At 56.2% G+C, this 126,281-nt stretch overlaps 16 protein-coding genes and 1 non-coding gene across 69 annotated transcripts in view; 3 read left to right on the forward strand and 14 right to left on the reverse strand.

The window, feature by feature from the left end:
- Window positions 1-445: 445 nt before the first annotated feature.
- tyro3 (TYRO3 protein tyrosine kinase) lies at window positions 446-9,335 on the reverse strand. 2 transcript variants are annotated; one of them, XM_061843283.1, is made up of 19 exons: window positions 9,120-9,335; window positions 8,322-8,508; window positions 7,621-7,721; window positions 7,365-7,535; window positions 7,214-7,300; window positions 7,029-7,144; window positions 6,146-6,335; window positions 5,920-6,062; window positions 5,708-5,852; window positions 5,518-5,641; window positions 5,355-5,431; window positions 4,639-4,734; window positions 4,098-4,178; window positions 3,947-4,039; window positions 3,766-3,887; window positions 3,035-3,144; window positions 2,807-2,966; window positions 1,876-2,012; window positions 446-1,747 (listed from the first exon to the last, which is right to left on the reverse strand). In XM_061843283.1, the coding sequence occupies exons 1-19, from the start codon at window positions 9,184-9,186 to the stop codon at window positions 1,354-1,356; spliced, it is 2,601 nt and encodes an 866-aa protein (XP_061699267.1). In that variant the 5' UTR covers window positions 9,187-9,335; the 3' UTR covers window positions 446-1,353. The 2 variants fall into 2 exon arrangements, with proteins under 2 accessions (XP_061699267.1, XP_061699268.1); XM_061843284.1 differs by lacking the exons at window positions 5,355-5,431; window positions 5,518-5,641; window positions 5,708-5,852; window positions 5,920-6,062.
- A 381-nt stretch (window positions 9,336-9,716) lies between these two features.
- lrrc57 (leucine rich repeat containing 57) lies at window positions 9,717-17,071 on the reverse strand. 3 transcript variants are annotated; one of them, XM_061843291.1, is made up of 7 exons: window positions 14,589-14,735; window positions 13,918-14,184; window positions 13,661-13,787; window positions 12,908-13,043; window positions 12,538-12,806; window positions 11,046-11,231; window positions 9,717-10,227 (listed from the first exon to the last, which is right to left on the reverse strand). In XM_061843291.1, the coding sequence occupies exons 3-7, from the start codon at window positions 13,742-13,744 to the stop codon at window positions 10,186-10,188; spliced, it is 717 nt and encodes a 238-aa protein (XP_061699275.1). In that variant the 5' UTR covers window positions 13,745-13,787; window positions 13,918-14,184; window positions 14,589-14,735; the 3' UTR covers window positions 9,717-10,185. The 3 variants fall into 3 exon arrangements, with proteins under 3 accessions (XP_061699275.1, XP_061699276.1, XP_061699274.1); XM_061843292.1 differs by lacking the exons at window positions 13,918-14,184; window positions 14,589-14,735 and adding an exon at window positions 16,950-17,071; XM_061843290.1 differs by lacking the exon at window positions 13,918-14,184 and having other exon boundaries at window positions 14,589-14,744.
- On the forward strand, window positions 14,959-18,680 carry jmjd7 (jumonji domain containing 7). Of its 6 annotated transcripts, none has more exons than XM_061843285.1 (9): window positions 14,959-15,147; window positions 16,363-16,516; window positions 16,582-16,720; window positions 16,887-17,019; window positions 17,094-17,150; window positions 17,230-17,325; window positions 17,560-17,636; window positions 17,705-17,912; window positions 18,458-18,680. In XM_061843285.1, the coding sequence occupies exons 1-9, from the start codon at window positions 15,099-15,101 to the stop codon at window positions 18,544-18,546; spliced, it is 1,002 nt and encodes a 333-aa protein (XP_061699269.1). In that variant the 5' UTR covers window positions 14,959-15,098; the 3' UTR covers window positions 18,547-18,680. The 6 variants fall into 6 exon arrangements, 4 of the variants coding, with proteins under 4 accessions (XP_061699269.1, XP_061699271.1, XP_061699270.1 ...); XM_061843287.1 differs by having other exon boundaries at window positions 17,705-17,864; XM_061843286.1 differs by having other exon boundaries at window positions 17,705-17,937; window positions 18,458-18,653.
- Window positions 18,681-19,019: 339 nt separating this feature from the next.
- Window positions 19,020-25,537, reverse strand: LOC133513705 (F-box only protein 46-like). Of its 11 annotated transcripts, none has more exons than XM_061844716.1 (13): window positions 24,886-25,536; window positions 24,445-24,480; window positions 24,169-24,277; window positions 24,052-24,087; window positions 23,935-23,970; window positions 23,692-23,736; window positions 23,341-23,376; window positions 23,224-23,259; window positions 22,968-23,146; window positions 22,811-22,899; window positions 22,560-22,728; window positions 21,751-22,487; window positions 20,317-20,459 (listed from the first exon to the last, which is right to left on the reverse strand). In XM_061844716.1, the coding sequence occupies exons 2-12, from the start codon at window positions 24,448-24,450 to the stop codon at window positions 22,338-22,340; spliced, it is 891 nt and encodes a 296-aa protein (XP_061700700.1). In that variant the 5' UTR covers window positions 24,451-24,480; window positions 24,886-25,536; the 3' UTR covers window positions 20,317-20,459; window positions 21,751-22,337. The 11 variants fall into 11 exon arrangements, with proteins under 11 accessions (XP_061700699.1, XP_061700700.1, XP_061700701.1 ...); XM_061844717.1 differs by lacking the exon at window positions 23,692-23,736 and adding an exon at window positions 23,818-23,853 and having other exon boundaries at window positions 24,886-25,535; XM_061844719.1 differs by lacking the exon at window positions 24,052-24,087 and having other exon boundaries at window positions 24,886-25,537.
- A 500-nt stretch (window positions 25,538-26,037) lies between these two features.
- On the reverse strand, window positions 26,038-39,031 carry kiaa0586 (KIAA0586 ortholog). 9 transcript variants are annotated; one of them, XR_009798577.1, is made up of 22 exons: window positions 38,565-39,031; window positions 37,561-37,630; window positions 37,312-37,480; window positions 36,866-36,909; window positions 36,574-36,806; window positions 36,159-36,237; window positions 32,833-32,938; window positions 31,754-31,917; window positions 31,348-31,420; window positions 30,608-30,775; window positions 30,393-30,540; window positions 29,554-29,658; window positions 29,241-29,464; window positions 28,892-29,050; window positions 28,606-28,826; window positions 28,434-28,540; window positions 28,013-28,348; window positions 27,460-27,786; window positions 27,313-27,347; window positions 26,954-27,133; window positions 26,411-26,888; window positions 26,038-26,335 (listed from the first exon to the last, which is right to left on the reverse strand). XR_009798577.1 is itself a non-coding variant. In XM_061844703.1 (22 exons), the coding sequence occupies exons 1-22, from the start codon at window positions 38,716-38,718 to the stop codon at window positions 26,280-26,282; spliced, it is 3,159 nt and encodes a 1,052-aa protein (XP_061700687.1). In that variant the 5' UTR covers window positions 38,719-39,031; the 3' UTR covers window positions 26,042-26,279. The 9 variants fall into 9 exon arrangements, 6 of the variants coding, with proteins under 6 accessions (XP_061700687.1, XP_061700685.1, XP_061700686.1 ...); XM_061844703.1 differs by having other exon boundaries at window positions 26,042-26,335; window positions 26,855-26,888; window positions 28,606-28,793; XM_061844701.1 differs by having other exon boundaries at window positions 26,042-26,335; window positions 26,855-26,888.
- On the reverse strand, window positions 33,824-36,146 carry irf2bpl (interferon regulatory factor 2 binding protein-like). Its single transcript, XM_061844708.1, has one exon. It carries the CDS (start codon window positions 35,733-35,735, stop codon window positions 34,104-34,106), a length of 1,632 nt encoding a protein of 543 aa, XP_061700692.1. The 5' UTR covers window positions 35,736-36,146; the 3' UTR covers window positions 33,824-34,103.
- A 165-nt stretch (window positions 39,032-39,196) lies between the features above and the next one.
- On the forward strand, window positions 39,197-40,359 carry timm9 (translocase of inner mitochondrial membrane 9 homolog). Its single transcript, XM_061844728.1, has 4 exons — window positions 39,197-39,332; window positions 39,654-39,724; window positions 39,798-39,893; window positions 39,977-40,359. The coding sequence occupies exons 2-4, from the start codon at window positions 39,686-39,688 to the stop codon at window positions 40,109-40,111; spliced, it is 270 nt and encodes an 89-aa protein (XP_061700712.1). The 5' UTR covers window positions 39,197-39,332; window positions 39,654-39,685; the 3' UTR covers window positions 40,112-40,359.
- Window positions 40,137-54,642, reverse strand: arid4a (AT-rich interactive domain 4A). 5 transcript variants are annotated; one of them, XM_061844695.1, is made up of 26 exons: window positions 54,414-54,640; window positions 53,084-53,409; window positions 52,802-52,853; window positions 52,621-52,731; window positions 51,910-51,975; window positions 51,758-51,848; window positions 51,614-51,693; window positions 51,311-51,405; window positions 51,097-51,229; window positions 50,939-51,018; window positions 50,614-50,690; window positions 50,293-50,516; window positions 49,863-49,935; window positions 49,687-49,781; window positions 47,996-48,093; window positions 47,701-47,917; window positions 46,828-47,054; window positions 46,389-46,550; window positions 45,804-45,885; window positions 45,561-45,744; window positions 42,851-42,916; window positions 41,537-42,628; window positions 41,362-41,466; window positions 41,141-41,284; window positions 40,858-41,004; window positions 40,137-40,794 (listed from the first exon to the last, which is right to left on the reverse strand). In XM_061844695.1, exons 3-26 carry the CDS (start codon window positions 52,805-52,807, stop codon window positions 40,691-40,693), a joined length of 3,759 nt encoding a protein of 1,252 aa, XP_061700679.1. In that variant the 5' UTR covers window positions 52,808-52,853; window positions 53,084-53,409; window positions 54,414-54,640; the 3' UTR covers window positions 40,137-40,690. The 5 variants fall into 5 exon arrangements, with proteins under 5 accessions (XP_061700679.1, XP_061700680.1, XP_061700681.1 ...); XM_061844696.1 differs by lacking the exon at window positions 54,414-54,640 and adding an exon at window positions 53,488-54,378; XM_061844697.1 differs by lacking the exon at window positions 53,084-53,409 and having other exon boundaries at window positions 45,810-45,885; window positions 54,414-54,642.
- A 496-nt stretch (window positions 54,643-55,138) lies between these two features.
- psma3 (proteasome 20S subunit alpha 3) lies at window positions 55,139-60,584 on the reverse strand. The gene is made up of 11 exons (XM_061844727.1): window positions 60,481-60,584; window positions 59,178-59,260; window positions 58,970-59,093; window positions 57,476-57,577; window positions 56,961-57,034; window positions 56,830-56,902; window positions 56,426-56,491; window positions 55,934-55,980; window positions 55,515-55,582; window positions 55,350-55,414; window positions 55,139-55,273 (listed from the first exon to the last, which is right to left on the reverse strand). Exons 1-11 carry the CDS (start codon window positions 60,499-60,501, stop codon window positions 55,229-55,231), a joined length of 768 nt encoding a protein of 255 aa, XP_061700711.1. The 5' UTR covers window positions 60,502-60,584; the 3' UTR covers window positions 55,139-55,228.
- LOC133513853 (small nucleolar RNA SNORD53/SNORD92) lies at window positions 56,561-56,642 on the reverse strand. Its single transcript, XR_009798637.1, has one exon. It is a non-coding gene; the product is annotated as a small nucleolar RNA SNORD53/SNORD92 (small nucleolar RNA).
- Window positions 60,585-61,614: 1,030 nt separating the features above from the next.
- snx6 (sorting nexin 6) lies at window positions 61,615-66,640 on the reverse strand. 2 transcript variants are annotated; one of them, XM_061844709.1, is made up of 14 exons: window positions 66,555-66,640; window positions 66,410-66,460; window positions 65,781-65,885; window positions 65,598-65,708; window positions 65,292-65,413; window positions 63,883-64,006; window positions 63,711-63,806; window positions 63,538-63,643; window positions 63,382-63,457; window positions 63,279-63,318; window positions 63,113-63,199; window positions 62,880-63,039; window positions 62,620-62,705; window positions 61,615-62,535 (listed from the first exon to the last, which is right to left on the reverse strand). In XM_061844709.1, the coding sequence occupies exons 1-14, from the start codon at window positions 66,558-66,560 to the stop codon at window positions 62,482-62,484; spliced, it is 1,224 nt and encodes a 407-aa protein (XP_061700693.1). In that variant the 5' UTR covers window positions 66,561-66,640; the 3' UTR covers window positions 61,615-62,481. The 2 variants fall into 2 exon arrangements, with proteins under 2 accessions (XP_061700693.1, XP_061700694.1); XM_061844710.1 differs by having other exon boundaries at window positions 66,410-66,457; window positions 66,555-66,632.
- Window positions 66,641-68,191: 1,551 nt separating this feature from the next.
- Window positions 68,192-72,533, forward strand: dek (DEK proto-oncogene). 4 transcript variants are annotated; one of them, XM_061844713.1, is made up of 12 exons: window positions 68,192-68,445; window positions 69,090-69,197; window positions 69,278-69,373; window positions 69,436-69,545; window positions 69,882-69,976; window positions 70,048-70,177; window positions 70,588-70,848; window positions 71,329-71,424; window positions 71,506-71,554; window positions 71,617-71,729; window positions 71,805-71,873; window positions 71,944-72,533. In XM_061844713.1, the coding sequence occupies exons 2-12, from the start codon at window positions 69,113-69,115 to the stop codon at window positions 71,953-71,955; spliced, it is 1,116 nt and encodes a 371-aa protein (XP_061700697.1). In that variant the 5' UTR covers window positions 68,192-68,445; window positions 69,090-69,112; the 3' UTR covers window positions 71,956-72,533. The 4 variants fall into 4 exon arrangements, with proteins under 4 accessions (XP_061700697.1, XP_061700698.1, XP_061700696.1 ...); XM_061844711.1 differs by lacking the exon at window positions 68,192-68,445 and adding an exon at window positions 68,564-68,807; XM_061844714.1 differs by lacking the exons at window positions 68,192-68,445; window positions 70,588-70,848 and adding an exon at window positions 68,555-68,807.
- Window positions 72,534-73,633: 1,100 nt separating this feature from the next.
- Window positions 73,634-87,163, reverse strand: npr1b (natriuretic peptide receptor 1b). Of its 4 annotated transcripts, XR_009798575.1 has the most exons (23): window positions 86,734-87,129; window positions 85,534-86,304; window positions 83,249-83,436; window positions 82,772-82,885; window positions 81,687-81,822; window positions 80,693-80,787; window positions 80,485-80,620; window positions 80,258-80,342; window positions 79,658-79,775; window positions 79,519-79,590; window positions 79,369-79,446; window positions 78,840-78,944; window positions 78,571-78,642; window positions 78,326-78,488; window positions 77,671-77,826; window positions 77,428-77,596; window positions 77,014-77,160; window positions 76,135-76,258; window positions 75,842-75,910; window positions 75,606-75,780; window positions 75,139-75,237; window positions 74,173-74,529; window positions 73,634-74,108 (listed from the first exon to the last, which is right to left on the reverse strand). XR_009798575.1 is itself a non-coding variant. In XM_061844700.1 (22 exons), exons 2-22 carry the CDS (start codon window positions 86,288-86,290, stop codon window positions 74,384-74,386), a joined length of 3,204 nt encoding a protein of 1,067 aa, XP_061700684.1. In that variant the 5' UTR covers window positions 86,291-86,301; window positions 86,734-87,129; the 3' UTR covers window positions 73,634-74,383. The 4 variants fall into 4 exon arrangements, 2 of the variants coding, with proteins under 2 accessions (XP_061700684.1, XP_061700683.1); XM_061844700.1 differs by having other exon boundaries at window positions 73,634-74,529; window positions 85,534-86,301; XM_061844699.1 differs by having other exon boundaries at window positions 73,634-74,529.
- Window positions 87,164-88,818: 1,655 nt separating this feature from the next.
- On the reverse strand, window positions 88,819-99,953 carry LOC133513697 (DENN domain-containing protein 4B-like). Of its 3 annotated transcripts, none has more exons than XM_061844692.1 (29): window positions 99,657-99,953; window positions 98,316-98,675; window positions 97,846-98,101; window positions 97,718-97,787; window positions 97,457-97,626; window positions 96,753-96,994; window positions 96,604-96,670; window positions 96,457-96,515; window positions 96,241-96,385; window positions 95,997-96,172; window positions 94,661-94,761; window positions 94,369-94,584; window positions 93,916-94,061; window positions 93,358-93,491; window positions 93,149-93,263; window positions 92,448-92,654; window positions 92,214-92,342; window positions 92,029-92,143; window positions 91,808-91,957; window positions 91,423-91,603; window positions 91,129-91,339; window positions 90,964-91,059; window positions 90,727-90,902; window positions 90,563-90,653; window positions 90,105-90,308; window positions 89,693-89,789; window positions 89,452-89,623; window positions 89,308-89,366; window positions 88,819-89,237 (listed from the first exon to the last, which is right to left on the reverse strand). In XM_061844692.1, the coding sequence occupies exons 2-29, from the start codon at window positions 98,621-98,623 to the stop codon at window positions 89,092-89,094; spliced, it is 4,239 nt and encodes a 1,412-aa protein (XP_061700676.1). In that variant the 5' UTR covers window positions 98,624-98,675; window positions 99,657-99,953; the 3' UTR covers window positions 88,819-89,091. The 3 variants fall into 3 exon arrangements, with proteins under 3 accessions (XP_061700676.1, XP_061700675.1, XP_061700674.1); XM_061844691.1 differs by having other exon boundaries at window positions 98,316-98,647; window positions 99,657-99,947; XM_061844690.1 differs by lacking the exon at window positions 99,657-99,953 and having other exon boundaries at window positions 98,316-99,644.
- A 1,164-nt stretch (window positions 99,954-101,117) lies between these two features.
- LOC133513166 (CREB-regulated transcription coactivator 2-like) lies at window positions 101,118-111,486 on the reverse strand. Of its 2 annotated transcripts, XM_061843644.1 has the most exons (15): window positions 110,895-111,485; window positions 109,970-110,071; window positions 109,777-109,905; window positions 108,990-109,051; window positions 107,336-107,404; window positions 106,790-106,899; window positions 106,639-106,724; window positions 106,484-106,533; window positions 105,064-105,314; window positions 104,557-104,978; window positions 104,261-104,473; window positions 103,668-103,838; window positions 103,495-103,566; window positions 103,185-103,368; window positions 101,118-102,853 (listed from the first exon to the last, which is right to left on the reverse strand). In XM_061843644.1, exons 1-15 carry the CDS (start codon window positions 111,360-111,362, stop codon window positions 102,663-102,665), a joined length of 2,580 nt encoding a protein of 859 aa, XP_061699628.1. In that variant the 5' UTR covers window positions 111,363-111,485; the 3' UTR covers window positions 101,118-102,662. The 2 variants fall into 2 exon arrangements, with proteins under 2 accessions (XP_061699628.1, XP_061699629.1); XM_061843645.1 differs by lacking the exon at window positions 107,336-107,404 and having other exon boundaries at window positions 110,895-111,486.
- An 890-nt stretch (window positions 111,487-112,376) lies between these two features.
- Window positions 112,377-118,014, reverse strand: aldh5a1 (aldehyde dehydrogenase 5 family, member A1 (succinate-semialdehyde dehydrogenase)). 9 transcript variants are annotated; one of them, XM_061843666.1, is made up of 11 exons: window positions 117,752-118,014; window positions 116,872-117,237; window positions 116,134-116,217; window positions 115,854-116,024; window positions 115,657-115,773; window positions 115,418-115,583; window positions 115,206-115,349; window positions 114,980-115,138; window positions 114,208-114,371; window positions 114,006-114,064; window positions 112,377-113,036 (listed from the first exon to the last, which is right to left on the reverse strand). In XM_061843666.1, exons 2-11 carry the CDS (start codon window positions 117,142-117,144, stop codon window positions 112,832-112,834), a joined length of 1,542 nt encoding a protein of 513 aa, XP_061699650.1. In that variant the 5' UTR covers window positions 117,145-117,237; window positions 117,752-118,014; the 3' UTR covers window positions 112,377-112,831. The 9 variants fall into 9 exon arrangements, with proteins under 9 accessions (XP_061699650.1, XP_061699645.1, XP_061699647.1 ...); XM_061843661.1 differs by lacking the exon at window positions 117,752-118,014 and having other exon boundaries at window positions 116,872-117,393; XM_061843663.1 differs by lacking the exon at window positions 117,752-118,014 and having other exon boundaries at window positions 115,440-115,583; window positions 116,872-117,390.
- A 748-nt stretch (window positions 118,015-118,762) lies between these two features.
- Window positions 118,763-126,281, reverse strand: part of atp2c1 (ATPase secretory pathway Ca2+ transporting 1) — a 12,998-nt gene continuing 5,479 nt past the window's right edge. For 3 of the 5 annotated variants that reach the window (XM_061843625.1, XM_061843626.1, XM_061843627.1), the window contains exons 5-26: window positions 126,252-126,281; window positions 126,120-126,181; window positions 125,099-125,207; window positions 124,872-125,027; window positions 124,738-124,806; window positions 124,598-124,673; window positions 124,460-124,526; window positions 123,707-123,831; window positions 123,539-123,636; window positions 122,483-122,578; window positions 122,325-122,414; window positions 122,131-122,235; window positions 121,785-121,941; window positions 121,540-121,710; window positions 121,336-121,433; window positions 120,978-121,249; window positions 120,526-120,594; window positions 120,190-120,306; window positions 119,524-119,671; window positions 119,348-119,443; window positions 119,135-119,276; window positions 118,763-119,040 (exon numbers count right to left, since the gene is read on the reverse strand). The exon at window positions 126,252-126,281 is cut by the window's right edge and continues 6 nt beyond it. In XM_061843625.1, coding sequence (XP_061699609.1) covers window positions 118,916-119,040; window positions 119,135-119,276; window positions 119,348-119,443; window positions 119,524-119,671; window positions 120,190-120,306; window positions 120,526-120,594; window positions 120,978-121,249; window positions 121,336-121,433; window positions 121,540-121,710; window positions 121,785-121,941; window positions 122,131-122,235; window positions 122,325-122,414; window positions 122,483-122,578; window positions 123,539-123,636; window positions 123,707-123,831; window positions 124,460-124,526; window positions 124,598-124,673; window positions 124,738-124,806; window positions 124,872-125,027; window positions 125,099-125,207; window positions 126,120-126,181; window positions 126,252-126,281 — 2,478 coding nt within the window. In that variant the 3' untranslated portion in view covers window positions 118,763-118,915. The remainder of the gene's footprint in view (window positions 119,041-119,134; window positions 119,277-119,347; window positions 119,444-119,523; window positions 119,672-120,189; window positions 120,307-120,525; window positions 120,595-120,977; window positions 121,250-121,335; window positions 121,434-121,539; window positions 121,711-121,784; window positions 121,942-122,130; window positions 122,236-122,324; window positions 122,415-122,482; window positions 122,579-123,538; window positions 123,637-123,706; window positions 123,832-124,459; window positions 124,527-124,597; window positions 124,674-124,737; window positions 124,807-124,871; window positions 125,028-125,098; window positions 125,208-126,119; window positions 126,182-126,251) is intronic. The other 2 variants (XM_061843628.1, XM_061843629.1) reach the window with 2 other exon arrangements.

Here is a 126,281-nt window from a genome sequence, read left to right on the forward strand (position 1 = left end):
CTCCTGCCGAGGAATCGGGCAACTGCAGATCGGCGCGGCAGTTCAAAACGACGTAGAAACGAGCGCAATAAGCGCATAAAAAAAATAAAATAATTCAAATGCTGGCCTTTTTTTTTTTTTTTTTTGCATGCCCATCACGCTCGTTTTGAGCTCCGGTTGTTTTGATCGCGACGCGATGCTGCTCCAGATCGTAGCAGACCGAATAAGAGGCCAGGAGGCTGCGCTGTGGGCACTGTCGGGCGACCTTCTGGGCTCACCGGAACCGGACCGGAGGTCCCACAAGGATGCAGCAAAGTTAGCGACCGTGGAGCTTTTCCGCGTTGGAGATAAGTCGTAGGCTTCTTCTGGACGTGCCGTGTCGTGGACAAACTGCACTACGCACAAACGTTTTACGCAACCCCCCCCCCCCCCCAAACAAAAAAATAAAATAAAATTCTGCACAAAGTTAAACAATGGCAACTAATTTATTTAAGACTCTAATAAAAGTATTCATAAAATGCTGTTATTTTAGTTGGTTGAGGGATTCTGCTCTGATCAATTTCAGGGACGGTCCCGACATACATGTACAATATTAGCGCTACATCAGGACATGCGCAATTTTTGAAAAACAATCCAAGTATAAACAAGAACAAACCTAGCAAAATAGGAATACATACCATTCCCAATATTTTGAGCATATGGATAGCAGCAAATTGGTGGAAGGCTTTTCCTGATTTCAAAAAAAGGAGGAGGAGGAACGAAAAAAAGCTTTGGGGGTGCGCATTCTACACGAGAAATTCCGCTACTATTGAATCGTGTTCCTACTCAGGACCGTGGCAGGGGAGAAGAGCAATGATTTCTTTCGTGTGGCGTTGGGACACCGAGCGTCAAACGCAATCTCTCCATTAGCGCAATGCTAGCCTCGTTAGCATCTATCACTAGCTCAGCACTGCGCTTCAGTTGCACCTGAACTTGGCTAACACCTAAAACTGCAAACTTTGCATTGGAATTAAGTTGGTGCAAGTAAATTTCCTGTAACAAGTATATGAAGTAGTATTTACTTTAAGCATCATTAAAAAAAACTATGGCCAATTTTGTACATTTTGGCCCTAAAGTCACGTCGTGAACGAAGCGGGACGTAGCGAGAAGCGAGGAAGACCCGCGTCTCCGAAAGCATTGGCGATCCAAAATGGCTGTCTTGTTCGCCACCATAAAAATCGCTCCTCTGGTGACTCGTTGTCGTCATCGCGCACTTTGGCTCTCAGACGCTCGCCACTTTTAGTTACTCGTTCGAGTTTGGCAGAGGTTCCGTTTGGCACAATCCGGCAACTTAACCGGCGTGTTCCAAAGCGCCGAGCGAAGTGTTTCAAGCGCTCACACGTGAACCACGGCGTCGTCGTCGTCGTCCAGTCTGTCCACACCCGGACCGCGGCCCCCTCGGGTTCCGCCGAGCTCCTCCACGTACCTGTAGTCTCCGCCGCCGATGGCCGCGACTGCGCCGGATGCCGGCCTCGGCCAATCCCCTTCCCCGGCCTCGGCCTCGGTCTCCCGCACCCACGGGCTGGCGGCCCGCCGCAGGTCGCCGGCCCCGTTTCCCTCCCGGCCCTCCCCGGCCCCGGCCAGGTTGACGTAGCGGAAGGACTCCGACTGCTCGTGCGGCGGTGCAGGCGAAAAGCTGAGCCGAAGCTCCTCCAGCAGGACCGCCAGACGCCGGAACGTTGGCCGACATTTGGGTACGGGACTCCAGCAGCTGTGCATCACGTCGTAGCTGAGAAGTGAAGCGACGTAACGTTCATGGTTAGGACGAGGCGGCACGACATCGTCGTGAAAGTCCGAGCGGTTGACGGCCGAGAGGTCAGACGACGACCTGCTCGCGACGTCACGCGCGCGACTCACACGTCTTGGGCGCACTCGGCCGGTTTTTTGAGGCGCTCTCCTCGGATCAGATACTCGTAGATTTCGGAGTTCTCCACACCAGGGTACGGCGTCTGGCCTCGGGTCATCACCTCCCACATGGTGACGCCGAACGCCCACTGCCACACAATCAAGTCTCACGTTTGGACGTTAGGAGAGGCGGCCGACAATCCTTCGGTCCTTAATCGCCGAGTTTTTACATCACGGAACAGAGCGAAAATACCGAGAAGAGCGAGCGAGCGAGCGAGCGACCGTGTTGGGAATGATTCCCTCACTGCCTTCCCGCCAATGTCACGGACTCTTACTGAAACGAGGAATCCGATTCTCCAATCTTTTTCTTGGATTTTCGAGAACGCTTATTGGTGGATTATCTACCCAACCCCCGATTCGAGAAGTTTGAGGGTTTCAAATCCAAAACTGTTTTCAAAAAGGCCACCAAATAGTTGCATTCTGGGGCACCAGAGAGAAGGCGCAAACTCCGCACCGACAAAGCCGGATTTGAACCCGAGCCCTCCGAACGCTTTGGCAGATGCGCTAATCAGTTGTCCGCCGTACATCAGCCGGGAAGCGTCGGCCTCACAGCTCCGAGGTCCCGGGACCAATCCCGGACCCGCCCGGGCGGGCGGGCGGGCGGGCGGCCACTCCGGTTTCCTCCCACGTCCTACAAACACGCAACGTTAATTGGACACTCGAAACTGTCCCAAGGTGTGCTTGTGAGTGCGATTGGTTGTTTGTCTACACCGCGATTGGCTGGCGACCGGTTCAGGGTGTACCCCGCCTCCTGCCCGTTGTCGGCTGGGATAGGCTCCAGCCCGCCCCGCGACCCCCGTAAGGATAAGCGGCTAAGAAAACGGACGGACGGACAAGACAGCCGTGATTCTGTAAACTTCGCAAAATGTTTGCGTGTGCGTACCACGTCGCTCTGCGTCGTGTAAACGTTGTCGGCCAAACTTTCCAAAGCGATCCACTTGACGGGAAGCTTAGCGACGGATCCTTGCCGGTAGTAATCTCCCGGGTTGATCTTCTTGGAGAGGCCAAAGTCCGCCACGCGCACCGCCATGTTCTCGTCCAGCCTGCCGGAATTAGTCGGGAGAGGACGGCGGAAGGAAGACAAAAAGGAAGAGCGGCGAAGAGGACTGACATGCAGTTGCGGGCCGCCAAGTCTCTGTGGATGATATTCCGAGCGCTCAGGTACTCCATCCCGCGGGCCACGTCCAACATGAAGCGAACCAGCACACCGGCGGAAAAGTCCTGATGGGGACGACACGGCGAGCGAGCGCAAGCGGTCACGCGACGAAAGCCGCCGGCTGACGCAGTCGAGGACGCGCGACGGGCCCGTCCCCAAAGTACTGGAACGGCGAGGTCCATTCTTGTGTACTCGAGACATTTGGCTTGCAGATCGTGTGGCAAAATAGGAGACAGAATTCCGCCCAGCCACTTTTCAGGTGAGCAAAAGTCTGGCGGCGACAATGACAAAAATGAAGCTTCATGTCATGCAACAGCCGCCAGCACGAGGGGAAGGCCTTGGACTGGCTAACCCAATCACCAGACCCAGAGCCAATAGAGCACGCCTTTTACCTTCGGAGGGGAGAAACAAAGAACAACTGCAGGACTCCATCCGGTAAAGGCCCGGAAACGCGTTTCAAAAAAGGAATTCGAATAATCTCCGTTCCAACGCTTTTTGCTCAATTTAAAAAGTGGCTGGCCTCAAACCGACGAGTTGAGCTGGAAAGGCCGAGAAATAAAAGCCGGAACTCCCATTTGCCGTTTGCGCCGCAACCCAAATGAAGACCTTGGCGTTGCAATACTTTCGGAGGGGGGCGTAGCTGCGGAAGACCGGCGGAAACGGGACGCAGTCGGGCGGAGACGTACGACGCGCCGGTCACCCAGTCTGGACAGGAGCAGGAACGTATGCAGGTCTCCGTGCCGCATGAAGGGCAAGACCACCACGGGGACGGGCAAGCGCCGGGCGTGACGTCGGCGCAGGCTCACTCCTATTGGACCAAAGACACCGTCACGGCTGACCTTTCAACCGGCGCAGAGCTCGCTTTACCGATAAGCCGGATCACGTTGGGGTGGTGGAAGTCCTTCATGTGGGCCGCCTCCCTCAGGAACTGTTCCACGTCACCCGACGAGGCCATGTCGGCTGGAAACGCCGGCGAGTTTCAAGTCGCGTCGCGTGAGCGGGGGAACGGGAGACTCACATTTCAGAGCCTTGACCGCCACCTTCTGGACCCGGGAGTCGTCCGTCTTCAGGGAGGCCTCGCGAACGGAGCCAAACTCGCCTAAGGACGAGCGAGGTCGTAGGTCGTCGGTCGTCAGTCGTCCGGCCGGCCGCGATGCGTACACAAATGCAAAATCACGCCAAGACGCGACGTTCATAAAAGTGGCGGCGGTTCCGTGACCGAGCGCAGCCTGGATTGAGGGTCACCGTGACCGACAATCGCGCCGCAATCGGAACGTCGGGCAATTTCCATCGCAAGAAATGAAACGAAATAAGGACGCTTGGGAAATGTTTTGCTTCCGTGACTTTTCTAATTCTTTTCCTCGTTTTGTCATCACTGCAATTACGTTACAACTGATGGCGGTGCGGTGATCGTTTTTCAAGGTCGCAGCCTCCGGGCAAATATCGTATCGCAGACTAAGCTCTCCAAATGATTCTTAGTCGTCCCAGCGCCACTTTTTGCACGCCACACAACTGACTACATGAGGTTCTGGGCAGGTTCTGAACACGCGAACGCTCACCTTTGCCCAGAACGTGCCCGAGCGTCAGCAGCCTCTCCGGGATGAGGACGTCCTTCAGCTGGTTGTTGAGATCCTCGCTGATACCCAGACTGCCCACTAGAGGGAGACACGCAAGGTGAAAAGCGATTCGAACGACGGGTCGACGTGACTCGGGAATGAGTTGAATTCGCCATTTGGAACCCTTCACCAATCAGGATTAGTGAAGGGTTCCAATTGACATTCTTTAGTCAGGATTAGTGAAATGAAAACTTGTTCTGGAACAAACGGCCTCCGGTTGCAATCAACTGTCAGCTTGTCTGACAAGATCAAGACAAATTTCCCAAGTGTCAAAATCATCTTTGTTGTCCCCGTTCCGCTTTGGGTCCTTCGGCGCGGGAACGTGTCCCGACTTTCCCTCGCGGCCGCGCGCAACCCCAAAATGGAACGTTTACTTTTCTCGTCCCGTTTTTCTTTTGTCGTCGTTTCTTCAGCCGCGTCGACTTTGATTCAAAACAAATAATACGAAGAAACCACAGCAGAAGCTTCCAAAACTGGAGCGTGTCGCGGCATAAATTTGTATTCGTGTCCTGTTTCGCCGTAGACGGGCGCAATTTAAAAAAAAAAAAAAAGTGTCGGATTCGTTGCAAAATCTGACGGATCCTTTCGCAACTCGTCCCCACCGAAAGAAACGACTGCGCTCACCTTTTTAACGTCGCGAACGGTCGAGCGCGACTCACGTGCGGACAAATGCGGGTCGCCGGCGTTTCTGCCGAAGGAGACGGCAGCGTCGGTCTCGGCGGGCGGCAAAACCGGGCTGGAGACGATCCAAAAAGGAAAAAAGGCAAATGTCACGCGCGAGCCGGACTCAATCATTTTGCGTGGGCGTGTCACGTGACTGACCCCGAGCGTCTTTCCTTCCCACGCCGTCGAGCAAAGACGGAAAAAAGCAGCGCCGACGCGGTGGGCGCCAGAAGGGCGAACAGAACGCCCGCCCAGAGGTGGTCCCGCTCCACGGAGCGGTCGCCTGCGGGATCGGCCACGGCTTCGTTAGTCCGCCTTTGTTATTAGCGGGCCGAGACGGCCGACCCACCCGCGGCCGCGGCCGGCACCGCCGCCACGGGGGCGCTCCAGGGCCCGCACCCGACGGCCGTGCAGGCCGACACCCGGACGGACGCGTTGAAAAAGCCACGGCCCCCCGACAGGCGGGCCCAGGGGTCCTTGAACAGCAGGGGCTCCTGGACGCACACACTTTGCGTGAACCTTTACGCATTCCCGTCAGGCGCAAATGAACACACGCTTCACCTGCTGCTCCCCTCCCAGAATCCATTGCACCTTGTAGGCCAGCAGCTCTCCCCGAAGCTCCTCCCCCCGAAGCTCCGCCCACCGGAGGCTCAGCCGCCCCCGGGACGAGTCCAAGGTCAGGTTCCCGGGGGCCGCCGACGGCGCTGCGGGGGACGAGCGAGCGGGCGGACGGTCGGTCGGTCGGGCCTCGCGCGCGCGAGCCCGGCGGCGCCGACGGGTCGCTCACCTGACTCGGCCGTGACGAAACCCGTCCAGGCGGAGAAGGGCGACGCCCCCACCTCGTTGAGGCAGGCCACGCGGACGCTGTAGTTGGAGTGGCGGCTCAGACCGGGCAGGACGCTGGCGTGAGGAGGGACTTGCACCGGCGACCCGGGGAAGACGACGACCGTGCCGCCGCCGGGACTCGTGCGCCGCAGCTGAGGGGGAAGCGGCGGACCCAAATGACGGCGGCGAGCGTCGTCGTCGTCAGAACGCTCGCGTGTTCTTCGAAATTCTCGGCTAAACACGACACGCGCGGGTGAATCGCCACCGACACCACTCGACAAAAATGTCCCGGCCCGCATATGTTCTCGAGTCATTGAAGGAAACTGATTCGATTTTTTTTTTTTTTTTTGATTTCCAAACGATGTTTACGCCGCTAAATGTTGCGAGCTTCTGCGTCCGGCGAATGTCCTTTGGCGCCGTTTCCGCAGCCGGCTCCTTCGCGACCAATTGAGGCTCGCCGACGTAGCCGCATTTTCGCTCACTGTTGGACGTTTAATTCCGAAACGAGGCCCCACGTCGGCGACGACGACGCGGAGGCCAGTCTTGTTATGTTTTCTGAACGCTTTGACGGAAGCCTTCGAGTTCCAGAAAGCGGTGCCGACACCACGTTAGGGTGGCGCCGAGGACCCGTCGGGGGTTGCCTCTTTTCCATATTTGATTTTTGAAAAAATAGCAACCATCCAAATTGGAGCAAAAGTTCCGGATTGACCGACGGCCCATCTCAAAAGAGCGACTAGGAAACGGTGACTCGTTGGGACAACTTTGCTGAAAAGCCAGTCGGCAACTCGGACTTTCGCGCCCCGTTCCCGACGCACTGCGAGGTTCCGCGTACGCGTGCGCCTTACCTGGACGACGCAGGCAGATAGTTCAGAGTGACCCGTGAATCCCGGTTGCCACGACAGCGAAACGTCATCGCCCGCCAACTCGGCAACCTCCAGTCCGACGGGAGCCGCCGGCAATTCTGGCACGAGACAAGACGTTTGACCCGTGCCCCCCCCCCAAAAAAAGCTAACGCTAACGGCGGTCTCACCTTTGATGTAGACCGTGCCGGTTCTGGATACGGAGATCCCGCGAGCGTTGCGGGCCTCGCAGTAGAACTTCAGCGTGCCGTTGACACCTGCACACCGACGGTTCCATGAGTCAAGTCTCGACACGGGAGCTCACGTGACGTCGGGTCGTACCCGCCACCCGAAGGACGGAGGGCGACGGCGCGGCGCCTCCTTCCCGGACGCCTCCCAGCCACCACAGAACCTCCACGGGCTCAGGCGGTCCGACGGCGCCGCAGGTCAGGTTGAAGGGTTCGCCGGGAAGCGTGGCCACGTCCTGCGGTTCCAGGACAAAATGCGGAACGCCTGGAAAAGACGCACGCACACGCTGACGGCGCCGCCCGGGGGACAGAAACCCACGAGAACCAACGCGGTCCCGCTCGCCGCTCACCTTCCACCGTGATCCAGGCCGGTCGGGATGCGAACGTCCGACCGTGGAAGTCCACCTCGCACCAGTACTGACCCGCGTCCTGCTGCTGGACCGACTTGACGCTGAAACGCAGAGCCGAATTATGACTTGGAATGGCGGCAGGACTACCGGATGCCACGAGGCCGCTAGGGGCCTACACCAGATGTGATTTGAAGTTTTTGACTTTGCGGCCCAAAACCTCCCTTTGGTCTTTTGGAAAGTGTTCAAAAGGAAGCAGTCAGTCAGCAGTTTTTGGGGCAGGGCGTGGAAATTAAGAACTTTTGCGCATTTTTTTTGCGGTGCCAATTGAATAAAAATGTGGTTTTCTACCGAAGGGCCGGACTGACTCTACTTTTGTGTAATCCAAAAAAAAAAACAAAAAATGACAAAAATAAACGCTTGTTGTCAGTCGTCCCGGATCTTCACGTGTTCTTCTTCCCTTCCCAGACGGCCTTGGGAGTCAACTTGGACCGGGCCAGCGGAGACTTCTAATCCCAAAGTGCCCGGAAAGACTGAGCCGGGATTCCAGCGGGATCAGCGCGACCGCTGACGTTTGGGACTTGCAGAGGATTGTGGGAAATGGAGTTCCCGACTTGAGTTAGCGTCCGGCGCCAAAGGCCGCGAAGCAGGAAAGCCGAGCGGCGGTTCATCGGAAGCAAGGACGTCAGCCGGCGCGAGCTTACCTGTGGTAGGTCTCCCAATGTTTCTCCCCGAGCGCGATGAACATCTGGTCGGCGCTGCGGAGCCGCGAGCCGTCCTTCACCCAGACCACGTCGGGCTCGTCCGGGCCCTCCACGGCGCAGCCCAGGCGAACTCCGTTGCCCTGGGACGCCGTCCGGTTGCTCGGGTGCCGGCTGAAGGTCACGTCGCCTGATGCGGCAAAAACCGCTCGCTTAGGGCTAGCTACCGTCTCGCGACAAACTAGCTGCTGGCGTTGGAGCCAAAGAACTGGCAATGGCCTTTGGCCAGGGACCGATACCGCTCGTACTTTTGGCGCGTCCGAACCAGTTCTATAAACGGAACGACAGATGACTGAACAAAGATTTTTCCATCTTTCTGAAGCTGATGTGTCCGACGTTGGAGGGGTTTTTTTTTTTTTTTTTTTTTTTTTTTGGGGGGGGGGGGGCTTTAAGCACAGGATGTCGCCCGAAATCAGTACTTGCCAATCCCACCGTCTTGTTTCGACTTATAGAAAAACAGAATCCGACCGAGCCGCTAAACAACCTTGCTTGATGTTCAACCGGAAATGTACACGCGCGCACGAAGACGACGTCATCGCCATGCCGACGACTTTCATGACGTCACCAATGATTTGTTTTACGGTTGTCGATCGACGAACACAACGCGAGCCTCGCAAACGATGTGGAAAAAGAAAAGTTGGCGGCGAGTTCGACTGCTCGAAAAGCAAAACATTTTGGGCTCGAGTGCGCGCACCTGCCCTAAATAACCACAATGATAAACATGATAAATTGTGGACTCACCGATGACACAGCAGGTGTCCCGGGCGAGGACCACGACGAGCGCGAGCCGCAAGGCCAGCCCGACCATCTTTCTTTCGTTCTTTCGTTCTTTCTTTGTTGGTTTGAGTCTCGCGCGAACTTTGACCCGCAACCGAAGCGACGTTCCCGAGCCGCACAAAACACGAGAAAAGTTCTGGAAGAGGCTCGCTCTGCTTCTGGAGAAGGGGGGGGGGGGGGCACGGGCACGAACGCCTTCAAAATAAAACAAAGCACACGTTTGACTTGGTCCTCAAAACTTGGAATTGCTGGAAAATGACACGCGTTGTCCGCAAAAGGGTTCCAACTGAGTCAGAAGTACATCATTTTCAGTTAGATATTTAATGAGTCGTAATCATGTAATTGAGTGTATGTATAGCATCAAGTACGGGCCTTTATCAACACGTTTGAATTTTCAAAACTATATTTAAGATGTCCACAAATGTTTTCGACGCATATGCTGTAAATGATGGTGTCCATTTTCAATCCATTGGCTTAACTCATTGAATTGACTTCTACTCGTTCAGTCATTTACACATCACACTTTTTTTTTTTTTTAAATCAAACTTTTGCTGTCCTTGGTAGATTTTGCACTTGCTTGGAGGTATCCTTTTATTGTGAAAGTTCATTTAAAAACGCCCAAAACGGAAATATAGCTAGCTCACAGGTGGTCTAAGTCTAGCAGCTAAGTTAACGCCAGCGTGTTATCTTATTAATAGACAGACGCCTTGATGACATCATCACCAGAAGTACATCTGACTTCCTGTTTTCCGTCACTACGGCAACATCAAAGTTTTCGTTTGGAAAAGCGACTCCAAGGCCCAGTCGAGGTCGCCGTGGCCTTCGTGACGAAAAAAAGGACGTGTTGCAGTTCCACTTTGTTCCTCTGGATGGCCACAGCGAGTCAACAGCGCAACTTCCTGTCGGGGTTCGCGGGACGCAAGCGGCGCCGACTGTCAGGAAAAACACCGGACTAGTCTGTGGGCTCTTCGGCCGGCCGCGACGACTTCCTGCTGGTCGCCAGCGGAGGAAGGGGAGGTGGTCGCGGCTTTCAGGAAAACTTCTTCTTGGTGGCGGTGAAACGCTCCATGTACTGAGAAGGGAAGGCATGAGGGTCACACGGTGCTTTCTGATTGGCTGAAGCACAATTCTACACACACACCCCACGGCGCACGAAAGACCGGTGGGAACCCGTTTCTGGTTCTTACTCAACCTAAATGTCTAAATGTAGGATTCCCGGTTCTGGTTCTTGTTTGACCGATCTGATTTTTTGGCTACAAGTGTTAGCCTAACCTACTCTAGTCTAGTCTCGTCCAGTCCAGTCCAGCCTGGTCTATCCAAGCTTTAACTTGACAAGAGTGATCTAATTTTCGGTATTTGGTTCTCCTTGCTGTAGGACTGATCTGATCGTTTGATACCTGGTTCTGGTTCCTGTTGGGCCGGTCTGATTGTATGGCTATAATGAGAATTGATAGTCGACATTGACCAACTGATCCAATTTTTGTTTCTTGGTCCTGCTTCCCGTCGGACTGATCTGCTTCTCTGTTACCTGGTTCTGGTTCCAATTGAGCAATTTGATTGTTTGGTATCTAGTTGTGATTCCTGTTGGCCTGATCACATCTTTTTATACTTGCTTTGATTCTTATTAGGCCAATCACACATATACGAGACTTGGCACAAAAACTACAATCCCAGATGAACCTACTCCCCCACTGTTCCCTAACCTCCCTGATGGCCTGTCGGACTGATCAGATCATTTTATATCTGGTTCTGGGTTTTACTGCACCACTGGATCAATCTGACAATAAGCTGCGACGACTACTATCGTGACTCAGTGGAAAGGCGTCGGGTTGACTGCTAGCCTAGCCTAGCCTATCTTAGGCTGTTGTGGTGTGGGGGGAGCCTCCTCACCTTGTCGTAGCCATCCAGGTCTCGCAGACTCTTGACCTCAAAGAGGTTTCCTTCCACCGAAAATAGACACACTTGCGACTCGTTCAGGATGGATAGCGGGATGGCGGCCAGCTCCAAACAGTTCTCCTCCACACGCAGAACCTTGAGGCGGGGACATTGAGACACGTCCCCTGACAGCACGGAGATCTGGAAGGAAAGCACAACATTTTGTTTACAAGAAAGCAGCGCACCTACCTCTATAAACGCCGGATCACACCCATGAACCAAGATCTGTTGTTTGGCCCCTGGTTCTGGCTTTCTCTAGACTAATTCTATTTTTTGCTACCTGGTTTTTAGTTTCAATTGACCCCTCCGTACAGGGCACTTAACCACGCCTCCTGAAGTGACGTCACGCCACGTGCGCTCACGTAAGACAAACAATTCGTAAAAAATGGCAAATACAATACAATACAACGCCATGCTTCTGATTTCATTCAATCGTTCACACGCAGCAGTGTTGTGCTAGCGAAGAACTTCGAATTCATTTATACGAGACGTGTATTGAAAATCTAATTTAGGGCATTTCTTCGTGCGAACGCAGTCTGGTTAAGCTTCGGCCGCGAGCCAGCAAGAAACCGACACGTTTGTGCAGTCCGATCGTCGCTAAATATCACTCGACAAAGAATGAGTGTGTCAATCGTTCGCACGCAGCGGCGTTATGCTAGCGATGAACGTCTCATTCATTGATACGAGACGTGTATTGAAAATCAAATATAGGGCATACCTTGGTGCAATCATATGTGTTCCGGTTGATGTTAGGTGGATTTAGTTGATGATGCGGTCTTCCACAAAGTTTGACCCATCGAAGGCATTTTTCGGACCGGGTAAGGGTACGAATCGAAGTCCCGCCGACTCGCCTTTCGGGATACCCGTCGTCACGATTCCAAAGTCCGTGACTACGCCTCTTAACCATATTTTTTGTTAAAGAACCCAAATACGCGATAAAACGCTACCAAAAGCTATACTGGACCATGCAACGTTGTCTGAGGGAACGGCGGGTGCAAAAACGGGCTTTGGTTTATGCAGCTCTCTGGCCTCTGATTGGTCAGTGACGCGGATTGCGCAATATCCACGGAGGGGTCAATTGAACCTCTGACTGATATGGACTAAACTCACCGTCTGGTATCTGATTCTGATTGTTTCTGACGTTTCCTGGTTCTGCTTTCTGCTGGATTGAATTTAGTGTTGGATCCAACTCATGTCCGGTACCACAGGGTCTGCTGCTAACTGAAACCATCTTATTGAGTGCCACCTGGCTATGGTTCTTTTTGTGCCAATCTAGAGGTCTGGTAGCTGGTTTTGTTTCCTGTTCGACTGATCTGATTGTTTTGTACCTCATTTTGGTTTCCAATGGACTGATCTACTTTCACGGTATCCAGTTCTGGTTCTCGTTAGCTAGTCTGTTGGTTTAGTAACTGACTCTGCTTCTTGACCCGGTATAGTTGCTCGGTACCTGGTTCTGGTTGAGATTGATCTCGATGACCTGAAGCTCCGACACCTCTGCCGGGACGCTCCTAATCTGGTTGCGGGATAAATCCAGCAGGTCCAAGTGTCTCAGGGCTCCTAATCCGGTAGGGAACTCAGAGATGCGGTTCCCAGCCAGAATGAGGGTCCGCAGGGCCTTAAGTTGATCCACGGTGGGTGGGAGCCGCTGGATCCGGTTGGTGCTAAGACTCAGAGTCTCCAGTTTCTTCAGCTTCCCGATCTCAGAGGGAAGACTGCCTGAGAACGAAATAGCAGGCTCGCGTGAGCTCCACGACAGTCTGCTGTCGCAACCACCACCAGCACTACCAAACAGTTTGGACCAAAAGGTTTGGACTCACTCAGTCTGTTAGAGTTGAGGGTCAAACTCCGGAGCTGCGCGTAGTTTCCGACGGAAGGAGGAAGCGCCTCTAGCTTGTTATCAGACAGATCCACAGTCCGCAGGTTTGCCGTGAGCCGCTGCAGTTCCTCTGGAAACTGAAGACCACGAGGTCAGCAAGCAGCACCGAGGCTTGGCTGGGACTTTGGTTGAGACGTTCGATGACCCATTTTTTTTCCAGTCCAATATCAGTATGAGTATTCACTCTCGAGTACTCGCCAATAGATTTACCGAGTACTGGCATCACTCGTACTTTGAATCCCCCAAATTTCAACTGACGTAATGACAGATAGCTGTCAACAAAAACCTTTGTTTTTGCCGATTTATCAAAATGCCGCAGCGTAGCGCCAACTACCGGCGAGGAGGACTTACTCCACGTCAGATTAGCGCAGTGGGTGATGTGGGTGCCAGTTTCACGAGTACTCGATACCTTGAAATAAGGCTGCCACCGATACTCATCCATCCCTAACGCTGACTACATAACCCAACCGGTTATCGAAGCAGCAAGTTACCAGAAGGTGGTAACGTGCGGCACCATCACGGGAGCGAAACCTGCTGATTGCAGAACCGACACATTGGACTCAAACATGCTTGTTACAAGTAGGCCTGACGTAAACCGGGGGAAAGGGAAAACATCACGGTTCAGCCAGAGTCGTCTTGTCAAACTTTTTGGGGAAGCCCGGCCGGCGGTAATCGCAACGGGTTGGCGTCTCACCTCCAAAAGTCCTTTTCCAGTGAGCTGGAACACCCCCGTCTTCTGGGAGGTCTCCAGGTGGGACTTGAGAGCGCTGTTCCCCATCGGGCCCGGAGGTCCAAACCGCCTCAGTCGCCGCGGCTCGGCCCTGGACACCAACGCCGACAGGCGTCAATCGGCGAGCGTATCCGCGGCCCGGCAAATCCTTCGCTCGACGAGCCGCGCGCTCAATCCCGCATTTTGAGTGGCGGTGGATTCGCTCGTTTTGCGTTGTTCACCTTGCAAAAATCCAGCAGCGCTGTCGTACGTACTTTGAAACAGGACTTCCGAATTTCGCAAGACGGCGGGTTTCATTTTTTGGAAATTCACGTGTGATTTTCTGTGCTTTCGACGATGACGAAAAGCTTCTTGGGTTGATTTGAAAACGATTAAAAGGCTTGTGATGGGGATGAAGTGGTCCCCTTCTTCTTCTTCTTCTTCTTCTTCTTCTCTCATCCCCGCGATGCGCTTGCTCCTTCTCGTTCAATGGCCCATTTTCCCGTCAACTAAAGAATCGGACGGAGATTTTTCTCGCCACCACTTCAACGTTTTGCTCGCAAATTTCCAGATGAGTTCTTGCTTAAGTCAGTTTGGGCCGACAATCAACGTTAAAAAAAAAAAAAAAAAAACAACGTAGAATCCTTCATCCTTATTCGATTCTTCCAAAGACCAGGGCTTGTCTGTTGATTACGTGTTTGAAATCTCTATACATTTGATACCATTCATTTTGACGTGGAGTGTTTCTTATTTTTTAATAACAAGCCTAAATGACCCTTGTATGAATGGATTCGTCTTTCTAATAACATTGTGTGTGTGTGTCACCGCCCGCAGCTAAGCCAACGGAAGCTTCATCCGTTAGCATGCTAAATGCTATCTGATCCCCGGGCGGCTCGCTGTGTGCTTTACTTACGTCACAGAAGGCAAATGTCGTGATGTTCTTGTCGTACAATCCGGAAAGGGTTTTAAATATTAATGTGCCGGTGAAAATAACTTTTAAAAAAAGTTCCGAGAAGAGAGCCGCCACGACACCGCAGGCGGAAAAATCTACGGAAATGGACCCAGTCTGCGCTTGCGCACCACGGGGTGTGTTTGTTTACGTCTGGGGGGGACGACGACGACAAACGTCACGTGGTGCTCGGGTTCTGGTGAGTTCAATAAATGTTGCCTGATTCTTTTTTTTTTTTTTTTTTTTTTGATGCCTGAATTAGTGAAAATAAAGCGCAATGCAAACTCGTCGAGACAGATTTCATTTATTTCAAGTTCCGTGACGGAAAAGCGCCATCTTTGACTGCAATTTGTACTCCCGACAGCAGGGAGCGCAATGCCGGAAGCAGCGCGCAGGCGCACAAAGTGGACCCAAACGCAGCATGGATTCGCGTTTTTGATTGTCGATTCATTTAGCGAACCATAAACAAAGCACATGGACGCCGTCAAAGAACGACTGGCTCAGTTCTCGCAAGAGGCTCACGGTACTGCAGTACTACTACTTTTTTTTTTTCCTTCATCTCCGTCTAGTACTAGAGCTACACGACTAGACTGCAGTGAGATTAAAAGCGGCACTTTCGTCAGTGCAGACTTGAACGTCAAATCGAAAAATGTTGACTGCAAAATGCGGAAAAGAAGACGAAAGAATACAATTGTGCTCGCAGTAGTAGCATTGAACAGTACATGTCGAGATAACAGTATTGAAGTAGGATGGAACTGTATTCTGTTTTTTTTTTTGGGAGGGGGGGGGTGGAATGCTACCTTATTCCATGTATTACCGTTATTACTAATCTTTACAGTTAATTAGTGTACTACTTAATTGCCATTACTTCTGCTACTCTTACTACTTCTGTCTGCATTACTAGCAAAAGCAAAAGAAATGTATTTGTATCGTGCATTTCATACACAAGGTCACTCAATGGGCTTTATAAGTACATAAAAAGATTTGGAAAAAGTCCAATTAAAACCGCTGAAAAGTGGAAGTACCGTCAAACGTACGTTACGAGACGCGAGTCAGTCGATCTCGGAGCCCGAACGGGTTTCATGTATTCAGGACCTAAACCGTTTCCCGATGTACAGACCAGTAGCAGAACTTTCAAATCTCTTCTAAAGCTGGCTGGAAGCCAGTGGAAAGACTTTTTAGAATTGGAGTTACATGCCGAGCCGGAGCCGTTTCACGCACTTTCTGGGGAGGCCGCTCAGAAGACCACTACAATAGTCAAGTCGACTTGAGATTTGACCCAAGGACAGCATACGAACAGGAGCAGGCGCCAGCATTTCACGGAAGCGAAAGTCCGTTTCCCAGATCAAATTCGCCCACGTGTGGAATGTAAAACAAGTTCTGCTACATGAAGGCCTTTCTTTTGAATGATTACGACGGCCAGCTTTGTCAGTGTGCTTTACAAGCAGCACCGGTTTCCGCTTCTGCGCAAGGTCCAGTTATTCATATCCGGGTCACTCAAACGTGTCGGTTGCTCAGCGTAAAAGACAAAACGCTCATGGCCGCTGAGGTACGTGTAAAAAGCGGGAACCGAAAAATCGTTTCCCAGGACAAAAAAAATCAACGGACCCGAAAGGTCGCTTACCATACTTGCCGAAATCCTCGTGCCTGAGGAGGGGTGTCCAAGAACTGACGCCAGTGCCACGCTCCTAGTACTACAATTCGTGACTTCCCCAGTTTCCAATGGTTCCCGTTTCAGATTTGTATCTGAGCCGATCGGTTCCTTACGTGGACGGGCCGCCCGACCCGCTGCAGTTCTACCGCGACTGGATCGGTCCCAACAGACCGTGCGTGGTACGGAACGCCTTCGACCATTGGCCGGCTCGGTCCCGGTGGACGCCGGCGTACCTCAGGTGGGGAAACCCTCCGCCCCCTTGCAGAAGCCCCGCCCCCTCCTGAGCACGGCTTCCGTCCGCAGGGAGAAGGTGGGCTCCAAGGTCATCAGCGTGGCGGTGACCCCCGACGGTTACGCCGACGCCGTCAGGCACGACCGATTCGTGACGCCCGAAGAACGACGCATGACTTTCTCGTCCGTCCTGGACATCATCCAAGGAAAGGTTGCGTACCGCGGCCCGAAGAAATGCCGTAAACCTGCGCTGTAGTCGGGGGCGGGGCCGGTGTTACGTTTTGCCATGAATTGATGGCAATTACGTCAAAGGTTTTTCTTTCTTTGCTTTCCGTGAACAACTCGGGACATCTGTGACATGTGTGTGCGCGCGTCAGGTGAAGAAGCCCGGCGGCGGCGGCGGCGGCGGCGTGTTCTACGTCCAGAAGCAGTGCTCCAACCTGCCGGACGAGCTCCCCGAGTTGGCGGCCGACGTGGACGCCCACGTTGACTGGATGAGTTCGGCGCTGGGTGAGCGAGGGCGCTCGGGAGCGCCACCTGGCGGGCCCGCCAGCCTGTTGACTCTTACGTTGTTGCCCGTTCAGGAAAGTTACCCGACGCCGTCAACTTCTGGCTGGGCGAAGCCGAGGCGGTCACTTCCTGTAAGCGCCGCCTTGGCCGACTTCCTGCCGAAAAAGCCAAAAGAAGAAGAAGAGCAAACAGCTGCATTTCCTGTTTCAGTACACAAAGATCCTTACGAGAACCTTTACTGCGTCATCTCCGGACAGAAAGACTTCATCCTGCTGCCGCCGACCGACAGACCCTTCATCCCGTACGGTAACCATAGCGACCAACCCGGCCACTTCCAACCTTCACGGAACCGAGGCCCGTTTCAGCAATCTCATAAATGGCGCACTGCGTGACGCTCAAAACTCTGATAACAGTAACCATTAGTAACAAAGCTTTCTGCTAAACCGAGTAACCATAACAACGACCCTCACAGTCGCGTAACTGGTCGCCGCCTACTTAGCGTAGCCTGCTCTGGTAACCACGGTAACCGTGCCCCACCAGGCCTGTACCCGCCCGCGGTTTACCGGCAGAAGGAGGACGGCCGCTTCGAGGTGGTGGACCAGCGCGGCCGTGAGAAGGTGAGTCGGTCGGGGTCGGCCCGGGTCATCGCCGCGTCCCCCTCTGACCCGGGCCTCTCCCCCGCCAGGTGCCCTGGATCCCCGTGGACCCCCTGGATCCGGACCTGGAGCGCTACCCCGCCTACCGGCGAGCGCGGCCGCTGCGCTGCAGCGTGAAGGCGGGCGAGACGCTCTACCTCCCGTCGTTGTGGTTCCACCACGTGCGACAGTCGCACGGCTGCATCGCAGGTCGGCGCCGCACGTCGAAACCGGGGACGTTCGGACCGATCCCGGTCGGTACGGTTAAACGCTCGGCCGTAGCGTGAGTACTTTTGGCCTAAACCTTCAGTGAAGGCAACGACACAAAGATGAGGACTTTTCTCTCTTTCTGACCATTCGCCAACTAGTGGCCAGGAGGACTTTGTCGGTGTCCGATTTTTCTTGCCGCCCGGGATCAGTAGCAGCGATTCCTTGAAATAAGCCCGATATTCCAAAAAAAACGACAGCGGTACCTCGATTGAGCGTCGTAATCCGTTCAGTCACAAAGCTTGTCAAGTCAGTCTTGTAAGGGGTTCGGACCCGAGACGCTCTCTCATCTTCGCCGAATTGTCGCCCGGCCCTTGGAATTCAGCGGGCAAATTGAAAATTAATCATTTGAGCAATTATTTTGCCCTCCTCGTCGCCAACCGTTTGGCACACGAGCCCGCCACCGGCTGGCGAAGGTCGGCACAAAACACGGGCGATTTTTTTTTTTTTTTTTTTGCTCTCTCGAGTTGTCATTTTGCGTCCGGAATCCCCCGAGGTGAAACCCGCTTGAAGTTGCCCTTTGGATTTGCTTGCAGTCAACTTCTGGTACGACATGGACTTCGACATCAAGTACAACTACTTCACGCTGGTGGATGACCTCACCGCCGTCGCCATGAAGCACTGAGCTAGCGCCAGGTTGCAGTGCATCACGGAGCCACCCGGGGGCGCTACAGAAATTCACAGGAAACCGGTGTCGAGCACCGTTTGCTCGAACGGTTTTCATGGTCCTGCTGGGCCTCTTGATAATAAATAAGCGTGAGATCAAGATTTGAGTTTCTTCAGGTTTTTTGTCATTCTTAATTTGAACATCTTGCAATAACATTTTTTTTTTTTTGGGGGGTCGCTCAAAACATGCTTCAGAAGCGCCGATGGGACCAAACCCTGAACCTCAAAACTGCGTGGCCCGCAAGCCACTGCCCCACCATGCTTTTGACATTTGTTACGGTGTTTTACAAAAAACAAAATCCAAAGACATCAAAGAGGATGTGAAGAAAAGCTCTTTATTAAAGCAATATATATATATATATATATATTTTTTTTTTTTTTGGGTCTAAAATCTCATTTATTTACAATATACGCCCCCCCCCCCCCCCCCCCTTGCCCCGACGCTCCACAGCCGAAACGACAACCTCTGGTCGGGCGCCACCCGCTAGAGAGGATTCGTGTCCGGGACCCCTTCTTCAGCCGAGGGAGGGCCGGTCCAAAAAGATCTTTTTTTTTCCCGTGCAGCTCAGTCTTCAGCATTCTTGCAGCGAACGGGGACGGCGACGCGGTCAAAGGTCGGCACCCAGCGGTTGTCGTGGAGACCCACGTCGCACCCGGGGGCGTCCCTGCGCGACCTCTGGCAGCACATCCAGAACCCGGGACCGTACGGGAGCGCCTGGCAGTACGGCTTGCGGTGCCAACGGCACAGGGAAACGTCGCCGCGGGCGTAGCGCCGCTTGCAGCGCTTGCAGGGGTCGTCGCGGTAACGGGGCTCCGACACCCACAGGGAGTCGGAGGGTCGGACGCCGTAGTCCTCGATTATGGACTTGAAATAGCGACACGTGCACTTGAGGGCGGCCAGCGCGCGGGTGGGCAGCAGCCCGAAGACGCACACCAGCACGTCCTGCGGTAACGCGGCCAGCGGAGGGGGGGCGAGATCGGGCGACGGGAAGGACGCTTTACACGGCTCGTCTGACGGGACGCCCGGCGGAGGCGACGACGGCGCTGACGGGAACAACAAGCCAGGGAGAGGTTCCGCCTCCTCAAGAGGTGCGCCGCCGCCTGAGGGGGGAGATCGGGGCGTCGGGCCGCCGTCTCGGGCGGAAGGTGGGCGTAGGACTCGCCCGGGCCAGCTCCTCGGGTCGTCCCCCTCGCTCAGTCGCCGTAGACACTCGAGCTTGGCGACCACGTCCGACACCCGCACGCTCTCCAGCTCCTCCGGAGACGGCGTTCTGGCAAGCGCGAGCTTGGCGTGATCCGGGCTGGCGCGGCACTCCTCCAGGAACGCCACCATGGCGCCCACCGACGTCTTCCTCCGCTCCGCCTCGTCACCCGCCGGAGTCCGGGCGGAGGCGTAGAGGAGCAGCGCGCCCGTGTTCCGCCGGAGGCTCTGTTTACCCGCAGACCTCCTCTGACGCTTGGCGTCGCCGCTGCCCTTTACCTTCCGAGGTCGCGAGGAGGGGGCGTGGTTTAGGCAAAGCGGCCCACCCCTCGAGGAACCCGTCTGCCTCGAATCCAGAGCGAAGATGGCGATCTTCTCGCGGACGTGCCCGGGCCTGATGATGGCCCACACGTCCGGTAGGGCGCCGCCGTCCTCGGCGTTGGGGGCGACGGCGCCGAGGGGGCGGCGTCTGCCTCCGGCGCACTCGGGCGCGTCCCCGCGGACTTCAGACCGCGACGCTTTGACGTGCATGGTGGCCCTGAACACGGGAAGTGCACACCTGGAACTTGAAAGCTGACGACCAAGAGAGCTGCTTTACCTCCAAAATGGCTGACGGCGCAGGAAGGCGGGTCGTCACATGTTTCAGCGCGGCCTCGCCAGCGGGAAGCAACCTGCAGTGTTGAAAGTTTAGGATTATTATTGGATGTCAGCAAAGTTCAGACTTCCTTTTTCAGGGCATCCTGGTTTTCTTCTGCTCTTCCTTTTCCATTGTTTTCATTTCCTTCCATCCATTTTGTGTTTCACTCCGTTGCTTAAAATATTGCTGTAATATTTGCCCACATTCTCCTGATGTGGTTCCAGTCGAGGCTTCCGAGCAGCCATTTTTGTTTCGTCTTCCCAGAAAATGTGCTCCTTTTGCGACAAACAAGTTGTCTCGAGAAAAATGTTTACTCGATCCAGTCACACATTGTGACGGTTTGCTTCCTTTCTTAGGCGACACTCATTTTTAAGATGAGCCATTTTCCCAGAAACTGTGCCGAGCCACCCCCGAATTGAGAACGTCGTCGTTTATGCTGCCGCTAAAATCATTCACCTCCAAACTTCTGGAGAGTCGCTCATTTTGAACTCACAAGAATAGCGAATGTGCGCCATTTGTTGCGTTCCGGCTGAAATGCGAGGACGACGCGACGCTCAGAACGTTCAAACTTGTACTTTTCCATTCAAGTGCCGTATAAAGAATTCAAGACGGCAGTTGTGGCTCTCCAGACATATCAAGAAAATGATGGGAGATCTTTGCACAAATTACAGCGCAATGATGATGTTGAAAAATTGATTTGTTTTTCTCCGACTAAATAATATACACCAAAATTGTCCCGTATGGAAATTCTGACAAATTGTCCTGGAAGTTGACTTGTATTGGTTGGCAGCTCTGCATGTCGTAGTCATAAATGCAATTTTATTCATCATTTCTTTTGACTTCAGCTGTTTTGCTTTGTCATTTTCACCCAAGAATTTTAATTTCGGTGCCTTCCTCCCTCAGTTGCGACAGAAATGAACACAAGAAATTAAAAAAAAAAAAAAAACCGTGTACACGAATGACGTGCGCGGCGCTGCACAGGAAGTGACGTTCGTCGTCGCATCGTATCCGCACCCGCGAAAGGCTCAAAGCACTTCCGGGGTGTTCTAGCTCAGGCGCTAATTAGCATGCTAAGCGCTGGGCCCGCCCAGTACCGTCAGACAACCCAACGAGCAGAGTCGCCTCCGCGGCTTGGTGTCACAACCGGAAACAACGGCTGGCGTAGGGAAAGGAAAATGTGGACGACGCCAAAGAAGAAAAAAAAAAGGAAAGAAAAAGAGCGAGAGAACGAATTGGGAGTCGAGCAAACTGCGCCACTTTTTGCTAGCTTGTCATTTAGCATCAGAAGCTAAGATTGAAGGGGGGGGGGCGGTGGAGGAACTCACCTGATCAGAGTGTGACTGCTCACCCGAAACGCCGACGACAGCGAGACTGACCTCCGGGTTGCGCACGTCGCCGCCGTTACATTATTATTATTATTATTATCTTGCGAAGGTATTAAATGTGCGCAGATGAGGCCAGTTGGTTTTTCTTCCGCGTCGTGACGTCTTCAAATAATCAAAGATCGTCTATGCCCAAGAAGAGGCCAGCCAAGCCGCTGGACCGAAGGGTCGTGTGGGATTTAAATCGTCGCGGGCAGCGCCCCCTTGTGGAACTTACGTCACAAAGTGCCCATTTTATTATTCACGTCGCTTATTCTTCCATGTAAATGAGGCTTGTTGCAACGGTGCCACGAGAGAAAGAAGATTAAAAGGAGATAACTTCAGCGGCTGTCACCGAACACATCAGCTGGCCCGGCTGAAGACACAGGACGGTTGACCGATTGCACGCCCGCCACGTCCTTTCTTTCCTTGTGTCCTACTCTCGGGTGACAAACAAGCAGAGAAACGCCGTCCCGGGGGTCAAAGATTGACTTTATTATTGGAAGCGCCGACGTCCCGAGTTCGGAGGTGGCGAGGCGAGCGCTCGGACGTCACTGAACGCTAACGTTTGACAGCGTGACGTCGTTATAGATGTCCACCTTTTGGATCTGGCCGACGTTCGGCAAGCGGTGACGGAAGTCCAGCAGGTGCGAGCCTTGAACGAAGACCTTGAACATGTCGGAGGCGCACTCGATTCTCAGCTGAAACACGCGCAAAGACATTTTCCCGTTAGGGTCGCCGTCGTCGGCCCGGCGGACGTCACGGCGGCGCACCTCGAACGGCTGTCCGGCCGCAAAGGGGAAGCGCGGCAGGTTCCGCTCCTCGTTGCCCCAACGGCCGCCGATCCTGCTGTTTCGCACGATCGCCTTCTTGCCGTTCTCGTTGAAGCGAGGGTTGAAGTGGAACGCCAGCTCGCGAGCGGTACACAGGTCCACCGTCACCCTGGACGCACGCCGCCCCGCGATGGGCGCCGCGGTCACGTTTTCATCGTTTTTAGAACGGCCGCGGTGACGTGTCAACTGACTTGTTAGCGTTGGGTTTGATGGTTCCTTTGATGTTGATAACGCTCCCCGTTCTCAAGCCGTCGGGAATCTTTTGGCTGAACGGCACCGACTGCAACGCAAACGCGCACCGTCGGATCCTCGCTCGGCTTTGTGTCGGCGTGTGCGTGTTGGCGCTACCAGAGAAACCGAAGAGTCGGCCGCTGTTCCGGGCGACGGGGCGGGCCAGTCTCCGGTCCCTTTGGAGGAGCCCGGGCCTCCGCCGGCAGCCGGCGGCTGTCCGGGCCACCACCCTCCTCCCCCGCTGCCGGCCCCGCCCGCGACCTGTTGTCCGTTCCGGGTGGGGTCGGTGGGTGCCCCTGGCAACAGTGTCAGAGGGGTCACGGACTCATCGTGACGGTCGCAATCCTTTCCCTCTCAGCCCGCCAAAACTTACCAGGCCACGGGGGACGGCCGGGTTGGTTGGAGGCACCTGGCGAGAACACGGGACTGGTTACAGACCCATCATGACGCTCGCACTACTTTCCCCGTTAACGCACCAAAACTTGCTTACCAGGCCACGGGGGCTGGTTGGGCTGGTTGGACGCACCTGGCGAGAACACGGGACTGGTTACAGACCCATCATGACGGTCGCACTACTTTCCCCGTTAACGCACCAAAACTTGCTTACCAGGCCACGGGGGCTGGTTGGGCTGGTTGGAGGCACCTGGCGAGAACATGGGACTGGTTACAGACCCATCATGACGCTCGCACTACTTTCCCCGTTAATGCACCAAAACTTGCTTACCAGGCCACGTGGGCTGGTTGGGCTGGTTGGAGGCACCTGGCGAGAACATGGGACTGGTTACAGACCCATCATGACGGTCGCACTACTTTCCCCGTTAACGCACCAAAACTTGCTTACCAGGCCACGGGGGCTGGTTGGGCTGGTTGGGCTGGTTGGAGGCACCTGGCGAGAACACGGGACTGGTTACAGACCCATCATGACGGTCGCACTACTTTCCCCGTTAACGCACCAAAACTTGCTTACCAGGCCACGTTGGCTGGTTGGGCTGGTTGGACGCACCTGGCGAGAACACGGGACTGGTTACAGACCCATCATGACGGTCGCACTACTTTCCCCGTTAACGCACCAAAACTTGCTTACCAGGCCACGGGGGCTGGTTGGGCTGGTTGGAGGCACCTGGCGAGAACACGGGACTGGTTACAGACCCATCATGACGGTCGCACTACTTTCCCCGTTAACGCACCAAAACTTGCTTACCAGGCCACGGGGGCTGGTTGGGCTGGTTGGACGCACCTGGCGAGAACACGGGACTGGTTACAGACCCATCATGACGGTCGCACTACTTTCCCCGTTAACGCACCAAAACTTGCTTACCAGGCCACGGGGGCCGGTTGGGCTGATCGGTCTGCTGCGGCCGAGCGCCGTTTCCCGTCGGTTGGCCACCGCCCCCTTGGGACGGCCAATCGCCGAGCGCGTCTGACAGCTGTCGGACAAGTGACGACGGCAATAAAAAAAAAAAAAAAAAAGTCAAGGGAAGGCAAAGCAAACGTGAATTTGCGGCGGGCGGGCGTGCCTTCTGGAATGTTCTCTGTCAACGCTTAAGCACACAAACAGAACAAACAAACACACACACACGCGTCGCCCACTTACGTTCATCTTATTCTTCTGCGATCGAGCGGTCGATAACTTCAAGAAGAAGACAAAATAGTTTGAGCGGTTTGCCAACAACCGAGTTGCTCATATTTTGTCCTGAAGCTGTTGCAAAATATTAGAAAGAGCTAAGCTAAGCTAAGCTAAGCTCGTCGTCACTTGCGCTCTCTCACGGTCACTTGATTAGGCAAAGGAGCGTTACGATCGCCAAGATTGTGAGCGCTCTGCCGCCACGTGAACCGGCGCCGATCCTGTTTCCGAGTGACGAACGCCTTCCAATATTCGGAGCACCTTCGGGACGCCATTCGGAACAAAGTCCCGTCATGTAGCGTGTCAAAAATGAAGGCGATAACTTTGACTTCTGGCCAATTTTTTTCGCGTTGTCGCAAAGTTTGTCCTCACTTCAAGCAAATAATCGAGCGAGCGAGCGAGGGTCCTTACCTGTCGAGCGCAACGCCGGCGAGTCCGGTCGTGTGTCGACGCGCCTCGCCCTGTTTGCGAATTCGGGCCACACCCGCCGACAAATTCTTGCTGCCGTGACAACCAAGGAAGGATTTGGCCACGCAAAACAAACGCCGTTCACGCGCACGGCCAACTTTTGCGCCACTCGTACTAAATTCCTAGACCGGTTGGAGTCAGAAGGTAAGCAGAGGTGCAGTAGCAGCACAGCCCGGCACGACCCGGACGTGTTAATAATCTTTCGATTATTTTCATCATTGACTATTAATCGACGGCGGGCGTGGCCGATTTCTCGCTTTTAAGAAAGGCAAAGACGGGAGCCGGACGAGGAGGCGGCGCCGCTCAACTCGTAGGAAGCCGAGGCACAAGTTGCCGGCGTTATCCGCTTTGACCCGAACCGGCCCGTCCGGTCGCGGCACATCGATCGAACGGCGAAAGCCGTGCGCAACCATTTTGATGGCCCCAGAATTATTCTCTGGACTTATTTGAAAGATCATCACGCCCGGCGTAAAAACAGCAGAGCCTCCGATAAAAACGACATCGTGGGGCTGCTTTTCTCCCGAAGGACCCGGGCGACTCGTTGCGGAACGATGAACTCCGCTGTCCATCAGAAAATCCTGCCGCACCTTCGCTCGGCGAGGGTGTCAAACGTCCGGCCCACGAATCGGGCCCCTGCCGGTAAAACATTTCAAGACTGCAATTGTTTCAACGCGTGCTCGCTCAGCGGACCACTTTTCTGGTCAAGAGGCCAAGTTGCACAAGCAAAGGAGGCCCACCGGACAGAAACCGGCCGTCGCCGGCAGACCAAGTTACGGTAAACGGCGCTATTTGCAGGGCTGTAGACACAAAAGTCATTCGGACTCCACCCCCAATAATACCAATAAAAACAAACAAAAAAAAAAGAGGCAAAAAGTTGACTTCAATGAGATCCTGCAGGACACTTGATGACTTCTCACATATTACTTGCATAATCATAACAACATTGGGATTCACACGCACACAAAGGGGGCGCATGACACCCGCGAAAAGGGGGGGGGGTGTGTGTGGGAGGGGGGGGGAGAACAGTGCATCCCCACGCACTTCCTGTTCAACCCTTCATAATAAAAATACCAACGATCCAAATCACTAGGAAAGTTGTTTTTTCAAACTGAACACAATGAAATCTTTATTTCTATTGACATGAAAGAGCCAAAGGTGACGAGTCATTAATCCACATTTCATTCTGGAAGGTCGACCGTCTTGACTTCCTGAAGTTCAAATCCTGCCCCTCCCCCCCCCCTCCCAAAAAACCGTTGTTGGTGATATTTGTGTTTTAAAACATCACGTGGCTCTTCTGTCACATTTGTCGCCGGGTCCTAAAGCCTGCCCCGAGGAGGTCAGAAGAAATCGCCGGAGTCGTCCGAAGATGGGCCCTCGCCTTCTTCCCGCTGGCCTGAAACAAACACGCACAAAACGTTGGTGGGGACGCAGGGCAGCCCGTTGCCACGGTGACAGAGTCTGTACTGACCAAAGTCACGCTGACGAGGTGGATTGGATAGCAAAAGTCTGCACACCCCTGGTCCATTGTCAGACTTTTTACCCCCACCCCCACCAAAAAAATAAATTTAAAAGAAATAAGTGAGATGCTAAGGTTGCACATGTGTACACACCCTCTGGCAACTGTTCAGACTCAACCACACAGATTTTATGACTCCCGTGTGACGTGGACGTGATGATCGCTAACTCGACTAAGTTCCTCCACACGCGCACAAAAGAAATTCTTCGAGGATCGTCATCGTTTCTTCCTTTGAAGAGCAACTTTTCTTTTTTGTCTTTTTGGACATTTTCATTTCCTTCCTCGGCTCCGTACTATGGCGAACGGGCGCAGCCTGAGCCCACGAGTCGGCTTTCTTTAGCACGCAAGCAGACAGACGCCGCCACGCCTTTCACAATAAAAGGTCGCCTCGCCTACCTGACGGCGGCCTCCCAGCTCGGAACGGGAACGCCTGTCAAAAGACACGCAGGTGAGAAACTCCCCGTTGCGGTGTTGCGTTCACGCGTTTGCGGCTACCCGAGAGGGTTGGCTTTGGAGGTCGTAGTTGAAGCTCCCGTCGGTGGCCTCCAAAACGGCGCCTGTCAGAGGACCAGACGGTTGTGGCGACACCGCGGTTGTACTCGCGACGGGACCGGCGGCACCTCCGGACTGGTGGACTTTTGAGGCCGTCACCTCCCCCGCGCTGAGCTCCTCCTCCTGGCCCCGAAAAGGAAGAAAGGTCAGAGGTTACGTGCACGCGGCTTCCCGACGCGCGTCACCTCTGTCGTGCGCACTTTGACCCGCCCTTGGCTGGGGGGGGGGTCGAGGTCCTGGAAGCGAAGCAAAGCGAGTCGCGGTGCTCAAAGGACAGACGGGAAGATTTGAACGTTTCTCACCACATCCTGAAGAGAACTTGAGGAGCTGGCCCCCCCTGAAGAAGGAAACGTATTTGTGTTCAAGCCAAACGCTTACGGAATGAAAGAGGGGGGGTGGGGGGGGGGGGGGGGGCTGGGGGTTGTACACACACACACACACACACACACCCGCGATGGCATCCGTGTGGTTGAAGCTGATGAGCAGTTCTCCTTCAGAGACCAGTTTGAGTCCCGCCTCACTTCCGGTGACGGTGCTGCTGCTGTCGCCGGTGCTGCCGGCGGTGCTGTCGGTGTCTTCGGGTTCTGGCTCAGCCCGCTGAGGAGCTTGTACGGGAGAGGGGGGGCGGGGACCTTCTTTTTCTTCTTCTTTTTGCACATCCGACGATTGCGCCCGTGGATCCGGGCGGTCGTTCTCCGAGGACGCCGGGGTCAGCGCCGGACGGATTTCTTCAAGGCGAAACGGCTCAGGGCTGGCAGGGGGGGTGGGGACGGCTTCTGGAGGGGCAGAACAACACTTGGTGGTGGGAATAATTACAAATACTCGTTGGATTTTTCTGCTACCTGCACTTGACTTACCTAACGAGCAAAGAAATAACCAACGTATGACCAGAAGTGCATTTACCACCGTCTCCGCGCGACTACTCACATCCATCTTTGGCTAGTTCGAAAAGCGCCTAATCGTAACGACCGGACCGAAGCGCGACTGACGAGACTGTCGAACCTGGGGGGGCCTCGCCGATCGGCGAGCCGCTCGGTTCGGACGGAGGCGGCGTGGAGAACGGGACGGGGTCTCGGATGGACGGAACGGGACTCGGGAGAGGGGTCGCTAGAGGTGTGACAACCACAGGAACCACAGAAACCACGGGAACAGTTTTCTCCTGGAAGAAGGAGACGACCCCCGACTCTGGATCTGGTCCGGGTCCTGGAACTGAAGGCAGCACCTGGTCCACAATTTCAGCCAAGACCTCGTGAACCAGTTCCTTGACTAAAGGAGAGTCCACGCAGATCCCGGCGTCTACGAAGAACTGCTCCAGACCACCTCCGCCCGCTGCCTCCACTGTGGCGCACAAACACGTGACCCCACTGAGGTGCTCCGGAACTCAACCGATCGATTCAAGATGTCCGTCGGGGTCTCCGCTCACCCGTGTCTGAGGCGAGGCTCCGCTCTTCCGCGTCCGATCGGTCGTTCTGGTCGAGAGAAGGCGGGAAGTTCTGGGAGATCACTCTGGACATCAGCTGCTGCTCCACCCTGAGCACAAGACGGCCATTTCGAACAAGACCAGGTGAGACCGGCCGAGGCGTGGCCGCTCTCACCACTGCACCAGACGGTCGAGCAGGTTCTCGTCCAGGGTGGGCGCAGAGCCGTGACGGGGGTCAGGAAGGGCAGCGTGCTTCTCGGGGGGGAAGACCGGACCCCGGTAGACGACCGGCCGACGAGACGGACCCCCATCCAAAAGGAGCGCTTCCTCGCCCGCGACACCCTCCGGCACCGCGACGGGGTCCTGGGCCCGCCCGGAACGACATCGGTCGGCCGTCTGTCGCGTTAGCGGAGAGTCGGTCGGGTCGGGTCGGGTCGGGTCGGGTGAGCTCGGGGTCTTACGGGTACGTCGGCGCCAGGGGTCGCGTGGACCACGTCCCCAATGGAAAGGAAGTCCGTTCCGGGGAACCCGCTCCATTCCTCCCGTTCCTCCTCGCCGCTCGTCTCCGCCGAAGCGGGCCGAGCTTCCGCGGCGTCCTCCGGCCCTGAGTCCGGTTTCGCCTGGCAACAGGACACACGGCGCGACTCTCGGTCGCACATCCTGGAGTTCTTTGAAGCCAAGTGAAATTTGGTCGGCACGGCGACGGCGAGCAGACCCACAGCCCCGAATGGCACGCGGGAATTCTGCCACGTCACCCGTTTGACGTTTCCAGTCATCCTTCCATCCGGGAGTCCTTGGCTCAGATCTCACCTCAGGACCTCGATCTGGCGCTCCTCCCGACTCCACGACAAGCTCTTCGTGCTCCTCTACGGGGACGGGACTCAGCTGAGGGAGGGGGGGCGGCGGAGGACAGTCCGCCACGGGAGAACCTGTAGCGGGAGGTCCCGGCGCAGCGTGCTCCACGCGGGACGACGCGACAGGAAGCGACGTCGCCGCCTGTTGACACCTGGGGGAGGGGCCTATACGTGGATGCGCTTTGGATGGGATGGGGCGGGGCGGGGTCATGTTCAAAATAAGAAACGTTGGAACGCTGGAATGTGGAATCCTAAAATGTGTGACTGACCTAATGGGATGGCCACGGGGGGAGGAGGAGTCTTGGCGGGGGGCTGCCGTCGTGCAGGTGCCGGGAGGAGGGGCGGCGGCGGCGGCGCCGGTTTCACCGTAGCACCTGAGAAGAAGCAACAAGTATTCATCACACAAAGTGGTGGATTTTGGAAATGACGTGAATAAAAGAGCGCCCGATATGATGGCGAACAGCTAAACCCACAGGACCGAACAACGTGTCCAAAACCAGGTTCCTGTGTGCTGTGGCCCAATGCAGGCAGAGGATGCGAGCGACATATGTACAAGCCACAGATATACGAAGATACCAGATCCTTTTGTGCCATGTTGGACGCGGGGCATTGACAATGGCTCGATCTATTGTGTGCTGCACGTAGAACAGAGAACGCATCATGGCCAGGGAGTACAGAACAAGTCTTTGGAGTCTGGAAGATGCGATTTCTGCTACACTACAGTCCAGTCCCCCCATCAAGCGGTTTGCCTTTGGGCGACGAAGTTGGAAGCAACTCGGCAAAGCGACATCGCCATCAACCCAACCGTTCACGGTCCCCCAAATGATGCCGAGAGTCAAAATTAGTCAGCAAAGAATTGTACAACTGGAGATGCCACAAGATGGCAGCAGAGTGTCGTTTATGCGCGGAGGATTGCGTTTCATTTAAGAGCACGCCGGCGCCACACCCAACCAACGATCGGTGCACCAAACTATTCTCCTAAAAGTCATTTCAAATCGCTCATTTAGCACGTTAGCGGTAACCTTTTATTGCCGTCGGTGTCCTTGCGGGCTTTTGCCATACTCGGCAAAGAAAGCGCTCCGCGTACGTCCCCACAAGTATGTCTGACCTCTCACAGCGTTGTTGACCGCAGGGCGCCGCGGCTTCCCGTCGACGGCCGCCGTCACGGAACTCGAGCGAAGCGGCGGGCTGCTCTTGACGTCGCGGGGCGCCCTCCCGTACAGACGCGTCAGGTAAGACTCGGCGGCGGCTCCGGCCTGCGGCGGTCGGCACGGCCGAGAGTCAAGCGCGGGTCTGACCCGGTCAGCAGACGGGACGAGGTACCCTTCTCGGTGCCGCCGGTCGGCTTCGGAGTCCTCGTCCAGCCGCCGTCCTCTTACTTCCCGATCCTCTGGGCGCGCTGGCCGGCCGGCCCGGCCGGGCGGAGGTTCCGCCGTCCGCCGCCCCGGTCCGGAAGCTTCTGCGATTGGCCGCCTCCTCTTCCATCCTGTCCTAAGCAGCGCAAAAGAAGAAGAAGAAGAAGAAGAAGAGACTCACCCAAATCTATGAAAAAAAAAAAAAACAATATTATTCACATCATTTTGATAACCTGGACATCAAAATTTCCAAACGGAAAATATGGAGCGACAGTGAACATTATGAAATAATACGTAACGTAACCTGCTGAGCAGTCTGACGTTGGAGCGGTGACGAAATGTGGGAACGCGTAAAAATATGGAGGCGTGTGGAATTTTATCAAATGATATGAACTGACGTGAAGCTGGAACCATCGGAATCAATCAGGAAATGTGGAAATTCGAGGGAGGGCAATAGGTACACGCCGTGTGATTGGCCGCCAACCAGTTGAGGGCGCGGCCCCGGCTCCTGCCCGGTATAGGCTCACGCGACTCTCGTGAGGATAAGCGGTTCGGAAGACGGATGGGAATAGAACGTTGGATTGGGTTTGTGTGCAGAAATGCGGACAGATGCTTGAACGCCTTAAAAGGGACCGATGGGAACCTTTCGAATGGGTCAAGCGCTTCAGAGTCCACTCGATAAAAGACAAACGGGGGGGACGGGCTCACCTGCACGTCTTTGGCCATCAGGTGTATCCACGCGTCCACCGTCCTCTTGACGCGGGCCCGCTCGCTGCAGTCGCTGGTAAAGTCACATGACACAATGCATGGGGGGGGGTGTGGGAGGGCATCAATTCGGCGCACAGGAAGTAGCGCCACCTAGTGTTGAACTACATCAGGGTCCGCCACCGGTCCAGCCGACACAGTCGTGACACGACTTTCAAGAATAATCTTTGGGATTTGTTTTTTTTTTTTTTTTCCCCATTTGCCGCGTGTCCCGTTTTTTTTTTTTTTTTACATCCAAGGTACTGAAAGCGCTTTCGCCTCATTCCGCAACTTCTGAGGACGCAGAATCGCACCGGAGCGAAAGCAAAACGTCTGACTTCCTGTTGGCAAAAGTGCCACCGGGGGCTACCTGTTTGCCGCCAGAGCCTCCAGCTGGCAGCGGAGGATCTCCCCGCTTCGGAACCTCTCCGCGGTCTCCAGGTTCTCGTCCAGAACTTTCTTCTGCCGCTGAAACTGGCGCAGCCGCTGGCGCGCCTCCGTCAACGCGGACGCCGCCGCCGCCGCCGCCTCCCTCTGCGCTCAAAAAGGGAGAAACGATAGCGAGCGGGTCGACGGGTACGCCGATGGTGTGGTGGAGGCGGGGCACACGCAAATCATCCAAATTTTACGGGCGTCGGCTTTCTGAGGAAATTTCATTCATTTTGAAATGTTGCCGGTGTTGCTCTGAAGGGAGTCTCACAGAAAATTGTTGCTGCTCCCTTTTTGGAGGGGGGGCGGGAGACAGTCCCTCAGGGGGTTTCACAAAATAATGACAATAAAACTGAAAAATAGCAAAAATAACCCATAATAAATAGGTGCGCCGTCCTCCTTTAGCGTGAGCGCAGGGGGGTCCAACACACCGTCCAATCGGACTTGCCGTTTCCATCAAAAGGAACCGCTGTGGCTATTTGGGTCCGACTGGAGGTTGCAGCGACCGCCAGAGACTAAATTCTTCTTCGGCGTGACGTGCGCTGAGAGCGGATGCGTCCCGATTACGGGGTCCGAAAGAAGTCGGGGACAAGAATCTTAAACATTCAAGATTCTTTAACCTGAACCGAACGGCGTCCTGACTCAGGAACCGAGTAAAGACCGGCAATAAAAAGAAAAGCCACTCGGACAAGACGTCGGCGTCGCGTCTACTGGTCTCGAGGTTTCGGCACCGGGGAGCCCGTTTCCAGACCGGAAGTGGAACAGAATCCATCCGCGTGCGTCGAAATGATCCCCGCGAACCGCAAACAATACCAGCACAACTGAAATGCTGAGGATTTCGTTTTCCTCGCAATTTCAAGCCATCAGATCAATGAAAATGGTTGCAACTATCAGAAGACTTTGAATGGGACCAAATGTCAGTCGGGGCGGCGCTCGTATGTTACGGGGGCCTTCCCGCGCGCGCACGGGTCCGGCCCACTTCGAGGTCCGAAGCAATCACCTCTCCGGCGGCGTCCTCACCTCCGTCCGGGCAGGCCCCGCCTCCGTCGCCGCCTCATTGGCCGGCTCCGCCAGACTGTCGTCGGCTTGGGTTGCCACGGAAACAACTCTCGGGCGGCGCTCCTCCCTGCGGGATAGGACGAGGGCGGCGATGAACAACATCTCACGCGGACAAAATTTAAGATCCACACCTCGTAAAGTCGATTCTTTCACGTCGACAACAGCGAGCGAATCGGCCCGGCGGCTCTGTTGCTAGGTGACGCATCTGCTGCCGTCTCCCGTGGCAACAACGGCGGGGGACGCTGACGGCGGAGAAACGCGGCGCAAACAAAAGAAATCCCGGCAGAAGACTTTATTGACACGTTTGCTGCAAGGCACGTATACGACACGTCACCACGGCAACACAATCAAACAGCGACATGTAGAAAAGATGTAAAAAGTCCAACCCGTGGAAGGGGACTAGAAAAATACGGCGGCGTTCTCGTGGGGTCTTTGTGTGGTGGTCCTGGCAAGATGAAGACTTCTTTTTCGGTTTTCGCACTCAAGAAAAAAAAAAAAAAAAATGGACCGATGCACAATTTTGGCAGGACCGATTTATAGCTCCACGTTGTGTAACCCAAGCGCTGGCGGGCGAGAGAGGCCCAGTACCACACCAAATCATTGAGTCGGTCCGAGCCTTCCGTTCAAAAAATTCTCCCGTTTGTCTTTGTAATGCCCGAACGTGCCACCAGATGCCGCCCAAACGCTCACCAACACGTCAAGGAGGTATGAGATCGGCACAAATTCGGAGCGGAAGAAAAAGACCCGGCGGCGAGTCTCGACTCGGGACGTCGATTGCGGCCCAGAGAAGCGGCAACACGTTTAGGCCGCGGGGGAAACGAGCGAGGCGACTATATATATATATTTTTTTTTTTCCCCAGCAGGTTGGTGTCACCAAACTTCATTCTGTCATTCTTGGCAGAATTGGGGGGGGGGGGGGGGGCAACACCTGACAACCGACTTAAAAAGCTCACAACAGGTTTGACTAGTTTGAAAAAAAAAAAAAAAAAATCGGAAAGATATCGAAGGGCTTAGTTGTTGTTATAGAAAATTGTCAACATTTTCTCCCTTCACTTTTTTTGGGAGCCCCCACCCAAAGCGCATCGAGAACTTGCTTGAATTCTCGTTTTCATGCACGCAAACCTCTCGTATTCATTTTTCTGCGCTCCAATTGACCTAAATTGCTTTAGTCGGGGGACGCGCGTCAAAGTCTGCTCGCTTTGGCTTTGGGCGTTTGATGGGCGGCGTCCTCCTCAAGGGTCCCCCTCTTTCTTGACTTTCACGTCGCTGGCCAGGATGGTGGCGATCTCGCCCTGCATGAAGGCCCACGGCACGTTGGAGCCCAACAGGGGGCACTTGTCCCCGCTGGGGCAGTAGACCTCGGCGCCGCCGCCGCCGCCCTGGGCCCGGATGCTGTCTCGGGAGCACGGGAAACAGAACTTGTGGTGGGCGGCGGACGGACACTGGACGAAGTGAGTGTCCTCCAGCCGCTCGCGACACAACGTGCAGCACAGAGGTCCGCCGGCGGCCGCGGTCGTCCGCTCCATCTCCACGCGATCGTCCGCGGGGTGTCGGTCCAGGGACGGGGGCCCCCTCTGGACACTCGCGGGGCACGCCGGACCGCCGCCGCCGTCCTCGTCGGGGGACGGCGTGCGCTCCACGACATCTGACTCCGCGGACTCGGGCGGCTTGAGAGCGTCGGCCCGGTTGGCGAGCCGCTGCCGACGCCGCTCTTCCGTCGGTTTCGGGCCGCTCTCCGGTTCCGGGGAGGACTTCCTTTTCCTGGGGCCGCACGGGGTCTGGGCTCGGGAAGAGGGCAGCAGGGAGGAGGGCAACGGCGAGCGGGTGCCGTCGACGTGGGGCTGCGGCAGCATCTCTCCCCCCACGCGGTCCTTGAAGACCCGCAGAGGTTCTGGTAACAAGTCACCGAGCAGCCGCCAGTCACCGGAACCGTGCTTCTTCTCGTACTCCAGGTACTTAAACCCGGAGGACAGACCTCGGCCCAGATCCTTCATGCAGTCGTGGTACATCTGCTTGGCCACCCCCGAGGCGCTGGAGAACACGTTACCGGACCCGCTCGGGTACTCGATGAAGATCTTCAGCTCGTAGTCCACGCCGGGTTTAGGCACAGCATCGAAGGCGAATACGCGGCCCACGAGGCCGTGGTCCTTCTTGAAGCGGACCTCGAAGGGGGTACACCCCGACAGAGTGACCAGGGTATTCCGAACCATCTTGGGCTTGCCGGCCCAGTCCTCCTGGCGGTTCCGGAGGCTTTCGCTCAGCTCACTCAGTGTTTCTGCATTCCTCTGCCCGTCTTTCATCTCCCGGTCCTGATCCGTACCGGACGCGGACGGCGGTCGTTTCCCGTTCGGTTCGTTCAGACACGCCGGACCGAGAGCGGAGCCCTGCGGCGCGGTTCTCCCGGCCACGTGGTGCGCGCCGGGCGCGTCTGGCAGCAGGTCGGGCGCCGCCGTCAGACCCCCGTGAATTCTGCTCCTGGAGTTCGGGCTTTGACGGTTCAGCTGGGGGGGTCCGTCGTCCGGTTTGAACCCATTTTGTCCCCCGAGCCCGTTAGGAAGCCTACCTTGGTCCAAGCTGACCCGGGCGTCCGCACCGGGCGGGGAGTACCGATCCGACGAAGGGGGCCGCTGGGGCTTCCCGGCTCCGTCCGCCTCCTTCCCGCTTTTGGACTCACAAGGGCCGTGAGTCCGCCTGAGGCGGCGAGCGGTATCGACGGCGAACTCGATCCGGTCCGCGCCCTCGTAATTGACGCATCCGCGGCACACGGGCTCGCTGAAGTCCCAGATCATGGCCCAGGACATGCGAGGCAGGTCGCAGAGGTAACAGGATTGCCTGCGCCGCTGCGGGGGGGAGGACACGGACATGACCGGTCCCTGCCGAGCGCACGCCGGAAAATGTGGGAGTGCGGGAGGGAACGATTGCTCTCTTTCCACCCCTCCCCCCCTTTCACGAGGCTGCAGCAGAGAGGGAGGGGAGGGGAGGGGAGGGGAAGGGGCGGGGCTTCACTTTGTCACCCGGGGAGAAATCCGACGCACAACCCGCAGCACCTGCCGCCCAGCGACATCGCACTTGCAGACAAAGCATTTTGTCGACTTGACGTCTTGAACCCGACGTGTGCGGATCAGACGCGAGGGTGTTAACGGCGCCACGGCAGCGAAGCATTATGGGATACATCAAAGCTCCGCGCACGCGCACACAACGGAAACGTCTGCGCCGACGGACGTAAATGGCGACGTTGATGACTTTCTAATCGGATCCGGACGGCCTTCCGAGGACAGCGCGCTTACCTGGTGCGGTCGGTGCATGTTGCCGTGGTAACCGGGTCAGTCCCCACGCTGGTCTTGGCCGACGGGTCGACGACGTTCGCTAATTAAAAATACAACGTAAAAAGACATTACCGTGTCTGCCTTTTGGCTCCGCCCCTTCCACTAATACAACAAAACAAATTGATTCCAGAGGGGGAAGGGTGGGGTGGGGGGGGTGGGGGGCTACAAGAGCCCCTTCCCCCCGCCCCCCCCCCCCCACACACACACACATTGAACCAAGAGACTAAAAATAGCAGCAGCCTCGTTGCCACAACAACCGACATTCATCCCACCAACTGGAATGGACTTCCTACTGTCCCGTTTCCATGGTAACACAAGCCATCCCACAGGCAACGCCGCTACCAATCGGTCAGCATCGCGTGCGGCGGCCACGTACCTGCGGCGTCAACCCGCTGAGCGCCGGATCGGACCGGGTCGTCCGGCGAGCGGCCCGTGACAGCGCCGAGGGGCCCCCGCAGCGCCGGATTCCGCGACCGACCGCGAGGACAATGTGCGCCGGCGAGAAAAACAAAACGGTCGGCGGCGATCAGCCCGCTGACCTCGAGCTCCGGACGGCCGTCGCGCAGGACCGCCGTCTTGCCCGGACCGCTCGCACTGGCCAAGTTCTGCCTGCGAGAGACCACAGAAGTCAAGTCGCCGCCAAGTCACACGAGCAGCTTTTCGTGTACCTGTGGAGGGCGTCCGGCGGCTGCTGAAGCAGATCCTGCGAACACTCCCGCGTTCGTCATTTACATTAGTTCATCGTCATCTTTGCGGTCCAAAAGGATTTGCTCACTGGCCTCAACTCTCATATGAATCGAAGCGGCGTCCGTCTTCTACCGCTTATCCCAGGTCGGGTCACGGAGACGCCCGGACGTCGCTTTGGCGAGGGGATTCTGGGTCGTCCCCGATCAGGTGCCCGGCCCGACTCACCCGGCCGGGGCTGCTTCCCACCCCATCGCTAAGGGAGAGCCCGGAGACCCTGCGGATTTCGCCCGCTTATATGCAGAATCCCATCAACAAGAGCCGGCAGGGTCTGCTTTCAGAACGGTGCAGCACTGCTTCGAATCCGATGGGAGTTGAGGCACGTGAGCCAATACTTGTGGGAATATCGTGCAGGTCACGCGACGCCTACCTCGCCTTTTGCAGGTGCCGCGGCGCCGCCGCTCGTACTGAGGTCGTCCCCCGGCTTAGCGGACGGCGCCCGCGCCCCCTGGCGGGCGCCGGACGCACCGCGGGAGCCGCTCTGCGGAGGCTCGAGCAGCTGAACTTTCACCTCCCGCCTCTGGGGGGCGCTGAGGGAGCTGAGCGGCACCCGTCGCAAACACATCAGTGAAGCAACAAAGAACAAAAGGAAGCCTGTGGCGAGGACCGCGGGGCTCACCGCTGCTTGAGGGCCGCCAGCACGGCCCCCCGAGACCCCAACTCAAAATGGGAGGTAAGGAGGTCGTGACCTGCAAGGTACAATGAAATGGCTCGCGTGTAAAACCAAATTTGGATTGATGGGGAATCCTTGCCGAGGACTCAGTCGAGAAATGTCAGAGCGGGACAAACAAACAAACAAACAAAAAAAAAAAAAACGTTCACACTGCAGGTCAATTCCGACTGTCAACACGCGAGTGCAATATGGACGCCGGCGGGGTTTACGACACCTCAACTGCTCAACAAAACAGATTTGCCGCAAAAAAAAAAAAAAAAAAGCTGTCGGTGGGCAAAAGACACAAAGACCATGTGGACCGGCTCTCAAAAATCCAAATCCTTGCAAGTGCGCCGAGGGCGGTCATACAATTTACGGTTCAACCGGAAGACGCTGACGAGTTTTGGGGTGTCCCGTTTCGACATTCCCGCTGCACTCGCCGTGGTCGTCCCAGAATATCGCACGACTGCGCGTCCATCTCTCGAGGCCTCGGCGCCCCGCGCCCAATTTTCCGCGGACTGGACTTATCGCTCTATGAGTCGGCAATCAAACTGCACAAGTGGCCCATCATTGTCAGATTTGCAGCAAGTCTTGGTTAGTCTGTGAAAAGTTCATTCTGAGGATGTCGATGAAGGCGACACTTACAAGGACAGAATCATTAAAACGCTAACGTGAATGGAAATTACAGACGTCGTCTTCTGTCGTGCCCGATGGAAAGTGCGAAAAATCCAAATGAGGCTTCGGCCCTGCAGCGTGAACGTCGCCTGAACCAGCGAAACGGGAAACGGGTGCAATTTTGGAACTGGGACTGGGACTGGGACTGGGAGTGAGCATTGTAGTCCATTTCAATCAGACGAAAACGGTTGAAGGAAAGGACAAATGTCGCATACAAAAATACTTGACTCCATCCCAACTTCAGCGCGGTCCTTCATTCACATCCAAAAAGTAGCGCCATTCTTTCGCTCGCTCACCGGCTTGAGAGGTGGCCGGCGTCCGACGAGGAGCTCCTCGGCGCGGTTTCGGGCGTCTGGAACTGCGCGGGGGCACGCCGCTCATCTTCTGAATGGTCAAACGGACCTGCCCGTGGGCCGGTTCGGCGTCGGACCCGGTTCCGTCCACGCTCATGGCCGAAGTCTGGAGTTCCCGCTCAAAGTGACACGACCGCGAAAGCTCCGCCAGGACACGTTTACGTCCGCAAAATGGCGTTTGGGACGTTTCGATGTTGCGCCTTCGACCGGAAAGACGCACCTGCGGTGACCAAACTCGGGAAAGAAAAAACGTGAAAGCGTCAAAAGTCCGCAACAGTCGATTGTTGCGGACTTCCGGCTTCCGGCTTCCGCTCCCGGCCAAAGATCCCGCTTCACCGAAAACCGCCGAGACGTCTCACTCGGATTGACATCGGTGACCGGAGCTGAGTCGCAAAAATCAACCGCGATTTTCATACAACTGTGAAGTCCGAATGTCTACACGAACGTAGTTTAGAAAAATATTTTCATCGTAAAAAAAAAAAAACTGTTCGGTATCCGAAGATATTTTCGCGGCGCATAATTTGCCGTTTTCGCCACAAAGTTACATCCTTTTCCACTTTCTTTCTGTGGGGATCGTTTTGGCCATCTGGACACGCGCGTGCACGCGATCCCGAACAAAAGCAACATCTCATCTCGATTTGGATTGGACGCGCTCGCCTACTTCCGGTGTGTCCTTCGTCCTTCCTTCCGTCGAGTCAAGTTCGAAACCAGGTGAGGAGGAAAGTGTGCCGAATCGCGACGACCAGGCGAGCCACAAGCTATCGCAAAACTGTAGATGTGGGGGGGGGGAAAAAGGTCTCCGGACGAGTCAGTCGGGGGAAATGCAATAAAAACAAAACCAAAAAAAAAAAGGACGCTAGTAAAGGCGCTGGGTTAGCATTTAGCAGCGTTAGCCTGGTCCCGCTTCATTCTACTTAACTGTCATTAATGAGTCGACATTTACATGAGTATTTTCTTGGGGGCTAACGGGGCAATAAAACAGTACAGATGCGAGTAATCCAAATCAAACATTGTTGTGTCCTCGTAATCAAGATCGCGACGAGAGTTCTCTCCCGTTGTCCGGAATGGCCGTTCAAGTGTCCGAGTCGGACCAGATCAAGCAGGTCAGTGAACGTCTCGCGCGCGGATTCGAACACATCTCGAGGGTCGCTGTAGCGACGTCACGTCTCCTTTCAGTTCAAAGAATTCCTCGGGACGTACAACAAGTTGACGGAAAACTGCTTCATGGACTGCGTCAAGGATCTGACCAGCCGGGAGGTCCGGCCCGAGGAGGTACCGTCCGGGTCGCTCTTGCGCCGTCGCCTTCGCTTCACGTTGGTTCACCTCGACTTCGTCGTCGTCGTGTTCCCCGCCAGGCGAGCTGCTCCGAGTCGTGTCTCCAGAAGTACCTGAAGATGACGCAGCGGATCTCCATGCGCTTCCAGGAGTACCACATCCAGCAGAACGAGGCGCTGGCGGCCAAAGCCGGGGTGCTGACCCAGCCCCGATGACCCCAAACAATCAAATTGGGATGCGTAATATCCAAAAACTTTATTGGAAACCGCTGCCGCCTGACAGAGGCGTACAAAGTCTTTTCTCGTAAAAATATTAGAAATCATTCTTTACATTTTCGCCCACATCTTATTTACACAAAAGTTCATGAGCCAAACGGGAAACGGGAGGAAGCGAGCGGGCCACAAAATGTCTCACGACGTCGTCTTGAAGTGAGGAACCTGTTGGAAATAAAACTTCCAAAGTACTTTTTTCTTTTCAATACATTTCCTCACCGCAATACAACACAAAAGAAAACATCTTGTAATTATTGGTCAACTTGTTTTTCTTACCAAAATAGCTTCTGTCATAGAAAAGTTAAAAAAAAAAAAACAAACCCTTTTTTTTCTTTTTACTTCAAATATTTGTGTCGACCTTTTGCATAAGCAGCCGCTTTGACTCCTCCCCCCGGCCCCCGAGAAGCGTTGGGACGAGCGAACGCGGAGGCAAGATGACCAGGAAGTGAGAAAAGACAGACGGGAAGGAGGATGGCGGGAGGAGACCCAAGTGCTCGGAAGTCAGCCCCGTTCTGCGCGCCATCACCTGCACTCCACGGCCACGGCGCTCTGAGCGGGCGACGCCGACGACGGGCTCATGGCCGTGTCCGAAGAGCCCGACGAGGTGGACGCCGCCGTGTGGGACGCTGGCGGGGAGGACACGGCGCACTCAGCGGGAGCTCCGACGCGCGGCGGCGCCGGCGGCTTACCTTCGCGCTCCTTCTTTTTTAAGCGCTTCCTGCGCCTGTCGATGGACGCCACCTCCGACTTGAGGCTCATGTAGTACTTGCGGATCTCCTGCAGCTTGTCCTGCAGGAAGGCGATCCTCTCGCTGCTCGACATGCTGTCCAGGGCGTCTGACGGGGACAACGCGCGCACAATCTTTTTGAATTTGGAATGTGCACGCGAGGGTGGCCGCCGTTTGCACGCCATTCTCTCTTTTTTTTTTCTCCCCCTCTCTCTCTGTGTGTGCGTGAGTGCGTGCGTGCGTACGTCCGGTACCGAGCTGGAAGGTCCACTTGTAGGCGCCGCCGTGTTTTTCTTTGGCTTGCGGCGACGCGGCACCAAGACAGCGGGACTTGCTGGACTTGGACGAAGACAAAAGACGCGTCTGGTCCTCGCTGTCGCTGCTGTGAGCTGATTGGAGGAAGGGGCGGAGCCAAATCAGGGCGCGAGCGGCGACAAAAGCAAGTTTCCAGGATCGGAGCCCTCACCTGCGCTGTTCTTGGCGGCGGCGGCGGCGCGCTTCTGGTTTCGTTTGTGTTTTTTGGAGACGGGGCTGACGTGGCTGGCGTCGCAGTCCGCCAGCCGCTTCTGACCTACGGGGGGGCAAACGTTCACAGGTTTAGCAAACAAGAGCGGGCGGCGGGTCGGGCGCGCCGCACGCACCTCGAGCCTCCTGCGACGCGTCCACGTCGGGATGGGAGCGGGTGTCGTCGTCGTCGTCCTTCTCTCCGCCGCCTGCCGCCGCCGCCTCCTCCCCCACGGAGCGGAGCTCCTCGGGACAGGGGGCCCGGCAAGAGACGGCGTCGGGGCGGCGGGGCGACGGGGGCCGGGGCGCGCGCTCCCTGACGACGAGGAGGAGCGCCTCGGCGGAAGGGGCGGGCTTTTCCTTGTCGTCGGGGTCATCCAGGTCAACTTCGTGGCAGAGTAACGCCTCGGCGGCCATTTGCAGCTCCTCGCCGGGGGCGGGGCCCGGGGCCTCCTGGGCCCGCGGGGGCGTCCCGACCTCCCCTTTCGAACGTTCCCCCGCCTCCTCCTCGACTCGTCCTCGCGCCCCGTCGCCGCGCGGGGGCGACGGGGCGGACTCCAGGAACGCTTTGGCGGGACTCGCCGAAGACTTGGGGGAGGCGGCCGCGTCCTCTTCCTGCTTCAGCTCCGGTTTTTCTTCCTCCTCCTCGCTGGCCGAGTCAGTGTCCGAGGGCACGGCGGCAGTCGGGGCGGGGGCCGAGACCGGGGGCTCCGGCCGGTGATGCGGTGCCGGGAGGCAGCGGAGGACCACCAGTGGTTCATCTGCTCTCATTGGGACACTTGGAGGAGGAGGAGGAGGAGGAGGAGGCTCCGGACTGAGAGCGGCGGGCGGACTGGAAATTTTCAGCGGGGACTCGCAATTGTGGACTTTGACAGTGGGCGGCGTCTTGGGGTCTACTGACGGGGGAGGGGGCGCCTCCTGCAGCTTGTCGGGCTGAGGGGAAGAGGGCGGGGACGCTTTCTCCGTCCTGGCGACGACTTCCTGTTGGCCCGCGACCTCGTCCCGCGCTTCGGGAGCCGGATCCTCCGTCCCTTCGGGGGACTCCTCGACCCGGGCGGCGTCCTCGGGGGGGCGACTGGTCGCCGCGACGATGGCCTCGCCGGTCTCCCCCTCCTTCACCTCGGACGACTTCTCCTCTTCCTCCTCGTCGGGCTTCCCTCGCCACGGCGACAGCTTCTTGTGGGCCGGTTCTTCTGACTCGCTGTCAACTGTCGAGTTGCCGGAATCCTCTGCGGGAGCGATACAATTGCGCTTACAACGTGGCCCCAGTATGGGCAATATTTCTATTTGGAATGACCTTTGACCTCCTCCACGTCCCTGATAACAGGACATTTTTCTATTTGTCTGTTCAAAATGTTAGCAGTTATGCAAACATTTTTACTATGGTACACAAGAACATTTCAGACTTTTTCCCCACCCCCTCCCAAATGTCAAGAGAGCCCCCGACTCACCGTTTGAGGCCCGGTCCGAGTCGTACACCCCGGACGTCCTCCTGGTCCTCCTGATGCGTGACGCGTCTACGAGGGAGGGGGGGAAAAAAAAAAAAAAAAAAAAAGGGATGAAGACCGTGGATGAAACATTTGGGGAGATCACAATCATTGTCTCTTTTTATGCGGGGATTTCGACAAAACATTCTTTTTCCCCGAACGTTGCGTCAATGACAAAGCGAGACCCGAACAGACGTGACGCACTTGGTTAACACGAGCCATCACTTCTCGCGCCGATTCCAGCGATTATTGTTCCCGTTTTAGGTGATCTTAATTGAGGAAGGAATCAAAAGTGTACTCCGCTGAGCTTCGGGTCTCGTCCGATGGCGGACGCGAAGCAGGGTCGGTCCCGGTTAGTACGCGGACGGGAGACCCTCCGTGAATATCAGACGCTGGATTCGGGAAGTCGGCCGAAACGACAACGAAAGCCGACCGCTCGCAATCCCAGGACAGGCGAATGCGGCCAAAACCTGATCCGGAGTACTCGGGACCTCAGGTTCGCCTTCCAACGAGACGAAGACCCTCGGCGCGCGGCTTCGGAACAACTCCGGGACCGTTCTAGAATGGCCCGGTCGGAGCCCCGACCTAAGCTGAAAAAAAAAAAAAAAAAAAAAAAAAAAAAAAAAAACTCAACGGGAGCTTCGACTAAATACTGAGCAAAGGGTCTCGATAATTACGGCCGTGTGATATTGCAACTCCTTTTTCCACAAAGCTGAAAAAATAATTACAAAAACTCAAGCGGGTCAGAATACTTTGCGTAGTCGCCGCCCAACCGAGCGTCGGCTGCAAAAGTCGTTTTGGAACCGTCGCGGCGAAGCGTGTGAAACCGAACCGTCGGTGGCGTCGTCCTGGACTGAGCCCGGCACAGAAAGAGAAAATTTGTGCAAATAAGACGCAAAACTTTCTTACTTCAAGCTGTTTATTTGTCACTCCCAGTTGCAGTTTACTATGAAATGTAAAACAGAGCTGAAAACATAAAAACAAAATAAACCTCCACCACCTCGATGACAAGATGCAAGTACATGAATAAATTTGTCAAAAGCATCATCACTTGTTCTCACACACACACACACACCGCAGCAGCAGTATATTTTCTTTGGATGGACGCTTGCAGCAAATCCAACCACGACGGCCGTCTGACAACCAACCCCTCGACCCTTCGATACGACGGACTTTTCAAACCCGTCAAAAGCAAAGAGCACGGAGCACGGGAAAAAGCGGCCGGCCCACTACGGCATTCTGCACGGGGACAAATTCAACGTGTGATGACGTGCGTCAACTTGCCAGCTGGATCAAACGAGCAGCGCGAGCGACTAAGGTTGGAACGGCCGCGCATACGACGGCGGAACCGGCAGTAAAAAAGACCAGAAAACTCCGTGATGGACGCTGACCGACCAAAATGCACACACGCACGCACCTGTGTAGCCATCGCTTCGGTTCAGGTAGGAAATTACCGAAAAGTATCTGTGATGCCAAATGTTAAAAAAACAAAAAAAATGTCCGTCGCAGAGGTTAAGTGTGGCGGCAATCGCTTCCGTGTGCGTTCTCCGACCCCCCCCCCCCCCCAATCGTAGTTAACAATTGCCAGTTTGTGTAAAACTAGGGGTCATTTATTGAAATATTGCTATTTGTATTGAACGGCGGCGGAAAAGCAACATGTGGCCCAACACGCCTCCGCGTCGACGAGCCGTCGGGCCGTCACTATGCGGGACTTCTTCCGGCAATGCGACCAGATTTTTTTTCTACGCTTTCAAACTCCACGACGTGTACGTACGTCTCTCCGGGTTGACGGTCCAATTTCTTATCGGCATTCAATACAGGCCCTCCGTGCCTGCCAAGTTTTGTCTAATTTTTCCACGCATCTTCGTTTATTTTCACCCTTCTAAAGGTCTGGCGGTATCGGACAAGACTCAGGGCGTCGTGCTACGCGACGCATTTCCGTGCCGACTGAGCATTGAGCGATGCTCGGCTTGACCGGCAATATGGCGACGTGATGTGATAACGAGCTCGATGTTTGACTTCCCATAAATGTGCAGCCGCACTTTTTTTTTAATTTCAGTTGGAGCTTTTCTTTTTCTTTGATTTGGAAATGCACACACTCGACCCGCGCCAGCGGAAAAATCATCTCTGGCGATTGGCCCGTTTTGGTCCCCCGCGGTTCCGCATCATCTACGTCGCCGTCGTTGTTCTTGCTCGTTCCCAAAACGAAAGGAAAAACCGCCACAAACCCGGAGGACGTTTTCAAAGGTGCACGCGCAGCGTCAAGAAGCCTCGACTGGCCCGAACTTGCGCTTGGTGCAATCAAACGGACGATCCCAAAAGTGGCCTCGTCCTTTTTCGGGTCAGATTTTTGGTTTTGGATTTGATCAAATCCAAGCTCCAGGGGATGGGGGAGCAGTTTCCGTCCCTCCGCGAAACAAGAGAAAAATGTGCATTTTTCAAAATCCCCACCACCCGCACGCTTTCAATTTGTCGTCGTTTGTCATTGATGCCTTTGAGAGCTCTGGCGTGCTTTTAGCGGCTTTTCTGGCATCGCCAATCTGGAATAAATTGGACGGCCATGTGTGTATTTTTTGTTTTGTTTAAATCAACCATCAGAATAATTGAGCGACGGGCCGCTCAACGTACAGCAAGAGTTCCGAACGCCGTTTCACGAGTGACGATGTTGGCTTACTGTCGCCGTTGGCCACGTCGGGCGGCGTCTCCGTGCGAAAACTCTTGCCGTTGGAGCGGCCCTCGCCGCCGGGTGGCTTGCGCCCGGGCGGCGTCCGGATCTGGGGGCGCCCTCGTTTGGCCCCCGCGAGCTTGGGCGTCGCCGTCGGGACCTTGTCCTCCTCCCTGTCGGCCTCCTCCTTGTTCTGCGGCGACAGTCGGGTCACGGGGAGCTCTCGCGCGGGGGATACTCGCAGCGTCTCACCTTCACCTTCTTCCTGGTTCGCTTCCTGGTTCCTTTGTCGGCCGGCCAGATGATGCGGTCGCCCTTCACCCATTCGTCGTACCTGTGGGCGGTGTGAGGAAAGGAAGTCTCAAGTCTGGAATTCACGAAATCGAAAGAAATCACTCCCAACTTCCTGTCCGAGTTGAGGCCTAATAAATTGGTGCCAATCCGCAAACTAGCTTCAGATTTCTGTCGTCCTCCACGAAAGCAAATCTTTCGGCGCCGCAAACTCGACTTTCTTCCGGTCTAAACGTTTTCCTTCCCAAATGCGACAAAATCTGCCAGCAGTTGGAATGAAATGATTTTGCAGTCAACTTGAACGGACGAGATGGAAGAACAAGAAGCAGAGTATCAAGCGTTCAACCTCGGCTGTGACAAAGTGATCCGAGAATCCGCAGGATCTTTTGGCGGCAGCGAGCTGGCTTCTGGGCCCGCCCGCGGGAGAAAAAGGGGCGCGCGGGATCGAGATCGCGCGCCGTCGGATTACTTCCGCCTTCCACGACGATCGGCGTTTTGCGAAAGTTTACGCGGGGCCCCGAGTCCGATTTTGCTAGTTGGACCCACCTGACGTTCCAGCCGTAGTAGTGCACCAGGTAGAAGGGCTCGCCGTTGTCGGTGTCCGTCTTCTTGATGTGAGCCTCGTAGATCTTTTGCGTCTTCCCCCGGCCGTACTTCACCCTCACTTTGGTCCCCGTCACGGCGTCGCTGTCCTCCTCGTCTTCGCTCCTGGACGCAATTTTCCAGACACGTTACGGAAAATGGACTTTTCAATGTCGGGGCCGTTGACGCTCGATGAAAATATGAATTTGCGCGCCACCCCCCCCCCCCCCAAACACGATCAATACACGTGGATTGGAAGAAATTGCTATCCAAACCCAAAAAAAAAAAAAAAAGTGCGACTAAGATGAAAGGCAACTAACTGCGCACACCCAAATTCAAACATAAAAGAATTAAGATTTTTCAAAACAGACAAGTCAAGAAAATGAATTCCGAGGAGGGCGACCTGGCTCCGAGTCGCCGCTCCCGCTCTTCGAACTCGTCGTCTTCGTCGTCATCCTCGTCGTCGTCGTCCTCCTCCTCCTCCTCCTCCTCCTCCTCCTCCTCGTCGTCCTCGTCCTCGTCGGAGCCGTCCGGGCGCCGCCGGCTTCGGCGTCGCACGTTGCCGGCGTCGTCCCCTCCCTTGTCGGGGGCGTCCGCCTTGGCCGGCGCCGCTCCGCGCCGTCGCCTCCCCTGCCCGGGACAACGCGTCAGTGCGGCCGTCGACGACGAGAGACCGTCTCAGGAGGAATTCTACTGTAAATACCTGACGGCCAATAGTTATTAAACAAAAAACAGAGGGAGGCCGGACCGAAGCGCAAGACAAATGTCGTCTTTCACGACTGCGCAATCAAATCCAGCGCATCCCGTTTTTACCATCTGGTGTCCTTTTAACACGAGACGTTACGTAGCCTCGCAAGCTAGCGCCAGCGCTGGAAGCGGTGCGTAAACATGCCGGCGATGCGCCAAACAGCAAGTTGCAACCTTTTTGGAGCCCAGGAACATATTTGATGTACTTACTGCCATCTAATTAAAAAAAAAAAAAAGCGCATTCATTTGTTCCATCTGTCACAATTCCTCACTGGCATCCATCGATGGACAAAGATGCATATTTTCTAAATGTATATTTTTACAACAATTAATTGCAGGCGGCTTTGTGGTAAAGAAGGCGCTAATTCAAAAGGTCGATTTACGTGCCCCCCCCACACACACACACAGTCAGGCGCTGCCGGTCATGACGTTCCTCCCCTTTTAAAATTTTGTATTATATATATATATATCTCGCTCCATCTAATAATATTTGCAGCTGGGACGCATCAATCTCGAAGACGCGACTCACCCTGGGCGACGCCAGTCTGTCCTTCAGCTCGTCTTTGTCGCTTTCGCTCTCGGACTCGGCGGAGACGGCGGGGGGGCCCTTGGCCTCGGCCAAGGCGAACTCGGCCCCGGCGCTCCTGGGAATGGTCAGCAGTTTGGGGGGGCGCGGGTTGTTGTGGTGGACGGTCCTGAAGGTGATGCAGGCGGAGCGGCAGTACTCCTCGAAGCCGAACAGGTACCTGCGGGGGGGGGGGGGGGGGGGGGTGTCAGTCACGGGGTCAGTCACGGGGTCCGACGACGGAGACCCGAGCGCTCACTTCTTGTACGCGGTCTTGACGTTGTACGAGGCTGCCGAGTTGAGGATGGGGATGCCCAAATCCATGTAGATCTGCTTCCACACCGTGCCGCTCTCGATCTGACGAATTAGAATTCATCGACTTTTAGCATCAACGAGTTTATCGACACAAATGTACATTTCTCTCGGCAAACTCTTTTTTGATGATTGTGCTTGATTTGCTGTTGTTTAATGCCGACCAAAGCAAACGTGACATATGGCCACCTTCTGGAAGCGGGGCGGCGATACTAATACGGGACGCCGAACCCTCTCGAGGGGGACGCGGGCCCGTCGGCGAAACGCTTGACGACCCGCATGAATCGAGGGATATTACGTCATATACTTCTTTGACTTGTTGACAAACGAGGAGGATTCCCATTGACGCCAACGAAGGCCTCCGACTTTGCCAGAGGCTTCTGGGGCAGCCGCGTCGCCTTCTCAGCTGGTGGACGTCAAGCGAGAAGGCGCCGACTTTCGGACATCTCAAAGCTTGCTCGGTGGCAAAAGGATCCGCCCAACTGGAGCAGTAACAGTTTGCTTTAGCGACAAGAGATGGACGCGTCAGCGGAACCACTCTGGATTCATCCGTTCCGCTTTCCCGCTCGCCAATAGAGTACGATCGGACGGGCATTACGGACCCCAAAGAAACTCGGAAGGAAGTCCCCAAGCCCGCCTCGCTGATTTTGTCGGAAGGACAGTCGGGGAATTTGGTTTGGTTTCTGGTCAATACGAGCAAAGCAAACAAATTCCCACAATCGCGACCCGCGGCCGGGGATTCTTTCAAATGGAGCCCCCCCCCCCACCCCACCCCCCCGCCTGAGATTTGTGGACGCTATTCTACTGGCAGGCATCATCGGCGACTGACTTCCACATTCATTTATTCCCATTGCCAAAATTCAAAACCATTCAAGCGAACGAGACGAATTGCAACTTCATCTTCCAGTTGCCATGACAACATTGGCAAACGCAAGCAGACAATTCCCATCTTTAACCTTCCCGCTAGGCTCATTTCTATTATTGGTCACGTTCCCAAAATTCCACGAGTCAAGAAACATTCGGCAGATTGAAATCTTCCTCCCACATCTCATCAATTTCGCAGCATTTCAGTTGCAATTATTGTTTTATCACCCGACGGTCGGCCTCTCGGCGTACACACAATCGCTACGGAAACAATATTCTCGAGTGACAGTGAATATTGCTGCTTGGAAAGCGATGAAAGCCGGCTAACGTGCAAGATATGAAATCTTCTTCTTCTTCTTCTTGGACGACATCGAGCCGTGTTCCGTCTTTCAAAGACGACGTCAAGTGTTCCCTTTTCATGTCCCGGCGGCGTCATTTTTGCCACGCGAGCGAAGGGCAGCCGGTTTGAATCCCGCCTGCGACTGGGTTCTAATTTGCTCCACGTGGGCCCGTTGGGGAAAAAAAAACGTTTTTCTGCGGACTTCTGATTTCATCAATGTGTTGTGCATCCTGTATGTAATTAAGAGGATATGATGTCATCTTTCATTTATTTGGCTTCAAGCGGGCCTCTGAGGTGAAGTCATTACCGCGACGTGGTCCGTTGGGCGCTATTCAGACGCACGCCATTCACTGGCTGGTATCCGAAGCCTTTATTTTATGTCCTGACCCAGCCTTTGCCAATCAGCAGACTGGCGAAACAGCGGACAAAGGTACCTTGCGGCAGCCGCCATGTTGGAAGACCAGACGGAAGAGCTTGAAGAGGTTCAAGTCCTTGTAGCCCAACACCGGAGGCTTGTTGATGGGCGTCCCTGCCGGACACGGCCACAGAGTGAGAAACGGCGCTCGCGTGCGACGGACGGGCGGACGGGCGGACGGACGGACGGACTCACCTCGGTCCTCCATGAACTTGTAGAGCTGCTGCAGGAAGTGATCTCGCTCCTCCGGGTCCGGCTCCTCCTCCGGCTGCGGGCGGGCGCACGCGCACACACACACACACACACACCACACACACACACACACACGGTGACGTCGAGCGATGACGTCTATCTGGTCTAGATCGACGTCATCCGTACGTCCACAGAATCGTACAAGTTCACTTGCATTTGGAGCATCCAAAGGTGAAACTTGGGCTGGGCAAATCTATTTGTCAGCATGATTTTTTTTGTTTTTTGGGGTGTCAGCCATGCACCGCTTACACTGCTGGCAGCGACGAGCTTATCAAGAAAAAAAAAAGACCCAGTCTGGGTGGCTTGCTACTGTTGAACCGTCCCACCCAGAAAGAGACAATCATTTGCTAAAAATGCAAGGAAGGCTTCCAACCTCCTCTTTCATCAGCTTCTTCCGCTTCTCCTCCTCGTTCATATCGTCATCTTCGCTCTCTTTCTCCTCCTCCTCCTCCTCCTCCTCCTCTTCGTCCTCCTCGTCCTCCTCCTCGTCGTCGACCTCTTCATCGCTGGAGGACGAGTCCAAGATTTGACTCATGTCCATCTTCCAGGCTTCCGGGACCTCCCTGCGCCTGGCAAATCTCTGAGCCGACTCGAACCCTGCAGAGGAGCCAGGAAGAGGAGGAGTGAGGGGGGAAAAAAGACGGCGAGGAGGAGGAGGACCGTGTGGTGGTGCATTGTGGGAAGGGAGGCTGACCGCGTGTGTTGGAGAGCTCCGACTTGTTGATGTTGATGGAGTTGAGCGGGTGCACGTTCCTCCGGCTCACCGTGTAGCTGCGCCAAACAAGGCCACAAAGATTTAAGAGCGCCGGGTGTGGCGACCGGCGTCGCGCCATCCCGGACGCCCCAAGTCACTCGCACTGAGACCAAACCGAGAGAAGGCTTGAATTCTTCCCATTTTCGCTCCGCTATTGGAGCAATTGAAAACGGATTCCAAACGTTTTTGCCTTCGCTTCGTGATTTGAGATGGGACACACGCAAAAACATTCAAGCGGCATCTCGAGGCTGCGGCTGCGACTCACAACTTGGAGTCGCTGAAGGACCTGACCAGACACTGATCCTTCTTCACCACCAACTCGTCATTGCAGCTGGGAGACACCACCTGGGCACGCAGACGCACGAGGCCGTCTCACTTTTCGGGCATCGGACGGGCGACCCGCTGCGCCGTCGGCGGCTTTACCAGCGCCAGGAAGCAGGAGGCGGGCTGGTCTTCCCGCTTGATGCTGCAGACTTTGCCCAGGAGCTCGTCGATCAGCCTCCCACGGTCGTCCTCGTCGTCTTCGCTGGACGACGACTCGTTCTCCTCGTCCGCCCTGAGGCACACCGGGCGCTCAGCGTCTCCTCGCTCTCGCCTCGCGGTGGCATTTTTTTTTGCCCGTCCCCGAGAGACTCACACGGCCTGCGAGGACCGACGTCCGCGGTTCGACTTCTTTCCGATGACCGGGGTGCCGAAGTGTTCCGGGTTGGTCAGGGGAAGCTGGTCCAGCGTCTGAGGAGGAACGGGAATCAGAAGAGGAGCGCGGAGGAAAAACCGGAACGGGGAGGGAGGGAGGAGGCGGAGAAGAAGAGCAGAGAGCCAGCGGAAGCAAGGACGGAAGGATGACAGACAAAAAGAAGGAAGAAGTACATCGAGGACCAAAAGGGAGAGAGAGAGAGAGAGAAGGAAGAGGGGGGAAAAAAGAAAGACCAGAGCTCACCTCGCTCTCCGCAAAGTGCCGCTCGCCCTTCAGACACAAAGACGATCGGCGCAGCGTCTTCTCGTCTCCGTCGTCGAAAACTGAAAGGCAAAAAGGTCGAGCGTCGGTCGCCGGCGTGGCGCCCGCGCCTCGGCGCGCACTCACCGACGGTGTAGAGGCTGGCGTCCGTCAGTTTGCTGATGACGGCCTCGCCGCACACGCCCTCGCTGGTCTTCACCTCCACCGTGGAGCCCACCTGCCGGCACGCACACAGTTAACCGCGCGGCCGCCGTCGCAGCGCCCGTCGAGCTCCTCACCCTGAGGGTTCCTTTGACCTGGTCATCGTGGACCACCTGGCTGCCGTTCTCCCCTTTCAGAGTCACCTGCGGGCAGCGAAACCCCCCCCCAAAAAAAAAACACAGCTGACCATGACAACGAGGAGAGCGAGCGAGCGAGGGAGGGAGCGAGCGAGCGAGCGAGCGAGCGCGGGCGCTCCCCGGACGCGGTTTCAAGTTCCGTGACCTACGCGTGGCCCCCTTCGGCGTTAGGAAGCGCACGTCTTTGGCGGTCCACGGTCCGTGTCGGAGGGCGAATGTTCCAACGCATTTACAGAGGTGCCAGGCGGCGCTCACAAAATCAAGCTAACGTTCATTCTTAACGCCGGCGGTTTGCAACTCGCTGCGGACGAAGTGCGCGAAATGAATCCACGAGATCGTCGCGACCGAGGCACCGGCAGACGAGTAGCCAAACGGCTGTCGTACTACATTTGGATTGGATTTTGAAAAATTCGATTGTTATCTTTCAGCTTGACTGTCGGACCTCCAGACCACGTTCTCCAGAAATAACGCCAATATTTTTGCTCAAGGGCAGCACATGGGAGTCTGACGCCGATCCACGTGGAGAAGCTACCCGAGCAGTTAATCCAGAACATCTTTCTTTACTTTTTACTTCACGTTAAGGCGCTGCACAGAATCAGGGACATAGCAGAGACTGAAGTTGCGACACGGTCAGCAGCGCCGCCATCTTACTTTGACCTTCACCAGCCGCTTCACAATCTTGATCTTGGCCTCACAGAAGGCGCCTCGATACTTGGCGCTCACGTCGGTGCCCACGGTCAGGTAGGCAGGCTCGTCGGCTGCCTTCAAGAGGAAAAGAAGGAAAAGGCATGATTGCCGTTCGGAAGATCGGCGAGAAGCCCGAAACACTCACCTTCATTTTCGGGCTTATTTGAGTAAATCCAGCTCGAGCGCGTTGTGGATTGCTGAGACACGGGAAGAAGAAGAAGAAGAAGAAAACAACCCAAAGTTAGGCAATTATTTCCGGGGTAGGAACAATGCTCACCAAGTGGAATCTGCAAAAGTTCCGTCTAGGCAACTGGACTTTTCTCGGCTGTTGATGCGAGCATCTCCAACAACCAACCAAGAGCCAAGACCCGGAAGACCGCAGGCAGCGGACACTTGTGACTTGTTCAACGTCCACGAGTCCACTCACCTTAAGTCTGCCTTTTAATGTCGAATTCACTAACTCAGCGACGAGCGGGTTCTAGCTACGCGGTCCGTGTCGATTCTCAGTCATTTCGGCAAGTTGGAGGCGTGGCGACGGAACGTCGTCAACAAACAAAAACGGTCAAATTGTGTCGAGACACCTGGATGACTGACAATTTACACAGACTAGACGAACTCGATGAAGATTCCAGACTCAAATCTTGGGGATTCTTAGCATTCTCGTCGGACGATGGAAGAGTCCAGTGACCTCGGCCTTCCAGGTCAGGATAATCCGCAAAGGTTAAATGGAGGCGACTGGACTCTTCTCTTCCACTGTTGTAGACAAAGTGGGAGGAAAAAAGAAAATAAAAAGAGTTGCCTCGAGGCTCAGGTGAGAAACACGAAGTCGACCTTGATTCCAGATCCGAACGGTCTCCAGTCCAGTGGTGGACTTTTCATTGGTCAACCCAGAAGAGGACTCCAATGGCCGAGGTAAGAACGTAAATAAAAAGAAACTCTGTTGAGTGAGCTGCGGAGTCGGGACACCCCCCTCCCCCCTCTTGGTTGATTCAGAACAAATATGTCCGCTCCCCTTGACTTAAATAGCAAGATTCCGACGAAAAGAGCGTGGCAGCCAGTAGCGGGTCCTTTGACCGTGGACCGGACCAGGAGCTCCCCGTCCCCGTCCCTTTCGCACTGAGTCACGTCGCCATGTCAGGTCGGGCGCTAGCGTGGCTAACTTTAGCTCGCTCCGTGGCTCCCTTCTTTCTTCCCCCACTTTTGAGCTGTTCCATCCGCGCCGACGGCCAAACGGCGCTGGGCCGGCGGTCGTTTAAGCCGGCCGACTGCAGGGTGGGGGCGGGGGGGGCGAGGGCTTGGAGGCGGAGGGAGACGGTGCTGGCGGAGGCGGCGGTCATGTCCGCTCTCCGGCTAGCTCGAGCTAACGTGCTAAAAAGGGAGCTAGTTTGCCCGGGGATTTAAAGCGGCGCCGCGCCGCGCCGCGCTTGCGTCCACGCAGAAACTCGCTGAACAGCCGCGGGTGCGATTCCGTGTGACACCGGACGAGAGGCCGTCCCTTTGGGTTGATGGCTTTCACGTTGGGCTTTTTGACAAAAGGCAGGCGCGCGGACGGACGGACGGGCGCGCGCGCGCCCGCCCGCCCGCGCACAGCCTTTCACATTTCTTCAGTGCGAAAACAAGCCGCGGCTGCCATTCAATTGCCGAGAGCGCGACCAAAGCGGACATCTTCCGACGTCCTCGCGGCCCGACCGGCGCACGACTGTCTCGGAGGTGGCGACACTTTTCGGGGAGCACCGAATGAACCGTTCGATACTCACGTTGAACGAGGCGTCTCGGTTCTCCGTCGGCCGGCCTTGCGACGCGATGCGCGAACAACAAGCTGTTGAGTCCCGAGCTGTGTTTCCCGTCAGCCCATTCGCGGAGAGCTCAGCGCTGCTCGCCGCCGAGCGAAGCCATTGGACGCCGGATTCCTCCGTTTTAATTGGTCCTAACTGTTGCGCCCTCGCCATTCGCGGATACGAACGCGGCGCCACAAGGGAAATGACGTGTGCCGACTGACTCGCCAACGGGGGCGAGCGTGGGCAGGCAAGCGACGCCATTGGTCGGGTAAAGCGGGAAACGCAGCGCTGTTGGCCGAACGCACTTCCTTGTCTGGGCAAAGCCGTGCCCGGATACGTTCCGCTCGTTTTCCGGCCACCAAAAAGCCAAGCGAACGCCTCGAGCGATGAAATGTGAAATACATTCGGGCACGTCACGATCCTTGTCCATCGTTTGGCGCTGACTGGTGCGCGTCCGTCCCCAAATGAACGCTCACAACGTGGACGCCGCCCGTGGGAAATCTTTTACTGTCGCCCCACGCACAAGTGGACTCTTCGACGTCTCCGCAACAAAACCCGGAGACCGAAATCACGTCGGCGCCACGTGACCCTTGGGAATCGAGCACGTCAACAAATGCAAAAGTGGCCACTTTACGTAACAGGAAGAGGGTGCCAGCGAGGCCATAGATGGTCATTTTGTGCGCAACGACACGACACACATCCGGTTCACGACACGCCGGCCGGAAACAACTTTGTTTATTCTTAAAGCAAAAACTACAAAACATGAAAAACAAGAAGAAAAAGGCTCGGCGGGTTCACATGTTGTCTTCATCCGAGTCGTCCTCCTCCTCCAGCGAGTCCTGAAAGATGCCACGCGAGGCGAGGTTACACACGGCACACAAAAGGTGCGTGCGCGTCTTTGGCGTCCGCTGTCACCTTGGCGTATTTCTCCGCTTCCTCCCTGACGTCTTTGGGGACGAGCACGTGTCGTCCGTTCGTGACTTGAGGAGACGAGAGAAAGAAGCCGTAAATTCCCTCGTTCTGGAATCTCGTCGTCCCCGCGCTCGCGAAGGAGACCGAGAGGGACGCTCGTGTTCTTACTTTCTCCGACCCAGCTGAGCTCCAACTCGAACGCTTTGTCCTTCACCTCGTCGTGAACGATGTAGATGCTGAAAACACACGGACGGCGTCACTCGCTGAGAGCGCCTGCTTGTCGCTAACGAAGCCGACTTCTTTCCCCAAAGAAAACTCAACAGTCTTGAGTGACCACGTTTGGCACACGCGCCGCTCCCTGAGCGACGCCGACGTGTCGTCGCTTCTTCTCCCCCCCCCCCCCCACAAAAAAAAATATAGGTCTCAATACTTCTCCTGTTCTGTCCGTTTGGACACTACAGCTGACTTTTTAAAAGTCTTTTCAAGGTAACATTTGTTTAATGTGAGTTTGAGAATAAAACAGTGAAACAAAAAGCTTTTCATTGTCAATCGTGGATATTTGATGATGTCATCAGGCAGCGACTCACATTTTGGCGACCTCTTTGACGAGCTCCTTGCACGTCATGTCCTTCATCTGCAACACGACAACGTTACACGCGTGAGCATCGCACGTCGTCACGGTACATCCGTCGGCGTCCAATACTTTGAGAATGGAAAAATTCCCTAATTGGTGATTGTTTATTTGGAGTATTGCTTAATGATGGAATATGACAAGGAAAAAGTGACATTACTGAAATTGAGGATTGCTTCTCAGCCTCAAATCCTTTTTTTTTTTTTTTTTTTAATTCGACAAGCCCCTCCAACAAACTCATATCCTCTGTCAGAAAATTTGCAAAAAACTCGCCAATTGTTTTAACAGCGTAAAAGCAGACGCTTGTCAAAGGACGAGTCTTGAGAGGCTGAAATCCCCCCCCCCCCGCCCCAAAAAAAAAGCTCCATAAACGTGTCATCAATTTATCAAATTAGTTGTCAATGAATTTGTCGATGTGACGGCAGCGAAGACGATTTGGGATACTCGCCTGCAACTTTTCAATTTCCGTCTTGGCGGCTTGTTTGGCTTTTCCGATGGCGCAGCCCCAGTAGCCCTGAAACGCACACTTGGTGAGAGGGGGCGGGGCAGGGCGAGGCGAGGGCGCGCCAATCTCCGCACGCGTGTGGTCAGACAGCCAAGAGAAAGTGATGACATCACGTGACATCAGCTCGTTTAGCGAAACCTTCTCTGCATCATCACACCCACGGGCCACGGCGCTTGGAAACTGGCCACAATCACCACCACGACAATGACGACACGTTTCCGCACGACCTTTCCATTCAACCGATACACAGGCATCAGTTGGATCATTCTGCACGGACGTCCGCTCGGGACAGAACTAAGCCCAAATCTTTCCGACATTCTCCATCTCGCCGCGTGCGGAAGACTCACGTAAGAGACGCCCGAGGGGTCCACCATGTAGAGCTGCGGCCCGTCGTCTTTGTCGTGAGACCCCAGGATGAAGCTGCGGACGACAACGCCGTCAGCCGCCGTCGGCGGAGGGCGCACGACGGCAAACTCACCTGCAGCCGAAGGGCCGCACGGCGCTGTAGAGCGTGTAGGCGTGCACGTACATGGCCACGCGCTCCGACAGGTGCTGCGGACCGAAGCGAAGGGAGCGACGTTAGCGGACGCTCGGAGGCGGAGCGACACGCCCGCCCGCGTCTTCTTCTTTGAATCGGGTCGCGTTCGGGACGCTTTTACAAAGATCGCTCTCAAACATTTGATGTTCTAAAGTCTGTAAAATATTTGCACTATTCTAAGAATCAAAATCGGTCAATTGTTCCTTCCAAAAAAATAAAAAAATCGTTTTTTTAAGCGCTTGATTCCAAAGCAGAACATGACTCAATTTGTTGAATTTGCATCAACAATCTCATGATGAAGATGAGGATGCAAGTCCCCAACGTCCGTTACAGAAAAGACGAAAAACGGCGGGAACGTTTGCAAACGTCTTATTTGGAACAACGCAAAGATCATCATCATCATCATCTTTCATCGCCGCTCGCTTGAGATTTTCTGAAACGGGTTCGGGCTTTACCTTGAGAGGGATGTCGTGGCCGTAGCTGGAACGGAAGTTGGACGCTTCGTCGCGGGCCACCTCGGCTAGCGAGCGAGCATCCGCCAGGAGGCCGGCGACGGCCTGGGGGGGAGGGGGTTACGGGACAGAAACTGTTACCGTGGTTACGGGCCACCGATGCACACACCCTCAAAATGGCACTTCCTGTATTTTCCGGACAAGCCGCTACTCCCCCCCCCCCCCCAGGCGATGTGAACCTTGCGGCATATTTAACAACGTGACTTATTTTTTTTTCTTCCCTCGCTAGCTGCCATGACTTTAAAAGTACAACAAAATCAAGTTTGAACGAAATGGTTCAAACACGGCCGTTACCATAACACACTCGGGTCGGAGCATGCGCAGATGCCGCCAATGTGTACAGGAACACTTTCAGCGCTCTGAGAAAAAGAATCTACCATAATTCCGCGTAGAAGAAAAAGCCGCCTCTGAAGCAGGACAGAGCGCAACACACAAATATGTATTTTGAACCAAATTAAAGTCTTTGACAAAAGCTGGGTTTCGAAAGGCCGGACCGCGACGTGAGGAGAACGGCAGAACTTGAGCGAAACCTCGAAATGGATGGGGGCGGGGGGGGGGGGGGAGTCGCAAATTGTGTGACGTGGCTCTTCAACTCCGATGCTAAAGACGACGACTTTTGTGGTTTCAGTGAACAGGAGGAGCACACATAAAGACAATGACTTTTCTGTTACATTTACAAAGTGTCGGTGTGTAAAAATGTAAGTTCACAACGTACCAATACGTATATCTCTGCAGCATACGCTCAAAGACGTTTATTTACATACCTCGTTCCCAAAGAGTGACAGAAAAGTCACTGTTTTTATGTCCTCTCCGGTCCTGCTCACCACTAACGTCGTCATTGTCGTGGCCGTCTTTAACATCGGAGTCGAAGCACCTCTGCAAGTCTCCGTCACACCGTTTGCGACTCCCCTGCCGGGCTTAGCCACCGGCAGACCTCAGTAACAGATGGCCTTCGCGTGAGGCCAGTTTTTGTGAAAGATTTTAAATTCATTCTATGAGAAATCTATAGTTTTGCCTTTGTGCGCGTGGTGCCGCGCGCTGCTCCGAGGGCACCGCCGTCTTCTACGTACGCTTGAGGCAGTTTTGTCTTCTTCTGTGTGCAACTAAGGTAAACTCGTCCTCCTCTTCTTTTACACTCAATTGAAGTAGCTTTTTCTACTTTTAAACTGACAGGCGCTAGCGACAAAAACTCAAACCAAAAATGGAGGCAAAGGGTTCTCAGCGGCTGAGAAAAGTAGCGGCTTGTCATCCAGAAAATCCGGTACATTTTTCTCTCTCTCAGCAACAAGTAGGATCAACTTCCCCAGAATGAAAACGGACCAACTGAAATTGGAATCGGCCCCACGTCGTTGCAGCTCCGAAGCCAAAGGTTCAACGTGGCTCGTGAGGAGCTTTTCGGTCACTCACACGGCCCAAACCTTGCATTTGTGTGTGTACCATGCCGACGTGTCGGTCAATGTTGAAGATGCGTTTGTTGGAGCCCTCCTCGTACAGCTTGGACAAAACCAGCTTCTCCACGCCAAAGACGACGCCGTCCTTACAGCGGATCCCGATGGCGGTGCTGAACGCGCAAACACAAACACACGAGTCGCGGTTGTCGGCCGCGCGCTTGACAAAGGGCCCGGTCCCGGTCGACTCCACCGACCTGCTGTTCTCCACGGCCTTGATGGCGTACTCCACCTGGAAGACCCGCCCGTCGGGAGAGAAGGTGGACGCCGACAGGTCGTACTGCGGAGACGTAACAAACATGTCAACGGACGTTGGCGGCCGATGAGAAGAATCGTGCAGCATTTTCGAAAATAGTTGACAATTTACAGATGTTTCGATGTGAAATCTGCGGATAACTTCGCCATGAAAAGAAACACTGAAGCATCATCGACTAACTTCTAATGTGTGCTGCCATGCCTATTTTTTTTCGACAAAGTCCCTGCCATGCATCATGTACGGGTGAGAACATTCGGTAGCTACAAATACAGCACCGTCTAAATAGACCAATTCAAGGCTTCGCTATCTCTGTTTTTGCAACATCTCGAAAATGAACTTACGGCATTGGATCAACGACGCTCGACGACGGATGGCAAAAGATTGAATTCCGAACATCAAACATGTCGGCCACATTCGCAAGTGAAACCGGAAAAGAGCAAACAGGAAGTGATATCACGAGGAACTAACGTCTCAAAATGTTTTTTTTTTTTTCCCCACGTTTTTATTTGCAAGCCAATCAGAGAGGCGATTTCCAGAATGACAGACCAAAGGTTCAGAAAGAGATTAAGAAAGAATCGAGTTTTATAGTCTTACTCCAACAGCAACACACAAACATTTGGAATGTTTTTTGTAAGCCTCGTCACGTTGGTCCTGAAAGGGACAAACAAGCCTCAAGCAGGCACACTTTGCCGCTTTATTGACTTATTTGCGAATAACTACGATCTATCTGTTGGTTTGGTGCTTCGCTCAAAGTCAACCTTTACAATTAGATTAAGGTGGTAGTGTTTTGATACCGAATACATATCCGAAATATATGAACAAGAGTTTTGTTTTCTTGGCACGTTTCTGGACAGCCACGACACATCCAATATGGCGGAAGCGCTGACGGAACGTAGCAACGGGGCTAGCCGATTAATGAGACGTCGCGTCAGTTTGTATGTTGTCTACGTATGGGGGGGATAAACCACGGTCTCGAGAAAGACGCCTACAATTACAGCAAAAAAAAAAAGACGAAGTATTTTGTCCAAGTAGAACACAACACGACGGGAATTTCTACCAGCTTTCAGTTTCGCATCGCATTGCTAGGCGCGCCTCGCTTGCTGGTAAGTGACTCAGCAAGCTAACAGCTAAGTCGTTAGCTAAAGGCTGTTATCAATGACATCATTTTACCCAAGCAAATCTCCAACAAGCTAACAGTTACGAGTGGAGGAAAAACAAATCACAATTTAAGACCAAATACCCACCCCGGTCCCGATGGAACTCATTTCGACACCAACAGTCTGTCCACCGTGAAAGTGCAAAACCGCCTCCAAAAAGCTGCGTGCATACGAACACTTCCGGCCACCGCCTTCACAATAATGACTCCACGTCAATAAAAAGTGGACTGCGTACAGGCCCCTTTCACGCGGTCAACTCCCGGGCAGGGCAAAACATTGCTTTGAGTACTTTTTCACATCAAAGTTGACGTCCTTTGACATCCTGACAATTGCATATTTTAAAAACATAATAACATCCAATTTCATTGGAATACGTCAGGTTTACCTTTTTTTGTTTTGTCAAAACCGTGCAGGCGGTCGTAAAGAAGTAACTTTTCACCCGTAAGTGTGTTTCAGCTCAACCTTCATAATTAATCATTATATATTTATCCCATCCTTTTCCACAAAATTGTGTATGTTTGCCATAGTTTTTACCCTGACCGGAAGTCGGTCTGTTGCCCATGGCGGAACCAATGATGGATGCAGAGTGCATGTATGCTAGCGTGTGTTTTAGCGTGACGCCACAGCAGACAGGATACCATAATGAACAAATAATAACAGATGAGTGAAATAGCCGCAAAGCATGCTGGGAGCATGTAAAGAGCATAGATGTAAAGTGCATTTTGTGTGTCAATTATCTCTCGTCATTCTTTTGTTATTAAATGTTGTGCTAATTTTAGTATCGACTCGACACCGTGAGCGCCGACAACAAACATTGTCTGGACGGCTTCTTCTCACACGTGTGAAATACGCTTGTTCCTCACTACCTCGTGAGCGCCATCATGTGGTCGCTTGCTGGCATGCGTGCCAAGAGTGTAACAACAACTGTCCATTTTGGGGAATATTTCAGACTTTTAAGTGCATCTTACGGTTGCACAAATATGGTACAAATAGTCATATTAATACTCCATCAAGTATTCGTGGATTTGAGTTATTCACCGGGGTGGAAGGAACACAACAACACTGTGAAACCTTTGCTGGGCTTGACGGTTGACATCAGATGAAGATCCGCATTCCAGTGTTTTTTTTATTTTATTTTTTTTTTTTGAAAGGTGATTACGGAATGATTCATTGCCAATGTCCCAGAAAAGCAAAGGAAGAAAAAGGTCTTGAAAGTCGAATTGTGAAAACAAACCAGCTCGTTTATTGGACTGGCACCTTTTATTTTAGTTTAGTTCATTTTTTTTGTACTCGATCGCCATCTTAGATCATATGGAAGCTTTGGTCACGTTAAGAGTGGAAAAACATTCGTTTACAGTGAGAAGCAAAAAAAAAAAAAAAAAAACCCCAACAACATCAACAAGAGTAACATTAAGGCAAACACACTCGAGCGCGCCCCCAGCAACAAAAAGAAAAAGGAGCTACAATGGTGAGAGGAAGATCAGCAACCGTACTGCAATACAAACCGTTCATGTCAAGAAGAACAGCAAGCACACCTGGAGGAGGAGTTGGACAACGCCCAAGAATCTCGCCAAAGGAAGAAACAGGACAACGGGAGCCACGGCAACTGGCGAGGACTGGACCCATGTCGCTTGAGCAAAACTGCACCGGACTGATCCAGATCGGACCACAAATCCAGAGTGACGCTGACTGGACCGGACCGATCCGAGACCTGGACCCCACTGATCCAGATGGAGCTCGACTGGAAGACCGTGATCCATATCGAGCCAGATTGATCCTGACTGAAACAGAGCGTACCGAAGTGATCCGGGACCTGGACCAGAGCGAGCCAGACAGTGCCAGACTGCTCCCGATTGACCCAAGGACAAAGTGTGTGTGTGTGTGTTGATGAAGAGGACAGATTGCGGTTAGTGAGGAAGATAACAAAAGTCCTGTTTAGTTTTTAAGACTTCTTCTTGTGGTTCTCTAGTCCATCCGACACGAACCTCCCAAAAAAAAAAAAAAAAAAAACCCCCGACACCCTCCTCACACCGAGGAGGTTGTCCGGGTGGATGGAGCGTGGCTCTGACGGGGGGGGGGGGGGCGTGGTTAAGTGTTTCCTTTCAGGACTCCCAGGCAGCTCTGGAACAACTGTAAGTTCCCCTGAGAGAAAGCGAAAAGATGGCGATGACATCAGGGTCAGGGTTACACAGGGCACAGCAGGTTACTAACTCGCTCACTCGCTACCTTGGCATGTTTAAGCTCCAGCTCCGCTAACTCCACCAGGTTCTTCCTGAATGCTGCCACTCGCCTCGTCTTGAAGTCGATAAGCTCTGAGCACAGCACAAGGATGAGAGTTGAAGGGGGAAGGGAACCGGAAGAGAGAAGGCTACGACAAGATGAGACAAAAGATGCAACCGGAAAGCAGGAGGGTTGTGCGGCGACAAACGAGAAAAGCGAGGACTACCGTGGAAAGAACAAGAAGAATGAGACCAGGAAGTTCTCACCTTGCTTGGCGGACTCCGAGATCTTGTCAAACTTGCGGCAGCACACTTGCTGGCCGGTGTCCGCCTGGAGGACGTCGCGGTTCTTGGCGCGAGCTTTGTCCAAAGCCTTGTTGGCGTTCTCGTAGTCCAGCAGCGCTCTACTCCGACGGTATAGAAGGTCCTGTAGGGGGCGACGCGCTCACCATCACGTGGTGAAGATTTTCAAGCGCAATTGTGAAGAAAAGCGGAGGGACCTTTGCAGCCTGCGACTCCCTCAGGTAATATTTCAACAAGTCGGCCAACTTCAAGTCCTCGTCGGCGGCCACCCGAGCTTCGATTTTCTATCGGGGGGGCGAAGAAACAAGTTGACTGACAGACAAGTCATCTAAAGAAAGACCAGACCCAAGTCACGCGACGTACCCTGGTCTTCTCAAAGAGCTCCGACACTTTGAGGAAGAACCTGGAGCACAGGAGCCATTGAAACACACGTGAGTGACAAACACACGGCCTTCTTACTTCTTACTTGCACAGGTCCGTGGAGTCCTGCGTTCCCAACGCGTACAAACACGACGCCATTCTGTTGATGTCGTCGGCGGCGTCTGGAGAGAAACGACAAAACGACGCGTTGGGGGGTGGGGCGGACTTCCTGTCCGCACACGTCACGCGCTTCTCGTCTTACTCTTGTGGGAGCGGATCATCCTGTCCGACTTGGCCGAGGCGTCTTTCACTCTGTTGTGATACTCCAGCAAAAAAGTCTTCTCGTGCTCGAAAAAGTCGTCCACGTCCTACGGACAAGGGCCAACGGCGGTGTCAAAGCGCGAGCGACGTGGTGGCGAGCAGTCAGTCAGTCACCTTGACGCCCGCCACCAGGACGCCGTCTGCCGACTTCACCACGTTTTTGAAGAAGTCCTCCAGCTTCTCCTTCTTGTTCTTCCCTCGCACGCTCAGCTGCGATGGCAGGAGACAACGCCGACCGACATCAGCGACGTCGGGTTAGGCTTTTGCGCACGGCTCGGCTACTCACGTCCTGGTTGTACTCCAGGAAGACGTGGAAGTTGAGGTCCTTCCTGAGGCTGGGATGCGCCGCCACGCGACACAGGAAGACCTCGTGCATGGCGACCGTCTTCTTAAAGATGGCCAAGTATTCTCTGCGGGGTGGCATGACGGCAAGTGAGAAGACGCTCACAAAACCAGAGGGGGGGAAAAAAAAAAAAAAACCTCATAATGATTGGCTTTTTGGATGGATTCTCCAATTCCAAACAAAGAACTCATCCCCGATTGGACTGAAACGGATTATGACCAGCGCTGCCGTGCTTTTGTTGACTTCCGGGGGCCATTTTGAATTCCAGCCCGTGGCTTGTGCGCAGGTACGCGTCGTGACGTACACCAAGATCTCCCTAAACTCGGGTTCATCGACTTTTAAGGAGATTTCCTTTGGCGGGGACGCAAGAGAATCGGAAAAGGAGCCGTCGAGGGAAGGGGGGGCCGTGCCCGGGCGGCAAATCTCGGGGAGAGGAAGGGAGAACCTTCATCCAAAGTAGGCAGCAGGCGAGCTGGAAAGGTGGAACCTTGGTCCCATCCGTGAGGATTTAAGGCACCCTCGCCGAAAACAGACCCGGACAGGGATTCTGCTCGACGCCGGGCTACGGCGAGCCATTTCCTCGCAAAACCCGCCAGCGTGCTCCTTCTCACAGGCAAATCATTTTCAACACTTCAATTGTAATCCACGAGTCATTCGTCGGCGTCAATGCGAAGAGCGATCGGCTTTTAGGCGCAACTACTTGCGCTAAGAGCTTCATGGGTTCGGTCGCCGACCACACGATAAAACTGACGGGGGGGGGGGGGGGGGGGGGACCACGAAAAGACGTGATCCAGCCAACTGGCCTCACAAAATTGTGCCCATTTGCGCTATTTCAGCTTTTTAGAGCAAACGACCCCCTTGGAAACGTCACAAGTCAAACCTGGCCAATCAGAAAAGGCGTTGAGAAATCAGCTCATGCGAAGACAATTTTCCATTGGCAACGGTCTCCCAAAACGCTCACACAAAAATCTCACTCTATCCAAATTCCATCATTCACTTTTCAGAAATGGGCGTTCCTTCCAACCAGGCTCCGACTTTTGACACACTGCCATTTTTGGCAAATCTTCGCACACTGCTAATGTCACCGTAGCGTGCGCGTTTCGCCGGACTTTGCTGGCATGTCGAGCGGAGATTATTTGTTGGGCGGGCCCCGAATCACAAAAGAGCACGACGACGGAACGGTCCCCCGGAGGACTCGCTAATGGGGTCTATGGAAGAATCCCAATCGAACGATGACGGGCTCGCTCATTTCCTATTCCCTAATTTTTTTTTTTTGGTTGGTTTTTTTATTCAATTGACAAGAATATAGTCAACTATATCAAAAAAATGCAAAATGGACCCGAGCGACTCACGCTTCGAGTTCCTGCTTCATCTTGGTAAACTCCTCCTTGGTCATGGAGCCCTCGCCCTCGCCCAACTTTTGCAGCTTCTCTCTGGAGGCGTCAAAGTCGGGTCTGGGCGGGGCGGGCGGGATCTGCACGACACAGTCGAGAGTCAGTTTGCGGGCGCCGCCAACTGATCAGGAAGGCGCGGCCGACGACGGCGAGCTGCTCGGCAACATCCTCGATGTGAAAATATTTTTAGAGTTGACTGAATCAAAAACAAAAACGTGGAAAGTAGTAATTGGCACACCCCAAAAAAAAAAAACAAAACCTCACAATGTATCCGGCGTAGTCTTCGTTCTCCACGAAGGAGTCGTGCAGCCAAATGAACTCTTCGTGCTGACGGACGACAGAGAACTCGTTCTGCTTGAAGCTGGGCAGCGTGCTCTGCGGACAAACCGGCACGCCGTCCGCAAACAAGGAAGTGCCCGCGCGTCGGCGAACGGGAAGCGACCTCACCTTGGTGTGCACGGTGAACTTGACCTTGTCCCTCTCGCTGAGGGCGTCCGAGATGTCCACCTGCAGCGTGGCGTCCGTCTGGAGGTCCACGTTGACCGCCCTGGGCTGCGTGCACGGACACACAAGCAGGTTCCCGTGGAGCAACTGGCAAACTCATCCGTGTCGATTTCGGATTTGTAACGAGATCGGCGGCGGAACTCGAGCTTTAGGTGTGTTGACCCAAACCCTAACTGGGGAACGTCTGACTTGAAGCGCATAACCCTTCTTAAAAAAAAAAAAGTACAAAAATCGTGCCGTGTGGACGACGTTACCTTCGTGTCAACATCCCTTTGGGTGTGAAAGCTGGTGCGCGTGACCTGCCCCTGGCAGAACCGGTTCCCTCGAACCCTGAGAGCGAACGTCTAACGTCTAGCCGCGCGCTAATGCTAACGGGCGGAGCGAACTAGTGCTAGCGCAAACTTCCTTTTCTTATCGGGGGACCGGGGACCGGGGACCCGAGTCCGGGAAGAACCCGGCGGTCGCCGGACCGGTGGCAGGCAGATGACGTAGAAGACGGTGGGTGGCGGTGGTGGGGAAACACGGTTTGGGACAAGGCGGGGGCGGGAGGGGGGGGCGGCGGTAAAACTCACTCCTCGGTCCTCCTCGGAGAGGAAGTCTGGTCCGTCGTCCAGTCCTTCCTGCTGCGGACACACACAGCGCAAACGTTGGCACAGGACGAGCGCGACGCGGCAAAAAGGCAGAAAAGAAAGCAGAAAAGAGGCCAAGCTAACCTACCATCATGGCTGCCGACGGGTGGAGACAGGAAGACAGCCGGTGACGTCACGACATCGCCGGAAATCACGTGACGTCACCCCTGCGGCGCTTTTTCCACACGACCAAAGGAAATTTATGAGGATTTATTCCGAAACACTAAAAAGGTTTGCTATCGAGAGAGTCCCCTCTAAAACGTTGATCTTTTCAACAATTCCATCCAGGACAAGAAAAGGACCTCAAACAAAGTCTCTCTTTGATTGATCGGACAGAGTGAAGTCGGGCTGATTTGGACAACAGAATGCAAGAGAACGCCAAAAGGTTCCAATGGTTGACGTCACTTTTAAGCGGGTCTTCTCTGAGCCCACCCAAGTTAAAGTTGTTGCAGCGAGATTCTGCACTTATCCTCACGAGGGTCGCGGGAGTGTCAGAGCCTATCCCGGCTAACTTTGAGCAAAAGCAGAGAGTCCATTTTGTACACAAGGTCACTCGATGCACTTTACAGGATTAAAACCATTGCAATACATCCATAAAAAATACAATCAAAGCCGATGAAAAGTCAATGTACTGCACAAGTTTTTAATGTGGATTTGAAAAGCCTCTCGCTTGGGCCTGACGTCACCACCGTTGGCAGCAACTTCTGCCATTTTGTTTTGTTTTGGTTTTTTTTGGATTGTTTTTTTGTTTTAATTCCCGGCAGCAAAGCGGCCAAATGCTGCTTCGCCGTGTTTGCGTTGGACTCTGCACTACATGATTAGAACTGAGTCAGTGGATCTCAGAACCCGACTGGCTTTGTATTCCAGGAGAGTTTCTTTCACGTATTCAGGACCGATTTATAGACCAGGAGCAGAACTCTCAAATCTATTCTAAAGCTGGCTGGAAATCAGTGGCACGACTCTGGAATTGGAGTTGGATGCTCGGACTACACCCGGAACCGGTCGCCAGCCAGTCGCGGGGCACACATCGATATTGCCACTGAGCAGGAATCGATCCCACGCTCCGAGCGCCAAAGTCAGACACGGAAGTACAAATTGTTCAAACCGGAGTCACTTTCAGCTCCCATCAGGTTCAAAATCGTTTGTTGCAATTTGATTCATTGGTGAGCCCAAAAGCCTTCGTGCTGGGTTCAAAGGTCGACACGGACCACATTCGAGGCGGCGTCGGCGTCATTGAGGCAAACGGGCAGAAATTGCACTCGACAAAAGCGTGGCGTGAAGAAAGAGCAGACGCAAAAACGTCCCCAACTCCAGCAAGTCGGAAGTCGACGGCGGAGCAAAACCATCAAAGAATCCAAAACGGGCCGAGAAGAGCCAACGGATCAACTCCTACGTGGATTGTGACGAAAGCGGCTCAAATGCCACGAAAACACAAACGCGACAAATTGCCAAGTCAAAAGAAGAGAAAAGGAAAGAAAAAAGGGCCACGGAAGCTTTGCTCAAGAGTTAGCTGCATTTTGACAAATGGCTCTTCTGTCCTGTGCCGCTCATCATTGATGGGGAAAACAAAAACAAAAAAAAAAACGTGCCTAAAATGTTTCTTTTTTTTTTTTTTTTTGGTTTGACTGAGTTGCCCACGAGCGTCAATAAACTACTTGACGCACTTTTGGAAGAAGAAAGAAATATTCAAATATGGGGGGGAGCGAGGGGGGGGTCATTATTATTATTATTAGGGTCGTTATTGATGCGTTATCGAAAGCGTCCCACTGGGGGGCGACATTGAGCCCGGCGCTCCGCCAGTACTCGTGAACGAAGAAGATGAACGTGGACGCCCCCTTTCTCGAGTCCAATCGAGAGCGAGGAAGCGGCCGTGACCCCGCCCTCTAGAGAAACCGCCATCAGGAATCAAACGGAGGGAAAAAAAAGAAAAAGAAAAAGTGACGACAGGAGAAGCGCGACGAGCCGCCAAGAAGGCCGAGGTAAGGCCAAAGCCAACCTTTGGCGACCCTCGAACGCTCCCGCTTTTCGTCTTGGATGGATTTCCAACGGGGGGGGGGGGAATATTGTTGAAGAATTTCGGACAGGCAAACTCGCGTTAGCGCTCGAGCTAACCAAAGAGCCGTTACGTCACAACACGGCAGATTGATGACGTCATCGGAAACCCTGCGCGTCGGCGGACTGTCGTCGAACCCGTCATAGATTCGTTTCGATTAGTTCGTGTTTTTTTATGGTCATAAACAAGAGATTATTATTATTATGCTGAATTTGATGTCGGCGCCGTTCGTACGTCATCGCCATTTGTGTCGAATGGATTTTGCTAACTTTTTATTCAAGCATCAGAGTGAGTTTAGCATCTTGTAAATATGTACATACACAACTCCCAAAAATGCTTTTGAAGTTTTGAGATCCCCCCCCCCCCAAAAAAAAATCAACATTTTATGATCCTTTTCTGACGAATGTTACGGACCAGACCAGGAGCTAAGTCAGCCTCAATTGATTTCACTTTGCGCACTTCCTGCCCTCTCAATTTGAAAGCAGATGAATTATTCTTTGCCCTCTGACAACACTGAAGGGGCGTTGAATGATGACGATGATGATGATGATGATGATGTCGCACTTGAAGGCGGCGACGCGGTTCTGAACAACATGGCGGACCGAACGTCGGAAGCTGCGGACGAGCCGCCGGAGACGTCGCGGGAAGATGCGTCCGCCGCCAAGAAAAGCACGTCAGGTAGGAAAGAGCCACTTCCCGGCCGGCCGGCACCGCGCGCGGTGGGCGGGGCCCGTAAGCCGCTGTGGCGCCCCCCGCAGGCGACGTGATTGTGGAGGGGAAGCGCGCCAAGAAGAGCGTCCAGCGACTGGACATGCAAGCGCCCAAACACAAGGAGAAGCTGACCATCGCGCAAGGTACGTTGACGGCCGAGACCGCCCGGCGCCGGCTGAGCCCGCGTCGTCCTGCGTCCGCGCAGGAAACGGCGACAAGCTGGGAGACATCCCGCGCACCAACTTCCACATCGGCAAACTCAAGCCCGAAGACCTCAAGCCTCTGCACGCCATCTTGTTTGAGCGGCCGGGGAAGGTAAGAATGCCCGTCTGTCCATTTTCTACCGCTTCTCCGGGTCGGGTCGGGTCGCCCGGCGGGGATAGCCGGACTTCCCTTTCCCCCGCCGCCTCTTCCAGCCGAGAGACGCGGCGTCGGACGCTCCCGGCAAATTGCGGAACCCTAAAATCCCGAGTCGGAAACCTTCCGTGGAATTAGCCGCGACTTGCAGTTTTGGCACTTGTTTGAAACCGCAGTTACTTCCACTTTTTTTTTCAACTCGGTGGGCACTTTCGGTCGTCGTCGTCGTCTCACGTAGATCGGCCGTCCCCGCGGAACGAGCGTCCGCTTGTAATTCCGCGTGTGCTCTGACAGACGGCGAGCATCAAGAAGAACTTGCGCCTCTTCAACGGCTTCCCGTTCCACGCGGGCAGCGAGCGCTACCTCAAGAAGCGAGACAAACTCCTCAAGTAGGTTAGCCGGCGGCCGATCTCGCGGCCGCGCCCCGTCGCCGTAACCGCGTCGTGATCCCCGGCGGCAGGAACTCGCACTTCACCAACACCAAACTCAAGCTGCTCTGCGGCATCCTGGACCTGGAGAAGAAAGGGACTCGGGCGGAACTGGTGGAGCGGATCGTCACCTTCTTGCTAGCGCCCAAGAACAACGGAAAGGTGAGCGACCGCCCCCGGGTGGCTTGGGGGGGGGCGGGGGTCATCAAACCTTTGAAAATGGCAACGTGGCAAGATTCCCGAAACATGACAGAATGTCCCGTCTGCTCTGATTGGCCACTGCCACGTTTGGTCTTCGGGGGAGGGGCCCGTGAACCACTGCAGTATTTGTGGGGACTTCAATCTTGTCTTGAAAGTTTTCTCGAAAGCTACACCAAAAAAAAAAAAAAAAAAAAAAAGCATCTGTGGAACTGCAAACAAACTTTTAAGACGTCCAATCCCAAATATATGCACACTTGCGTTAGTCAACACACCCTTTTGTAAACTAGTGGCACCTGGTTGAGAAAGTCCTGAAAGTGGCAGATGGAAGTCACTCGCGCCCCTCCCACCCCTAAAATGTTTGCCGCCACCAGCGTCTTCCCGTGAAGAAGAAGAAGCGATCCAAGAGGAAAGCGGCGGCGGCGGAGGACTCGGTCGCCAACGGCAAGAAGACGAAGAGCGAGGCCAAGAGCGGCCGCGTCTCCTTGGCCGGTCCCAAAAAGTCCAAAGCAGGAAGCAAGTCCAAGGCCATCGTCATGGACTCCAGCAGCGACGACGAGGACCGCGAGGAGAAAGCGGCGGACGGCGAAGCTTCGCACGCGGGGGACGAGTCCACCCGAAAAAGTCCGGATCAGGCGAGTCCAGAGAACGAGGGCCGATTCCCGACGCGGCAAACGTTGAGCCGTTGGGTCGACCTCATACGTAAATCGTGTGCTCGTGTTTGCCATCGACGTTTTCTTTACAAAAATGATCGGGGGCAGGGGGGCTCCTTTTGCTAAAACTGTCACCGGCCTTTGTACGCTGCGTAAAGGTGGCGACTCCCCGAGGAGCTCCTATCCGACCGACTTCTTCTTCTCAACTAATTCTTAAAAATCTACAAGCGGCTCGATCCTTGTTGAGTCTCGAAGTGGGCTCACGGCGGGGCCTTCCAAATCCCAGTGGGCAACGATTAGCGGGTCCGGTCCAACGCTAAATTGACGCGGTAGTTATTGTGACGGGCGTACTATCGAGAGATCCTTTTGGGAACCGCGTACGCATCTCGCTCCGCTGCGTGAAAAACTTTTTCAATAATTGGCGGCGCGCTCCTTCCGAGCCGCCCGCCGACTTCCCTTCAGGTGACCCGCTCCAAAAAGCGCTCCAGGAACTCGGCCAAGAAGACTTCGCCTGTGCGCAAGCGAGTCAAGAGGGACCTCGCTGACGACGACCAGAAGGTGGGGGAAAAAAAAATCTGACCGTGTCTTGTTTTTTTTTTAAAAATTTTGTCCACGTGACGCCGACTTCCCGCGCGTCAGGCCGAGGAGGAGGAGCGACCCGACGGCAGCGGCGAGGACGCCGGCACAGGTGAGGGAGGCGGCGCGCCGACGTCTAACGAGCCGCTCTCACGCGTGGCCTCGCCGCGGCAGACGACACGTCGGACGGGGACGGGCCGAGCGACGGCGAGCTGACGGAGACGGTTCGCGCGCTCCTCGCCGACGCCGACCTCCGGGAGACCACCGTGAAGATCATCTGCCAGCGGGTGCGTCCTCCGTCGCCTCGCGAAAACGGCGCCGCGTCCTCGGCGGGCCGCTCTAACCGCCGGCTGGCTTAGCAGGTGTTCGCCGCCTTTCCTGACCACGATCTGAGCGGCAGGAAGGACTTCATCAGAGGCGCCGTCAAGTCTGTGAGTGGCCGGCGGCGTGGCGTGAAGGCTCGCGTGTGCGTGACGGCGACTTGTGTGTTTGTGCGCGCAGCTCATCACGTGAAGAGGCCCCGCCCCCCCCCGCCCCGCCGTTTTCTACTTTGTTGTTTTGAAGTCAAGCCGAGCCCTTGCGCTTCCTTCAGCCGACGTACAGAGTCAACGTGGTTCCGTGACGAGGCAGCTCTTATCTCACATCGTGTAAAAGAAGCCGGAAATATTTACGGTGCTGCCCTCCTAACTGCCGTAAGAAAAACGATACCCTACACATATACGCGGGAATTGAACCTTTTTGTCTTTTGCGTCTGTCGGTAGGATTCAATTGGGCTTGAGTCAGAAATTTGCCACTTGAAGCTTGGACTATTGTCTGGGCTTTGCCTCCCTCTGCTGGCAGTTAAGTGTACATTGCAGCCACTTAGTGATGTACATATTTGGGTGGCGAGTACACCCCACCCCACCCCACCCCTCCATTTTTCTTTTCCCTCAGATGCAGAAACCTTTGTTCATTTTGACATTCAAGCCTTGTTTTTTTTTTGTACGCATTATTTTGAGTCTTTAAAGACTAATTAAGTGATTTCCAACCTTCACTAAGCCAAGACATTTTATAATTGAAAAATCTCACAAATAAATAAAATCGTCACATAAGTGGCACTGTGCATCTTTTCTGCCATTAATAGATGACTAAATATACATGATCATTTTTGGAGCAACAGCGTTGAGTGTACGGATAGGCTTCCAATGACGCCACCTTGTGTGTTGGAGGTCAGAGAACACAGGCGATGAAGGTCAAGTGTGACGGTCGTTAATTTATCCGATTGGTCTAAGGGTGGTGAAGTCATTGGAAACCTATCCATATTGTATGTCATAACTCACGCGTGTCACGGTTCAATATGAAAGACATCCCGCATCCCAGCTGGAATCACGCACCCAAACCAAAGTTGACCCAAGCGCGTAATTTGAGAGCGCTAGCCGGCTAGCATAGTAGCGCTCGTGCTAGCTGGTTAATTACATGAGGTCGCGCTGGCCTTAACTATGTCAACATGCCTGAAGAACTCCTCGGATGGACGTCCCAAAATGTCCTCTTGCGAGCACCTGGCGACATCCCCCCCCCCCGCGTAATTGTGTTGCCATGGCAACTAATGGTTGCGTCTCGTTTTGTGAGCTCAATGACGGCCAATAAAAAGTAGAGCGCGCCCAGACGGCCCCCCTTTGACGTGGTCCGGTCAGGGCAAAACGTCGCTTTGGGTACGATTCCACGTGAAAGTTGACGTCCTTACAATTGTACATTTGTAAAATATAATATTGCAATACGTTTGGTTTAGCTTTTCGGGTGTCAATACGATTGATTCTTGTTGCGCTGTCGGCTGTCAAAACCGTGCAGGCGGTCGCAAAGGAGTAACTTTTAGCCGGTAAGTTTGTTTCAATTGAACAGTCATCATTTGTTATTACAATTATGAATGTGGAAAATCTATCATTACATCAATGTATCTTTTAAACCTTGCCGGTCATGCTGCGAATGTCTCTCGGGATCCAAAACCTCCCAAGTATATAGATTCATGACATCGTTTGTCACGCTTTTTGCCCTGACCGGAAGTCGGAGCCTCGTTGACCGCGGCGGAACCAACCAACCAACCAACCAATGTCGGCCGCGCTGCAGAGTGGGCGGGTCTAGTTTTGGTTCGACGTCATTGAGCGAGCTCCTCTTTTGTCTGCGAGGCGGAAGACAGGAACGACAGAAGCTCAGGTGGGCTTTCTCCGCCTTTTATTTTTGCAAATTTAACTCGAGCGAGCGCATATTTGCAAGCCTGCGCTTTGTCCCGCCTTCGGCATTTCCGTCCAACGGGAGCATCGATCATCACGCGTTCGCCTCTCTTTACAAATGGCGGAATAGTTCGCTTGCAAATAATGTGCAAAGGGCAAAAAAAAAAAACCCTGCGTTTCCGGTCCGGACCAAACAGGCGGAGCGCAGGCCGTTTCGTGGCGCTCTTTGGGCTCGTCCCTTCTTTTCGGTAACAGAGAGTTTCTGCGCATTCATTAGCGGCAAGCGGTCCGTGTTGCAGATTCTTCTGTGATTGGCGCCTTGAATTTTCAGAAGCGTACCAATTTAAAGTCGCTCGTTACTGCCAACACAAATTGGGATCCGAACATTGGCTTCCTAAAGCTGACGTGGGTGCTGATCGGTAGCCCGTCTATGGCGTTTGGCTTTGAGCTCAATGGCATCTATTCGGGCAAAGCCAAAAGTTTCATTTGAGAGCCAACTTCAAGTGGGGGGAGAATTGCTCACCAATTCTAGAAGCTTCCCTGCCGCCGGACGTCACGTTTTGCTCCCACATCAAAGCAAAGCAGGAAATCTCGCGAACGACGGCTCGTATCTGGCGCCGGCGTATCCGAGCTCACTTCCTGTCAGGCTAAGACAGTTAGCGTTAGCTTGTTACAATTGGTGCCCTCTAGTGGACAAATTCAAATAGTCCTCTTTTTTTTCGCTTCCCACGCGGTCACTGGCCGTCGCTCTCTCCCAGCAGCCAATAGGTGGTCATCCGTCCTTTGCCTTTAACGTGGACGTCCCCTCGGAGCTCCAAGCGGAAGCGGCCCGACTCGCGGAGGACGTCGCGCGTGGCCGACGACACGTGGATCTTCAGCGCTGCGCACATACGGTTCATCGGGTCAAAGGGCGCGTCGGGCTCGTGGCGATTTGAGCGCCGGAGCGAATTCCTGACAAAAACGGGGCCGTCGTCATCGGGCCGAACCTGCCCGAGACCTTTTGGATCGGTTCGTGAAGAGTGAGAGGGTTAGGTCTTTTGAATTGACCATATTTGGACATCGGAGCTTTCTGCACCACAGTCAAAAAGTTTCACCCCCCCCCCCCCCCCGCAACTCTCCTAATGCCTGATTGAAAGTATAAATACATATTTTGTCCTAACAGAAAAAGAAAAAAAAAAAAAAGTTCTCGTGGAAAAATACTTGACTGACGTTTGAAAATATGCGCCTTTGCACATTTTTCATCATACTGCAAAGAATGTGAAAATGATTCCAACGGGGAATTCAAAGAGATGCTAGCAAGGGTCAGAAAATATGATTTGGCAACGGGCTGCGTTTGTAAACCAGAGCCGTGTCATGTCGGGTTAAAAGATGCATTTTCAACTCCGGAAGCTGCTCCGCGCCAAATCGTCATCATCATAATAATAATAATAATTCAACTGACAAAGCGTTCCGGTCGGCCGAAGCGGAAGAATTGCGCCGGGGCGTTTACCTTCTCCGGTGGACTCCATCCTGGACGACGTGTTGACTGTGTCGCCAAAGAGGCAGTAGCGAGGCATCTTCAGACCCACCACGCCGGCGCACACCGGACCTAAGCACACGTTTGTTGAAATGAATGGAACGTCTCGTCGACTCGTTCGCTCCCGCGGACGTTTATAGTCGTCAATCACCATCTCACTCTTACTGCCACGCGCAAACGTGTTTGTCAAGCACGTTTTTCAACGGCTCGTCTGCGAAATTCAAGCTTCCGTTAAACGGTCGTGCCAAACGCACGCCGGGAGACGGCGGCGTTGCGTCGCTTTGGACTTGACGTCGGCGGCAACTTTGGCCCCCAGGTTAAAGGTCACGCGAGCGATTACGAGGGAGAGAAATTCCAACACGTTTAGGCGCCGGACACGTCTACGTTTAGGTACAACCAGAGTAAGCGGCATAAAAGGTGGAAAGGTGCGAGCGTCTGACCGCTGTGTATTCCGATCCTCAGCTTGAGCTGCTCGTCGGGCCGGTGTCGTATCCGGAAAGTGGTGACGGCGTCCAGCAGGGCGAGGGCCATGCGCGCCACCTCGCGGCCGTGGAGCTTCCCGTTCCTCACCGGCAGCCCCGAGACCACCATGTAGGCGTCGCCGATGGTCTCCACCTGGGGACGGGGCTCACGCGTTCACGCTCGCCGTGGCGTTGGCGCGCGTCGCCGAGCTCACCTTGTAAACGTCAAAGTTGTCGATGATGGCGTCGAAGCACGTGTACAGGTCGTTCAGCAGCGTCACCACCTGGAGACGCGGGTGACAAAAAAAAAAAAAACTGCCGCTATGAGAAGGAAGAGCAGAAAAGTGCACAAGTGGAAATTCACACAAGCGTAAATGAATTTTGCGAAGTGCGAGTCGCCCGCTCACAAATGTCCCAACGAGAAACTTTCAACGGACGACGGGGAAAAACGACGAAATGACTTTCGGGGTCCGAAAGGTCAGCAGAGGACCGGCGAGCGAGGACTGACCTCCATGGGGGTGCTCTCGGCGGAGATGGCGGTGAAGCCCACGATGTCGCTGAAGTAGATGGTGACCGAGTCGAAGGCCTCCGCCTGGACCGTCTCGCCGCGCTTCAACTGCTCCGCCACCGAGCTGCGCGCAAACACACAAAGATTGGACATTGGGCAAACTCGGCTCGGTGAGCATAAAAGTTCCGGCCGGCCTTCGGCCTCCTCGCCGGCCTCAATGGGGCACGATGCCCTTTTCCGCCCGACACGGCTGCCGCTCCAAATTGTGCTCGCTACGTGAATTTCCTTCTGGATCGACAAAACTGATTTTTTTTTTCCGATGACAAAGCTGAGTGTTCGAAAAAGGGGAGGAGAGCAAAAAAAAAAAAAAAAAAAAAGACCCGAGAAGCCTGGCAGGTGCACGAGAACTTTCGACGAAGTCAAAGGCTTCTTCCTACTTTGTGAACAGAAACATCCCAACTAGAGCATTGCAAGGCCAAAAGAGGCCACGACGACGTCACAAGTGACCGTAAAAAGTCCCAAAGTTAGCGTGGAGAACCAACGGGGGCCTCGAGCGCACCCCGAAGACGTCCTGCGTCTCTAACTTTCTCCCAAAAGTCAACAAATAAACACGGAAAATGTGCATTTCCGAGTCGGCCAATGGCATGTTGGTCTCCGTTCTGAAAGTTTTGCGCGTGTCGGCCGAAACGTTGAAAGCGGCAAAATGTGAACTGCGAAGTAGCCAGCGAAGCCGGCCGTCCAAAAGTAAGCAACAAGTTTCCCTTTTTTTTTTTTTTTTTAACGACGCTTATGGAACTTCACCTGTTAAAAAAAAAAAAAAAAGCATCAAATTTGCCCCCCCCCCAACAACGTGATGTACTTTTGCCGCGCGGTACTGACTGCGGTAGTATCTGGTAGAGCAAGGTTTCAGCTTTGCGCTTCTCCTCGTGGTAGGCTTGCGTGCGTTCCTCCACCAGCTCCTCCAAGTTGTTGGCGTATTGCTCCATGCGAGACAACAAGTTGTCCAGGATGTTGGTTCTGGACTCCCTGGGCGCACACACACAATCGGAATTGCCGTCATTTCCACCCGCCGCTCATCAGCTTTTGTCCCTGGAGGGTTTTACGCGACCCTTCGACCGGGAGAAACAAATGCGAGAAAAACGAGCGGCTTTGGCTTCTCAATCGGAGACGGAGAAAGAAAAAAGCCTTTTGCGGCCCCTTCGGCGACGGCTTCTTTCCGCCGCAGATTTCAACGTCGAACGACTCAAAACGCTGTGACTTTTCGGGTCGCCGAAAGCGGTCCGAGGCGCTTACTTGTTGTGCTTGCGCAGCAGCATCCTGATGTGGTTGAATTCGGGTCTCTCCGAGGGCTCCTCGGCCCAGCAGCGCTGCATCAGCTGGCCCAGTTCCGGACTGTGAGCCCGCGGGTCCACGGCGGGCCTGAGACACGGCCACTCCCCCAGCACCACGCGGTCCACCACCTCTGCGCGGGAAGACCGGCGTGCGGTCGGAAGGGGGCCCGCTTCCCGAGCCCCCTTCCGACGGTCGCCCTCTGACCTTTGGGACTGAGCGGGTCCCCCTCCAGGTAGAAGACACCCCGGCGTAGCGCCACCTCCTGGAGGACGATCCCGAAGCTGTAGACGTCGCCCTTCTGCGTGCCCTGAGGAGGCGGAGCTTCCATCCGGAGCAGTTCCGGAGCCATCCACAGACGCTCTACAGAAAGCACGAGACCCAAACGGAGAGCGAGGCGAGGTGGCGACCGCCCGGAAACGGCAAAGCCGACGGAGCCGACGCGACGGCTGAGCGATCGGATCTTTGATCGGGGCGGTGCCGACGGAGCCGACGCGACGGCTGAGCGATGGGATCTTTGATCGGGGCGGTGCCGACGTCGCAATCCGAACGAACGGGTCGGACCGAGGCGAACCCGACCGAGCGTCTTGGCTCCCCTCGGCGTGCGGGGGGACCCGCAACCCGCTCGCTTTCTTCTTCTCCTTCCCGACCAAACTTCAAAGTGGAACGTTTGCAATCATCAAAACGCTTCTTTTGCACCTACGCCGTGCGTCGCTATTACTTGATCTCTCTCTCTCTCTCTCTTTTTTTTTTTTTTTTTTCCGGTTTTTAACGGGTAACGGGGCAAAACCGGAAGCTTTTGGGGTACATTCGGCGGCGCGGCGTCAGTCCGACCAGACGCGGACCGGGACCGTCAACTCACGAGTGTAGAAAGCGTGAGCGTCCTTTCTGGACGGGCTCTCGGCCTGCAGGCCCCGCGGTCCGTAATCGGTGATCTTCAGCACGAAGCGCTTGTCCACCACGCAGTTGGACGACTTCAGCTTGCCGTGGGAGACGATGGCGCTGTTGTGGAGGAACAGCATGCCCTACGCGGTGGGGTGTCGCAATTTGCTCAAAGGAACCTCGGCAACGCCAAAATTCAGCACTCCTCACAAGTCAGATGCCGACCTTGACGATGTCATTGATGAGCGAATATTTGAACATCCAGTCCAGAGTGATGCTGTCGTTCTCCAAGACGTCCTACAGGGGGCCGGCGGGGATGGATGGATGGATGGATGGAGAGCGAGAGAGAAGCAGACGGGTAAAATCCCCGCAGGCTGCCTCGCATTCCGGGAACAGGAAAAGGAGGAACGGGAAAGAGCAACAAGGAGGGAGGGAGGGAGGGAGACAGAAGAGACAGAAGGGGGGGGGGGGGGGAGCCACGCCACAGGAAGTACCTGGAGGCTCCCTCGGGGGCAGTACTCGGTGACGATGCAGACGTTGGGAGGGTCGATGCAGGCTCCGATGAATCGGGTCAGATGTTCGTTCTGAACGTCCCGCATCTGCGTTTGCGCACGCACAACATCGTCACCGTCCGCTCGCGCGAGTCTACTCGGATCGGCCCACCCCTCAAAACGTCCGCCGCGGCCATATTCGGGAGGAAGGTTCGGGCCGACCGCCGACCTGGTGAAATCTCGTGAGATTTGCCCAGCGAGATTCCGCTGGCGACGGCCAAAACAATATCGGAAATCTACGGGGTGGAAAGCCGGACCGCTCGATTCTCTCTCAAGTGCCCTCCTAACGGGCCGCGTCCAAGTGAGCTTCCGCGTCGCGCGAACGGAAGCTCACGGGCGGGAATGTTTGCCCGGCGCCATCTTTTGGGGAAAATCCCAGCAACGTCCCCTTGACGTTGCCGCTTCGCACGTTGCGGTACAAGAAGAAGATCCTGACGGCGACGAGACCAGAACTTCCTCCCTTGGTACTCACATGCTTGAGCTCAAACAGGAGCTTCCTGTTCAACTCCACGCGGTTCCTGTTGGTGTACTTGATGGCCACGACGTTTCCCTGGACGGGGGAACATTTGGTCATCGGCCACAACGGGACGGACGCGAGCGCTCGCGGACGCCGCGCGCCCACCTTGTGGTAGCCCGTCTTAGCAAAGACGCGGGCGTGTCCGTCCGTCATCAGAGAGCCGTCGTTGGAGCCCCTCTGCGGACAAAGACACGGGCGTCACGCGACGGCGCCGGCGGCTCGAGGGCGCTCGCGGGACACCGACCAGGGACAGCGTCATCCTGCTGCCGCTGCGCAGAACTTTGTCCAGGTCGCTCACGTGGATGTCGTCCCAGGAAATCCTCCAAAGCTGAGCCGCCAGCTCCTTCTCCAGCTTCATCCTCCTGCCGCGAAGCAAAGCCGCCGTCAAAACGGGCGCCCGCTAAATCCGTTTCCGTCCCGTTAATGACAAACCGGAGCTCGGTCGAGTTTACGGGAAGCAAAGATTGGAACGTTTGATAACCGTCCAAAGTTGACGTGCGCAAGAAAGCATTTTTGTCCTCAATCGGCGGAAAAAGTTGAGGAGGGACCTTGTGTCGCGGAAAACGGGAAACGGCGCGGCGGAGCCGAACTTTTCCCGTTTTCCTCGATGAGGTCGAAATGTGGAACGCGGTCGGCCGTCTCAAGATCGGGTTCTTCTTGGATTTGGCGCAAAGCACTTTCGAACGCAGTCGCCCGACGAGAGTTCGTTTGACTCCGGTTTTGGAATCGAGGCCGGCAACTGTAAAGCGTCGGCCCGACGGTCGTTCAACGCGGGTCGCACCCCGCCCGCCTCCGTGGGCAGCTATCAAAACGCACGGATGTTCTGACCGGCCAACGAGCTCACCTGGAAATGAAGACGGCGACCGTCAGGGTCATGGTGAGGATGAAGAAGACCACGATGGTCACCATCTGGCGGATGGTGACGGTCTCTGTGGACGCACACACGCCAACACGCGTTGGAGGCTCGTTTGCCGCAACGTTCGCGGTGCGCCTGGGAGCTGGCGTGCGCCCGACGCGGGCTTCCTATACTTCCCGAGTCGCGTCGGACAGGAAATCCACCCGGCCACTTACTGGCGAGGCAGGCGAGGTTTTCGTTCTTGAATCCGCAGACGGGAACGTCGGGAGGACGGACTCCGCCCGGCCAGCGCGGCGACGTTCCGGGGACGGCCGTCAGCTGCTCCTCCAAGCTGTTGTAGACCAGCACCGTCTGGAAGCGACCACGAGCCGGGCTCAGACCGCTGAGCTCGGCGAGGTGGCCCCGGCGGCGCCCGTATCTTACCTGGAAAGCGCTGTCGTTGGCGTCGATCATGTCCCACAGAGCGAAGTCCGTCTCTCGGTCTCCGTTCTCGTCCAGCCGCAGCGTCCCGGTCACGCCTGAACGCCACCCGGGCGAGGCGTGACGTACGCCGCGCGTCATTTGTCAAAAGCACAAGAAATAACGAGGGCGTCCTCGTGCCGCGCAACTTTGGAATTTTGTCTTCCGCGGACGTGGACGGCCTCAATTTGGACACGTGTGACGCTCCCGGAAAAAAGAAAAAAGTGGCCGTGGCGGATGTGCCGATCGCCCGGTTATTTATTCGCCGCGAATGCTGATTGATTGCGTTCCCGTTTCCAAGGCCGCCTCGCAGGCGTGAGAACGCCGCAGTCGACGCGAGGCCCGTTGCCTGGCAACAGCGGCTTGTAAATCAAAGATAAGGAATTAGGAACATTACAGCTGACAAGTAACAGGAAGCGGCTCGCCGTCCATTTTGCTTCAGAGCGGAGCGGGCGACACAATGAGATTGGGCGGGCGGGCGAGCCGAGCGATGGATGGACGACGCCGGCGCGCTGCCCCCTTTGCCCCCACCCCACCGCCTGACACGTTTGCAATTTTCCACTGAGACCGCGGAAGCAAATCCAGGCCCCGCGCGCCGCATTGATATCGGATTTTTCATTTCTTTGCCCACGTGGCTCCGGTCCGCTTCGGGGCCTTTCGGGCCTGCCGCCGAAAAACGAAGCGACCCGAGCTCGCGTGTGAAAAGGGTGCGTTTGTTGATCCGCGAGGGCGTTTCAAACAAGCGCGGCGCTGCCACGCTGACGGACGGACGGCAAAGCAAAACAAAGCAACGATGAAGAACAAATAAAGAAGCCGGGGCGGGGGCCCACGCCGTTCGAGCTCCTCGGACTTCAGCGCCGGGGTGGGGGGGACGCCGAGGTCCGACTATCTGCGGGCAGCCCGCCGGCGCCGGTCATTCACAATAAAATGCAAAATGACACCCGAGAGAGCCACAAACCGTGAAAGGTTCTGTTCCACATCCTGCGGGTGACGGCCGAACCCGAAGGCCGCGCGGCGGGCGAAGTCATGCTCTCGTTGAGGGCGTGGGCGCAAAGCATCAGGCCGTCGTAGAAGCCCCCGGCGATGATGTTCATCTGCAAGACGCGGGAGGGGGCCGAGGTCCGTACCCGATTAGCGCCGGGCTCGCCTCGCCGTCCGCTCGATTGATCGTCTCGCACGGTATGGAGACAAATATTTCTCTTTGGACGCGTATTGGAGGGGGGCAACTCTTTGTAACTTTATACGAGATCAAATTCCCGCCAAAGAGGATGGGGAGATTCTTCATTCCCCGATCGCCGGGTTTTCCACCTCAGGGCCGTTGGCCGTGAATAAACGTTGCGTGCTGATTGGCCGGCGGAAGCGTAAACACGTCGTTGAAGAAACGAGACCCTCAGCGGCGAAGAAAGGAAACGTGAGGTCCAAAACGTGTTTTCCTTTTCCCGCGTCAAGCCGCTGGTGCGTTTTTCTTCGTTCCGTACGACACGTTTTCAAACGTTCGACGCGGGCGCTTTCGCCGCTCGTCCGATTTCTTTGGATTGATTTGAAGCGCGTCGACGTCCGCGGCGGCTCATCTTTCGCTCGGCGTGAGAATCGCCGGCGAGAGATGACATTTATGAGGCTCTCTGAGAGCGAGTTAAGCACATTTGCTGTCTGCTACTGATTTACAAGCTGCCCCCCCCCCCCCCCCGTGCGATAAGCGGCGCAGGCAAGTGCAGTAATGCGATTACGCTTGGCTGCAGAGAGCAAAGTGGCCGCTTGTAAAAATCAGCACAACGTTGACATGGACGTTAGCGCATGCTAGCTTAGCTTTCAGGCGCGCGACGTGGAGGATGCGGTTCGAATCCTCCTTCACGCTCATCAGCCACAAAAAGCAATTTTCATTTTCATTTTCTTGCAAATTCGCGGGGCGCTTGGAGCGTCGGGCTGGTGTCGAAAGGTCCACTAGAATCAGAAAATCAGACACCCCCCCCCCCCCGCCACTTTTTGGCCCATACGCCGCAGCCATTTTGACGGCTTTGCGCGCACGAGCGCGTTCTGACTCACCAGCGAGTCGTCGATGCTGAAGTTGAACATTCTCTTGGCGTCCGACTTGAGGTTCTGCACAAAGTCCCGGTACTCGGGGTTCTGAGGCTCCCGGTAGGTCAGGATCTTCACACTCTGCCGACGACAACCACAAGAACGCGTGAGACGCACGAGACGAGGCGTCTCCATGACGACCAGACGCTTCCATCCGCCCAAAAGTGTTCGTACGTCTTGGTGACACAAAACAGGCTGACACGACCTCTGTTGTATGTACGGGCAGTCGCTTCTCGAGGTTTCTTTAGTTCCCGCTCGGGGTTTGCCCGCTTTGTCTTTTTAGATTATGGGATGTCGGCATTCTCTGCCAACTGCCCGCCTTTGCGGCGGCGTAACGTCAACAACGACACGAGCACGTCGGCGGTGCCGTTTGTAGCTCGGCGTTAAAGAAACAAATCCGGACGACGTCCTCACGTCTCGGAACCCCCCCGCCCGTGCCCGCACCTGGAAGGCCTCCTCGGCCACGGCGTCGTCGGCGTCGCCGCGCGCCCACGGCCGCCGAAGCTCCGACTTGAGGCTCTCGCCGAACACGTCGATGAAGAAGAAGACGTACTGCTCGTGGGGCAGGTCGGCGCGGCGGAAGTGAACCATCAACTTTCTGAAGACGTCGGGCGAGCAGCACACGAACATCACTGTGGAGGAAAGGGGGGGGGGGTGGGGGGCGCTTTGCTGGCTTCACATTGCATTTGCCCAACAACACTTTGTGCTCGTCAAGTATTCACTCGAGTATTTTGTGGGTAGTCGCGGTGGCCATTTTGTCGCGCGTGGGGGCCGTCCTTCCCGTCCCGTCCCGTCCCGCCGCTCGGGAGCTGCTGTTCCTGTTCCAGCGCCCGCTCTATTGTTCCTCCGGCAGGAAGCGAGCGCTAAAAGCGGCGAGGACGCCAAACGTCTGGTCGGCTCCTCCCGCTTTGCCCGAGCGCCGTCGATGTGATGTTGGAGACTAAAGATTAGTTTGGCCAGTTGGGACGCGACGTCAGAACCATTTGTGGCGTTCCGGCGGGTTTTTGACGCGTCCGCGTCGGCTTATTAGTTTGTAGTTTTAACTTGTCAGCTGCACCATCGTTGAGAAAACTTCTTTTCTTCTCTGATTTTGTGGAGGCAGTACGATAAAAGAACTTGGCCCAAAAAGGACCCCCCGCCCCTCCCCCAAAAATAAAGTACACTCAATTTCTCTGAATTCTGTCATGCAACGTTGTGAATTCTTTCGAATTCTGCTGAAGGGGGGCAGGACGGGGTCGCCGACACGGAAGGGTCAGCGGCCATTTTGAGAACCATCCAGATCTGATTTTGGGCCGTCAGGCGTCTCTGAGCTAAAACCAGACAACGGTCCAAAGGCGGATTTTGCTGTTCTTATTTTTTTTTTCCCCTCCCTTTTTCCAGAAAGGTCAAAGGGCACGCACCACCCTGAAAACAGGAAGCGACCTCTCACCTCCCGCAGCACTTCCTGAGCAAGACCGACGCAAACACGCTGCAGCACGTCACAGCCAATCAACACCGAGACAAAAGTGAAAAAGCCCCGCCCAATCGCGACGCGTCAATTCTCGTCCTCGCTGAATTTCTGAACGCCTTCGTAGGATGGGGCGGGGCAGGGCACCCCCCAAAAAAAAGCCTCCTACGACTCGTCAAACTAAGTGTAAGAAAATGGTGGCCTTTTCCTTGAAGGGGGGGCTCCGGCATTGAAATATTCACGCAAAGCAACATTTGGCCACGGCCGAGCGGAACCGCCGTGTTTGTCAGGAAATACTTTTGCATCTGATAGGCGCGGCGCAACTTCCTTATAAGGCCGGCCGCAGGTCGCCGACCTCGGTTAATGAACGTCCCGGCGGGAGCGAGCGTACGAGCGTCGGCGTGCTCGCGTCCGTCTTCGCCTTCGCGCAGGGAGCCCGCCGGTGTCCAAACGGAGGTCCGGGGTCCAATTTTAACCCCGGCTCCGGTCGTTTGCCCGCAACGCGGCTTTTACTTGGTCGGGAGGCGGGGGGGGGGGGGGGGGGGGGTTAGTTTACAGCCCCTCGGATTTACAGCAAACTGAACCTTTTTTTTTTTTTTTTACTGTTGCAACAACAAAAACTCCTCACGAGCACATTCCAAGATGTTGATACTTGTCGGCCAATCGATGGCAGACTTGGAGAAACTGGGACCAAAGCTGAATTTCAGGACCGGCTCTTGAACGTTTGCCCCCCCCCCCCCCCCGTGCTACAGATGAGACGGCGGCGGGCCGACCTTCTTCGCTCCCTCCGCGATCTGGCGGTCAACGTTCCCACAGAGACGGCGGGTCTGCCTTCCCACCCGTCTACACGTGTTTTGCGCACTCGGACCGGAGCGCCTCAGGGCAGACGCAAAGCAGTCTCGAACATTGAAAATATCTCATGGCTAAACGAGAAAGTGCGGCGCCCGAAGAAGATGGACCTCATCGAGGCAGACGTCGCGACGGAGGTTTCGATCATTTGTCGTCAACTCTCACGAACGCCGCCGTAACCGCCGACACGTTAGCTGGGGCTTCGGGAACTTTCGGGAACGCCGGGACGACGAAGGTCACCTCGCAAAGCTGAAAGGACGCGGAAGCGGCGAGGTGTCGGCTCGACGGGGACGCCGATTGGCTGGATTTGATGGACATGTGGCGCGGGCGCGACACCGTAACAGTCAAAAGTCCCGAGGGAGGGCCGGCGGGAACCGGTCGGCCACGCCACACGTCCCGTCCCCCCCCCCCCCCCCCCCCCACGCTCACCGACCTCTGCCCTCGTTCTGGATGTCGACCAGTATCTGCGTGTAGTTGATGTGCGGGTGGTTCTCCTCGAAGATGCTGGCCACCACGGTGACGTTGATGCCGTTGAGCTGGTCGTAGAGGCCCTCCACGGCGAAGTAGCACGGCCGGTCGCCCACCTTCTTGTGGTCGTCGAACACCAGCAGGACGTGGCGGCGCCAGCCGAAGCGCTCGCAGATGCGCAGGGCGAACTTGCCCAGCTTCTTGTGGGTGGGGCCCGTGTTGGTGATGAAGGGGTACACGCCGTCCGACAGGGCCACGGCCGGCGCCCCGGCCGTCACCACGGGCACGTCCCAGTGGGCGGCGAAGCGGCCCACGGGCGACGACGTGTACGAGCAGCCCGGCCCGATGAAGGCCCACGGGTCGTGCGCCAGCTTCAGGTCCACGGCCATCAACGGCGCCACCGACTCGGAGCAGATGCCGTCTCCGTCCTCGCTGTTCTTGAACACGTAGTTGAGGCGCACGCCCGGCAGCAGGGCGGGGTCCTCGTTGACCAGCCGCACCGCCCGCGCCAGGGCGGGGCCCACGCGGGGCCACGCCCACGGGTAGTCCGTGTTGCTCTCGGGCAGGATGACGGCCAGCGTGGCGTCGTTCGGCCGCCGCTCCTCCGCGGGGGTCCGCTCGGGGCGCGCCGGCGCCAGGAGCAGCGCCAGCAGGAGCAGCAGCGGCGGCGGCGGCGGCGCGGCGGGGGGGCGGGGACGGCGAGGCTCGGAGGGGGGCGCCATGGTCGTGACCCCTGCTGGCAAATGTCACACCGGCGACATAAATGGCCAAATGTGCAGCAAACGTTTCCCGTCAACGGCGACCTCCGATCTTGCGACTAACGATTCATCGCTTCGACCGATGAAAGCTTGCAAGAAATGATGACCCAAAATGTCCGTCCCATTATTTGTCCCACAAACAAATGCTCAGCTGCCGCCACGGCTCAAATACGTTGGGCGTAAACATCGCAAGTACAACAACGACAACGGTCCAAACGTGGTTTTCCATCGATTTAAATTGGAGTCCAAGTCCGTTCTGAGGTCTCTCCGGTCTGGTTATTAGCCTTGGTTGCTAACTACGAGTGCTTTACAAGTCTAACAATCGCATTCATCAGTCCAACCTGTTTGCTGAAATGCTTGAAATGTTTCAAAGAAAATATCATTTTTGAAAAAGAATGTCTTCTTACCTCAGCGCGGGTGATCTTGGGTCAGCATTTTCTCACTTTTTGTGGATTTTGAACGCACGGCACGGCTCGCTCGCCAGCGGCCAAAGCCCGCCGAAGCTGACGTCACACTCGCCTCTTTTGGTCCAATTGGAAAACATGCTCGATGGCTCCCATTTGCGCCCCCCTCCCACCCCGAAAAAAAGAAAAAGAAAAACTTAAAAGAGGCGACTCGCTAACGAATTCCGTTCGGGTCCTCCTCGTGATGTGCGGTGTCGCAAGACCAGAGAACCGGGACACCGGGTCCCGACACCGAGCCTGAGGGAGGGAGGGACGGAGGGAGGGAGGGAGGAAGGAAGGAAAGAAGCAAGGGAGCCAGCAAGGAAGGAAGGAAGGAAGGAAGGACGCCAAAATCCCGGAGAACTGCGACCGGCGGTAGCGGCGACTGCTGCTGCTGCTGCTGCTGCTTCACTTGCGAGAGGAGGAAGAAAGTCTGCAGCACGCCAGGAGAGCTGAAAGGAAGCGGCGGGGGGGGGGGGGGGGGGCGTCAGGAAACCAGGAGGGGGACACGAAAAGACGCGCGCGGCTGCTCCCAATCGCGTTTGCAGCGCATTGTCAAATCAAGAAATCAGTCAGCTGTCGGTGATTCTTTTGTTATTCCATTTCAGATGATTAATCTTCGCCGAAGATGCTCCATCTGCAAACATTCACCATCCACAGGCTGAAATCTTGAACATTTCACACACAAAGCAAATTTGCCCCAGTGTGGGCACCACCGAGGTCCTCCTGTGCGCCAAGGCACTCTTTCTGTCCGAATGAGCGCCATGAGAAAAGGAGGCCCGCTTCTGTCATACCGAGACGGCCCAATCAATTGAATAAAGAAATCGATAACTCACTCGCCGCTGTCTGAAAGAAACTCCTCAACTCACTTCCAAATAGTTTCCCAGGACTATTTTTGCCTCCGTGAGCGCCCTCAGCTGACTGGGACGCAGTTCCGCGGTGCCGGTGCGCCGCAGGGCGGCGCCAGAGCGCCTGTGGGCGTCCGACCTCAGCTAGCCTGGCTGCCGTTAGTTAAAGGTCACGCAAAGATGGCACCCGGTACGCAGCACTTAAGGGGTCAGGGCCGCAGGCGCCCCCTGCTGCCCGCCTGTTCAATTATTGAATGCTGCTAAATGAAGGAGGAGGTGGGCGTGGTCTCAAAGGCACCGGCAACCTTCTCCATTTGCCTCCTTTCCTTGTGTCCTCCCTCCTAGATGGCCAGTGAGGAGGTGGCGCCACCTTGTGGCTTGCACTCTCCTTCCCCCCCCCCTCCCTCGTTCTCGGTTCTCTTCCTCACTTCAGGTTCGAACATCTTACGTCCCCTTATTCAGTTTTCAAGTTCTTTTCTTCATTTTGCAACATTCAATACATTTTTGGGAACCGAGCACACGAATTGGGGAAGTTTTGGAGGCGGAATTCTCGGCCATTCTGGCTTCAGCTGTTCAACAGTCTGAGGTCTCCCTTGTGGTATTTTACGCTCGATAAGGTGCAGCTCGTTCCGCTTTCAATGGGTGGCAGGGAAGCAGGCCGGTCTCCTACCTGCCCTCTTTTACTACATTTTCTTGACGTTGATGACAAATGAATGTCCTTTTTGTTAAAATGATTGTGAAACTGCACCTGACATTTTACAAAATGTCAAAAATTCTGAATTGAAGTCACTCACTATTTCAAATGTATTCAATTAATTACTGTTGTACGTTTAGAACTCTTTTTTTTTTTTAAATCTGTATCATTTTTCCATCCACCCAACCATCCATTTTCTTTGCTGCTTTTCCTCACGAGGGTCCCAGCTGTCGTCGGGGTGCACCCTGGACCGGTCGCCAGCCAATCGCAGGGCACAGAGAAACAAACAACCAATCGCACTCACAATTTTAGAGTCTCCAACGTTTCCGGAACGAGGGAGGAAACCCGAGAAAAGGCACGCAGGCGGGGCCGGGATTCAAACCCCGGTCCTCAGAACTGTGAGGCAGATGCTCTCACCAGTTGCCACGCTGTGCTGCCCGGTTGAAATTTAAGCGCTCCGATCCGATCTGGAAAAACGTCACTCAAATGTTTGTTTGGTTTTAATTTTCTAAAAAAAAAAAAAAAAAACGGGAATAATTTAGAGGTGGGAAAACGACGTCAATATTCAATGAAACATTTTGCAGGTTTGGACTTTCCGCGGGAGGAAAACGTCGTCACCAGCGGACGCTCGGCCGGAGCCGCGGCCCGCCGGATTTCGTTTGCAGCTCGTCGTCCATCTTGTGCGCTCGCTGACGACAGGAAGCGTCATTGGCGTTTCCCGTGTGGAGCGCTCCCGTTTCTGCACACGGAGGAGGGGCGGCGGCACCCTCTGACATTTTGTCAGCACTGGAGCGGGGGCCGGAAGCCCCGCCTGCAGTCGAGGGCCTTGGCGCCGGGCGGCTGCGCCCGATTCCTGCGCAGCTCTTCTTTGCCCACGACGCCGCTGAGGCGCGAGTACGCCGCCTTGTACTTCTTGTCGAAGGCCGCTGCGAGGACGGCGGAGGCGCGTTAGCGAAGCGCCAAGGTGGGGCGGGGTCACGAGGCGAGGTCACTTACCGGCGTGATCGTTGCCCATGGCCGCCAGCGTCAGGAACAGGAACTCTCGGTACACGCTCCTGGAGGTGCGGACGCAAACAACAACAACACGCCAAAGCCCGTCAAGACACGCACGGACACGGCCAAAGCGGCGCCTCGTCCGACCTGCGCAGCGGCGGCGCCGACGCGTGCTGCGTCTTGCGGACGGTGTCGAGGAAGAGCGTGACGGCCTTGTGGACCTCGTTCATGCCCACGCAGCGCAGGACCTCCTCCAGGAAGGACAGCGTGAACGGATGGTTGCGGCGGCGCCGCCGGAACCTCGGCACGGGCACGCCGCCTGCGTCGGCGGGGTCGGGGTCAGCGGAGGGCGGGGCTAGTCGTTCGCGGCGTGGCCAAAGTTACTCACTGTGAAGACGCCACAGCACGTAGAGGGGGGGCCACGAGTCGGGGTCCGGGCTCAGGGTGTCCCACAGGAGCCGCACCCTCACGCGGGCGCCCTCCCGCTGCCGCGACAACGCACGCAATGCTAAGTCGCTAACGGCGTTCCAAAACTTTTTTTCCCCGTTGGACCGATGACAACTGTCGGCGAGACAATTTTAGCCGCAAAAGCTCCCATTTTGGCCATTGGCTCTGTCAGGTCCCAAACGTGACTTCCGTCCACTTTCTTCAGGGACACGTCGTCGTCATTTCCAATCAAGAAATTGCGACAACGCTGTTTCCTTTTCGACTTGCACTTGTGAGCAATTTTCCAACGTCCCGTTTCCCTTTGGCGGGAGAATCCCGCCAACAGTTGCCCACTTTTTGCGGCGGCGTCCTACCTGGGCGGGCTCGGCGAGGAGGGGCAGCAGCTGCAGCAGGTGGCTGGGCAGGCTGAGGCGCTGGAAGAACCACAGAAGGTTCCAGAAGATGATGCAGTGGCTCTCCAGGAACTGCGGCTGGCCCAGCACCGCCTCGCCCTCGTGGTCCAGAAGACTTTCCAGCTCCTTCCGCAGCACCAGCGGACTCACGTACGCCACCGCCACCTAGAGGCGGGACAACGCCCGTCAGGGGTCGCATTTGCCCCCTGGAGAGACGACGACCAATTTCGTCCACTGACGAGTCACTTCAGGCTTAAGGCGAAGGTACCGGACCAAATGGACTTTTTCTTGTTTTTGCCATGTAATTCTGTCGCTATGGTGCCCGAGCCAAGGTGGGAAACCTGACTTCAGAACGCCTACTGGATGTGGTCCGGTAGACCCCTCCCTGAACGACCCCCGACAAGTTCTTCTTCACGTACCGCGGCTGCGCCGTCGTCAGTGGCGGCTTCGTCGCCGTCACACGGCGGAGGCGCCGTCCGCCCTTCGTCGGCCGTCTCGCCCTCGGCGTCCCTGGAAAGACCCGGTAAAAACAAAAGCATGGGTGAGCCCGCCCGCCCGCCAGCACGCCACGGCGGCCCGTTACCCGCCGAGGGGTCGGAGGTCGCGGATGTTGGCGTTGAGAAAGGGGACGAAGGGGGCGCCGCAGAAGGGGCAGCGGGAGTTGAGGTCGGAGTCGTCGGGCGTCCACCCGGCCATGATTTCCTCGTCGTACACCAGGAAGCCGCACGAGCGGCACCGCGAGCAGCTCGACATGGAAACCTGCACGCACAAGTTCCACAGTTTGGCCCCCGCCACTCGCGCCCGCCCGACGCCGGCTCACCTCGATCCCGGCCCCGTCTCGGCCGACGTCCCAGGAGTCCCTCGCCGGTCGGGGCCCGTCCGCCGAGTCCGCGTCGCTGGCCGGCGACAGCGAGCTCTGCCCGCGTACAGAAAGCCGGCGTTGGCTAACACCAAAAGCCTTGCGAGCGCGCGGCCGGCGCCTCACCTCCGAGTTGGCGTTGGCGAGGCGTTCTTTGGCCGGCAGCGTTTCCGCCACCCGAGACCGTCGCTGCTCCGAAGCTCCGAGTCGGCGCTCCTCCGCGCTGGCCGCGCGGCGAGCGCCCGCCCGCTGCCGCGTGGGCGTCAGGAGTCGCTGCAGCCTCCCCGCCAGGCTCCGGCCGGGCGGCGGCACTCTGTCGTCGCGCTCGCCCGCCGCTCTGAGTGGGGAGAGGCAGATTTGATTGGCGCTCGGGCTGTCCTGGACAGCCCGAGCGCCAATCACGTCACGGCGAGGGCCCGCCTTCCCGCCGCGTCGTATCCTCCGTCGTCCTCGTCTTCGTTGTCGTCCGCGTAGAAGCTGGACAAGCAGATGTCGCTGCGACGGACCGGGACGCCGCTCGGGGGCGTCGCGGGCGCAGCCGAGGGGGGCTTAGCGGACAGGCGGTCGTGGCGCCCCGACTTCCTGTTACTGGCGTTGGCCGCTGCGGACACAAAAGGTGTCGGGAGCTTTCCTGGCGTCGTAGAACGTTGGGCTCCTCCGTTCACCAAGCGTGCGTACCAAGCAACCGACCAACTTCTTTTGGTCGAAATTTCAAAGCTCCTCAGACAAACGCGAAATCGGATTCATCGGCAAGGCCACTGACGGGTGATTTTGCAAAGGCGCGGCACGCATTTCGTCGCCTTACGTTGCGCGGGCGTCTTGATGCTGCTGAGGCTGCTGCTCTTGGCCAACGAGCCCGTCAGAGATTCGTGACTGGAGCTCTCGCTGAGGCCGCTCCAGCTGGCCTGACGAATCAGAGGCAGCCGGGGGCGGGGCCCGCGCTCCTCCGTCGCGGCTGCGTGAAGGAGAGGACGAGGCGCCAGCTAAGACGGCGGCGGTCTCGTCCGGAGCGGCGGCGTCCCCCACCTCGCAGTTTGAGGGGCCGCCTGAAGAGGGCGACGGCCAGCACCGCGTTCCTCAGCTTGGCCCAAAGCAAGCGTCCGCTCCGATTGGTCGACGGCCATTTGCTCTCCAGCACCGCCTGAGCGCACACACAAAGTCACGGCGGTTGTGTCCTAAAACGGCTGCAAAGGGTTCAAATGCGGGCGCACCTTGTTGTAGTAGCCGTACGTGATGGTGTTGGGCGTGATGCCCGCCTTCTTCATCTCCAGAAGGACGCGCACGGCGAGCACGGGCTGCCCGTACTGGCCGCACAACTGCATCAGGATCCTGTAACACACCTGAAACGCGCGCACGTTAGGGCGTGGCCGCCGTAATTAGCGCCGCTGTTGTCATGGCTACCGTCAACCTCGTGGTCACCGCGGCCGGCGGCGGCCCCCCCTCACCTCGTCGGGCAGCAGAACCTTCCGGCTCTCCATGCGCTTGAGGACGTCGTAGGCGGCGTGTAGGGCGGGCACCTTGGCGCTCTGCGCCCGCACGAAGGTGGGCAGGTAGGTGAACCACAAGCCGTACACGTGACCCAGCAGGCACTTGCACCACAGCTCGGGCGAGCCGCAGCACTTCTGCGCCCGCCGCTGCGCCACCTTCAGCTCCTGGCGGGCGCCGGACAGACGTCGGACGGCGGACGGCCTTTTGCCCCGCCCCCCCCCCGCAGGTTTGAAGGATTCGCTCCATACTCGGGCGGGTCCACCGGCAATTCTATCCATTTACTGAGCCGCTTATCCTCACGAGAGTCGACCCAGGCTATCATTACACCCTCAACTGGTCGCCGGCCAACCGCAATTGTGTTTCCTTCAACGTTTCGTTGCAAATTCATTTTTGTGATGCTTTTGCTTTGATCTCTTGCCATCCATCCGCTTTCATTTCATTCTTCTACTTTTTTCTTTTCCATTCTTGACATTCTATCTCCTCCCCTTTCATCTCCCATCCAGACTCCCAGCAACCCTTTACAACTGTCAACGAGTGCGGCGCCAACTAGCTAGCGGAGACCAATTCCTCGTTGTCTTCCTGACGCACTTGGTGCCGATTCAATACGAGCGGCAACTAGGAGGCAGCCTGACCTTTGGCCTTTTTCCCCCTCACGTACCTGTTTGGTGCGCCTGGGGGCGGGGCTGCCCGGGGCGCCGCCCTTGGCGGGGACGCTCAGTCGGTCCAGCGGCCTGTCGAAAAGCTCCGCCCTCAAGGCCGGGAACGTGTCGTAGCTGCGCGGGCGACCCGGGCAAAAGAAGAAGAACAAGGAGGACGCGTGAGGGCGAGCGCGGCCGACCGGCGTCGTCGTCGTCGTCCGAGGGTCACCTGTAGCGGGCGGGACACTCGGATCCGTCGTCTCGAGTGGGCTGCTCAGGCGGCATGATGAAAACTGTGCGCTCGCCGCAGAGACTCTCGTCCACGTCCACCAGACGGACGTCCTCCGGCTTCTCCGCGTCCACCTGTGGGGTCGCCCACGTTAGCATCGCAACATTCGACGCGAAGACCTCGCGTGGTCCCGGGGCTCGATTCACGTTTTGGTTGTCTTTTGGATGAAACCCAATTTTTGCTAGATTACGCGCGGAATTCAGAGCTCCCCCCCCCCCCATCCCGTAAAGTTTTTGGACAACGTCTCCCCGTGAAAACCATCCGACGACGGCCGCCAACGTTTGCTAATTTGAACGGCTCTGCAGACCGACCTGCTGGCTGAAATGTGAAGTGAAAAAACGCCGAGCGCAATTCTGGAATCGTTTTAGTGCTCATCGGCAAATTTGTTCCGCTCATCTTGACCTGGACGCTAGAGCAAATACTTCATTTGAGATATTTCTTCAAAATACTGAAACTGCCCCCCCCCCCCAAAGGTATTTTTTTTTTCTTTTCGCTGACCTTTTGGACGCACTCGTCGAAGAACTCCAGGCAGGCGTGGCGGTCGCTGACGAAGGAGCACTCCTCGATGAACTGCGTGAACATCTGCGTGCGCGTCAGCTGCCCGAAGAACTTCAGCTGGGTGCGCTCGCGAGACTTCAGGAAGCCTGACGGGAAGCCACACGTCATCTCGCCGACGTGCCCGTCGGGGCGTCCTCGGAACAAGTGACCCGAAACGAGCGCGTTCCGCAAAAGCAATCGGCGTGCGTCTCGCATCCCGATTTTGGAGCCAGCGATGCATTGTGGGATCACGCAGACGACAACGCGGCTTTTGTCAAAATAACACATTATTTCTCCGTGAAACTCCTCAATTCACAGCACGGTTCCTAAATAGCACGAGACGCGGTCGCCCCAAGGAAGCCCCTCGAGCGACGTGGCCGTCGTTCGGCGGCCCCGAAAGCGGCGGGAGCGCACCCTGCAGGTTGAAGAGGGAGCTGCAGTCGGTGGCGGTGGCCGAGGGCGCCTGCGTGATGGGCAGCAGGAAGGCGCGGTAGCCTCGCAGCAGGCAGCTCATGAAGCGCAGGAAAGCCTCCTGGATGTCCAGCTCCAGCTGCTTCTGGCGACGGTACATCTGGTCGAAGTCCGTCAGCAGGAACTCCAGCGTCGCCTCCTCCTGGCCCGGAGAGCAAACTGCCAGCGGGCGCCGGACGTCGCCGCGGTTCACTTTTGCAAAGCCACCGAAGGAACGGCGTCGTCGGGGACCTACTCTGCTCCAGGGTCTTGTGCAGCTCGCTCAGCGTGTTGAAGAGGGTCTTGCCGGGTTTCCGGGGTAACGAGCGCCACGACAACGGCTTCCTGTCGTCCGACCTGACGCGCGACGGGAAGGAAATGCGAGGCCGCCAAAGTCAAGCGCCTTCACGCTCGCTCATTATTGAGGCAACTACTTTCAATAAACAATACAAAATTCAAACCCAAAACCGGAGCGTTCATCAAAAAGCACATCGAGGGTTTGTTTCTTCCTCCAAAGTACGACGCTACAAACAACCGCAATTCCAATGAAGTTGTGTTCAATAAGAACAAAATCACATTCGGCCTACACTGAATGGAATCCACTACAAAGACCGCAAGATATGTCACGCTCAAACGGACCATCGTGAACTTCAAGTTCGATGGTTGCGACGGGTTCCAAAACCGCTCATTCAGGTTGACCACAGAATGACGTCACCTTTACTTTGGACAACATTCATTGAGAAATGCGGAAGCGTTCCTGCTTCGGCTGTTCAACAGTCCGGGGTCTCCGTTGTCGTATTTCACGCTTCATCATGCGCCACGGCTTTTCAACGGAACACAGGTCTGGACCGCAGGCGGGGCCGGTCTAGTACCTGCACTATTTTACTCCGAAGTCACACTGTTGAAACCCGTTCAGAAGTTGGTTTGCATTGTCTTGCAGAAATAAGCAGCGCCGTCCTTGTTGGGGGGGGGGGGACGGGGATATATATATATATATATATATATATTGCTTGGATGGCAGCATTATGTTTCTCCAAAACCTGTCCGTACCTTTGAGTATGAATGGTGCCTTCGCAGATATGTACGTTTCCCACGCCATTGGCCCATTTCATCACAGACGCCGGCTTTTGAAATTTGCATCCGCATAGACACGACGTCCCCAATTTCCGAAACAATTTGAATTGTCGACTCGTCGGATTGTTTGCTAAAAACAAAGTTTATCCGTTTGAACGTTAAGTACCTTGTCTTTATAGTGTGTTGAATTCAAAATTGGTTGAACGTGACTTTCAAATCCTCATGTTCTGTTTTCATTGATGCTTAACATAACGTCCCCACTTGATTGGAATTGGGGTTGGCTATAGGAAATGTTGACGTTAGCCAAGCGACACGACGCAGTTTGAACAATAAAACCAAAAGTTAGATACAAATTGGACCGAAGTTGTAATCATTCAAAAAGCAATTCAAGATGAAACGCAATCCCACTCTCCACTCACGGAACGCCCGCTAAAACCTTCCCTCCCGCTGCCGTGGCAAACTGCAGTAATTCTGTCAACGGCGGCCCCGCGAGACACGCGCCAACAAGTCGCACTCACTGGAAGACGGCGTTGGTGTCCAGGTCGACGCAGACCACGTCGGCGGGGGGGTCGTACGAGTCGAAGTAGCTGGAGTGCACGCCCACGATGAAGGGCACGGGCGCCAGCAGCACTTCGGCCATCTGGAGCGGGCACAGCGGGATGTACGGGCACAGCCAGCGCAGCGGGAACGTCATCTGCGCGCAAAAACACCCGGCGCGTCACTGCGCGGCGGGCGGAGCGCGGCCGACGGAAAAGCGCTTACAGAGACCAGCGCCTCGCTGACCGCCGTCAGGACGTCGGGACGCAGCGAATGCAGCAGAACTTTATGCTCCGTCAGCACGGCCAGCAGCAGCGTGCACGCGTTGCCCGGACCCAAGTTCTGGAGGAGCTTCAGGAAGCTGGCGCCGCTAACCCACAAGCACACCCGACAAGGTCCTCTTTTTAAAGGCGCCCGCCAGCCACTCGCCCGTCGACTCACCTGAGCGGCAGCGGCGACGACACGGGCTGGCACAGAAGAAGGTTGTCGTTGGGAGAAAGCTGCAACAAAGGCGCAGGCACGCGCGTCAGCGCCTCGCTTTCATCCGGGGAAGGCCGCGGGAGGCGCCGTCGACCGACCGGGACCAACCTGAACCAGGATGCGAGGTCGCTGGGGGGACGGGAAGGGGACGTTGTGCATGAAGCTGGAGATGTGCCTGCCGTCACAACAAGAGCCAAACCGTCGATGACGTCGCACCACACCACACACCCCCGACGGACGGACGGACGGACGGATACTTCTCGAGCGGCAGCACGTGCGGTCCGGACACGGAGTATCGGTAGATGAAGGTGAGAAACTTCTGGAAGACGTGGAAGAAGGGCCAGTGCGAGAGCACGCAGATGCTCTTTTTGGCCTGCAGGCCGCGGTCCGGGATGGGCCGGCGGTCCACCACGCTGAGCAGGCCCAGACGCAAGCTCTGGCGCTCTGACAGAGCCTCCCTGGGGAAGGCCTCGTAGAACTGGATGGCGGCGCCGTACACCTGCGTCGGGGCCCAAACGCCACTTGAAAATCCGCTCCCGTGACCGCCGGGAGGATCGCCGTCTCCGTGACAAAAGGGGACGCTCGGTGGACTTTGGGGCGATCGGGAATTGGTCACCGTTGCCGAGTCCTGAGCATCTACGGAAGTCCTTCCGTGTGGAGGACCCGAACTCAAGTCGTCAAGTCAAGTCATCCGATCTTGACCCGGTGGTCAAAAAAGGTCAATCTCAAGTCCCCAAAAAAAAAGAAAAAAAAAAAAAAGGATTCCCACCTTATAAAAGTGAAACGACGTGAGCGAGTAAATTCCCGACTCTCTAAAAACTACAAAAGAATTTCTGTCACCCCGAAACAATGAAAAAAAACGAGTCATCGTCCTTTCAACGCTTTCCATTTGTGCACAACTAGCCCAAACATTTTCTCAAACATACTCGAGATGTGGTTTTTCCTCTGCGAGCGAGCCCACCTTGTCCCCGCTGGCCGAGGTGAGCACGAAGGTGGAGAAGACGGGCAGCTGGTACTTGGCGTCGACGGGCCAGCACTCCAGAGTCACGCCCATGGGCAGGCAGAAGACGGGCACCGAGTCGGGCAGCGGGAAGGAGTCCAGGTCGTCGGCGGGGTAGCGGCTCAGCAGACCTGAAACCCGAGCGAGCGCGATCCGAACGGCGCCGGGTCACGGCGGGGAGACGACGACGGCGGCGGCGGAGGCGGCTCGGCGTTCGCTCACCGGCTTCGTAGACCAGCGCGTTGGCTTTGGCCACCGCACGCTTGTAGCACACGAACACGGCAGGACCCCACTGCCGAGACACGGCGGTCAGGCGGGATCGCTAGCCGGCGACTCGGGAGCGGCCTCACCATGCCCGTGTTGAGGTTCTTGTCCACGCGGCTGAAGGTGTGCGGCGCCGCCTCGCCCTTGCCCGGCAGCAGCACGCCGATGTCGGTCACGCCCAGCGAGCGCAGGCCCCGCGCGTCCGGAGCTCGCCGGTACGTCAGGAAGACGCGGTGCGCCGCCGGGCCGGCGCCGGAGCTCAAGCTGGCCGAGCGGCTGTAGGGCGTGGTCTCGATCACGTACCAGCCCGCCTTGGGCCGCTCCTTGCCCTCGTACAGCACCCTGAGCGCACCCGCGACATTCCAGCTCACGGCGACCAAACGCCAAAACTCACGCGTCACGTGACCTCAGTGCCGCTTTCTGGTCGGCCCGGCGCGACAACAAACAAAAAATGACGTCACGCCAGGACGAGCACAAAAAAAAAAAAAAAAAAACCTCGAGGAAGCGGCACAGCTAGCGGTCGTCGCCACGATACGCGGGGGCGGCGGCGTCTCACCCGAGGTCGAGCAGGGGCGGCTTGTCGCGACCCCTCCGGTAGCAGAGGTAGAGGCGCGGGTTGTTGATCAGGCCGGCGCTCAGCTCGGCCGAGTGGCCGCCCAGCGACTTGTCGATGCACGTGAAGCCCTGGGGCACTTCCTCGCCCAGGCCGCGGGCGATCACCGCCACGTCCGTCACCGGCTCCGCCCCCCGGCCCGGCCCGCCGGCCGTCCTGGCGTCGTCGTCCAGCGGTCGCCGGGGCCCGGCGGGGTCCAGACCCGCCACCACGAAGTAGTCCACCAGCTGCGGGCACTTGTCCTCGCTCATGCCGCCGGCGCGTCCGCCTCCGCTCTGCTCGCCGCACGACAGGAAGTCGGGCCTTAGCCGCGCATTTGCATAGTCACGTGATTGTGATTGGCTGACAATCTCCTCGATTCCTTTTTTGTTTGTGCTCAAACACGACAAATAAACGGACGCATTAGTTTCTGGGGGGACTCGTCGACCACGTTTTCGCATCAGCGAGGGGCACGAGCCGCATAAGACCAATATTCAAACGAACGCCAGTGAAAATTGTCCTCCGGTTGTGCGGGCGCAACCGGGCGACCCACAGAAGGACTGCGGAAGGAAGTGAAAGTGTCAAACAGGAAGGAGGGCATCAGGTGTTTCCCGTTGGCGCTCGCGTGCAGTGAAAGTTGCCGCAGGAACTGGAAAAAGTTCTTCCTGAAACTTCCTCTTTACTTTGAGCGTGCGCGGGAATTTGCGTCTTTAGTGATGACGTCGAGAGTGGAGTCACGTGATCGGTGCGGGTCAGAGTTCACGGCTTTCCATTGGTCCCCATCGTCTTTGCTATTTTTAACGCGTGTCACGTCAATCACGATTTAGTGTACGTACAACGATGCAAAAGGAGCCTGAATGTCTACCAGTACAGCGACAGCGCGCGAACGTCTACTCCGTCATACGTGCGTGACGACGACGGCGGCGGCGAGCACCAAGACGGAAGGACGCCAGGCGAGCGCATCTCAACCTCCGGCGCGGGTTCCGTTATCGGACAGCAGCTGACATCTCCTCGTCAAGTCGCGCTCGGTGACATTTGCTCGCTCTTCGGCTGACATTTGACGCGCATCAGCGCCGGAAGCGGATGTCGTCTCTCCGATCGGCCCCGCGGCCGGAGAAGCGACGAGACGCGTCGGGGAAAGAAAAAAAACAAAAACAAAAAAAAAGACGCGCAGGACGAGCGAATGAGCGAGCGAGCGCCGTTACAAAGCGGCAGCGAGCTAGCGCCGTTTAGCTAGCCGCGAGAGCTTCCGGGAGGAGGTTTGGGGTCGCGGCCCGGCGAGTGCGCGTGTGGAGCTCGGCTAACCTGCTCGCGGTCGCTGCTCGGTCGGGCGCAAGACGGCGACGCTCACGCCGCCCTCATCGGCTCGCACGGGACGTCCATGTTTGATGTGGCCCGGGCTTCCGCTCGAGCGTTTCAAAATAAAAGGGGACGGCGCCACATTGTCAGGCAGCGGGAAGTGACGTCACGCGAATGACGAGGAGTAAGTGGATGACGTCGGCGATATTTTCACACTATTTCCGTTGGACGTTGGTGCAACACGGATGATGGCGGCAATATTAGTGAGGAAACTTTTTTTAAACTTCATCTAACAAACGCTGACCCTCCCTTTCAAAATAAAAACCCCAAATCAAAGTTTTGTGATTTTTTTTTTTTCTTTTTCTTTTTGTTTCATACTTCGGCATGTAGTGAAGAAGGAATTCGGAGTTCTGCTCAGCTTCTTCCTTCTTTGTCAGGAAATATCCGCCCCCAAATTGACAAAGTCATCCGGAACTGAGCACGTATTGACCGTATTGCTTTTCTGGTGACTGCCGACTTCCCGAAAGTCATCGTGGGTCACTGATGACGACACGGAGGCGGCGGTGACCTCCGCTCGCCACGTTTCCAAAAGCGCTCGCTACGGATACGTTGAGAAAGACGCTCCCAGGGCAATCCGACTTACTGGCGGAAAGGAAATGCACCGGTCGTAACAGTCCGTGTCGGGGTTCGGCACCCGACTAGGACGAAAACCGCACTGCTCGTCCTGAACCCGACATGTGACTTCCTGATGGCCCCCCCCCCCCTCCTCTCCAGCCTCAGGCTCTCCTTACCAGGGAGGCTGAGGAGCGTGACCCCCCCGCTTGTAGTTCGGTCCCACCACCGAGGAGCCTTTTAAACATCCCGCTGTTTTCAACCCAACCTCGGAAATTGGAGACGCCGCCTCGCACGACGCCGACTGCCGGTCACGTCCTTCCAGGTCTCACCGTCACTTGAGCATTGAAGCCCCCCCCCCAGCACAACGATTGAGCGCTCTCGAGCACCCGCTCCGAGAACTCCAGAGAAGGTGGGTACTCGCTCTCGAGTGCTGTCTGGCGGAACGGTCAGGGCCCCCCCCCCCCCAGCACAACGATTGAGCGCTCTCGAGCACCCGCTCCGAGAACTCCAGAGAAGGTGGGTACTCGCTCTCGAGTGCTGTCTGGCGGAACGGTCAGGGCCTCCCCCCCCCCCCCCCCCCATATAACCCCACCGGGGTGAACCCCAATGGACAGGCACTGAGATGGGGGAGGAGGGGGGGAACGAGTCCGACCCCTCTGGAGAGGACCGGTACCCGAGCCCGTGCGGCGCGTGGAGGCGAGTCCGCCTATATCTCGTCAGAACTTACCACCTTGTCACGGTGACCCAAACTGAGCCGGATCGCGCAACCCCCCCCCCCCCCACCCCCCACCGTTGCGTTTATTTTCAAGTAACGCTCGGTACCGATTCTTCCTCCTCAATAAGGAAACTGGATGAGTTCACATAAGGTTTATTTTCTGAAAAAAAAAAAAAAATAAAGAATGAAGTAACAGTTTATAAATCTCTGTTAGCTGCTTCGCAAACATTCATATGTACAAAGACGTCCCTGCTTATTACAAATTATTACAATTATTACAACACACGTGCGCGCACACGCACACAGCCTAAAAGCACGAGCCCAACAGCGTTAATTAAGAACATCGGAGCAAACCTTTGTAAAAACGTGACAAAATAGAAATATGGCCATTAGCTCGCGGTGGGGGAGTTTGAAAACATTGAAAATATGGCCTTGAGCTGATCCCTCTACAGCTCCCCCACTGGCAGCATGTGCAACTGCATTGTGACCGCGCGATCGATTGCATAAAGCCAACGGCTTGAATTTGACCTTTCGGAATTACTCCGGCTCAAATGCGGAAGCGGGTGAAAAAAATGAAAAAAAAGAAAGAAAGAGGAAGTCGCCATCAAGGCCATCAGCGAGCGCTCCAACCAATGAGAAGAAGAAGAAGGAAAAAAGGAAGCAAAAACCCGGCCAAACACGCCGCGCGGGAACAACAGGAAGTGACAACGAACGCGGGGGCAATATCGGCTCATCAAAAGCGACTCCGTCGTCGGGACTTTTCACGGGTCGGGGGACTTCCTGTCACCGAGAACCCTTCACGGCTGACTTCCTGTCAAATCGGCAGCTCGAAGCTCACCTCTTAACGCGCCGCCCGCCAGAGGCGTCTCGGCCGAAGTGACCGACAAACCCCCGTGGCGTCGCTTTCCAAGAAACGAGGGCGGCGCCCCGGCACTTGCGAGCCAGAAAGACGGCGAAGGCCGAAAAAGAGACTCGGGGAAAAAAAAAGCCAAAAAGCCAACCACGTTCCACCGGAGCCACGCGCCCAGTCAACGGCGCAAATTCTTCTGCAAAAATTTGCCGGGGAGGATTCCGGCGGTTGGGGGCCGAGCGCTTTGGGAGCAAATTGCTGTGGCGGTGGGGCGAGAAGGGGCGGAGGCTCGCCAGCGCGGCCGTGACGGGGGAAACGCGGACCCGTCAAGTTGGTTAGTAAAAAAAAAAACTGAACAAGCTAGAAAGCAACTTTTCTTTCCAACAAATAAAGAACGGCGGCGGCGGCGGCGGACACGACAACGACTGGCAAACGTTGACTTCAACGGAAGTGAAGGCCCGAGCGCCACCGACTTTGCAGATTTCCGCATACGACTTAGCAAAGTCTTGAATGATCTCCATCAAAGGAAACAGAAAATCGTAGCTTGGGTTTGGGCTCGCTAACTGCAAAAACGGGGCCGGGCGGGAGACATTTTTTCAACGAGCCTCAATTCCCAACCAATTCCAAAGGCAACTTCCCAATTTGAAAGAATTCCAAAATCCCCAATAACCTTCCTTCCCTCCCTCCCTCCCTCCTTCCTTCCCTTCCTTCCTTCCTCGCGCACCGACGGACGGACATTCCCCGGTTCCGCCCCTTCGCGACCGTCACGGCGAATGTCGCTCCGGGCACCGCGGCCCGCGCGGCGCGTGCGCCGGCCCGCGTCGGGCGGGGCTCACTTGAGTCTGTCCGAGCGGAAGGAGTCCTCCACGGCGGGGTCGGCCAGCATCAGGTCTCCTTCCAGCATGTCCAGCGCCAGCGCGTCCATCCTCAGCGGGTCATCCAAGCAGAACGGGTCCATCTCGAAACCCGGCACGTGCGACAGGGCGCTGGTGATCTCTTTGGACAAACCCGGCGGCGAGTCGCCTGAGGACACACAAAAAACTGGGTTCCGTCGTTGACAGAGGACCAGGATGGTTCTGGAAATGTCATTTTCATCACGACGGACAGACATCCCAAAAACATGCAACTGGACCCTCTAAATTGCCCCCCCCAGGTGTGATTGTGAGAGCGACTGCGGTTCGTCTCCACGTGCCCTGCGATTGGCCGGCGACCAGTTCAGGGCGTACCCCGCCAGCTGGGATTGGCTCCGGCGCTCCCTGGTGAGGATGAGCGGCTGAGGAAATGGATCAAACCCCCCCCCCCCCCTAACTTGAAGATGAACCCGGCCAATCATCTTGAAAGCTTGTCAACCCACCGGTGAGGATGATGTTGGGGACATTCTGGCGAGCGTCGCTGCCGCAGTTGTGGTTCTGGTTCTGCTTGTGGTTCTGGTTGTTGAGCGCGGCCCGGTCCAACGACTGCTGCGCCGCCTGCGTGTCAACGTGGCCGCCGCCCAGCACGCCGCGGCTCACGGCGTCACTCGGGCCGTCGCCCTGGAACTGACGGGACGACGTGTGGGTCACGTGACGCGCGTCGCCAGCGACGGGTCGCTCGTGCATTTTTTTACGGCCCGGTCGCGTGATGCAAAAATTTGAAATGGTAGATGCCGATCAGATGACGCGAACCTGCTGGCCGGGCCGGCCGCCGAGCTGCATGTTTATGTACGAGTCGTCCAGCAGGGAGTTGAGCAAGGCATCCTGGGAGAGAAAAAAAAAAAATAATAATAATAAAACAAAAAAATCTCGTTACCACAGCGACGCACGCGATCACCAAGCGGGACGGTCGAGGGCTCGCTCACGTTGTACGGGTCGGAGGTCAAGTGCAGTTGGGGGAGGTTCCCGCTCCTCTGTTGCTCCGCCTCCTGCATCAGCTGACACTGGGAGGTCAAAGAGCCGTGGAGGAACGGCTCCAAGGTCACGCCGCCGCTCTTCGCCAGCGGCGAGCTGACCTGCGAGCTGCACGCGCGCTGCTGCGCGCCCAAAAGACAAGTGAAAAAAAGTTGTTGGATTGATATCCGAATCGATTGTCTTTCCCCATCGTGTAAAACTGAACCAAGTCTTTCCATTTGTCACTTGAAGAAATTGTTGAACGTCACGGATATAAAAACGACGACTGGAGCTCAGAGACTTTGGCGGCCGCGTTAGCGAGCTTCTGGCGACTGCGTACAGACGTCTCTGACCAAAAAAGCGCATCAACGGCAACTGCTAAAACATCTTGCGCGGATTTTCTGATGAGCGTCAGCATCATCGTCCAGTACTTCAAGATTGAGCCGGCGAGCTTTTTGCAACGCGGGAACGCTCCCCCCCCCCCCCCCCCCACCCCCACCGACAGAAGACATTTGGAGCCGTCGGCCGGCCCCGACAGCACCCGTTTCGGCCCCGGTTCCGGTACCGTTCCAAAGTGCTGAGCGTTGAGCAGGTTCTGCGGTGCCGTCTGCTGGAGGCGGACCATCTGCGCCTGATGCTGACTCAGGTGGGCGACCTGCTGCTGGTGGGCGGGCTGAACGGCGCCCTGGTGCTGCTGGCCCAGCTGGCCCAGCGGGCCCAGCGGGTACGGCGGCAAGCGCTGGTCCGCGGGCAACCTACTCGTGTCCAGGCGGACGCCCTGAGGGAGGGGAAAGGGGGGGGGGGGAGGAGGGGCGCTCACCTCGGCGGTCACGTCGACGGCGCTGCGTGTGCGCGACATACCTGCGTGATGGAGGACAGCGTGGGCGAGAGGGTGGGCGAGAACTGCTTGGCGTGTTGCCGTCGGGCGTCGCCCCCCGCGCCCGTCAGGACGAGCGGCGAGGGTTGCGCCCGCCTCCGCGGCGACGTGCTGAGGGCGGGCGCGTAGGAGGAGCCGCCGCCGCAACCGTAGGCGGGGTTGGCGCCGCCGGGGGCCGACTGGAGGGAGGAGCTGCTGAGGGACGAGTGCAGCGATTGGCTGCTGAGGGAGGAGGGCAGGGACGGGGAGGAGCCCAGCGACGGGTTGCTGAGCGAAGAGTGCAAGGAGGCGGAGCTTAGGGAGCCACTGAACGAACGGCCGCTGAGCGACGCCAGGATGTTGGGGTTGCTCAGCGACGACTGCAGAGACGGGTTGGCCAGTCCGGTCCCCAGTGAGCCCGGCGTACCTGAGGGAGGAAAAGACGGCCGGCGTCAGGCAGCGCTTTCAACTGACGCCGACAAGTTTTAGAACGGCAGTCGACGTTCGCTCACCGGGCTGCTGGTGGTGGCGGAAGACGCCGTCGCCTCCCTCGACGTCGCCGGCGTTGATGCCCAGCTGGGTGAGCGTGGACGCCAGGTTGCCCGCGCTGCCGCCGGGGTAGGCCGGCTCGTCGTGGTCCAGCGGCGTGGGCAGAGGCGACGGGAAGTGAAGGCTGGACAGGTCCGGGAGGGAACCGCTGATGTTGAGAGCCGACGGGACGCCGTGGGCGGGGCCGGACGGTTGCTCGGGCGACACGAACACGCTTCACGCACGCACACAAACACGGGCGCTTCAGCTCGTCGATGAAACAAAGCCGTCTCGGGTGACCCTGACCCTGACCCTAGACGCGGCCCGGTCCGCCTCCCTCCTCGGGTCCATCGGGACCGCTAAATACGACTTTGCACCTTGCACTTTGTTCCGCATCCGTTTCTTACGCTATTCACATTTGAATGTGGTTGGGCCAAGAAAAAGTCAATTATTATTTGCAACGATGCAGTCGAGCTTACACAAAAAAAAAAAAAAAAAAAACTTCTCCCACTTAAAAAGACGAGAGCTCGGCGTTGTTCTTCCGAGGTACGCCTCACGTGTTAGGAGAGACTACAAATGAGGAGTAGACGACGGTGGAAAATAAGAATTTGGTCACCGACAAAGAACCCAGAATTCTGGCTCTCATCACAGACCTTCGACCTTTGTCCTCTACTCGTGAGCTGCACCCACTCATCAGTATGAAGGACACCCGTCCGCAAGCAACGATTGTGCGGCGACATCTGGTGGACAAGGCGAGCCATAGCAACATTCAAAGAGCATGACTGGCAAGAGTTGTTTGTTTGTCATCTGCGGACTTGGCCAAATAATATCCCCCCCCCCGACGCAATCTTTATCTCCTCAACGACGCCTCTTACACGGCGAGTATGGCGCCAAAGCGATCTAATCAATCAAACGGGTCGAGCTGTCATCGGCTCAGCGTGCCTCCAAACGCCGCCGGCCAATGAAAACCTCCCAAACATTTTGTCGGAAATGAACCGCAAAGCAAAGCGTTTCCAATCATTTTGCTTCAGGAAAAAAGCCCCGCCGACGAGTCACGCTCTGAACTCCGCAACGGCCGAGACCAAAGACCCGTCAAAGGACGCGGACGCCAAAGGTGCGATTGTCTTGATGGCGAGAGACGGAGCGACGATTCCAGACCGCCGATGGCCAAAATGACGGCGGGGCTTTTCCTAACCAGAGGCCTCGCTCTCCATCTTTTCAAGCGCGACAACTTGCACGACGCTTCCAGGATGAAGGCAGCCAGCAGTTGCCTTCATACTTTTTTTTGCCGACTTCCGTCGGTAAACCTTCTTGGATAAGCGTTCAGATGTGATGCTGCGACAAGTGCGAGTGCAAAGTGTGTGTGTGTGGGGGTGGGGGGGGGGGGTGGGGGGTGTCGCGTACTTGATGCCAGGAACTTCACATGACTTTGGTCTGGAGGTCATCACAGGAAACTGAATACAGAAAAACAACAAAAGCAAACAAACAAAAAGAAATTCAATCAAATGTAATTAACCAGTAACGCGGAATGCGTGTTCGCGCGGCCTTCGGCCTTCCACCTTCTTGGCGTCCCAAGCTTTGTTGGGCAGGAGCTTGGCGTCGTCCAAAACGTTTTCCTCGATGGGCGGGACCGGGTACGGGAAGACTGGAGGGCAGACAGGGCGGTCACGGCGACGCCGCCGAGCGGGCGGGGCTTACTTTGCGGCTCACCGTTGCGTCTTCCGCCGTGCGGCCTGAGGGCGTGGCCTCCCCCGGCGAACGGGTCGCCCGACGCCGGCGGGTTCATCGCGCTGGTGTGGAGGGCCGAGTCGGAGTTGGTCCTGTCGGTGGGCACGCGCGCACACACGCGGGCTGTCAGCGGGCCGATCGACGCGCTCGACCAATCACAGGCCTCCGTCGGGCCTCCTCGCCACCAAGTGAAAAAGGCCGTCGGCGAGGCAAGCGCTGTGATTGGTTCACACAAACCGAGCTCCCGCGGCCGGCCAATCACAAAAGATGAACTCGCACGCCGGAGGGGGCGTGGCTAAAGGAAAGAAAAGAACGCGCAGAAGAGGAGGCGCGGGAATGGTGGAGAAGCAGAATGGACAGAAAAGGCGGAAGGAGGAAACGGGCAAAGATCGGGAAGACGGGAGTCGGAGGAAAAGCAGCAACGAGAGAAAGAGGAGAAGAAAAGAAAAGAGAGCCAAGAGCGACGAAAAGACAGGAAGAGCAGGGAAGAGTGAAAAGAGGAGGAGGAGGAGGAGGAGGAGGATTCACCTGTTGAGCGCAGTAGTTGGGAGACGTAACAAGTGGCTTTTGTCCCCCGGGAAGATTCCGGACCAATTCCTTTTCACCATCGACAAGAACAAAACGGTACGTTATTCGCCTCCGCCGACGAGCAGGAGGAGCGAGAGGAAGAAGCAGCGAGGAAAAGCGCAGGCGGGATGACAAGATGGCGGAAGCCTCCCAATAACATCCCGAGGTCGTCGCGTTCCTTGCGGTTAGAAAAGCGGCGGGAAGAACGCAGGCGGACTCCCCCGAGGAAGAGGAGGAGGCGGGGCGGGGCGGGGCAAAGACGGGGAAAGAGGAAGTGGCTCGCCGGCGGGTTAGCGCTCTCAAGCGTCGGCCGCTTCGCGCGATCGCAACGTCACCGAGGCCGTGTTGGGAATCGCGGCCGCCTCGATGGAGTCGCTCGGCAGCGCTTTCAGAGTCTCGCTGGAACGTGTCCGCCCCCTCGAGAGAATCTAGTCCGCTTTGGGAAAATCCTCCTGGCGTCATTAAAGGGCGAGGACGACCTACGGGTACATCGCAAAAAAGGCTCAATATTTGAGCTCATCCATTCGCAGAAAGGCAAACTCCGATTTGATATCGAGCGGACGCACCTCGATTGAAATCTTCCAACAGTTTCAAACAGGCCCAAAGTTTTGGGTCTCACAAAAGTGAGAATATGGAGAAAAGTTCAACACGGGAAGAAACTCAACAGCTCCACGTCAGCTAATGAGGCCTGGGCCGGGAGGCGACAAAACGACGGGGGAGGAAGACCGGAGCAGGCCCGTGCCAAGGAAGACGAGCAGCATACGAAGCAGGCTAGCAAAAAGTGCCGCGCGGCAGCCAGATCCGCTCAAGAATTTGGGCTGCGCTAACCCAACGCAAGGACCGGACCGGGCGCGCCAAGAGAGAACTCGCACCGACCAAGCGTAGCATTCCCGGCGTCGAGTCCTCTTTCAGATCAGAGTCCATTTTGCCTTTCATTCGGAAATCCACAAACAACACCATCCTCCACGGGGCTTGAGGTTCAGCCCGTCAGGACCGCTTCCGGAACGTCCGCGTCCGCCGCCAAGCTGCCCGGAGAGTCCCCGTTTCAGTAGCCCGGGGGTGTCCCCAAACGCCAAACCCGTCGAAAATCTCTTCGTCTCTCTGTCGTCGACGGCCCGAAGGCGGCTGCCCGAGCGCGGCCTCATCCGCAGTTGCGCCGAAAGCATCTTTTGCACTGCTCCTCGCTGGTCTTTTCATTTTCAGAGACCGAATTTTCATGATCCGCAAGCCGCAATCTTCAAAAGGAGAAGACGGCTTGATGGATTTGACTCGAAGCGGAAAGTATCGGTTTGCCTTTCTGACAAAAAAAAAAAAAAAACACAACACAGATTGGCTAACTTCGTCACCACATTGGAATTTCGGGAGATGTACCCGTAAGTCCACCATACAAAAATCCGATTGAAGCGATCGGGCAATATTCAATTGAACGTGTCAGCCCTGGCCTGAAACGAGGACGGAGGGATTCTCCCGAATCAGCGCAAAAGCCTTTTCTGAATCCAAAATCCGCCGGCAAAGTTTCCCAACGCGGCCAAAGGCTCCGAGGAGCAGCGAGACGGCCGCAGACAGAGTCTCGGTGGGGACGCAGAAGGGGGGGGGGCGGGCTCATAGACTGTACCTTCTCCAGCTGGGGTCCGGGGGCGGGGACAAGTAGGCGGAGCTATAGGGAGAGGCGTCCACCTGAGGAGGCCGCTGTTGAGGAAGCACCAGTTTTTGGAGGAACGAGGGCCGGTCCGTGCGTGGATTCGACCCGTTCCTTAATTGGAGTTGACAGGTCCAAGATTGGACATTTGCCTTTTCTCCCACCGAAGCGCATTTCGACTACTTTTGGATTTTGAGGCCGTACTTGCTCAGCCCGAAGACGAATTCAGTTTCCGCAAACGCTTTCACCCCTTCTCGCAATTTAGTCAATCACTGGATCGCAATTGATCTTGCGTTCAACTTCGCGGCGACATGACATTCTTTGGAATCGTCGGCACCCAAAAGTGACACAACTTCAGGCGAAATCCTCGGGAACCGACGGCGGGCGGCCATTTTAGGAAAGGGGGCCGCAGGCGCAACTCCATCGATTACGCGGCAGCTGCAAAGAACCTTTTTATGGTTGAAGAGACTCTTGTTTTTTTTGCTCAAATGACTGATGAATCAGTTCCTGGTTTGGCAGAAAAATCTGAAAGAACGCTGCTCATTGTTTTCTAGTCGCCGTCGTCGTCAAAGCAGATGTTTGCAATTGTCCTGTTTGGATCAGTCGGCTTTCACCGAGGACGACGGAAACGGGAGAAAATCTGCGACGGAAACCAAAATCCGAGGACGCGGACAACTCCAAAACGAGGACCGGCTAGCACAGGAAGCCGTCGGACCCCCCGACACCTGCGATTTCCGGATAGAAGCGCTCTCCCAAAGGATACTTGGCGGTTGCGGTAGGGCCTGACGGGCGACAGGAAGCGGCGTTCCCTGTGCACGCGTTCCACCAGGCCGTGATGGCGCGTGGATCGGGCCGACTCCAGCGGCGACGGCGGGAAGGAGCCCGACGAGCCCTGCGCGCAAAGGGACGCGGTCAACCGGACGCTTCCGACCGCTCCGGCCGGGGGCGGGCGTCACCTGCGGGTCCTGAGGTCCACGGCCGATCTGGTTGACGTTGGGCAGCGAGCCGCCGTAGTACGGACCCTGAGCGCGGGCCAGCCGGAGCTTCTGCGCCTGCAGCTGGAGACAAAATGGACAAAGCCGTTAGCGCCGCCGCTCACACGCCGAGACCGACGACGATGGCATGGCGTCGAGATCCAGGGGAACGCGCTGATGGCGGCAACAGTAATCATCGTCACCCCCAAAACTCAGGACTTCACATCGTTGCATCGTGAAGGTCCGCAAACAGGGAGTGCGGAAACGCCAGTTGGCTTACCGAGGAAAAGGCGGAAGGAAAGATGGGAGCTCGCCGACCACCGGCCTTGGAAACAGTTAAGAGCAAGTAAGCGGGTAAGGTCAGAGGTCGTGACGTCACGGGCGCTCTTTGATTGACGGCCGACAAACCCGGTTCCGGACGTGCGCCGGCTTCACTGCTCAATCTCAGCTTTGATTAGCAAAGAAGCCGGTTGAACGACGGGGTCCGGAGCAGTTGGGACGGTTGGAAGCTCCCCGCGCCCGCCAGTCGCCTCCCCGCCGGGCCAAAGGGAGCCCGTCGAGACGACGGAGGCTTTCCGCGAGAGCCGCGCGGATTTCCCAGCGGACGGCTCGGTGTCGTCCGCCAGCCAGAACCCGCGGCGGAGGGACTTCCGGCGTGCGTTCGCTCGTCAGCCCAGATAGTAAACAAGGCGACTAGCCCCACGAGCTAACATGCTAAGTGGGCTAACGACGCCGGGAAGCGGTCGACGGGCCGCCCGCCGCCTCGCCGGCGTCCGCACGCCGTCGACCGGCGGCCGTCGAGTCGGCCCGCCGTCGGGTCTCGGGGGCGCGAGGCCGTTCAACGCCGGCACCCCCCCCCTGGCGAGGCCTGCGCTGCGCTCGGCCGCCTCGGCTCGGCTCGGCTCACCCGCGTCGACGTGATGTCCATCATGACCTCGTGGAAGGCGGCCGTCTCCTCGGCCTGCCGCTGCGTGTGCAAGGCGATCTTCTCGCTGAACTTGCGGGGGTTGGAGCCTCCGGGGGAGCCGCCGGGTCCCGGCGCTGGGCCGCCTGAGCCCGCAGACATGTTGTGCTCGCCCGCGACGGCAGCAGGGTGACGCGTGCCCGAGATCGCCTGCGCGCCGAGAGCGCTCACTCCGCAGCGACGTTCGGACGCCGCGCTCGCGCTCGCGCTCGCGCGCGTTGAAAATAAGCCCAAGGAGCTCGGAGTGATTAAAAGCGACCTCGGGTGCGACATGGCGACGACCGAACGCCCGGATGACTTTGAACGCTTCCGCTCGAAGGCCCTGCCCTGCCGTCCCGTCCGGATATGGTCAAGCGCAACGATCCGCTCCGTTGCTTCATGACGTCGGACGATCTCGACCACATTATTCATCCGGGCCCCCGGAGGTGGTTGTGTTGTGCGGTTGCCACGGCAACCGCGCGGACTACAAAGCAACGAGCGGCCCACCCGCACGCTCGCTCGCGCGCAACAAAGACGGAACCGGGTTTGACGTCGGAGTGAGTCATCTGTCCGCATCGACTATCTCGGCTTTTGCTGGGACCGAGCGGCAGCGCGCCACCTCCCGGTCGCGCTCTGCGACTGCAGCCGAAAACAAAGCTCTTTCAACGACAAACGACACAACAACAACAACAACGTTTGAATTCAGACTTAGTCCGCTAACTTCCGCGTGCGTCCATCAATTGAAACCATTCCAATTTTCATCTTTTCCGAATCTCAATTGCCAAATATTCCGCTCATTCCGAACTACCGTCCACCGCTGGATTGACATGTTTCCGAGATTTTCCAGAACTCGGCCCTCCGTAGTTCCTAAGATAGCAACTTCCGACCGTTGGGCTCATTGAGGACATTTTCGGGAATATTTATCTGCGACTCCAAATTGCGGCATTTTTAGGCCGTGACCTTCCACGTTCGTCGACTGGTTCAAACCACTCCACGACATAAAACAAGACGACGGGTGTCCGGTCGCTCTTTTGCCTGGCCGGGGTCCCAGTGCCCCCCCCCCCCCCCCCCCCAAGAGGCAGAGGAACACTAGATGAAAGATCAGCGCGATGGCCGGCAGTTTTTGGCCACTCCGTCGGGAAACGAGAGGTCGCCGACTTCAAGCGCAAGGAGGCCCGTCAAACACGAGCGGCGTGGCAAAAACACCTGCGACTGCAAAACGTGCGGAATCATTTTATAGCGAGCACAGAACGCCGTGACGTCAAAGCGACCCGCCGACGACTCGGCCGCGAGGCCCGGTCAAAGATCCGGAGGCGCTTTCAAGCCGCAGCCCCCTCTGAAATCATCACGGAGCCGACAGAGCTGCGTTGGCTCGTTTCCCACGGCTGCAGTTGCGGATATTGGCTGGCGTATCAACTTCAAGACGGTCTCAGAGGCAGCAGCGTGTCATTTGTTTCATTTTATTCATCTCTCTTGCAAGAATACAAAAAGTTATTTGGCAAATGACAAAGATTGACAGTGGATCAAATGTCACGGACGTGATTATCATCAAGATGATGAAGACCTTCGCAAACATGACGTGATTAGTACGGCACACCTACACGAATATAAACAAACATCTAGATCGCATTTGATTCTTGTTGACGCGAAAGAGAAGTTAATCCCTCCCGATTGGCCGGCAGCCGCATTTCACATCTTCCAATCGGAGATTGGCAATATTTTGTCATCGATTAATGAGCAACATTCCCACAGTCAATTCAAACGCTGTTCCGCTAACTAGCTAGCACGCTACAGGGCAAAATTACCCAAAGGTACTCGGAACGCGAGCTAATTGGGGTTGGGGCCCCCTCGTCCAATCGCGGCAGGCTACTCGGAGGTGCCGTCAGTCAGCGCCCGTGAGCTCAAGACCGCCCACGCAGACGTACTTGACGTGAAGGTACTCGTCCACGCCGTACTTGGAGCCCTCCCGACCCAGGCCGGACTCCTTGACGCCCCCGAAGGTGGCCTCGGGGGTGGAGAGGAGGCCCTCGTTGACCCCAACCAGACCCACCTCCAAAGCCTCGGCCACTCGCCAGATCTGAGACACGTCCGACGAGTAGAAGTAACCTGCGGCGACACAAACGGTTCGGCAACCGGGACCGGTCGGGAAGTGCACTCAAGCCAGTGGGAGTCTGGGATGGACGAGACTAAATGGAAAACTGGACTGGAAAAGACTTGAAAAGAACTGGCCTGCGCTGGACCAAACAGAGCTGATCCAAAACAGACAAGTCAATTTGAGGAGACAAGCACTTGATTAGGGCCGGTCTCCAACTGAGCTCGGAAAGCAAAATAACGTGGCTGGACGAGGACTGAGCAAAATGGAATTTGAAAAGTACCGGAGCAGCGGGAAGTGGGCTGGACTGGTGGTGTAACTGAGCCTACTCGTCCCAATGAGGACTGGACTCGAGCTAGTGAAAGACTGGACCAGATACTAAGACGAGACTGAAAGAGAAACGCTCCCCCTCGGGTCGGGTCAACTTCTTCAGAACTTTAAACCCCGTCACTCGGCTGCAGCTCATTCGGAATGCGGTTCTGACCGGCTCCCAGTCAGCTTTAGAATACGGTTTCAACTTTTATTACGGGTTTACCAATCATTCAACAGTTTTTTTTTGTTTTTTTTTTAAATGCTAATGGAATATAAAGCCAGGGGGTCAAAAACCGGAGCACCGAGTCCAAAGCAAAGACGCTAAGCCGCACACAAATGGAAGAAATTGCCGATTGTCGGCCCGAAAGCTGCGTCTTTTCGAGTCCAGCTTCAAGAGTCTTTTTCTCTCGTTGAAATCACAAATATTTATTTCTTGCACCCCACGCTTTTTTCTTCCCTCTTTGCATGAAATGTTCACAAGCGGTCAAGCCCCGCCCCTCCTCCCGTAGAGGAACAAAGATTCATTATTTGTTGTCAATAAATAATATTCGCTCAACAAAGAGAAAATTGGATCATTTCCGGCACCACACCGGTGGGGAAATCACCCAAGTGGACCGACAGTTGACCAGAAGCGAGCAAATACCCGTCTCGAGCAAGTTTCGGGTGCCCACCTGCCAGGCCCACTCGGGACGCGTTGGCGACGGCGAGCGCCTCCCGCTCCGTGTCGAACCTGCGGGGGGGATAAGAGAGCACACCACAGCGCGTTTGCGGATTCTTCAGATCTCGCGAAATCGGGCATCCGCGTTCTGGCACGTCCCACCGGGAGGGGGGCCTCGGGGGCAATCTCTGACGCCCCGCCGAGGTTCTGCTCACCGGACGACGGGGACCAGGGGCCCGAAGGTTTCCTCTCGCATGCACAGCATGTCGGCGCTGACGTCCGCCAGCAGCGTGGGCGCCACAAAGGAGCCGTGAAGACGTTTTCCGCCCCGCAGGAGTCGGGCCCCCCGAGAAAGGGCGTCCTCCATCTGGTGGACCACCTGGCGGGTGGAGGGCAAGCCAGGGCGAAAAGAAAAACAAGGACAAGAACAAGAGCCGCTTTATGGCAGTCATTCACATCCAGACCACGGCCGCAGTGGTGACCCAGTTTCGCGGGACAGTATTGCGACGCCATCGGCGCCGGGACCAGGTGCTGGCGTCATCTGGGACTGCGGGGATGAAGTTGGAACCGTGCGCTGGTGTGGTAAACTCAACCGTAGAATACAGAACATTGGAGGCGCAGGTCCACTTTTTGTCCACTTGCGACCAAGACCGGGAATGCAAAAAGGGCAACTGACACGGAAGAACCCAGTCTCGGCCGGCGAGTTCCTGCCGATAGCGTTGGCCACGTGCCAAAGGGGGGGGGGGACGATGACGTTTTTTGTTAGGGTTACAAAGCGCAGCAGCGGCAGCTGATTCTGTCCTCCCATCTGGCCCGAAAACCGGAAGCGCCCGTTATGGATTGGAGATAGCCAACGACGTTCACTCTACAGGAGTCGTCCAGCGAAATCCCTCCGATACAAGACAAAAATGACGGGTGCAAAATAGGTTGGCAACAGTTTTTCCACAAAAGGGCAGCCCGACCGACTGACTCAACTGAGTGACCGACCTTGTCCGCCGCCCTGCTGTTGATGAGCGGCCCCTGCGTGGTGTCGGGCTCGCCGCCGTGGCCCACTCTCAGCTCTCGGTCCATGGCGGCGCCCAACTTGGCCACGAAGCCGTCGTAGATGCCGCTCTGCACCAGAAAGCGGTTGGAGCACACGCACGTCTGGAAAGCAGAGACAACTTTTGTGTCCGGCGGTCCGCCAGAAGGGCGGGTCGGGCGTGACGCTCACCTGTCCCGAGTTCCTGAACTTGGAGGCCATGGCTCCTTGCACCGCCTTGTCCACGTCGGCGCTGTCGAACACAATGAAGGGGGCGTGGCCTCCCAGCTCCATGGAGACTTTTTTGACGGTGTCGGCGGCCATTTTCAGCAAAACCTGACGAGGCGGCGCCGCCTCACGTTAGCACGGAGAGACCCGCGCCCCTCCCCTCCTCCCCTCCCCACCGGGTCCGTGTCGCGCTCTTGCCTTCCCGGTGGCGGTGGACCCCGTGAAGGAGACCTTGGCCACCAGGGGGTCGGTGCACAGGACGCGCCCCACCGCGGGGGTCTGCTCCCTGGAACTGGGGACCACGTTGAAGACGCCGGCGGGGACGCCCGCCCGGGACGACAGCTAACGAGACGTGACACCAGATAGCGACGTGAGAACCGACACCGACCCTCGGAGTTTGCCGGGCGGGCCCGACCTCTGCCAGGGCCAGCGCCGAAAGGGGCGTGTCCTCGGCCGGTTTGACCACGGCGGTGCATCCTGCGGCCAGCGCGGCGCCCACCTTCCTGGTGATCATCGCGCTGGGGAAGTTCCACTGCGGCACCAAGGCACAATCCCGCGTGGACATCGCGAGCCAAGCCCGGGACGAGCCGAGCTCTCCCGTCGGTCACTCACCGGCGTGATGACGGAGGCCACGCCCACCGGCTGCTTGAGGAGGAGGATCCTCCGGTCCTTGAAGGGCGACGGCACCACGTCGCCGTACACCCGACGCGCCTCCTCGGAAAACCACTCCAGGAAGGAGGCCGCGTAGGCGATCTCGGCCGTCGACTCCTTCATGGGTTTGCCCTGAACGAGCACGCGTCGCACGCTTACCGGACACGGCAGCTCACGTGGCGCTTGCGTGACGGCCGCACCGTGCTAGCGCGGCGCTAACGCGACGACGGGGCTCACTCACGCTTTCGAAAGTGACGATCTTGGCGAGGTCCTCCCTGTGCTCGCTCATCAGGTCGGCCCACTTCCTCAGCAGGGCGCCGCGCTCCTACGGCGACCGATCACAGTAAGCGGACTGTCCGAGTACCGCGCGGACCGCGTCGGCGTCTGCGTGGAAAACATCGCGCCGTGCACTGGGGGGGGGGCAAGGGGTTCCCTCACCTTGGCTGAGGACACGAGCTCAAGTCTTGCAAAAAATGGGGAGCTATTGAACGCGTCCGGGGACTCCACAGGAGTGGGCCGGGACCACTGACGACGCCACTTTTTGAGATACATTTCGCTCCCCCCCCCCCCCCTTAGCCAAATCCCAATCGACGCACCGGCGCTCGATTCCCAAACAGCTACATCATAACCCCCCCCCCACCCCCCACACCAACTTGTTCGTCGATAGGAATTCTCTCTCTTCTCCCCAATCCACCACCAAACTCTCGAGAACAGCTTGGACCTCCGAATGCCCCCCGTCGAGGTCCCCCCTCCTCGGTCTCTAAGACCAGGACCTCCCACGGAGAGAGTCTCGTCTCGTCGGAAACCAGTCCTGACTGTCATTTTTGGGGATAAGCGTGACTTCAACATCAATCACGTGAGCTTTCGGCCGGTTGAGTTGGCGCCAGGCATTCTGGGAAATGGAGTTCAGCTCGTCGAGGCCATGTCAGAGACGTTTGCGAGGCCTTCGTCATCGTCATCGTCATCGTCATCCACTCACCTTGGCCGTGACGTCCTTCCATTGATGGAAAGCCTCGTGGGCGGCGTCCACGGCCCGCTTGGCCTCTTCCGGCCCGCAGTCGGAGACCCGCGCGATCTCGATCCCGGTGGCCGGGTCCGCGACCTGGAAGTCGCCCGGCGCGCGCACCCAGCGGCCGCCCACGTAGCCGCGCGTGCGCACCAGCGGCGCGCTCGCGTCCAGGCTGAAGCCGCGCCGCGGGTGCGAGACCCGAATGCGCCGAAGCAGCAACGTCGTCGCGGTCGCGGTCGTCATCGTCGTCGAACCTTTGCGGGAAGGCGACGCGCGCTCCGTCGGGCTGCTCGCGGTCGGCTGGAACTGGTCTTCGTGGTCACGTGGGCGCGCTCGCTGGTCGCACATGCGCACAAGCGCGTCTTTTCAACGTGACCCGAATTGGATTGTTCGCTTCGCGCACACTCACACAATAATTAGCCAATAAAACAAGCGAGCGGTCCAAAATGTGCAGGCGGGTTGCGACCGTAAAGATCATCGAACTGCAGCCCCCGCCCCACCCCCCCCCTTTAAATTTCTGGAAATTTCCAGGTTGGAAACTAAAGCGAGAAAAAAAAAAATTCTCTCACTAATCATACATTGATTTAAAAGTGGCCCACGCAAGTTACAAGTTGTCACTTTCTGTCTTTATTTTGCAACCCAAACTTTGACTCACAAATCAAAGTTGAAATATGTCAAGAAAAAGGCCCCGAAGTGGGACTCGTGCAGTCGACTCCCGTCCACGTTCCAATTTGGAACATTTCCCCAATTCCCAGCTGACCTTCGCATGTCAATTTATAAAATTGTTGCAGCGCGTCAACATAATCGCGTTCATTCACGCAACGCCGTCCGGCAGACGGGCCCGGCCTACCTTCCCTGCCGGATCCGGACCGCTCCCGCTTCAGCGCTTTTGCTCGGACGCTCGCCCTCGCCACATTTCGACCGTTTTAAAAGGCAAAAGGCCGCGGCTGCGACCTTCAGACTGTCGCTATAGTGACGGACGCACATTACATTATCATTCCACTAGCCAAAAATTCGGGAGCGCCGAACGCAGCGGCTGCCCGAGGAGGTTCGAACAATTAGCGCAACATCATCAAATCAAGATTGGGCAGGATGACGTCAAAATGGACTAAAGCGTCCTTTAATTTCATTTCCGGCTCCAAAGGAAGGAAGTTGCCACTTTAAGAATTCAAAAAATAATTAAAAAAAAAAAAAAAAGGGCATATTATTGATCCCGTTGGCAGCATCAACAAAATGTGTAACTTGAAAAGTTGAATATGAACCAAATCACGGACGGACGGACGGACGGACCCGACTTTGTTCCGAGCGCGGAACTTGCAGAAATCCCAAACAAGTACCACCATCGCCACCACTTGGTTCTTCGTGTCATTTATGTAACTTTATTTGAGTGACAATAACAAAATAAATTATTCCTCTTAAAAAAAAAAAAAAAAAAAAAACGCCCCCAAGTCAATCTGGCCTCGGTGTTCCTTAAAAGCGTCGATTTGGTTCTTCTCGTACGGATCGGTCGAGCGGGCACTTAAAGGGTGAATTCAAAGCCCGTAAAAAGTCCTTTTAAAACAAGAACAAGAATTTGCGTCCCGCCGACGACTCCGCGGCTTCGTTTTCGCGCCGTCCATCATTCTGCGTTTGGAGACTTTGAGCAAGATCACTTCCGTGACCTTTCACCTCTTCGGCGGTGGACCCCAACGGGCGCGCCAGGCCGGCACAAATCGCCGTCGGTCGTTCCCTCACTCGGACTTTCGAGGGGACCGATCGTCGACTCTCCGCCCGGAAGCTTCGCGCCGATCATTCCGTCGGCGTCGGGCAGCTTCGACGGCGACGTGATCCCGGCCGGAGTCCGAGCGGAACCGAGGCCGGAGCGGTTGTCGTTCCGTAATCGTCCGTGACGCGGCGGCGGCGGCGGGAGGAGGAGGAGGAGGAGGAGGAGGAGGAGGAAGTGGCGGAGGCCGCCGCCGGTGGGGGAGGGGGCGTGAGAACGAGGGGCTTCGTCCTTCCGTCGCCCCGTTTTGCGTCATACCTGATGGAAGGAGTCGGGGGAGGGCGCTCTCCGCGCCGCGCTTCGCCACCTCTCCGCTTTCTTGACGGCCTCCGACACGACGCACACGGACGAGGTCAACGCCACCAGCGACAGCAGGTCTGCGCCAAAACACCGCAGGAAGTCACTTGCGCATCCCGTGAGCTGTGGGACATTCTAATGGCGCCCAAAACACCCCCCCACCCCCCGCCTCACCGGACAGGCTCAGGCTCTCGGTCTGGAAGACGCTCTGCAGCGGCGGGAAGTAGACCACCAGCAGCTGGCCCATGATGGACGCCAGCACGGCCAGGCAGAAGGTGCGGTTGCTGCACAGGCCCATCTCGTGCACCATGCGTGTCTGCGCGCACCCGTGCGTCGTCGTCGTCGTCATTGGCCGTCGCCGTTGGCGGAGAAGGCGGGCGAGCTCACCTGCGAGCGCGAGCTGAGCGCGTTGAACATGTCGAAGAAGACGAAGCAGGTGAAGGTCACGGTGGTGTCGCGAGGGGTGATCACGTTGTCCTGGAGCTGAAAAACAGCAACGGCCGCGTCAGCGCCGCCGGGACCGGCCGAACGGGAGCCCGCCCGAGGCCCGACGGCGCCGCCACCTCTCTCCAGAAGACGAAGAGCGTCCCGCAGACGATGACCAAGGCCGACAGCAGAACCTTGCCGATGAGGCCGCGGGTGATGATGCTGTCGGAAACGTTGCGGGGGGGCTTCAGGATCACCGCGCGGTCCACCGGCTCCACGCCCAAACTGGTTCACGTTTGGACGAGAGGCAAAGGGAAGCTTTCCGGTCAGGCTTCGGCTTCGGAGCCCGGCTGGACTTTTCCACCTTGGGCCGGGATTCTCCCGATTCTTACTCAAAATCGTAACAAGAAAGGCGGAAGTCGACACGCAAGAAAAATCAGCCGGCGGGCCAGATGTGGGCCCCCGCGCCGCGAGTCCGACACGGGGTTTTTTTTTTTTTTTTTTGGGTTACAGTAACTTTGACAATTGTCACGAGTTGTCTATCAATTTGTTGCGCGTAATCCTGCCGTGGTGGTTTCGGGACCAAGACACAAAGACAGAGGAGGAGGCTGGCTGAGGTTTGAGGAGCCAATCGCACTCGTCCAAACCATTTGTGGAAAAATTCCGCAGCAATGAAAGATTTCTCTCTCTGGTCTCGATCATTAAAAGTGTCTGAGCGACAACTGTCGGCTCCACGTTAAGATCCAGAGCCCGAGACTTAGCGTGGCCAGGAGGGATGAGGTCGGCTTTCTGCTTTGTGCTACCTCTGCGCGGGCGGCCCGTCCATGATGATGTTGATCCAAAGGATCTGCATGGCGTTCAGCGGGTTGGGGAAGTTCATCAGCGTCGCCAAGGAGATGAGGGTCAGCGCCGCGATGCTCCTGTAGGGGGCGTGAAGAATCATACGGCGCCACGGATCACTCTTCTGGCGAGCGGATATCGCGACCCCTCCTTCCCTCTTGCAATGACGACTTTTTTTTTTTTTTTTAATTTTTATCATAATTCCAATTGTTTTACACAATTGTCAAAATTTTTTTTAATTGTACAGTTGTTTCCAAATGACGAATGGTTTTTGCCCGACGTTCGGCGACTGGACTCACGTGCTGAGTTGGAAGCGCACAAAGTTCTTGATGTTGTTGTAGATTCCTTTTCCCTCCTCGATGGCCGACCTGCAACAGGCCAAAAAGGACACGTGAGCGTCCCCGTCACGCATCCCGCGGCGCAAAAGCAGTGGACCAGATTCACTCGGAAGCAATCTGTGTTTCCACTCAGGAAGAATTCTCGCTACCACTTCAACGCGATTCCTGCAACTTTTGCCAAGACCACAAACGTCTCCAAATGAAAGAATTTTGGTGACCCGACAGGTTCAGTCCGTCAATGCGTCTTTTTGCGTGGCGTGGCTTGACTCCAATCTCAAGTGACGACGTTGGTCCGAGCGGCCTCCCAAACCGACTTTTCCCAACGGAACAATGAAAAATGATCGGAATCAGATTTGGAAAAGGAGACGAGCCTCGCTCGCGTCGCCCCCGGACGACCTTCCGCCGTCGCTCACATGATGGTGTTGAAGTCGTCGTCCACCAGGATCATGTCGGCGGCCTCCTTGCAGACGTCGGTTCCGGCCCGGCCCATGGCCACGCCGATGTCGGCCGCCTTCAGGGCCACCGCGTCGTTCACGCCGTCGCCCGTCATGGCCACCACGGCGCCGGTGTTCTGCAGAGACTGCGCGCCAAAGGCAAAAGGACGGTCTGCGCGTCTCGAAGGTTTTGTGCTCACCTTGACAATCTTGAGCTTGTGTCTGGGGCTGGCTCGGTAGAACACGGAGACCTGCGCACACGCGCGAGAGGTGCTCAGCAGCGCCCCCCCCCCCTACCTTCGGTCTTCCGAACAAGTTACACGCCGGCGCGTCTTACTCGGGGGACGATCCGCGACAGCTGCTGCAGGTCCAGACGGTCGACTTCCTCGCCCGACAAGCACTCGCCTCCTTTGGACCACAGGCCCAGACGGCCGGCTGCGCACGCACAGAACGAGTTCAGTCCGAGTCACGTTAGCCAACCTTGCACGCGTGAGAAAGAAAGAAGAAGAAGTTCCAGTCCTCCTTCCTGAGAACGTCTGACCTATGGAGGCGGCGGTCTCCTGAGAGTCGCCGGTGATCATCTTGATGGCGACGCCCGAGCCGATGAGCGTGGCCACCGCCTCTTTGACCCCCGACCTGGGCGGGTCGATGATGCCCACCAGGCCCAGGAAGGTCAGAGTTCCCATCTCGTGCCCGGAAGCAAACGCCAACACTGAGGGGAGGGAGACGCGGCGGGGTCAGGCGAGGCCGCGAAACCCCCCACCCCGCGGAAGCTGGCGCGCGGACCTCGGAGACCGGCGGTGCCCATGTAGGTGATCTGCTGGCGGTAGAGCTCCAAGCGCTGCTGGTCCAGAGGACAGGCGCCGCCTCGGCCGTCGTACGAGTCGCAGAAGCGGATCACCCGCTCGTAGGCGCCCTTCACGAACAACACGCCCGCCTTATCCTGACACGCGCGACACAAACGACAATCGGTCGGTCCTGCGTCGCCTTGGCCGGAAAAATAAAAGCTTCAACGTTGCAAGAAAAAGGAGCAAAAGTTCATCGGCCAACCCGGACGTGACTGTAGTCGACGCGCTTTGGAAAACTGAATCCTCAGCTTCTACGTTTTGAGAACCGCTGCGGCGTCACGCACCTTCTGCGTGCGGTGAACGCAGCGCACCGCCATCCACTTTTTGTCGGACGTGAAGGGATGCTCCTCCACACGCACAAACTCCTGCCGGACGCCCTCCAGGCCCATCTGAGAGGCCGGAGAGAAGGAGGAAGGAGGCCAATCGCGCGCTGGCTCGGGCGGGACATGAAAGAAGTGAGCCCCGCGCGTCTCGCTACCTTCATGGCGAGGGCCACCAGCGCCCCCTCGGTGGGCCGGCCCAGCAGGGTCCCGTTCCGGATGACCGAGTCGTTACACACGCAGCCCACCTGCAGACACGCACGCCGGAGTTGGCGCTCAATCGTCTCTCCCTCCGGCCATTTAGTGACGGACTGACCTCCGCGATCTTGCCGAGGGAAGGGTGAGAAAAGCCGTGCGCGATTTCCCCGTCCACTAAAACCTCTCCGGCGCCGTTGTAGCCCACGCCCGTCACCTGGAGGACATCGCAAACATCAGGACCAGATCTGACACGCGTGACACACGCGGCTCGGACTCGAGTCGCGTTTTGGATCAATTGTAAAAACGGCGCAGCGATTACTTTTACTCGAGTATCTACGGTGAGAAGAAACGCCACCTCAAATTCTCCTCGCTCCGTCAAGCGTGCGTTCCGACTTCCGTATCGTTTGTTCCGAACCGATTGAAGCGCTCGTGACGCTGAGTGGAGTTCACCCGTCAAAGGACCTCGCCCTCCGTTGGACTTCCCGAGCACTTTTTTTTTTTTTTTTTTTATCTCGACCGGCACCGCAGCACACCAACAAAAAAACTTTGTCTGGCCAAACGTGAATGTCCCTCACACACACACACACACACACACAAATTTGCGCATTCCCACTTTTTGTGACGTTCATGCTCTGCAAAAAAAAAAAAAAAACTATGAAGCTACTACTATTTACCCAGCATTTGGGTAATTGTTTTTCTTTTCCCAGTGTACTTTTGACTGTTGTGCAAGTAACTTTTTGGAGAATGACTTTTGACTTTTGACCCGAGTCCAAATTGTCAAGTTGCTTTCCTCTTACTTGACCGTCGGGACGCGACTTCCTGTTTGACAAAGTCAGACGAAAGCCTCTTTGCAAAATAAGAGAAGGAAACGGATGCGGCCCGACTGACGAGGTATAAAAAGAGAAGCTCAGACGACAACGGCCGCGCAGCCCACTTTCGCTCGGATGCTTCTCGTTCCGTATTGCCGGAATATTTCATCAACCTTCAGCTAATCGAGGTCTCCTACGCGCTAATCAAGTCGGAGACGAGAACGTAGACGAACAAGACAAACTGGCGTGCAACCTGGAAAAAGGAAGCGCCAGTTGAGGACCGCGACAAAGAAAGAACAACTAGAAGGAGAACGACGACAAGAGGAGGAGGAGGAGGCACGAGAGGAAGGACGGGCGGCGCTGACCTCGGCGTGGAGTCCGTCCGACGCGAACATCTGCGTGACGGTCATCTCGTTCTTGGTCAGCGTGCCCGTCTTGTCCGAGCAGATGACGTTGCAGCAGCCTGGCGGGGGCACACGCAAGGTCACACGCGCGACGTCTTTGCTGCTGTGGACGGCGGGGGGGGGGCGTACTTAGGGTCTCCACGATGGGGAGCTTCTTGACGATGGCTCTCTTCTTCACCATCCGCATGACGCCCAGGGCCAGCGTCACCGTCACCACGATGGGGAGACCTTCGGGAATGGCCGCCACCGCCAGACTGGGAACGATACCGCACAGTTAGCCTAGCCTAGCCTAGCCTGGCCTGGCCTGGCCCGGCCCGGCGCCGATCCCGTGAGAGCGCGTGAACTCGTGTGACATCCAAACGTGTGCTCGCCAACGCAGCGGCTCCAACACTTTCATTTTCCCAGTGCCGGGCGTCGGCACCGTTCTGCCGAGCGTTCCGTACCGAAGACGCTCGGTAATCCGCGCACACGCAGCAAAGGCCGCGAGCCCGAGGTCCCGTTTCTCTGCCAATTTTGCACCTCGGCGACACCAATCGTGAGATTTTCCGAAAAAAAAACCGCTCGGAGGTCCGATGAGCGTCGAGAGACGATCGGTCCCCATTTACGAACCTGAGCCCACACGTGCGACCACAAGGCCGCACGTGTGGGGGAACGCCGCCGGCACAGAACGTGACGTGTGCTCCCCGACCGTGAATGAAAAGAAGCCGAGCGCGTCACGTTCCACGGACGCCAAGTCTTTCTTCTCCCATTTGACGAGATCATGCACGATTTCAGGATTTTCTTCTTCCCTCGTTACGCTACGCTAGAGCTGCCACGTGAGCCGCGCGCGCCTCTCCTACCGTGAAAAAGCCCAACGGTGTTGCGAGCGGGCTCGACGGGTACCTGACGCCGATGGTGAACATGTCCATGACCCTCTTGCCCTGCAGCCAACCCACCAGCATGATGACCCCTGCGGGAAGCACAGACGGGCGGGTTGAGCGCCGCGCCGAGCGCACGCGCGACTTCCGGCGAGCCACTGACCGATGATGCCGAAGGAGTAGAGCGAGAGCTGCTTGCCCAGCAGGTCCATGCTCTTCTGCAGCGGCGTCTTGGGGGCCTGCCGCGCACAGACAGGAAGCGGGTGACGGTGCCCGGGCGGGGCCGAGAGACGCCGGACGTACCTCCTCCGCTTGCATCATCTTGAAGACCTCCCCGAACTCAGAGTTCTCGCCGGTTCCGATGACGACGCCCTGACGACGCCCACGAGCTTCCGTCAGCAATTTCGTTTCCCCCTCACGGGGTGACATTCGCTCACCTTGGCTTTGCCGCAGCGCACCAGCGTGCCCATGAAGGCCACGTTGGCGCGGGATGCGATGTCGCCGTTGCCGACGGCCGGCTGGGGCGCGGTGGACTTGGCGCAGGGCGCATTCTCGCCCGTCAGACTGGACTCGTCCACGGAGAGGTCGCTGGCCTGCCGCGCCAAGGAGGGTCAGTGGCGGCCGGTGGCCGGCGGCGAAAGCGGCGACGCTGGGGCGCGCTCACCTCGAAGAGGCGGAGATCCGCCGGGACCCGCTCTCCCACCGTCAGGCAGACCGTGTCCCCCGGGACCAGTTCTCTGGCCAGCACGCGCTGCAGCTGCCCTCGGCGGATGCTGAAACAAACGTCGGGAATCGGTCGCGAGGCCTCCGTCCGTCCGCCGGCCGCGTCCCAAATTCGACAGCCTCGCTCACCTTCAGTTCTTTCCGTGTCGCTTTCAAGTAACAAAACCGTTTACGGCCCCAACATTAGCCGCGGGTATCGCGCTCCGTCTGGGGTTCAGTTCCTCGAGCCCATCAATAACGAGCCGCATTTAATCTCATCTTCAAGCGGGTAGAGTAGCTCTTTGCTGGTTGGACTTTTTGCCATGTCAACGTAGCACGTTTGACAGTAAACGTTACTTGGAATCAGTTTCAACGCATTCACGGCCGCTTGCGGCTGGCTAACTCTTTGTAGCGAGCGTGGGCGGGGACTACAGCAAAGGATCCCCCAAGACAAACGCGGCTTCATTGTCATCGAAAATGCATTCTACCCAGGAGACGGCTTCTGAATGAACGGTTTTGGCGTCTGAGTAATGGTCCTGCGTTCCGGCCTCAAGGCCTCGCGGCACAATTCTCGGCCACGTTGGGTTGCGGACGTCGTGTCTGATTGTGCGCAAGTGTGCAACTTCCAAAAGTGTCCGCGTTCCCTCACGCCAAGGCCACTTTCCAAATTCTCAGAATGTTGCCCCAGGCTGCGCACATTGTTGTCTGACCTCTTTTGCCTTTCAAAATAAAACTTCCTTCGGTTCAAGTCAGTTTTCCCCGCAACTCCCCGCCTTGACATAGCAAACGCAGAACGTCGCTTCGGAACTTTGTCGAGTCGAGGAGTTACTGGGAGGCACCCAATTAAATGTTTTCTTGTTTTTTTTTTTTTTTTTTTTTCCCCCCCCTCCTCATCACCACTGAGAGACCCAAACGAAAAAGAATTTTACTCCACATTTGGCAAAGTGACAGCACGGAGCACGGGAAAGTGGCACGCGGCATACCAGTGACATTGCGGCGGGACCAGTTTTCCCAGCTCTTCCAGAGACTTCTCCGAGCGATACTCCTGTCCGAGATGAACCAAGACCGGCGGTCAAATTTCCCAGCGCGCACGCGCTTGACATCTTCGGGCTCACCTGAACGAAGGCGACGGTGACGACGATGAC

This window comes from Syngnathoides biaculeatus, chromosome 15, assembly GCF_019802595.1.
Source record: "Syngnathoides biaculeatus isolate LvHL_M chromosome 15, ASM1980259v1, whole genome shotgun sequence".
NCBI classification, from domain to species: domain Eukaryota; kingdom Metazoa; phylum Chordata; class Actinopteri; order Syngnathiformes; family Syngnathidae; genus Syngnathoides; species Syngnathoides biaculeatus.

What these genes read in the sequence shown, in the direction of transcription:
- aldh5a1 (XM_061843659.1), bottom strand. Translation starts at nt 116,741, where the DNA reads ATGTTGAAGTCACGCTTATCCCCAAAAATGACAGTCAGGACTGGTTTC. An exon ending in AAGAGCGCGACACGGACCCG is followed by an intron (nt 115,350 to 115,417) that starts GTGGGGAGGGGA and finishes CCGCCTCGTCAG; the next exon opens with GTTTTGCTGAAAATGGCCGC. An exon ending in ACAGCAGGGCGGCGGACAAG is followed by an intron (nt 114,372 to 114,979) that starts GTCGGTCACTCA and finishes TCCACCCGCCAG; the next exon opens with GTGGTCCACCAGATGGAGGA.
- snx6 (XM_061844709.1), bottom strand. An exon ending in ATGAAGCAGGAACTCGAAGC is followed by an intron (nt 64,007 to 65,291) that starts GTGAGTCGCTCG and finishes GCCACCCCGCAG; the next exon opens with AGAATACTTGGCCATCTTTA. An exon ending in GGGAGTCGCAGGCTGCAAAG is followed by an intron (nt 63,040 to 63,112) that starts GTCCCTCCGCTT and finishes CGCCCCCTACAG; the next exon opens with GACCTTCTATACCGTCGGAG.
- kiaa0586 (XM_061844701.1), bottom strand. Translation starts at nt 38,718, where the DNA reads ATGAGCGTGGACGGAACCGGGTCCGACGCCGAACCGGCCCACGGGCAG. An exon ending in CGGCACCTGCAAAAGGCGAG is followed by an intron (nt 36,910 to 37,311) that starts GTAGGCGTCGCG and finishes CGAACGCGGGAG; the next exon opens with TGTTCGCAGGATCTGCTTCA. An exon ending in ACATGCACCGACCGCACCAG is followed by an intron (nt 32,939 to 36,158) that starts GTAAGCGCGCTG and finishes CCTATCCCGCAG; the next exon opens with GGAGGAGCGCCGCCCGAGAG.
- timm9 (XM_061844728.1), top strand. Translation starts at nt 39,686, where the DNA reads ATGGCCGTTCAAGTGTCCGAGTCGGACCAGATCAAGCAG. An exon ending in AGTCGGACCAGATCAAGCAG is followed by an intron (nt 39,725 to 39,797) that starts GTCAGTGAACGT and finishes GTCTCCTTTCAG; the next exon opens with TTCAAAGAATTCCTCGGGAC. An exon ending in GGGAGGTCCGGCCCGAGGAG is followed by an intron (nt 39,894 to 39,976) that starts GTACCGTCCGGG and finishes GTTCCCCGCCAG; the next exon opens with GCGAGCTGCTCCGAGTCGTG.
- LOC133513705 (XM_061844715.1), bottom strand. Translation starts at nt 20,319, where the DNA reads ATGCACGTCAAAGCGTCGCGGTCTGAAGTCCGCGGGGACGCGCCCGAG.
- tyro3 (XM_061843283.1), bottom strand. Translation starts at nt 9,186, where the DNA reads ATGGTCGGGCTGGCCTTGCGGCTCGCGCTCGTCGTGGTCCTCGCCCGG. An exon ending in TTCTGGGAGGGGAGCAGCAG is followed by an intron (nt 5,853 to 5,919) that starts GTGAAGCGTGTG and finishes GTGTGCGTCCAG; the next exon opens with GAGCCCCTGCTGTTCAAGGA. An exon ending in TTGGCGGCCCGCAACTGCAT is followed by an intron (nt 2,967 to 3,034) that starts GTCAGTCCTCTT and finishes TAATTCCGGCAG; the next exon opens with GCTGGACGAGAACATGGCGG.
- LOC133513166 (XM_061843644.1), bottom strand. Translation starts at nt 111,362, where the DNA reads ATGAATAATGTGGTCGAGATCGTCCGACGTCATGAAGCAACGGAGCGG. An exon ending in AAGCTTGGGACGCCAAGAAG is followed by an intron (nt 106,534 to 106,638) that starts GTGGAAGGCCGA and finishes TTCTGTATTCAG; the next exon opens with TTTCCTGTGATGACCTCCAG. An exon ending in GCGGCCGGCCCGGCCAGCAG is followed by an intron (nt 103,369 to 103,494) that starts GTTCGCGTCATC and finishes TCGTCCCGTCAG; the next exon opens with TTCCAGGGCGACGGCCCGAG.
- irf2bpl (XM_061844708.1), bottom strand. Translation starts at nt 35,735, where the DNA reads ATGTCCGTGTCCTCCCCCCCGCAGCGGCGCAGGCAATCCTGTTACCTC.
- lrrc57 (XM_061843292.1), bottom strand. Translation starts at nt 13,744, where the DNA reads ATGGGGAACAGCGCTCTCAAGTCCCACCTGGAGACCTCCCAGAAGACG. An exon ending in TCAATCTCAACCAGAACCAG is followed by an intron (nt 11,232 to 12,537) that starts GTACCGAGCAAC and finishes CTTTCCTTCCAG; the next exon opens with ATCTCCGTGCTGTCAGGGGA. An exon ending in ACCTGGATGGCTACGACAAG is followed by an intron (nt 10,228 to 11,045) that starts GTGAGGAGGCTC and finishes TTCCCTTCTCAG; the next exon opens with TACATGGAGCGTTTCACCGC.
- dek (XM_061844711.1), top strand. Translation starts at nt 68,723, where the DNA reads ATGCTGAATTTGATGTCGGCGCCGTTCGTACGTCATCGCCATTTGTGT. An exon ending in CGCCCAAGAACAACGGAAAG is followed by an intron (nt 70,178 to 70,587) that starts GTGAGCGACCGC and finishes TGCCGCCACCAG; the next exon opens with CGTCTTCCCGTGAAGAAGAA. An exon ending in TCGCTGACGACGACCAGAAG is followed by an intron (nt 71,425 to 71,505) that starts GTGGGGGAAAAA and finishes CCCGCGCGTCAG; the next exon opens with GCCGAGGAGGAGGAGCGACC.
- arid4a (XM_061844695.1), bottom strand. An exon ending in CGCGTCGCAGGAGGCTCGAG is followed by an intron (nt 41,467 to 41,536) that starts GTGCGTGCGGCG and finishes GCCCCCCCGTAG; the next exon opens with GTCAGAAGCGGCTGGCGGAC. An exon ending in CGCCGCCAAGAACAGCGCAG is followed by an intron (nt 41,285 to 41,361) that starts GTGAGGGCTCCG and finishes TCCTCCAATCAG; the next exon opens with CTCACAGCAGCGACAGCGAG.
- psma3 (XM_061844727.1), bottom strand. Translation starts at nt 60,501, where the DNA reads ATGAGTTCCATCGGGACCGGG. An exon ending in TTGACCGACACGTCGGCATG is followed by an intron (nt 57,578 to 58,969) that starts GTACACACACAA and finishes CCTCCCCCCCAG; the next exon opens with GCCGTCGCCGGCCTCCTGGC. An exon ending in ACCCCTCGGGCGTCTCTTAC is followed by an intron (nt 56,492 to 56,829) that starts GTGAGTCTTCCG and finishes TGTGCGTTTCAG; the next exon opens with GGCTACTGGGGCTGCGCCAT.
- LOC133513697 (XM_061844690.1), bottom strand. Translation starts at nt 98,812, where the DNA reads ATGCGAAAACGTGGTCGACGAGTCCCCCCAGAAACTAATGCGTCCGTT. An exon ending in GAGTGTCCCGCCCGCTACAG is followed by an intron (nt 93,264 to 93,357) that starts GTGACCCTCGGA and finishes TCGCCCGCGCAG; the next exon opens with CTACGACACGTTCCCGGCCT. An exon ending in GACCTCCGACCCCTCGGCGG is followed by an intron (nt 90,654 to 90,726) that starts GTAACGGGCCGC and finishes GGGTCTTTCCAG; the next exon opens with GGACGCCGAGGGCGAGACGG.
- jmjd7 (XM_061843285.1), top strand. Translation starts at nt 15,099, where the DNA reads ATGGACGCCGTCAAAGAACGACTGGCTCAGTTCTCGCAAGAGGCTCAC. An exon ending in TGGACGCCGGCGTACCTCAG is followed by an intron (nt 16,517 to 16,581) that starts GTGGGGAAACCC and finishes TTCCGTCCGCAG; the next exon opens with GGAGAAGGTGGGCTCCAAGG. An exon ending in CTGGATGAGTTCGGCGCTGG is followed by an intron (nt 17,020 to 17,093) that starts GTGAGCGAGGGC and finishes TTGCCCGTTCAG; the next exon opens with GAAAGTTACCCGACGCCGTC.
- npr1b (XM_061844700.1), bottom strand. Translation starts at nt 86,290, where the DNA reads ATGGCGCCCCCCTCCGAGCCTCGCCGTCCCCGCCCCCCCGCCGCGCCG. An exon ending in CATCCAGAACGAGGGCAGAG is followed by an intron (nt 83,437 to 85,533) that starts GTCGGTGAGCGT and finishes TTTCCTCCACAG; the next exon opens with TGATGTTCGTGTGCTGCTCG. An exon ending in TCAGCATCGACGACTCGCTG is followed by an intron (nt 81,823 to 82,771) that starts GTGAGTCAGAAC and finishes CGCGTCTTGCAG; the next exon opens with ATGAACATCATCGCCGGGGG.